This window comes from Parasteatoda tepidariorum, chromosome 4 (assembly GCF_043381705.1).
Source record: "Parasteatoda tepidariorum isolate YZ-2023 chromosome 4, CAS_Ptep_4.0, whole genome shotgun sequence".
Taxonomy (NCBI): Eukaryota; Metazoa; Arthropoda; class Arachnida; order Araneae; family Theridiidae; genus Parasteatoda; species Parasteatoda tepidariorum.
In genome coordinates this window covers 37,144,814-37,288,992 of record NC_092207.1, presented here as the reverse complement: position 1 = coordinate 37,288,992, position 144,179 = coordinate 37,144,814, and the positions used below count along the sequence as shown (strand labels likewise).

Genomic DNA, 144,179 nt, shown 5'->3' with positions numbered 1-144,179 from the left:
CATGTACTATAATATTTAATGCGGCTGTAAATGCTAGCAATTCTTCTTTTTGACTTAGCCTTTAGCTCAATATCGAACTTAAAACAGATACCTTTTAGCACTTCACCTGCTGGAATTCTATTTTGCAATAATGGGAAAAGTGTCTTTAACACATTGAATGCCACGTTAATTTTACATGGCTTGCCCGTATGGCCACACGGTAAATAACTACAAACTAAATTTGCAAATATTACACAGATTTTGCTAGTTCTTAAAAGGTTTAGCATGGCATATCTGAAAAAAGTGGTGAATTATATAAGCCTACGAATTGCTTTGAAATAATGGTGGATAAAAATCTATTAAATTGAATTTATTAAACCAAGAATCACAATTAATAAACTACCACTTGAAAATATTTATTCGCTGTCCGGAGCAAATTGGCATCTCTGTTTATATAAATAAAACAATTTTTGTGTGTTCTATATTCCATTAATTTCTTCAAATCATTTTATTAACGATAGTAATATAAAAAAAGTTAAAAATTTACTCGAATTATGTGTTTCTTATAATCTTGGCTTCACCGGTCACCGATGACCCCCGTAGCGCTACGAACAAACTCAGTGCCGGTCACCGGTGACCCCCATGGCCTTCAACGTGTAAATATTTTTCAGAAATTTAAAATTTTTTCTTACTATTACGAAGTTATTCATGCATATTTTTATATATTTCTTCCAACTTAGTCCAAATTGACGAAAAATTTGATCCTGTCTTGGCAGGCCATTGCTGTAACCAAACAATTCTGAAAGTTTGAGCCTATTTATTAAAAATTTTTACCATAAAGAATGAATCAATTTTTAAAAATTATGTATAAAAATCTAGATGCATGGAATCATTCAAATATTGTATAAATTTCTATAAGATAATACAGCTAATTTATTTCTTATTTCTAATTTATAAATATTTCTTTGTCCGTTTTAAGATTTCATATAGGGCATTATTATGAAAACAACAGGGTCTTTTATTATTCATATCAATATAAATAAATAAGCCAAACGATTTCTTTTCTCACGTATAGCCACAGTACATGATTTTTTGGCGGATATTGCCAATTTTAGTAGGAAGGAGGCACCAAAAGGGTCACGTGTCGTAACTTTTTCCGCCAATTTTCCCCAAACCTGGGGTGACATCATTATTCTTATTGTTTCAGTTCACGAGAAACGTTCACTTTTCTTAAATCGTTCATTTTTTTGTTCTATCTATTTTTGCAGCAGGAGTCAAACGATAAGGAACACTTTCACACAGGTAAAGAAAGGTAATTTTCAACAAAATACATAATAATAAAAAAAGAGCAGCGTCACCTATCTAGAGTTCAAGGTCTTTTCTTTCCCTTCCAGACATCCCGCGTGGAACAAAAGTAGAAAATTTATGTTCCAACTTTAAGTTTTAGAACAAAAAGAATCCTAATGCCCCACATGAAAAAACGAAAAAGAATGAAAAATTCCTTCTTTGTTTTTATGTCTTATTAGATTTATTATCGCTATAAGTAATTTTGATTGTAAAATATCAGATCTCATGAAGTTACTTATGTAGTGACGATTTCGATAAATTAAAAATGACGTTTGTTTTGTGTAGATGAGAAAATCGTGCGAAAAAACCCGTCCCTGTTGTCAACGCAAAGGTATTTATCACGGTATGCAATATATTACAGACGTATTGTAGATTTGAGTTAATCTCTGTAACTCCGTATCAGTTTTACGATGACGGTGATGTTAAAGAGATGATAGAAATGCTGTTCACATAATAGTTTTATTCGTAGCGTGGGAAAAGAGAATTCTTTAGTGCGAGTTTGGATAGAGAATTCAATCTCTATCATTCTCATGACAAAATTTACGTCTGTCGCTTAAAGCTGAACCCTTTGAACTCTAAAAAATCCAAACTATGATATTGTTTTGAAAATCTAATCATAAATCTTCACTTGATATTAAACAGCACTTTAAATTCTGTTTCAAATCCAGTATATTAAGGATTTTTTTTCCCGGAACGATTTCTTTCTTTTTTTTTTAAAAAAAGTTCTTGGCGAATTCTCTATTTTTTTAAAAAAGAGATTCTGATCGAAAATATTGGTGTCGAAGCTGTAATGATAAATCAGGAAATTTCTTTTTTTGAAAAATTTTTTTTGTTCAAAAGTTCCCGGCGAATTCATTCTGTAACTATCTTAAGAAATTCCGATGAGAAATATTAGTGTTTGAAGCTGTACCGATAAATCAGGATATTTCTTTTCGTTTTTATTTATTTATTTTTCTTTTTTGAAGAATTTTTTTTATTCAAAAGTTCCTGGCGAATTCATTCTGTAACTATCTTAAGTAATTCCGATGAGAAATATTAGTGTTTGAAGCTGTACCGATAAATCAGGGTACTTCTTTTCGTTTTTATTTATTTATTTTTCTTTTTTTGAACAATTTTTTTCATTCAAAAGTTCCTGGCGAATTCATTCTGCAACTATCTTAAGAAATTCCGATTGAACATATTTTTTTGAAAATTCTTCGTGAATTCTGTAACCTTCTTAAGCGATTCTAATCAAAATTACTGGTGTTTAAGCTGTAATGATAAATCAGGGCATTTTTTTTCCGTAAACTTTTTTTAAGTGTTTGGCGAACTCTGCAACTTTCTTAAGAAATTCTGATAAAAAATACTGACGTCGAAACTGTAATGAGAAATCCGGAAAATTCTTTTATGAACAATTTTTTATAAATTATTTCTTATAAAAAAAGTAGTTTACGAATTCTGATCAAAATTATTGGTGAAGAAACTGAACCGAAAAATTTATTCCGTAATATAGTAGTACACACTTTTTTTTTTTTTTGAAATAAGAAAGAAAGAGGACAAACTTGTTTTAGGATTTATCTGCCTTTATCGGTGATCAAAGGATTGGTTTCTCTGTGATTGCCACACCTAAGTTAAAATTAAACACTTATATAAGAAGAATTTATCACATTAAAAAAAAATAGTAACTAATATGTGAAAAGTAAAACAAACCTCTATAAATATATTATTTAAACATTTTCATTTTAAACGCGGCTAAGGCTTAATTTTTTGATCACAAGTACCAATCTTCAAAATATCACTGCCTGATTAGTTACCAAACGAAGCCTTTTATTTTTAAAACAAATATAAATGCAAATAACGTTTAAAAAAAACTGAAAAGCCGAAATAGAGCTTGAGTGGAAGGGGGAAAAATGTAAGTCACTTTCTTAAAAATAAAAGAAGTGATCGAATTACTATGATTATTTATCAATTTATTGCAATATTAAATTATTGCAATATTATTACTCAATCAGCAATTTTTTTATAAATATTTTTTTTAAATAATCGGCTTTGAACAGGTGACCCAAATCCGAGTTATTACTATCAATGTTCAACTCCATAGCTTTGCAATTTTATTCAAAAAAAATATCGCGTTTATTTAATTTCAAAAACATAATATTTCATATTACTCGGTTTCTCATTCGATATACTTCTTATTATTCATCATTGATTCCACATCAATTATGACGTCAGAAAAACAAAACATTGTGAAAAACAAGCGTAAAATACTTATTGAATCAGCTATATGTTTTTACACCTTTTGAAAATTGCTAAAAAACAAAAGAATTAAAATTCCCATTTTTTTACAAAGATTGTCCAAAACTTGATCTTAATTCTATTAGTCAGTACAGAACCCGTTATCCGGAAATCAGAAAACCGGAAAACCAAAAAACCGGAACGAAATTCGATAAATTTTCCCACGATTTTTTAAAAAGAATGTTTTTTTCCTCATAAGATTTTAGGATTTTTCTTTCTTTTTTGAAAGATGTTTACCTTACCATCATTTTGGAAATAATCATTAGTGTATTACTTCATCGTTTTTTCTTCTTTTTAAGATTATTTCCAAATATATATATATATATATTTTAGTTGGGTTTAACAATAAAAAAAATGGCTTTTTGTAGCGAGTCAGAAAACCGGAAAAATCAGTTATCGGAATAGCGATGGTCCCGATCATTCCGGATAATCGGTTCCCTACGTACTCAAAATTGGCTTAGTAAACATACTATTAGAACTTACACCGAGAGACCACGATTTGAACGCCTCCTATAGCTGAAAGCCTCTTCACAGTTTCTTATAGGTAGTCCGATCTGACCACTATGAAGTCAAACCGGTTTACGAAAGAGCAATTTAATACAACATCTAGCAAAAATAAGAAAGTGGTAGCAAATATATGTCTAAAATGTTTTTACACTTATGAATATGATTGGTTTGTCTTTTTTACTTGTCAACCACCACAGATTCAATTGTCAAATAATGATAAATTTCTCTCAAAAGATATGGGTTCGTGCGCGCAACTGGTTCACTTTTCGAATAGTCTGCGCAGATTTCTTATAAAAAACCGGGTGGAGGATTTCTGATGTAGGAAGGGATAGATGTCTAAAGCAGAGGTTCCCATTTTTTTTTCAGGTTTAGAACCCTAAATGATCGAGCTTCTTTTCTCGAAACCCAGATTTTAACAAAAACGTTCATGAGCAGGTGTAAATAGGGCAAAACATTACAAATTAATTCAGAAACATTTAATGTGTTAATGTGAATGAAATTTTTCATTGTTTCACCAAAAAGTCTTTAAAATAAGGTTTTATGAAAGACAGTTGATTTCGCAAGTCTACAGCCGCTACGTTTTTGCTGTGTAAGTTAACTCTAGTAGTTTTTGCCGTATAAGTTGAAATTGAATTTAAATAGGCAGAATTATGATTTTTGAAAAGAAAAAAAAAACTGCTATTAACTGTAAGAATGGTTATCAGAGAAATATTTTTCTTAATTTTGAGTTTGTTTATTTCAATTTGAATTTTAAAGTTAGATGAGAAATTCTGAGGCAATCATTTGTAAATACATATCGTTTTAGTAATTTATTCAATATATTGTCATTGGAAAAAAAATATATATTTTAAAATTTGCTATTTCTTTTTTCATTGCAATTTTACAGAAATAATGTTATAAAAATAGCCTTAATATTAAATAAATACTGGAATATTGGTTAGTTACCCGTTTCAAAAAATCATTGTTGGTTAAAAAAGAAAGTCTTAACTCACGGGACCCAAATTACCTTTCCACGAAACACTTGGAGTTTCTAGAACATTTGTTTGAGAACCGCTGGTCTAGAGTTAGTGAAGATTTTGTCTAAATGGGATGTTTACATTTTACCATTATAGGTCCTATCTAGCTTAAATTGAATAAATTTTTTTAGCTTCAATATGGGTTTAGAAATAGCTAAAAAAATATCGTAGATCTTCCAAATTCATTGTGGAATTATAACGCATAAACAGCTACAGGTGGCTGCTACGATTAATTTTTTTGTTTCGAAATGTTTATTCGGGTTCGTAACTTTCTCATGGTATTGAAATATAAAAGGGAGAAGCAGGGCATAAAAGCCTATTACATAAAAATATAATTTATGATATGATAATGCTTCGTTATATCCACCCAATAATAAAAGTAACCTTTCTGTGTGGCCTACCTTTCCTGGCAATTTTTTTTGCACCAAAGAAGCTACCATAAGCCAATAAAAGAAAAAAAAATCAACGTAATCTTTAAACCCACCGCCCTTTTCAACGTTTAAGCATGCTTTTATTTTATATTGAAAGAGTTTCTATTCACACTTAAAAAAAATAAATAAATAATGGTCGGGGGAGGGGAAGAGGGGGTTTGAAGTAAGCAAAAAAGACGCGCTACCTAAACTTTCCTCTTATTAATGTCTTCTGACCAAGTATTCAAAGAAAAGCGAAAGTAAGTCACGCAGACCAAATTCAAATCCTCCCTCACCTGAAGATAGAATTTTTTTTTCACTATATCATTTGGGTCATTTGGAGATTTTTAAAAAGTGGGCACACCCGATTAGGGTGTTGGACGCTTTGGAACCACGCTTTTCTGCAGATGACACGATTCGTTGTATGGGCGTTTGTTCTGTTTTGTTGATGGTGCATCAGTGTCGTAGTTCCTTTCACGAAGAGTAGACCACTGGGACGTGGTCCGATTTGTAGATATTTAAATTCATTCAGAATGGCGTTGTTTTCGAATCTTTAAGTAGGTTTGTTTTGAGATTATAAGAATTTACTATACGAGAAATTGTTGTAAACTGACATTACACTTCTAAATTTTGACAACAATATGATTGTTTTTTATTATAAATCACTTTAAATTGTGAAAATTTAGACATAAAGAATTAAAATAGTAATCCATAAGGATAAGGCCATTTTCTGCTCAATATTGTTACCTATCTATCTATATCTAGAATACAAAATATTTAATTTTCATTTTTCCTCCAATTTACATTCCAATCACTAATAAGTATCCCCATATTACCGATATTTCCAAAATGAATGGGAAAAGGCACCTAGCTAAATGTTAAAGAATGCCCAAAGGGGTTCCAAGAGCGCAATTAAAAGATCAGGGTTCGCAGATATGTCCACCTGCTTGCTTTAGAGGCCAATTATTTTTAGTGCTTGAACAGCTTAGGTTGGATTTAATTTGATTTAAAGCTATTTTATTTCTATGTTTAACTCAAAAGCTCATATAAAACACCTCTCAGTTATCTCGCAGTTAGTTTCTTAACTGGCAACGGGGCATTAAGTTTTTTCACATATTTTGGACCTTAGTAAAAATCTCCAAAATATAAATAGTTTTTATCTCTTAAATAGCAAGATTTTTTATCAACCACATTAAACTATGGAAAATAGGAAGATAAAAGTTTTATCGCTAAGATTTTGAGGCACAATTGCCTTTTTTGGAATTTCTAGCAAATTTTACGAATCGAATAGGCTCTCATTTGCAGTTTTCATAACAAAGCATTTGATGCCACAACAAGAGTAAAAAATGTAAACCTAACATAAAATATAAGATTTTATTTGATACCAGAACTAAACACTTCCTTTCCACAAAATATATGTCCGGCAAATCTGTATTTTATAAGGCTACTGGCTACTACACTTTTTGCAAAAAATCTTCTAGAATTTGTGCTAATTTTGTCGTTAACATTTTAAAAGGCTCACCACAAGAGAGCTGCAGTTGAGTTGAGGATGATGAAGAGGATCTGTGCTATTTGCTTTTATCCTCTGTGATTTGAGAGAGAAGTAGAGATGAGTCGAATTCAGGGATTGGTTGAGTTGATGATATAAAAGAGGTGAAGTTATAAGAAATGTCAAAGTTTTAATGAAAATTTTTTTCATAATTTAAAAAAGAAATATTTCTATACTTTTCAATTGGGAAATATGTTCGGATAGTCACCATTAGCTCTTCGGTAGGGTTCAATTCCCTCAACCACTTTGGTACTTTTGTGAGGGACGAACTTCATGCTTGCGTTAGCGAGCCTTTCGTTTTCCCGCTTGTGTATAGCGCTTAAGGTATTCCCTTCTAAGCTCTTGGGCTTTTTCAGCCTCGGTAAGTTTAGGCCTTGGCATCTTTTTTTTCTTGCTTTAACTCTAACTTTTGGGACAGTGTCTATCAGTTTGGACCCTTTTTATTTGTGATATTCACCTGAATTAGTTTTGCAAACGATTCAATTTGAACTGTATACGTTAGAATTTCTGACTTTTAATTAAAACAATAAAAACAAAAATATCGTTCAAATGATGAAATTTTTTTTAAATTCACAGCTCAAGAATTATTTGTGGGATCCCTCTGGTCCCACATCTCAAAACTAATCTCACCAACTTAATGCATAACAAAATTAATAGTGAAAAAAAAGAATTCTAAAAAGATTATCAAACAGCAGCTGTCACCATAACAACGCATGTGCTCTGTTTACCATTACTCTTGATTATTGTAGTTGAAAAGTGAGGACGCCATGAAATCCAAATCTAGACCCATTTTGCCAATGGGTAATAATCATGAAAAAGGAGCATGGAACTCCTCCAATGCTTAGTTCGCAGTTATCAAAGAATACGATATCAGAATTTGGTGCTTCCAACACTTTTGGAGAGACACACATCCCGCGTGTCTCTCCAAAACACACCACTACACTGACGTGTAGTGGATAGTAACTTCCACACCACAGTTTAATAACTTCTGTTTATATATACAATATTTAAAGCACAAAGTAAGAAGTCCTTAATGGCTGTATAATTCAAACTTTAAATGAAATTGTTCAAAATACATTTTTTAAAATTTCAAGAGCACTAAAAACTCTCACTGTGTAATGATCAGATCTCTTATATAAAAATGTAGTGGTAATAAATAGTTAACCAAATTATGCTACCACTGAAGCAAAGTAATTAGTAAAAGCTGGCAGCTACGATTCCATACTAAACTAATTCCTATTTTAAAATTTAAGAAAAATTCCTTTTTTATTATTGGTTTGTTGGAATACTTTGCATAATTTGCGGGAAGTAAAGACGGAAAATGACATTCAATTTCTTATTTAGGATTTATAATGATAAAAGCTTTAACGAAGCAACTATATAAATATTTTTAAGAATATCAAAAATATTATTACTATAACATCCCTGAAATGTTAGAATAACAATAATCAGGGACTTCTTTAAAGTTTTCCCAAAATATTTCATACTCAATCAACATCAAACTTTTATAATTGGGGATCGCGTATCATTTTCAACGTATCAACAAGAGATCACTTATCACTTTCCCTGTGACATACCGGACATCAGTTTTTCTTAAAAACCAGCTTAAACAGTGATTTAGAGGAAAAATGAAATTAAGTTGCTAATAATTGAAAGGGAATATTGACTTACTGTAATATCAGAAATGAGTGAAACACGACTTGCGATAATCAGGGTTGGTGACGACTTGTGACGACAATGTTTTTTCAAGACTTAGGTTAAAACTGTTTCTTTTTTTCAAACATATCTTTTCTTAAGAAACAGGCTTTTTTTAAAGAGAGAACCCCAATGCAGCAGTTATTTTAATATACTCGATATTCAAATTACTATTTAAATATATATGCAATTTTTACTGCAGATATGCATGTATGTTTAAATTTTTTTTTTATGAAACTGGTGGTTTTTTTCCACAAACATATTATTATTCAAAATTAAAAATTTAGTTCCTTACAAATAAAAATTAAAATGGAAATTTTATTACACAACGTAAGTTAATACAAACAGCAATATTAAATGCAATTTACATCCAATCAAATTTAAAAACAGATTTAGATTATAAACAAAACTATCAACTAATACTGTTTTCATTGCGAATCTGCCGAAGTTATTAAAAGGAAGTTAGGTAATATGAATGACAACAATGCAAGCACGCTTCCTGTAGACATATTTAAAAATTCCAACAATTCATAAAAACAAAATAAGTTTTCAAAATCACGTCAATAGCAAGAAGAAAAAATAACGATTCCTTTGACAAAATATATTTTAATTTAAAACTGGATTTAAAACAACCTTTTTCAATAGCACGGAAGCAATCTTAATAAAACTGTATTAAGAAAAATATTTGGAGTTCTTAAAACTAAATAAATTAATAAAATAACTCATAAAGGACGATGTTTTTGATGTTCTTAAAAATGTTTTGTTTAAGTAAATCTAATGTTATTTTCTAAAATAAATTAGATTCATCTTTAATATAATACTTAATTGCTTTTGCGTCTGACATCATCTTTTCAATTCTTTTGCCTTCTAGGAATTGAAATATAATTAAAGAAAGCAAACCAACTGGATAAGGAAACGCATACAATAGCTATGTAATAGCAGATAATAGAGCAATCAGAATCTTAAAAGTAATAACATCAAAGAAAATATTTATTGTTTATTAAAAAGGATGTTCGAATCATAGCTGGAGAGATAAAGCAAGAAAGCTATTATTTGAAATATCAATTACATGCAAATTTTTATACAACAATCTAATTAACAAAGCATCATAATAGAGTATACTCTTACATATTACGCAGTTTTGTTTATAAGCCATAGTAAATATGTTTATTAAATGTAATTGATTATTATTTTTTAAAGTAAAATAATTACGGTTTAAAAGTATTTTAGTTTTATTTCAATTTTTAGTGCTGCGGAGGAACTCTAAGAGCAGAAGGTGGGACAAAGACGCTTCATTGCCGCGAAGAAAGTGTTAATTAGATGTTTAATTAACTCAATAATGATTACATGAGCAGCGATGGCTCAGGGGATAGAGCGTTCGCCTCCCAATGCGGTGAACCGGGTTCGAATCCCAGTCGATGCGAATTCCGCATCCGGCTTGCACCGACCACAGTGCTGACGTGAAATATCCTCAGTGGTAGACGGATCATGGGTTAGAGTCCCCTTGCGTTCAGGCTAACCGTGGGAAGGTTCTTGTGGTCTTCCTGCCCGTAATGCGGGTTAGCTCCAAGTCCTCCCCGAAAGCAAATTTCTCTCAATACTCGATCCAGGAGTTCCCTTGTCTTCTGGCCTGGGTTTAAAATTAGAAGACTACGGAGTTGAACATTAGTAGTCGTAAACCCATAAAATTGGGCCGGCTGCTCAATGACGGTTATAAACGAAATAATAATAATGATTACATACTACTTTTAATTTGTAACGAAAACTAAGGAAATTGCTGCGAAATAATAAAAAAAGTTTTATTATCAATAGAAAAATCTTTCACCAAAAGATCAAAAATTGGTGAGCATTTATTTTAAAACGATATCAAAATCTGTGTGAATCCTATGTAACACACTCTTCTAGTTCAATGGTGATAGAATCTTTATAAAGAAGCAGAGATATAGGTATGTGATGCGTTTCTGACTTGTTTTGTTAATACCATTTCAACCTTTCGTTCCACAACAATGCTAAACTAGCTTGAAGAGGTCATCATCCGAGAGATTTTCATTTGTTTTGCTTACATTATTTTTATTTTCAGTTTACCTGCAGCAAATAGAAAATTGAAATTCTCAAATCGTATACTTCATCATGATCATAAAATAACTATTTATATTCTGGAGACGCAATACCATAATCTAAACCGCATTCGATTTAAAATTCCGATTTCAAACCACATTTTAGAAACATACTATCTTATAAACAATGCCGGGATGAATTGCAGATTTCTTGTAGACTCTTTATTTATTTATTTACTTGTAAAGCTTAGTTATGATTCCTTACATTTATACCATATTTTGCTTATTTGTTGCTCAATATCTGTACATTACGCAAAAAAAGTTGTATATTTAAAATTAAATTTTTTCCGGAGCTATTTGGCCGATTTTTCTCAAATTTTGCATTTCGTCATATGAAATTACGTTGTTTAAAATGGTGTAAAAATTGCATGTCTTACAATTTTAAGATATTTTCAAATATTATTAAATAAAATGAAAAAAAAAGAATTAAAAAAAATTATTAAATTTATATTTTGCATGAAATTATTTTATCTTGGGAAAAATATAATTGTGTGCAGAAGAATTTTATAATTGTGTGCAGAAATTTTTCAATTCACTTAAAAATTTCTCTAGATATGGCGAAATACGCAAAAAGTAAAATTAACATTAAGTGGTCTAAATTCTGGATCGCTCTCCTGACCAAATTATGAGGACCATATTTCCTAGATTGCGACTATCCCCTATATTTTGGGGTTCAGAAATCTGAATCCGTCGAAAAAACGGTATGTTTGGTCACTGAAAGTATGTATTTGTGCCTGATTCGCAACTAAAAATATCGTCTGCATTAATTAATTAGCATATTTGATGTCACTTCCTCGAACCATTGAGTCCTAGAACGTGAGGATTTGATCAAAAATTAATATGGGAACAATTTAATTAATTGTTTTTGATCTTAGATAGAGTTTTTAGGTTGTTTTTAATGCAGATATTTGTTTAGATTAAAAAAAAGTTTTAATGTTGTTCAAATGTTCTAATATGGAGATTTTGCCCGTAGTTAACTCATTTAGCAATTAGCCAATTTTTGTAAATTTTGGGTTTGGGTGTGCCTTGTCTTAAAAAGCTTTCAAAGTCTCATTGTGACTTAGTTGTCAACTTATATGCTTCATCTAGAATATTGTTTCCAAAAATAACAAATTTTATGTTGTTAAGTATAAGTATTTATGTAAGATTTTATATGAAATAACAATGTGATGATCTCTTTCAGTGATAACTAAATTTTAAAAAAAATCATTTGCTTTGTTTTATTTGATGACCAATTTATTATTATTTGAAAATTGGGAATATTTTACTGTTTTTTTTTATTGATATCCCAAACTCAGATAAATTAGTTCCTGGAAGAGATGAAAAATTAGTAGTAAAGGCATTTAATTTCGCCATTTTTTCAAGGGAAATTAATTGATCACAAACACCTATTAACATTTTTTAAACTAAAAATTATTTAAAAAAAGTTGGCAAAACACGAAGTAGCAGTTTTTTCTTATGGAAAATTCCTCTAAAAAAATCTTACGGTTTACAGTGTTTTTTTTTTTTTTTTTTTCCTCTCAAAAACATTGGCGACACCCTAGTCATTAAAAACATTAAAATACTGATAATACAGTTTTTCGAAAATTAGAAATACTTTTCACTTTTCCAATTAAAAAAAACAAAAACATTTATGTTAGAATCTCTGTAATTTTTGTTCTGAGAATTTTAAGTCAAAACGACAAAGGTCGAGTTTTCGAATATTCTCTTAAAACCTTTACAAGCATTTTGTTTAGTTTTCTCAGAATTTTGGTTAGCTAGTTAATGGTCAATATTTAACCATAAATAGAAGATTTGTTTTATGATTTTTCTTTTAGCAAAGTACTTGTTCATAGGTTAAGATGAAAGCAATTATTCAAATCGGTTTTAAATTAGTGGGGCATATTGAAGATACCTTAAGAAACTTTAATTGATGACGCATACAGTTTACATACTTTATTTGACTCATTAATGAGTAATTTAAATAACGCAAGGAATAATTTAATGAAAAATTCTTAAGGGCTAACAAACAAAATAGAAATTTTAGGACCATTTTTCAGACTAATATAATAAAATGTCTGTACGATTATATTCCTAATTTACTAAACTTTTAAAAAAAGCATATTTATTTATTTATAAATATTTCACACGGAAACGAACATTTAGAGATATACCACCTGTTGCATCCGTTTCCGTTTTTCATTCCCTTTCTGCCTATGAAGCCCTTTTGTTACTGTTTTTCTCTTTGCAAAGTTGGCAATGAAACAAAACAATGGAAATCGTCGTCTGCCTTTTTAACATTCATGTTCCAATGTGGCGGGTGCCTGCTTTTATTTGTTTATTTCTGTTTTACTACAGTTGGTTTATGAGGTTGTTGGTGTTCCAGGGGCCAGCGCCCTCTCTGTTTTTTTTTGTTTTGTTTTTTTTTCATTTTTGTTTGAGTGACGATTCTTCGAAGTAAATAAATACAGAAAGAGTTACTGTAGCAGAACTATTTTGGAATAACAGAGCAGTGCGCCATTTCGCTTCCTTGAAAAAAAAAATGTCCACTTCTTGTGTGACATGTGATCATGTTTGAATGCGGAACAAAAGAATGCTTTGAGAGTGGGTGGAGGAGAAACGGGTGTTTCTTCCATTTTTATGTCTTGAATTGACTACATTTCCCACACCTGTTATGCGTTATATATTTTTTTTTCCTGGATATTTTTCTTTTTTAACATTTGATGAACTAAAAAGAAGTAAACCGTAAAGATAGCGCATTAATGCATATTTTTTATAATGCAAATTTTTAAAATATTCTAAATTTTTTGCGTTACATTATGATTTTTTATAAATTTCGTGCAAGCCATTTCTAATTTTAATCAACTTCCAATCGTGTTTTATGTCCCAAAGGATATTATTCATATTACCAAAGATCACCATCATTACTAAAAGTCCAGTCGAGTTTTATATTCCGGACGAATTATTCATATCACCGAAAGTCTCCTAATATTACTAAACTTTCTATCACGTTTCATATTGCGAACGAATTATGTATATTACCGAAAGTCTCCTAATATTACAAAACTTTCGATCGTGTTTTGAATTCTGAACGAATTATTTATATCATCGAAGATCTCCGAATATTACTAAACTTTCTATCTCGTTTTTTGTTATGAACGAATCATTCATATCTCCAAAGATCTAATTTTAATCAACTTTTCCAGCTCCATAATCGTTACAACAAAACGATGATTTTTCATAAGGTTCCGTCCACATGTGATGTTACAATTTTTCCATATTTATGCCTTTAATATGAGTAAAATCAGGCCAGGCGGCAATCCAGCAACTTTGTTTTTTAATACACACAGTGAAATACTTTTCAAAATCAAATCAGTTGGGTGAGTGTCCCGGCACGAAACTTTAGGAACACGCCTCGAACAATGCCGTTCGAAAACAAACTGAAAAGTTTAATCGGTTTTCATCTTAAAAGAGGAGTGGAGATGTTCTCTCCTTCTCCTTTTTTTGTGTAGAATTAAAATAATTTGAAAGCAAACATTTAATTTTAATGCAAGTTTTTTTCCAACCCTGTACCGACAATATTTTCTGTCACTTTATCATCAAGTTCATATAAAATTTACATTTAGAAATTGAAAATTTGATTGGTGCATTTAAAGTAGGACGATCATATCACATTCAGTAGGAATGTTCCTTAAGTTTGTAAAAATCGTGAATTGTATTTTATTATTCTTTAAGATCTTAATTCTTTTATGGTATTTTAATTTACTGAAAGATGTATTTAAAATGCTGATAAAAAATTATTATTAAGTAAAGAACAATGAAGTCATGTGAAAATAGTGAATTGAATCAATCAAAAATCAACAGTCAAACAATTAACAACCGTTCACCGTAAACAATAAACTTCTCAAAAGTTGAAGAAATTTGGAGTGGACTCCAAAATCTCCATGTAGTTGAACCATTTTATAAGTTAACGAATAAAGATATCCGAAGTTAATTATTTAAATTTTTACATAAAGAAGAAAACACATAAATTAACTTTAAAATATATTTAAAACTACTTTATAAAATTAATTAAAAAGGTGAGAAAATTAAATTGAAAAAAATTTCAATAATTTAATTTTTTTAATGAAAAAAATTCAAATTCATTTTCAAATTCAAGCGACGATCGTGACGAAGTTCAAAGTTAAAATCATAAAGTGGGTATTATTGTATTTTATTATCACCATTAAAAAACGTTTTTATAAAGACAAATAATTTAAATAATATAATTTTTTTAATGGCAAATATATGATGAGTTTAGGAAATCAAATCGAAATATCGTTGAACTTTAATTTGCACTAATTATTAATTTCATCGATATTTTATTAACAAATCTCTCGAAATATTTATAATTTTCTTAGAGCCCTCTAAAAGTTTTCTCCGCTTGCAGGGGGAAGGGGGTGATAGTTGGAAATCTAGGCTCTAGATCAGGAGTTTCCAACTTACATGAGGCCGGGGGTCACAGTTAAAAACACCAGTCAAATGGCGGGTCGCAACTTTACCAAAATTTATATAGGATTCTTTTGTGTTTGAAGGAACATTAAATATATTACTGTCAGATTTTTATCAAGTTGTTCGAAGCAAAAGTATTGAATTACAAATAATAATAAATATTTCCTTGAATAAAAACTTTCTTGGATGCAAAACTTGAGAAATAATTTTTTTTTTTGCACGGTTGGTATGTTAAATTTCACAGAAACGAAGAAATTAGTTTTTTCTTCTTTTTTTTTAACGAAAGAAAAGTATTTTAAACCCATGGAGATTTTTTAAGAAAATTGTCCACAAAAAATGACAACTAATTTATTTTAATTCGCGGGCCACAAAAAATGGCTTCGCGGGCCGCCAGTTGATATCCACTGCTCTAGATCAAAATGCGACGTATCGTTTTTTAATTTTTCGCATTGTACAAGTTTAATAGAGATTTTTTTTAATATTCAATATTTAAAACATTTCCGACGTAACGTGTCTTTACCTAAAGCTTAATATTGATTGAAATTAAGCTACAATTGTAAACAATATTATATGAAATTGAAACATACTGCTTGTTTCAAATGGCAATGTCATGAGATTTTTATTTTCTATTATTTAGAATAACAGAATATTTAATGAATTCTGACAAGAGGAAGTGTTTTTACGGTCGAGCACGCCACGTAAATATAACAATCGGAATTTTACGGTTAAAAAAAGAGAAGAAAATTCGGAATTCCCAAAACCAGGAAGAGTTTTCCATAGTGTGTGAAGGTAAACGACCATAGTTAAATATGTTTTGCATTCGGATTCTTTTTTATGTTTGACTTTTATTCAATAAATGGTTTTGAAAAACTGAATTCAAGGGAGAAGCTTAAAATAACAAAACAAAGTTATCCATTTTCGTTGGGCACGAAACTAAATAAAATATTTTGGAATTGTTATTTTCATTCGATTTTTGAATTACTTTGCTTATAGGTAATGAAAAATCATTTATTGTAAACTAAGAGAAGAGTGAATAATTACCTAAGAACATTTCACTGTGACGTCACTTTTGTTTCGTTTTGATTTAATTTTGTTATATGGAACATTCTACTATAAATAGAGAAAAAAATAACACAGGAGATAATTTTTTTTGTTTTGTTTTCTTTTGTATAAGAGTTTTGAATTGATCTTAGATATTGTCGCGGCTTCACAAATCTGAGGCTGGCTTCTCATTACGAGCTACAGTTCTCATAAAATTTAATAATATTCTCCTAAACAGGATTTTTTTAAAATTCCGCCGAGGGAAAAGTTCTCACTTCTCTGCTACGTAGGGAGTGGTGGGAAGAAGACGATAATACATTTCAGTTTATGAAGCGATATTCTAAGGCAGTGTTTCCCAAAGTGTGGTACGCGTACCCCCAGGCTTACGGGAACAGTTTAGCGGGGGTACGCGTACTTATGTGAAATACATTGCAACAAACGAAAATTTCGCAAAATTTTATTTAAAAATAAAACTAGCCATGAAAATTTACGATTACATATTTTTCTATTGGCTATTTTTTGCAGCAGCCAGTTGTGATTTATAACTTTTGTGCAATTTTTTTATAGTAAAAAATAAATTTGTTTTTTTGTTAGTGGTACACAGCGTTATGAAAAATTTAGAAAGGGTACACAAAAGTCATAAGTTTGTGAAACACTGCTCTAAGGTCACAGATTTTTTTTTTTTTGGCTCAAGTGTTATTTCCGACGAAGCAGACAAATGTATATGTATATAAAACTATACGTTTTTAATAAACTTATGTATAGTGCGCAGAAAAATAAACAGACCACCCTGAATAACTTTTGATCTAATGATCAGATCTTCAAATTCTAGGACTCAATCTTGATGGTTCGAGAGAGTGACCTCCAATTAATTAGAGCTGATGTAATTAGCAAGTTACGAAATCAGACACAAAAACGTACTTTAACTGAATAAACACATTTATTTTTTGACGGATTCGAATTTATGACACCCAAAATATAGGAGATAGCCACAATCTGGGAAATCTAGTTCCAGTTATTTGGTCAGAAGAGCAGTCCAAAGTCAGGACAGCTTAGTGTTAATTTTGCGTATCGCGAAATACGCAAAAAATGTTACTTTTTGCATATTTCGTGAAATCTCGAGAATTTTTTAGGCAAATACAATTTTTTACATACAATAAAATTCGATAATATAAAATTCATTTATCTTAAGATCGTATTTTTTATTATTTTATTTAATATTAATCGAAAAAATTTTGAATTGCAAGGTATACAATTTTTTTACATTATTTTAAAGAATGTAATTTTATATGCAAAAATACAAAATTTGAGTAAAATCGGTCAAATTGAATTTTTCGATTTCGTTTCCACCACCATAATTTCGAGTCATTTTCACTACCACAATTTTAAAAAAGTTCATAATCATTTTAGCATGTTGTAAATCTTGGCGAGTTTTTATAAATACTGTGTTACTCAATTAGTATTTCATTACCGTTTGAAATATAGATCGAAGACAGAACTTCCGGGTTGGCAAATATGTATTTTGAAACTGTAAAAAAATAATGTCTGAAGAATAATTATAGCTATTTTTTACGGTAAACTTGATTGCTTAGATTTTCTTTTAACCTAAGAAACAGCAGCTTTAAACATTTATTCATACTTCGATTTTTAACATTTTTCTTCCTCTTTTTTTTCTTTAAGAAGTAAATAATATTTCATTAGACTTTATTATACTCATTTATATCACTGATAGATATCTCCTTATTCAATTAACCAACAAAAGCAGACGATTATCTAATTATTTCTTTTTTCTCAACACAACATACATTTAGTTCTTTTTTTTTTGCTGCAGAGAAGGAGGATAAAATTATAATATGAATCAAATAAGTATGGCTAGAATCATGAAAACTAAACAGAAAAAAAAACTTTTCGGTGAATTAAAGGATTTGTTTCGGACATAAAGCAATACTTCCTTGTTCTAAAAGGTAAGGTTAGCATTTTACGATTGCAAAGGAAAAAAAATGGAGACTAAAAAAATGCTTCAAATGTATCCAAAAAAGGTCTTAGAGCATGTCGTATAATTCGCATTGATACCTCTATTTTGCGCTTAAACGCTAGCTTTAAAATTTTTACAACCCACCAGAGTTTATCTTTCCCGTTTTTCAGTATTTCGCTATTATGGAATAATGACTTGATTTGACTTCAGGCTTAGACAAAAAACGAAATTTTAGACGACCTCCAAATTCTTTATCCACGATCTATTAACATTTGAAGCAATATATAATTATTTTTAAATCTTTTTGTAGCGTATTTTGCAAATTATATCTGGAGTTTGCAATGAAAGGCTTTTTTTTATATTTTTCATTGTAGAATCGATCGAATTTAATGATCACGCTATAAGGAAGTCTTTTAAACGCGTCTAAAAGCAAGAAGAAAAAATCATATCACAATATTATTTGCTTAAAATGGAATATATGGTGGAAGACGTGTAAACATTTTTTCGAATTTTATTTTTAAATCTGATATTGTTATTAATAGTTTTGTTATGATTATTATTTTTTTCTTTAACCTTTTCCAAAGCATTATTACATAAATGTTCGAAAGATTTTCCTATGGCAATTTCCTGGTGAAAAAAATATGGAAAAAAGTTTTTAATATTTTGAAATTTTTTCTTATAGGACTGAGGCGTGGAATGGCTGACAAAATCGTAACTATGTTATCTTTGAGCAATATTTAATTGGGGACTTAAGGGTCAAAGTCATGACCCCAGAGATTATTGAACTATTTACCAAATACTAGTGTTTAGCATATAGGCTGCAGATTTAGCCCATAGGATTTTGTCTTTGTTCCCATTGTGCTTCTATTTATTTTTTTCATAAATTTGAGTTAGATATACTCTTCTTATGTAATAGCATAGATAAAGAATATAATAAAAAATTATAATACTTGATAAATTTGGGATTTCTTAGTTTTACATGCTTTTTTCAATTTTGTGTGCTTACTCAACTTAATTTACTTACTCAGTTTCAAGCTCATATGCAATTTAATAGTCTTACTTAGTTTGATAAGCTTTTATTGAGTTCAGTGTGCTTATATTTCTGAGGCAACTTTTTTTTATAACCAATTATAAGTGTAGGTGGCCGCCAAATGGCGGGTGAAATCGCAAAAGAATTCTCACCAGCAATTAAAACGGATTAATCGTTACAAAAATATATTACTATCAAATAGCGCAGCGTTACATGAGATTTTTTTAACGGATCTTAGATATTTTAGTGTTGTTGCTTACTCTCCACAAATTCAGTTTTTAGTCAATTTAATAATACATTCCTAATCAGGATTTTCAGAAATTTCCCCAAGCTAATTATAAGTTTCCCCACTTCCATGCTACGTAAGAAGTGGTGGGAAGAAGGCGATAATAGATTTCAGTAATACAGTAAATGTGCTTTTTTGTGTCTTAAGTGTAATTTTCAAAGGAACAGACAAGTGCATGTGTATGTATATAAACCTATACATTCTTTATAATCTTTGTACATTCAGACAAAAAATGAACTGACAATATCATTTACTATATTTACTTTTGAAATTCCCATACACGATTTAGGTAAGATCAAGTACTGGTATAAATGCAACAAAAAATTTGTATGCAATTTGTATTTGTATAAAAATACCCCGTTTAATTTTTGTATTAACTGTATTTTTGTATTAACTCTGTGTTTTCCATATTTATTCTCATTAAGACAAAAACATGTTAAAAATCATGTACGATTGATTACTTACTCAGGCTGAGTGATTTCTTGCTCAGACTCAATAATTTCTTACCCCGAATCAATGATTTCTTACTCAGACTCAATGATTACACTAGGGAACACTTTTGTTTTGTTTTATTTAAATAAGTACTTGATGTTACCTAATTTGGGTGTGGAGTTTTAAAATCTGAAATTAGTATTTTTTCGGAAAGGCAGAGATTTTTTTAAAATGATATTTTTAGTTCAGTTTATTTTTTGCCTGAATGTTCAAATTTAAAAAATAATAATTTATAGGTATAAACATACAATAACATTTGTCTGTTTTTTTTTCGGAAATAATACTCAAGGCAAAAAAAATATGACCTTAATGAATTGCATTATAACAAGAAATATATTACTTCCATCTTTCTACCACTCCCTACGTAACAGAGAAGGGAGGAAAATTAGCTTTCATTCAAAGGATATTTAAAAAGAATTCTGGTTAGGAATATATTATTAAACTTCATAAACACTGAAGCTTGCTCCGATTTCAGCTTTGAATCTGCTACGCAAAAGATCTACAGGTCCATAGACCATAGAAAGATCCATAGATCTATAGGTTCATAGAAAGATCTATAGGTCTAAGATCTATAGGTAAGGTTCATGCAAAAATCTCATGTAATAGAAATCAGAAACAAAAATATTTGTTGGCCAGTGTTATTTTCGAATAGGTCTTAAGGACTTGCTGCGCCAAATTAAAATCTTTAACCCAATATCCCATTATAAGTACCTTAGCAACAATTTTACCTTGGTCCCAGTTAGGCAGAAAATTGGCTCAATATAGGTCTTATACGAACAAGCACAGAGGGGCCACTATTGGAATGTCTAGATATTTCAATATTGGTACTATATAGGGCCAATATCAGCCTACATACGGTCAATATAGGATCTATATTGGCTAAATAATGAATGTAAAAAATATTGCGTGAATCTGACAACTCTACATAAGGCCGATATTGAGCAGTGATGGCTCAAGGGATAGAGCTTTCACCTTCCAATCCGGGTTCGAATCCCAATCGATACGAACTCCGCATCCGGCTTGCACCGACCACAGTGCTGACGTGAAATATCCTCAGTAGTAGGCGGATCATGGGTCAGAGTCCCCTTACCGTCAGGCTAACCGTGGAAGGATCTTGTGATCCTCCTCTCCATATAAGCCTCCATATAAGATTAGCTCCATAAAAAAGTCCTCCACGAAGGCAAACTTCTCCCAATACTCGATCCAGGAGCTCCCTTGCTTTCTGGATTGGGTTCAAAATTACAAGGCTGCGGAGTTGAACATTAGTCGTAAACTCGGGTCGGCTGTTTAACGACGGTTATAAAATAAAATAAGGCCGATATAGGTTGTAAAGTGGCTCTAAAATATCGGGAATATAGTCCCAATGAGGACCCAAGTTATTTTCCTGCCTGGTAGCTGAATTCGATTGAACGGATTTATTTAATATCGAGAATTACTGAAGAAGCAAAACTTTTAGATAGTGTGCAAATAAACCAAAGTTTTCAAGCAAAATATAAAAACGATTTAATGTATTAAAAACAAAATAATACTGCAGGGAAGAAATTTTTTATATGTTTTCTACCATACAGAGGTTAAAACAAAATGTTAACGAATTAACTGCTAATAAAATTTTTATACAAATTACATTTGTTTTAAGAACTTTCATTATTGTTCACTATTATTTGAAAAGATTTTTCGCATGAAACGCGGTATGTATCAATGAGTTTTATAATTAAAGAAAACTGAAGAATAACCATACTGGAAAAGATGCATTACCATATCGACATGTGCTGTCATTGAAAAAAATTGTTTTAGATGTAGCAACTTTTTTGCTAGAATAAGGAGATTTAACTTGCTGCTATTTGTGAGCAATTTTTTTTCTAGCGATAGCCAAGTTAATGCTCTGATATATGGTTTCTGTTTTGGTAAATTTGATTTAAAATTATTTTTGCAACTATTACTTAAGAGTTATACAAAAGTTTATGCAAAACGTCACTATGTTTAAGTTATCGTGGTAAGCGTTTTTAATAAAATTAAAAAAACAACTGAAATTTCGCAAATTTTAATTTTTAATACTCTACAACTTTAATTAATATTTTATAGAATACGAAGCAAATGACATTTTTGCATTGTGCATAAAGTTTGATTTTCAGAATTTTTCTATTTTAAAATAAAAATAGAGACAAAATTTTAGAGTCATGAAAATATTCTAGCAGCGAAAAATATTATCGAATGCACTTTATCAACTTCTTGTTACCACTTCCAGAGGCGTACGAGGCGTGCACACCTTTTTTACAGAGGCGTACGAGCCCGGGATGTTCCGGGGTTAGATCGATTTTGTGTACTTATTCGAAATCGGTCTTAAACTCGTTGCAATCCCAATATTTTAAAATCCTGTTTGAACTAATGTAAGCACTAGATGATTTAAAATAAATAATACAGTATTTTTACATAATTTGTGAAATTCTTAAAATAATGTGGTTGTTAATTATTAAGGTACAAAAATTTTTTAATTTTTGAGTGTTGACTGCTGACGTCATTTCAGAGGTGACATCGGAGAGGAAAAAGTTAAAGTGTAATGAGCAAGGCTTAAAGTTCATATATAGTAAGATAGAAAAGAACCCATTAGGAAATAATTTGATTATATTAAATAAATAATTCCAAGAAACTGAAACGGTAAGGTATCACTTGATTTAAAAACATTTCATTGGCTTAAAAAACATGTAGATGGAAATAAAAGTCGACATGCTTCAAGCACTTAAAAATATGACCTTAATTACATCGGACAAACCAGAAACGCTTTGAGATTTAAACTCAAGAAACACGATTGATATGTTCGTTAGCAATAATATGATAAATCATCAATTGCTGCACATTATTGAAATCTTGGGAAAAAATTCAATTTCAACAGTGTTAAAATGTTTCCCACGTCAGACGTATTAGCTCATCTTGATGTCCTGGAATCTTGTTTTATTCATATGAATGTTTATTCCCTTGTTAACGACATTAGTTCCTCACCACCCCTCCATAGCGATTGGAATTCCATTTTACCTTGATTCGCCCCTATCAGCCATAGTAGTTTTTATCATCTATATTTTTGTTTCACTCTCAGCTACCACGTTCTTTTGATTTTTGTTTCTCACCTTTATTTTCCATTTCTTGTTGGGTCAACTTTACGTCTTATATTTCAAATCACTTTTGTTTATTCTCATTCACGTCTGGCAAACCTTGAGAATGGGCGCCTATTTATTTTCAAACTCTTGAAACTTGGCAACTTTGATTTCATTCTGCATATTATTGAAGACAATGAAGATTTTTTAATCAAATAATAATTTCATAATTGTTTGTTTATGGGAAGAGTAAATTATCCATGATTACTAAGATTTTTTACCAATTGCAACATATATATTGGTCTTTTTTTTTACTCGGAAAAAGTAAATAGTGATAAATTGTTTATGATTAAGAATAATAAGAGTTTATTTTATTTCTTCTGGAAATCGGCTATAAATAAAATAGTTCTACTTCCAGTTGCTTTTCAAACTGTTCCGTCACATTATCAAGCCTGGTTAAGAGTGGGCCACCATTCCAATAGTTGATTTGACATATATGTTCATTTTCTATACTCTGTGATGAAACTTTGTTGGAAAGAAAGCAAAATAAACTAAGCAAACTTATATCCATAATCTAGCATGACTATCCAGTTAATCTTAGACTCATCTTCCTTCTGAAAACAAAAACGAAAAAAAGCACATCTTGAGAATGCTTAAATAGGGATGAGAGCATCTAAATACTTCTTATCTGTATACAGATAGCGATCGTTTTATTTCACGCAACGATCAGGGTTGATCGACCATGCCGAGGATTTGCGGGAAGGATTTTGGCAGATTCCAAAGGGCTTAATTGAAATTTACCTTCCTCTTTGTTTCTAAAACCATCGATCAACGATTTTTACATAACATTTTCTTAACCAGCATCGTTGATATTAACTAATGCAAGTTAAATGGATTTGCTCCAGTGATATAGTGATGTATTGCATCAATAATGTTGATTATATATATTTAAGAGGATTTTCATCGTAAGAGACCAACAAATATGGATGAAAAAAATGGCAGTAATTTATTTTTAAATTCATAGCATAAATTAATTGAAGCATGGATATATTTGGAATGTGACTTTGAAAAGCTGAGACATGTTGGGGGAGAGGGAGGTAGTGTACCATGGAGCAGAAGTAGACAAATGAAATGCTTTCGTTAATTATCAACTTATTTGCAAGAACTTTCGATAATTCCTGAAAATTCAATTCCTCAGGAACTATTAGACCGATTTTGCTCAAATTTTGTATTTTGCCATGTAAAATTACATTCTTCAAAATGATGTAAAAATTATAAACCTTACAATTAAAATATTTTTCGACTATTATTAAATAAAATAATACAAAATAATAAGTATGTACTAAAATTTATTATTTTTTTTTACATAGAAATATCTTTGGACAAACGAATTTTATATTTGTGTATAAAATCTTTTTAATTTTCTTAAAAAGTGCTCGAGATATGGTGAAATAAGCTATAAGTTAAACTAACATTAAGGGGTCCAAATTTCGGATCACTCTCTTGATCACACCATGAGGATCGTATTTCCCAAATTGTAGCTACCCCCTATATCTTCTGGGTCAGAAATACGAATCCATTGAAAAAAGGTATGTTTATCCAGAGAAAATAAATTTTTGTGTCCGATACCATAACTTAAAATATCGTCTGCACAAATTAATTAGCAGCACACCCCCTCGAACTATTAAGATTGAGTCCTAGAACGTAAAGATCCGATCATTAGATCAAGAGTTATTCAGGGAAGTTAGTTATTTATTTTTTGGCGCACTGTTTATAGATGATATTAGTTATTCGTATCTCCCAAAATTTTTGTACCTTAAATAATAATAATATTGGAAATATGTATTGGTATTAAAATCCTTCAGTATAAATATGTAACTTTTAAATGCAAATTAAAACTTTCTTCAATAGTGTTGGAAGTCGTAGGTACCAGTTCTAGATTTTTTCCCAAAACGTTTTAGTGAAAATTCGTTTTGTTTCAATTTTACCACTTTTAAATTTCATAAATAATTAAAATTAAATAATTAAAATGAGAAGTTGTAATATGATATCATATTGTTAAACAAATCAAGTCAACTACTGATCAATTTTATTTCTTTATTTTATAAAGGAATATTATCCTCATTTCCACCAGTGTTTTGAGCAATGAGTGTTTTTCAAACTCATATTTGAAGTTTTGAACTGATGATTGGTTTTTTGTAAGACACAATGTCAACTTTACTGATTTCTTCGGAGGCTTTCTTTTTGTAAAGTGGTGGCAAAATTTAAGGTTTGAAATTCAACTTTTGTTTATTAAGAAGTGGGTTTAAAATCATTTTGACTATCATAATTTATAAATAATTTCAACACTTATAGTTGGTTCTGTAATAGTGTAAACTCTTTTTATACTTCTGTATAAATGAAATCACTTCTGCTTACTGTTACACAATATAATTGTTATTTCCCTACCACTACAAAAATATTTTTATAAAAAAAGTAAATTCGTTATACTCGTTTTATACTCGTTAATACTCGTTTTTCAAGCGAGGCATTTTGAACGTAAATTTTTTATCACCACTCCAAATTTGAAAGAACCATGAGAAGTCTGCTTACAAAAGCCGATTAATACTTCTCACGGAGTTTACTTTCCTGTAATTTCCTCGTATACTTCTCCAATTATACCCTCACGGAGCATACTCTTTCAATTAAAACCATCAAGAAGTATACTTTACTGATTAATAACCTCTCGGAGTATATTTTCACATTAATCATCTCTTGGAATATGCTTTCCGATTAATACCCTCAAGGATTGTCCCTTTCCGATTAATACTTTACAGGAGAATACTTTTCCTAATAATACTCCCAGGGCTATACTTTTCTGCACGGAGTATACTTTTCCGGTTTATACCCTCACAGAGTATACTTTTCCGCATGGGGCATACTTATCCGATTAATACTCCCACGAAGCATAATTTTATAATTAATAATCTCAGGGGATATACTGCACACGAAGTATCCTTTTCTCCGATTAATACCCTCACAGAGCATACTTTTCCGAATTAATACTCTCACAGAGTATAGGTGCGTGTCGGGTGCTGGTGTTCATTCTCTTTAGACCTAACATAGTTTGGCTATGTGTGGCCTGGAAATTGTTTTATATCTGGTATCTAAACTCTGAAAAATATGCATATTTAGAAGTATTCATACCTGCTAAAAATGTTTTCATTTCATTTGTCGTACTGTGATAACTTCACAACTGATTTTATAAAACTGAACGGGAAGTTGACGTTATGGAATTTAAAATAGTCTTGAGAAAAGTTGTGGGTAGTGGGTACCCTGTGTTTGGTGAGGTAACCTTGGGTCTAAAGAGTTTATAAGAGCATTCTTATTTTTACAGCACTATAAAATGTTGCCGTTAATTAGTTAATAATTATGAATTATATATCTTACTGAACCATATATCTTTAGATATTGAATTCTATCGAAGTAATAATTACAGAGATTTTACGATAAGGATTTTTTTAGAGTGGTAGAAAAATTGAGAAAAATATAAAAATATATATGTTTTAAGTTATTAGTATCGAGAAAAATGCGTTAAATTTAAATGGAACATATATAGCATACCTGCTACCCTAAACTCATTCCGATGCTGATTTTTACAAGCAATAGTGAAGTGATTACCGAATAGAATTATAAGAAAACATAATTTTATATATCATCATAATTTAAAAGCGGCATTTTGTAACAATGGAGCATTTATAAATATGTTTTATATATTTTTGTGTAGGGGTGATCAAAATTCTTTTAAATTAAGTTTTTAAATTCAAGGAAAAGAAATAAGAAAAATTATCTTTGACTTTTTAAGATAGAATAAGTCCATATGAAGCTAGAGTGACGTTTATTAGTTTTTTTTTACGATTTTGCCAATCATTGTTGCATTTTGAAGTTTCATTACGTTATAGTGTTAAAAACACCACCCAAAATTGATTGACATTTGTAAATATTTTAAAAAATTTTCAATTGAACATCAAACCTTAAAAGCCTTGAAATTGAAAAAAAAAAAAATAAAGAGACTAACTCTACTTTCAAAAATAATGATTTAAATATCAATTTCATTACCGCTTGAAATAAGACATATTTTACAATCAATCCATACAATCCAACTTGATACATACAATCCAATTTGAATTAATAAAGTAATGTTTCGATGTGTTTATTTTCCTCTTAGTTATCATTATAGACCTAGTAAATTGTATTGATTTCGTGATTGGATTTCATTGCCGCTTTTAATATAGAATTAAAATCTTCCGAAAAATTGGCAAATATGATAACGGTAAGACTACACAGAATATTTTTCTAATGCAAAGTGGAAGCTAAATTTAAACAGTTTATAGTATCCTTGAAAATATTTAACAATAGCACTGTTCGACTTTTTCCAGGTCGAAACTCTAGTTTAATAAAACATTTTCCAACGGAAATGATCTAAATACCATATATCCAAACTGTTAAAAACAAACCCATCCAACAATTCTACCGTTCCGCTATAACTAGATAAAATGTTTCATAAGAAATATTTTGTAAAAATGTTTATATTATTTGCAAATCCACAACACGTACGCAAAGCAGAGTTGACATAAGTCCATTCACTCTCATTTTGAAGCCTATCAGTGAATAATTATTCGCTTTCATTACTGCTAGAGGAGGAGGGAAAAAAATAAACAAAGACCCATTCACCTCATGTCGATTGTTTGAACTTTTAATCGTCATCGTTTCTAAGAAAAGTGGCGCCCACCTGACTCTTATCAAGTGATGCGTTCAGTGGCGTTTTATTGTGGTGGGTGAGTGCGAACAACAACAGAAAAAACGATGCATTTTGGGCCTTGTTTGGTCACTTGGATTCCGTATAATGAATACATTTCAAAATTATCTTTTTTTTTCGACTCGATTATAATATATCAACATTATCTTATAGGATGATAGATATGAATGCAGTTTATTATTTAGGAGTTGTGATAGATATTTTGATTATGAATATATTTCAAAATGACCTTTTTTTTAAAACTTGATGTAATATAGACTCATTATGTTGTATGATGATAGAGATGCAAGCAGATTATTATTTAGGATTTGTGGTGGAAGTTCTTCAAAAATATTTTTATCATAAATATATTTCAAAGCGACCTTTTTTACAACTCGATATAATATACCACTATTATACTATAGGATGACGTAGCTGAAAGCAGCTTATTATCTAGGAGTTTTGATAAGACATTTTTTACGAGATGGACATATTTTGGAGATATTTTTATTATAAATTTATTTCAAAACGACGTTTTTTTCGACTCAATTTGTATACCACTATTGCATAATAGAATTTTTAATAGATGAGCAAAGAGGGGTTACATTTTATAAAAACTTTTTATTTTCATTTTTATTTGTGTTAATGCTGTGAGTTTGCAACTGTTGCTCGTGACTGTTAGTTCAGGTTTTGCCTATCTAAAGCCAGCTTTGTCTACTCTTATTTTTGAAATGGCGCAAAACGTCAATATGAAGGAAAACCACAGTTTTATGAAAATGAAAAGCATTTATGGTCCTAATTTTTCAATATTTAAATACTTACTTCTATGCTGCATTACCTGGGCTCATAAAAAATTTGCGAAAACTGAGAATAAGGCAGTGATTTTGATAATTTTCATCTAGGTGGGAAAATGTCGCCAAATTGGCGATTTTTAAAAAGTTTAACAATTTTTAAATATTAAAGTTATTTGTTTGTTCTAAAGCCCAGATAATTCTTCACGGCAAGATTTTATGTATATAGTTTAAAACCATCACTTTGCTTCAAGTATTAACTATGGCTTAAACTATGGCTTTTTTACTTTTCTTGGAGACAGAGATTCAAAAAAACAGCGTTAAGCATAGTATATAGAGCGATATTTAATGTTCCGGCATGTTAGAATTGTTGAAACTAATAATTTTTATCACCTTGTTTAAATAAGAGGTAACAAATACTTGAAAATATTGTAGTAATTATGAAGGATTTAATCAGAAAGAACAAGAAAATCCTTAAAATTTTATTACGAAAATACTTTTAAGAAATGCTAACGAAAGTTAAAAGAAAAACCAGCCTGTCTCATTTATTAGCATATGCTAGTTCCTATCCTGTTTGTTGCTATTCTTCTTCATATTTCTGCTTCTTTTTTCAGGCTAGTTCATTTCTTTTCCATTGAGAACACAATAAAAATATCTTTATATTTGAAAAATACGGAAAATATTCCATCACAGTTTGATATCTCATTTCGATAATTATTTTTACGAATTTAAATATTTAACCTTTTTTTCTTCTGCGAATGTCTGGTGATATTGTAGAGCAGACGATAAATGAATAATGATTTTTATTTTTATTGTTTTATGCATATTCTATGTTGGCATGATATTTGAGAAACTGAATGGTTTTTGTTTCTCTAAATGAATGAAAATTTTATTTCACTTTATTTATCTAAAACTTTATCACAGGCAATGTTTTGCCCATTTCAGTTTCAATACTTTTCAGAACTAAGAACTACTGAATCATATAACTACATTTTTATTATTTTGATAATGGATGGTTATTATGCGGATATTAATTGTAGTTTAGGATTTGTAGTTACTTAAATATTCCTCATTTATCTGGGAAAAAAGTTATAAAAATGCAGATTCCTGCGATTTGGAATAAATGAAAAATAGAGAATTCCGATTATTATATGAGATATTATTAAAGTAGACAGGAATGTATTAGGCAATATTACAATAGATATGTTTATATTAAACATTATTATATTAGACATGATTATATTAGACATTATTATACTAGCCATGATTATATTAGACATTATTATATTAATCATGATTATATTAGACATTATAATAGACATTATTATAGTAGACATTATTATCTTAGACATTATTTGGTAAAAGTGTTGTATTCTAAATATTTATATTAAATATGAAATACTACTAATTTTTAAAGTGGCATTTTTTAAAAAATAAAAAAGTTTTATGCATCAAAACCATTAGAAAATGATGTTAATAGGCTGTCATAAACTCAATAATGCTTAAAAGTTTGTTTTCTCATATGTCAACAAAGAAAGAAGCTTTGACCACGAATTTTTTCTTGTATCAGACACTACTTAAATCTTAATCTCAGAACACTAATGAAATATAAAAATCTTAAGCAAGAAGCATAATATGTAAAAGACACACATAAATCTAGGTTTTAAAAATATTAAAATGATATATATGAATAAAAATTATGATAATAGATTATGAATCTAGGATCGGTAAATTTTGAGACTTTGAGTTAGTTCAGATAACTTGCAAAGCTGTCAATCCATTAGTTCAAAACTTTAAGGCTTTGATATTCATTATCAAATCTACTGAGATAATTCAAAAGTTTAACTAAAAGCTTTTAAAGTTTTAATTAAAAAAATGGGTTTTGAAAAAACGCTAATATTAATAAATTTTTAAAAAAAACGTCTATAAGTTAGGTAAATGTATGTTTATGTATGATGTATTACTTGGCTTATTTAAATTATATTCATAAGAAACGAAAACTATAATTTCGTGATGATATCGCTAAAATATTCTTTCTCTAAATGTATTCTAACACATCGTAGTAAAAATCGCCTGCGGCAAAAATTTCAATAATTGTACTTCAACCTGAAGATTAAAACTAATGAACTTTTGACGAAAAAAGAAGATTAATAAATATTTCTCCTTCTTCAACAGAATAAAAAAAAAGAAAGAAAATTCTGGTCTGTCTGATACCGTCCTATCTCTGATCAGTCACCCTTTGGTTTTTATCTTCTTTTGAATGCGTCAGCTTTTAGTAGAAGAAAATCAACTTCGTTTTCTCCAGTCTGGCGATGAATAAGAAGAAAAGTAGCAAAGAAAAGGCGCCAAACCAGTTCTCCGGCAAAACAACTGCCACAACTGGCCATTCTTTTCTCGATGCCGGTTGGTGCTCTTGGACCACTCTGGTGAAAGTTTTCATAAAATAAAAACTAAAGTTGCTAAGAACAAGAGGGTAGCGACCTGGAAATGCTTCTTTTCTACTTTCATATAGTCTTTGACGCCACGTGACGTCATCTTGCTGAGTGAAAGTTCCATATAACGTGTCTCTCTCGGCAGACCTCCTCAGTCTCAGTAGACATTTCAAATTCGCAGATGGATAATAAATAAATGCATATCATCAAACAAATATCCGGGTCTGGAGACATAAAATTCTTTTTATTGATAATATAACTATTAAATTTCCTTTTGGAAATTTCTTCTGTAGGAATAAATCTGTGGGTTAATGATTTGAGATGTTTTCTTTTAATCTTATATCAGAAAGATAAAATAATACCATTTTAAAGTCATCCATTTATTCATTCTTTAAACCAGCAGTTCCCAATTTTTTTCAGCTACGGAACCCTAAACGATCAAATTTATTTTGGCCGATCCCTGACTTTTAAAACGACATTCATTAGCAGGTGCAAATAAGCTTTCCCCCCCTTCTTTTCTTTAAATTTAGAACCATTTAATGTAAACGAATTTTTTTTTATTGCTTCATCAACGAGTCTTTAAAATTGTGTTTCATATTAGGAAGTTGAATTTGCAAGTCTGCAGTGAATACGTTTTTGCTGCATAAGTTAAGGCTAGTAGTAAGGCTAAGTTTTCGCCGCCTAAGTTGAAATTGAATAAAATGAGCTGAATTATTGTTTTTAAAAGCAACTGCAATAAATTACGGGAACAGTTATCAGAAAAAAATAATTCTTCCTTCTTGCATTTGTTTAATTTATTTCGAATTTCAAAATTCGATTAGATATGCAATGCTGACACAATCATTTGTAAATGCATATCCTTAATTCTAAAATTTGATGCAGCTCAAAAATGTGCTTTTTTTAAAAAAAAAGAAAAGAATGAAATGGGAGTTAGAAAAACTAGGCATACTCTGTAAAGAAATGCAGATCAAATTACGGTATAAAGTAAACTTCGGGTGCATCATCCATAAAATCCATTTTATCCTAAAATCCATCTTTACTGCAAAATATTATACCTTATTCTTACAGTAATATATATATTTTATTAGACTGATTCTGTGATTTTACTACAATTAATACTGTTAAAAACGGTGCATCAGATTTTTTGATCCGCAACATTTCGAAATTTGTTACCGAGGAAAAGTGCCCCCTGAGTGTCGGACTTTTCAGCGTAATTTGATCCGAAACTTTTTAAAATATAGCAAAAAATGTGTGTTTAAGAAACAAGGAAGTAGCACTTGTTTCTTTTTTAATGTGCTTCTAAAATAATTTTATATAAAAAATTAACTGATAAAATGTGATTGTTTCCAGTGCGTAAGAGAACAAACAAAAACTTCCTTACATAAAGTAAAAAGAATCATGAAATATTCTTATACAATTAAGTGGAAAATAATAATATTTCATACAAATAACAAAATTAAAACAAAAATGCCATGAAAAATTTAAAATTAATGATAAAAAATAATGCAATTTAAAATTTGGGAAGAATATCCCTTAAATTTGTCACATAACGTTTTGAAATTTGAATAGGTGTTTTTCATTTTTCAAACAAATATAGTTTAACCGAAAAATAATAGACACCGTTAATGTACTTAAATAAATCTACTATAGTTAAATCATGAATGTAGGTTTTCAATCATATGGTGAAAAAGAACAAAATTCAGTCTTAAATTTCAATAATTTATTTTTATGTAGTAAAAATTTTTTAACTTTTTTATTGTAGCTAAAATAAAATAAGCTGTTAATCTTTCATTTTCCTCAAAAATTTTAACAAATCATATAATTTATGAACATATCTACAACAAAAATAAAATAACTTTACAAAATACACAAGTCGCAGAACAGTTTCTCCGCCCAAAAACCAGTACAAAGGAAAAGTACTTTCGGCAAGATAATTCCTAAAAATATTCCTGTTAAAAACATATGCGGATATTACAGGTCAAAAAGATTTTTACAAGATCAAATAGGTTATTGATTTATTATATTTCTTAAAATTATATACATAAAAAGTAAGGAATATCAAATGTAGAAACATACTTTTTATCAGGAATAAAACACTTGATTAAAATTTTTTTCTCGGATTCATTTCAGACATCAGTTTTTCAATCGGGAAAATAATATAAACAAAAGGTACTTGCTGCAGGATGTATCCTCAAAAGTATTCTACCAAAAATAAATAAGGAAGTAAAAATATCTTAAGCTATCTTAAAATCTAATTTCTTTGCAAAACATCGACTTTGCAATGTATCATATTAATTAGAAAATTTCCCAGTATTTTTTTAGTTATCCTAATAGTTTTTAAGCTTAATACAATGAACTCACTTACTTTGGGCTTAATACAAAATATATTATCGATTGCTTAATTGGTCAAAGTTATTTCAGAAAACCTAAAATGCACATTGCAATAAGATCACGTTTTCAAGTAATCCTTAAGGGCATGTGAGTAGATTATAATGAACCTAAAAGTAAAAAAAACCAACAATAGAAACATAACTGCAGCAAGGCTAAACCACTTAACGGAAATTTACTACTACTACGCAAATTGCACGATGCAAAAAAAAAAAAAAAAAAAAAAAAAAATCCGGTAATGTTACCGTACTGTGAGATATTCTGATTAATAAAACCAAAATAGAAGGTTTTTAAACAATTCATTTGGTGATTTTTCTGTTCACATGGTAACAGTTCACTGGAAATTCTTATTTTCAAAACTCTAGTTCTTATGACCACGCATTTAGTAAAAAAAATAAAATAATAAAATAAAAAAAAAAACTCAAAACTGAAAAATAATTTTAATCGAATAAATGGTTTTTATGCCATGCTTTAAGCTATCATGAAAAATTACCAAATTTTACCACGTTTACCATAATTTATGTATATATTATCACACATATTACATATTTTATTGTTAATTTTTCCAAAATCTCTGCGAAACATTTCGGTAAAAGTTTGGTAAAATTACTCGTCAAACAGGTCTTTACAAGGTCAAATAACTATCGGGGTTTATCAATAATTTTTTTTTATAATCTAGAATGATTTGTGCTAAGTAAGAAAAAAGTATCGCCAATCGAAACATTTTTGCAACAAGGAAAATCAGAAATTTCCTTGTGCTACCCATAACGAAAATTTCTCCGCCGAGTAACTAATGCAAAGGAAAAGCAATTTCTACAGGGTGCAAAAAAAAATGTGCCACGTAAGCGGTCTAACAGGTTTTACAAGTTAAGAAATCGTTTTTTTTCAATCTCCTAAATATAAAAAAAATTTGAGAACTAAATGAAAGAATAATTTATGTAAGCGCTGATACATAAACAATTTTTTCCAACTATTTTAAGCCATTAAACATGATAATGAGGAAAAAAAATCTAAATAATCTTTATCTGAGTTAACGTAAGAAATATCATGCGAATAAATTATGTCTAAAATATAAAATGAGTAAAAACTATGAACAACGTAAAAATTGTGTATAAATTTGAGTGAATCTTATTTAAAACTACTCACCTCCCTAAAAATTAAGAAAATTATTTTTAAAATTGTTTGTCATAAATTCATATATAAGTGTTTTATATTTTAAATTTTATAAAGTAAAAATATTTTAATTCCCTGTTTTCGAGTATTAAGAACGAATTTAGTTGAAATCCGCTAGAAACCAATATCCGCGTTAATTAATACAGTGAAACCTCTCATGAGCGAACATGCTCTGTTCCACAGTTAAATGGTTGTTAAAGGAGGTTGTTTGGTCTTAGCGGTTCGTTCTCCCTTGATTTCAAAATGTTATCGAAAATACATGATTTTTCGTAAACGATTTTAATTTTAATCAGTGTCGTTTCCTTTCGTGCGGAAATGCCACTTGTGGTGGTATCATGAAAATATTGATGAAAAAAATTTAGCGTCAATAAAAAGGATCCCTACTGATATCCTTATGAGCAAAAACAAATTTACCAATTATGAACTATTTTAAATAAATAAACAACTATGCTTTTTGCTTAATTTTATATCATAAAAATTAGTTAGCTTTAAAAAATGAGAAGAGGTTTGTTCCAGATGCTTAATTTTTTCTAAAATAACTTTTCTTTCTAAATTAACTTTCAATTCTAGAAATAAATCAATGATTTCATTGTCTTTAGTGCACTCTGAGGTCTGCAACATGAGATCATTCAGAAATCGCCAAAAAAAGTTCTCTAAATAAGAACCTCACACAAATATTTTGAATGAATTTAATCCAATTATTTGTTTTGTTAATATTTTTGTTTTGATATTTTTTTTTGCGTTTCCTTATTTGACCTTTTCCGGATTAGGTGCAGAGAGAGGTTTTCCCGGTCGCTTAAAGGGGTTTCGGTGGTCTCTCTTAAAGGATTTTTCAACACGAAGTCTATGGAAAAAATTCTGTGCTACCCAAAAGTGGTTGTGAATAGATGTGGTCTTTCCTGTAGGTTTCATTTTTTATTTTTCAAACATGTCACAAATTTGAAAACTGAAAGAACTAAGATGAGAAGAAAAAAAAATTTGTGTGTTAAAAATAATTCAAACAATCTTATACTAATAAAATGAAGAGTTTGCCTGTGTGTATCATTTTCATCATTTTACAACTGCACTTGTATCATTTTCATAACTGCGAAACCATTTATGCAAACATCCTGAAATTTGGACAGTGGATGAAAGGGGATATTTTAGCCTCCGATTATTTAAGAATCGTTAGAGAATATCATTTAGATCGTTCGGCAGAGATACTTAAAAATAGAATTTTTCTCATAGGTTTAGAAATCACCATTGATAAAAATTACACTGCAAACAAATTTTTTTTAAATATAACAATGGTGGTGTTTGACAACTTATAGCTTTCAGAAGAGTTTGTAATATTAATTGAAAAATGGTATTAATTCGTTTTGGAGAAAAAAAAATCTCCATTTTACTTTTGATGCCAATGCTGCTTAATTAATTTTATTAATTGCTACTAAATGAAACAAAACTATTGTACTAAAAGCAAATTTCATACAGAAATAGTACGAATTCATCTGAGAGAAGCATAAAAAATTGCCAAACTATTATAAATGCCAATGATCCTTAATTAATTATGGTATTAGATACCAATGGAAACAAAAAATAAGTTACGTATGAAAAAACAAAAGATATAGAAAAATTGTGCTAATTCGTTTATTAAAAGAATAAGAAATAGCCATAGCATTTCTGACACCAATAATGTTTGATTAAATTTGTTAATAGGAACTAAATGAAATTAAAAAGTAATAAGCGCAAGATTTGTACTGTAAAGCGAAATTAATGAAGCAATAGTATTAGTTCATTAAGAGATGTAAACATTTTTAAAGCCAATGATGCTTAGTTAATTTTCGTAAAAGCACTAATTGAAATTTTAAAAAAAAACTCTGTTGTACTAAAAATCACATTTAAAGAGAAATGGTACTCATTTGTTTCGATGAAATATAAGAATTCGTCATACTTTTTTTGTCCTAATGATACTAAAATATAAAATTAAGCAATGAAATAAATTGCGATTATTAGAAAAAACGTCAGAGGGTGAAAAAAATATTGTAAATTTTATAAAGTTAATACTAATTATCTCTAAATTTTACCAAGTATCAAAGTTTTACAAAGTATTTGTTTATTAATCAGACAGTTTTTTCAAAGAAATGTAAACTTTCAATATAATGTAAATTTACGAATATTTTCACTTCCTGCCTCCGAGTATGATCTCCGAGTTTGAAACAGCGAGTTGAGTTGTTCAGTCACAATATCCTCCAGAAACTACATTGGAATTTTTTTTTTCAGTTTCGGACATTAATCTAGACATTTATTTCACCTCCAGTGGTGCAAGGGACATTGATTAAAATTATGTTCACCGAAGCGTCACTAATTCTTCTTATTTATTTTTCACATAACTCATTTTTATCTGTCTTGTTTTATCGCAAGAAAAAATTATTCGTCTTATAAAAGACCCTAAAGCATAAATTGCAATGAATCTCATCTGAATTCAGGAACTGTCAAGGTGCTATACATGATCTTTTTGAAACTTTACAGAGTTGTTTCTGGGTGGCAAAATGTTTACCAACTCGTGAATAAACTTTACCGAAGGGTTACTCGATGTGGCGAACACATGTATTATCAACATATATTATCAGCATTGTGTCTGATGTTGCCACTTCGAATTTCAAAGATCAGTTTGAGATTTTAGGCCGGTATTACCCTTCAGATTTCAGCTGGTGCGAGAACATATTAGTTCATTTTCTAATCCTTTTCAAGGGCTTACATAATTAGTTTATAAAGTTAATTCTTAAATTTAATTTTTATCTTATTAAATTAAATCGTAATTTGCTTTTTATGTCCCAATTTCAAGCACTATCAACATTTTTTATATAATTTCATTTAAATTCTCAATAATTTAAACATATGTAACACATTTCACTATGTAGATTCTTGATTAATATATTTTCTAATATTTCTAAATCTAATAATGCAAACTCAAAATAGATATCATACATAGATCAAATATTTATATACATATTGGTTTAAGTAGCGAGATATAATAAATATATGATCTATATTTATATATCATACGTAATAATGTAATAGATATCATACACTTTAGATGCATGAGGTTTGCAGAATACTCTGTACGTTTTTGATATGTTTGACCAATTTTGATTATTATATTTTATCATATTTTTATTCTTAACCGAAAAGAAATAAAAACCGATATCATGCATAGATCATATATATTCGGCATATAACATATATTATGCATATATCAAGCATTTAGATGTATATTTAATACTGCGGTATTGTAGAATCAAGTTTATACTCTATTTTGCTCGGATTTAGGGATTTTTAGGGTTAAATCTTTACTATATGATTTGCTATAACGAATAATATAATTTGATAGTAGTAAATAAGTTGAAAACTAATTAATGAGCACTTTTGTTGTTAAACTTTAAACTTAAAATTTTTGACCAAATTCAGATACAATTCTTGCACTTAAATCAAGGGGGTATGCAGGAATTGGGCTGATGCGACTGTAGATTTTCAATCACTAAAAAATGGCTATTAAAAACAATTGCAAAGAAATTGTTTATTTATTCATGTTTCTTACAAAAGTTGAGTCATCTCTTTTAGAAAAACTGAACCAACTCTATAAAAAGAGTTGAATTACTGTGAATAAACATCTAAAATGCATGAGTTGAATCAATGAAAAATAAATCTTATAAGATACTAATTGAACTAAAGGTGAAAAACCTTTAAATTCTAGGAACAAAGTAAACATGTAATTCTTTTGAAATATAAAATCAGAAACAATGTAAATATTTTTTATTTTAAAACAATTGGACCGATGTAAAAGAAAACCTTCATTATAGGAGAACACTAAACCTTTGTAAAAACATTGATTGATTTAAGACTTCTAAAAAATAGAGAAAAAAAACTTGATAATCTGAAACCGTTTAAGAAACAAAATCCTAGCAGAAGAACTGAAAAAATGTTTAAAAACAAGCTTTATATATAACATAAATACTGAATCGAAGTTCAAAAACTTTCAGAACGTAAGAACGGAATAGAACAAAGTTTGTTTTTAAAGTTTGAAAACTGGAAAGTTTAGAGGCTAAAATTGGAAAGTATCTTTTTTATCCTTGGCTTCTGTGATACTGCTTACAGTGTTAAACTGGAAGGGCCGGAAAAATGAAAAATCCCGCTCGGTGGCGCTTCGGTACCTTTGCTTTCACTTCAGTTCACTACACTTGACTCTGCAAGCAGACGATGAAACTTTTCTTCCACTTTGACAGAATAGAAATGGACTTCAATGCGAGTGGTTGTAACTCTGCAATTGAGCGGAGTTGAGAAGTCAGTGTCCCGCCGCTAACGAACTTCCGTTCCCTGCACGCGGCGGACTTTAATTAATGAACTTTTTTCTCTTACTTCTTCACATATTACTCAATTAATTTATCCATAGAACTTCACTGTAACCTTGTGGAACATTATAAGAAAGTTTCATAACTGCAGACGATTTTTCTTTATTTGTTTACAGTGTGAAAACAGATAATGTGGGTGTTAGTCTGACCTGGATTTTCCAATTTTTTGTTCTAAAAGGATAAAACATACTTCCAGCTTTTATCGCCTTTCAAGACGCAAGTAGTGCGGGACCAAGCGTTTGTCTAAATGACAGAAACGGCGGGATAACAATCTATTTCATCAAGAGTTTTTTAATTGTTTTGTGAATCCTAGAGATGAGGTTGCAATCATTTTGATATGATTAATTTTGTGAAAGTGGAACAAGTTATGCACCGTGAATATCTCTTACATCTTATGAAAATGGAATTTTTTGGTAAGTTAAAGCTTTTAATATTTGTTATCTTTTTAAACTAATTTTTTAACAGGAATAAAAAAGGTTTATATTTACATAAACAGTGATAACATTTGTTTTACATTATATTTAAACTTAATATTACATCTTTTATATTATAAGACCATCCTTTTTGAACGATGATTAATATTTAGAAAATTAATGTCTTCAAAATCTAAACAGATGCTTATAAATATTATTAACATCTGTTATTACCAATAATTTTTACTTATTAATTTATAGAAAAGCACGTTAGTTTTAGGAAAGCAAATCACGTTTTAAAACTACTACTTCAATTTATTTAAATTTACTTTTTCGAATACAAATTCGTTTAATAATTTCTTCCGAATGCAAAATTTTTTCAACTTTTTCTTAATACAAATCTTAGAAAGATGTAGTTTCATGTGGTATCACGTTTGTTAACGCGTTTATCATGTAGTTATTTCAAGTAGAATTCTGCTATGTTTATGTTTACTGTCACCTAAGTATTTTGAATGCAAAATAGTCTGTTTTCTTAGTTATTTTGACAATTAGAATCATTTTATGTTGTTATTTAATCTGTTTTTGACTCTTATTGCTTACTGTACTGTTTCAAAAAGTGCTTCGACTTTGTCATTTTATTTTTATCGCAAATTTTAACTCCTATAAACCTTATAATTTGAACGGATTTTAAATGATTTTTTTATTTAAAAGAGAACGTATCAGAATAAAATGACAGTTTTTTACGATAATAATTCTTAAAAATGTTAATTTAAAATCGCATTTTTCTAAATCATAGATAATAGTATTGCAATGAAATAATATACTAATAATTTCCCGAAGCAAAATTAAGCGAAAGTAATGGTTAATAAATTGTGTATCCTCCAAATTCCGATTACACATTTGTACAATTTAGCTTGTAACCATATATTTTAATTTATTAAACTAAATGGCAATAGTTTGTCAAATAAAATGGTCCTCAGATAGAGGAAAATAGTAAATTTAATAAATTTTAATCTGCAACCGCATCTTTTAGTTAACTAAAAAAGGACGAAACCGCATTAAAATTAAATAAAAGTTTGCTTTAAATAATTATTGAATCACGACAAACATTTATTTTCTGCGAAACTTTTAATTTATAAATGCAGTAAAACCAACCTAGCTAATCCATACTAATTGCGACTGTTGCCTATTCGAACAACGGAAAATTAGGATTATCCGAAATTTCGATTTAAATTGATGTTTCATATAAATGAATACGTATCCGACGTTATATTGTTTAAAGATGGAAACAAGTCCTGTTATTAGCTGATCATTTATCAAAGCTGTATCGCCAGTCTTATTCACGTGATGAACAAACTGCAAACAAACATGTGAGTCAGATTTTATGATGTTTTATCTCGATTCATATTCACGTGGATTATGAACCTCACACATTAGTCAGAACATTTTTGCAACACAATTATGTTTTATTTCCTCAGGTTAAAATACAAAGGTTTTTATTTGTAAATTTTGAGGAGTGATATCAGTTTGAATTATCCAGAATTTAGGAATACCGGAGTTCGGATTTGTAAAGTTCTACTATAATTCCATTTTAAACTGAACGTAAGTATGTGGAATTACACTGGAGCGCTAATTTCGCTCCAAATTATGCTACCTGTACCAAAATGACTGTCAGCAAATTAATTCATTCAAATGAAACAACAAAGTAATTTACTTTTAAGTTTCAACATAATAATCATGGTATGTGGGAATAAATGCTTTTTAAATGTTAATTGGTGTCCCCTTTCATTTTCCCACTTTCAAGTATTAACCTTTCTTTAAAACGCTTTAGCGATTTTTTGTTTTAGCTTAAGCTAGTCACGCTCCAGAAAATTACGTGAACAATTACGAAAGGAAAACAATCACACCCCTATGTCAATCATTAAACTTAATGTTTAAAATATAAATAGATCAAAAATAAGTACTTGTTACGAGATTTATTCTTCTATTTTTTTTTCTGTTAACGAAAATAAAAGGAAAAATAAACATAAGAAGTTTTTATGTTTGTTTATGTATACAGTTGTTTATTGTATTATTCATCGAAGAATAATGATATGATCTAAACGGAGAAAAAAATTCGTATAAAATTATCGTATTACATAGCAAGTATATCGTGTTATATATTGTATTATATTTCGTGAAAAAAACCTTAATTCCGGTTCTCAAAACTAAAATAAATGATATTTAAACCATTTATTTGGCGCATAATGCATAACGTGTATGGAAATATAGTAAAAAAATGACATACACGGAGGAAAAAAAAACAGGTTAAAGTACCGCACTGTATGGTAAAGAAATTTTTTGGTAACAAAAACACAATTTCGGTTAATAAAACCAAAATATATGGTATTTAAATCATTCATTTGGCAATTTTTCGTTCATATAGTAATTGCTTACTGAAAATTCTGGTTTTCAAAATTACAGCTCTTATTACCACATTTGTAGAAAAGAATACAAGACCGAAAAATGAATTTAACCGAATAAACGGCTTTTATACCGAGTTGTAATGTAACATATCATGATAAAATTACCAAATTTTACCACTTTTATGAAATTTTATCACATATTATAAAACTATATTTTATTATTAAATTTATCAAAACCATTACTAAGGCGCTTTGGCAAAAATCATTGATATTTATAGTCTTCCCATAGACCCTGAATCACGGTAAATTTACCATATTCTGGTAGTTTTGATAAATTTTATTACTGTGTGTTATTTCTAGGTATAATAGTTATACTTTCGGAAAAATCGGTTCAAAATTTATTTTTGATATCAGTACCCTCCACCATAAAATAGTGTAAACTTGCTGCATCCCTTATAACATGTTAAATTAAACCTTGTTTGCAAAAATAATAGGAAATTAACCTTTAGAATAATTCATGTTTGTTGACATGTGCAAAAGTTTAATATATTATTTACGGAAAATTTTTTTTATAAGCATTTGCATTACTTCTGGGAAAATGAGAAAGTATATATCAATTCTCAGTAAAATAGCTCAATATTGAATCATGACATCAGGACCTTATAACCATAAAATTTGGAAAATTTTCTGCAGTTAAATTAAACTGTGTTAAATTAAACTCTGGTAACCATACTAACGAAAATGAAGGTGAAAATAACCTTGAGAATTTTTTATATTTGTTGATGTTTACAACTGTTTATTATATTATTCATAGAAAAATAATAACATAAACATATGAGATATTTCTCCGATTTATTTGGAACAATGTCTAAACTTTCAAAAAAATTACTTTAATCTAACTACTTACACCACTGAAGATATTTTTCGTTAACGCTGTGGTCGGTGAAAGCCAGGAGCAAAATTCGTATCGACCAGTCATTGCTGGGATTCGAACCCGGGTCATCTCATTGGGAGGTGAGCGCTCTATTCCCCGAGCCACCAGGGCTCAAAAAAATTATTTGTCTGAATACACATCAAAGGACATTATCTTAAAAGTTTCATTTAAATTAAACAGATAGAGATTTTTGAATTGACATGCGAGTTAAGGTTAACCTATAAAAAACTTTAAATAGGGATTTTTTTAGGGAAACAAATATTATTCATACATTGCTAAAGATTTTAAAGCCCATCGAAGCACAATATCGTTTAAATTTGCTTCAATATATTTCAAGTAAGATACCTCCTCCAATTTTCATTACATTCAATTAAAAAATTTGTATGTAAATAAAAAAAAGTATAGTTGTTACTCGGAGAAGGGTTATTATTTCATAATTTTTGATAAATTAAATGTTTAATGCAAACTTTTGTAAAATATGCCAGTTTAATATTAACGCAAATAAAACTTGAAACATAACAAATAAATAACTGTAAATAGCATTACAATCAAAAACATTAACTTCTTTTAAAAAAAACTTCGTAATTGTTAGGATTTATAAAACACGAAGAAAAAACCCCAATGTGCCCCTGTTAAAATTTTATCAAATTAGCCTAATTTTATCAAATTAGATGAAAACTAAAAAATGCTGCACTGTTTTTATTTTAATTAAAAAAAGACGAGAAATAGTCTTTTCTCTTTTATATCATCCATAAACCCGTTGTTGCAAACTTTCATCTTTGATATTTAACTTTAATCTTTTTTTACATAATATGCTTTGACTTTCAAGACATTTAAATATATTTATAAGAGATTTAGCAATAAATTTAAAAATCATTCCAACGACTCTGAGAAAAAAAACCTAGCGCAAAGAACATTAAAGTTGGTAGCTATGAATATGCGCTGTATTTTCTCTATTTTTTCACACACTTTCAGTGAAGTGTAGGAAAAATATGTATACTGTCACGTTAGAAAAAATAAATTATTAAATATTTATAATTCAATTATTGCAATATTGAATTCGTATAAAACCTCTATTTGAAAGAAAATAGAACCTACAATATATTGGTGGTATTTGTTTAAGTTCCAAATTCAATGTTCCGTAAAAAATTGCTCAATAGAGGAAACGATTTATGACAATATGCATCACATGGTGGACATCATCATATGAGATTATGTAAATAAAGTGATAAGTTCACGTTTACAAAGAGTAATATAAGAAAAACGTAACTCGGAAGGGGGAAAAAACTGTCTTTTTGAGTCGTCGCTTTTTTTTAAATTTCAGTTCGTAATTCTTTGTTTCCGCGAGCTAAGTTGTTAAACTTTTTTAAAAAAAAATGCAACGTAAGGTGATATTTCATTTCTAATGCTCAGTGAACCGAATGAAAAGACGATAACGTAGATGTCGTAATATTGGGTCGAGGAACGATGTTTCAAAAACACTCATCATTGAATAAATTATAACATTATTATGAATACATTGTTGCGTTGCATATCTTTGCAGGAAAAACTGTACTAATTGAAAGGAAAACATTATAAAAAATGTTTTTGCAGGAAAAACTGTACTAATTGAAAAGAAAACATTATAAAAAATGTTTTCTCAGGAAAAACTGTACTAATTGGAAAGAAAACATTATAGAAAATGTTTTTATCGGTAATTTGTTATATTCTAAGTCATGACAGTGTTACATTAACATTTAATAAATATGCTCTAACTAACTCATAAATTAAAGAAAAGTAATTATGTAAGATTAATTGTCAGAAATGTCCCTTTTCTAAATATTTTATCTTAATACGGGATCTTTACAAAATAGTTTATTTTATAAATGAACCCATCACAGTTTTTTTAGATTATTATTATTTAGAAATGAGAATGCTTCAAACATAAAACAGAAAAAAAGGAAATAAAGTCGCTTAGAAAAAAAAGCTTGTTATATTAGATATCTTACATTATGAAGCTATCTTATATTTTTTATCATTTGCCTTTTTCTTTAAAATGTAATAGTTACTTCGTACTGTTTTATGTACTTTTTTGGTAAAATTAGTCATTATTTTCATATACACTTAGGTTAAAATAAGCTTATACGTAAGTTAAAATTTTCACGAGAAACGAAAAAAATAGGAAATGTTAGGTTATGTGAATTAACACACATAAATTGTTTTTTCATGTAGATAAATTATGGTTGTTTTCAGAACTTTTCGTAATTTTTTTTTACTATAATATCCTCATTTGAAATTTAAATTGTATCTCATTGTCTGTGAAACATTTGTATTTCTATTTCATCTCATTTTGTTCTCCAATAGAATAATTTTTCAGCATACTTCTGTATTTTTCATACAATTCATTTCAAAATTCATTTTTCTGAATTTTTCAAATTTGTTTTCAGTTTTATTATTTAATTCAAAATCTTTTGTTAGTGCATTTGACTTTTGTTTTAGTTAAGCAATTACTTTTTTTCCTGAATAAAATGCTAATGATCTACTAATACCTTTTTTCTGACTAAATAAATTGTTCGAATTTATTTTTAAATAAAAAAATTAGCATAATAACGTGACAATAATTAATCTGCTTTAGTCTTAACTTAAAATTCACTTTCATAATTTTTTGCATGATCCTCTTTATACTTCTTAATGCAGTCATTAATTTTTTTTTATTATCTGGCTATTATTTCCAATTGCTACATTCTCTGATTTTAACTCTCCTAATATTTCAACTAAAAAAAAGTTTTTTTAAAAAAATTATTCTTCAATAGAAAAACAATATAATAACTTAACGCTTATCAATTTTCTTTCATCCTAACTTAAAAATACACTTTCATAATTCTTCGCTTGACCCTATCAGTAATTCTCAATGCAGTCATCGCTTATTTTTAATCAGACGATTATTTCAAACTGTTACATTCTCTGATTTTTATCAGCTATCGTCTGCCATAAAAAAAAGTTAGCTACCTTGAAAATCCACCTTTTTTTTATTTTATGAAAACCTTCGATAATATAAGCAGAGAATAAAAAGAAAAAAGAACTTCACATCCACATCTGGTCATCTTGTGGAAGCATTTAACATCATCACCCCTTCTATTTTATTCCATTATTCTTTTCTTCCTTATTATTCCACACAACGAACTAGCCTTTTTATGCCAGAGGGTATGGTTTACCTTCCACGCAAGTAAGACTGACTTTTTCTATCGTCTGTGTGGGTTTCCACGGACTGCTTCAATTTTACGGTGCACAGAATGCATTTATTATGCATATCTTTTCCCTTGAGATACCGTCTGATGATGATCATGCATTCCACCACGCACTTAATTCAAAGAGCAATCATACAACATTTCTAGAATCAAGATTTTAAGAGTTTAATAACTTAAGAGGAATTTTGACCTCATGCTGTTTAATAAAAACAAGACCTGTGTTGTATTTATTTTTATGTTTCAAGTTTCATTTTATAGATCACTATAGTCATATGTTAGTGTTTAAAAATCTTACACTTTTTAATTATTTTATTTAGTATATAATAAATTTTCATGCAATTAATTACATGTATCGCATCTATTACAAAAATTGTAGTAAAGGTATTACGTGTTTATTTTATAGATCAGTGGTCATGTTTTAGCATTTGATAATCTTAACTTTTTTAATTATGTCAATTAGGATATAGTAATGTTTCATAAAATTAATTGTATTTAATACTTTTATTACACCTAGCTTAAAATCGATTTTAACTATCTAATCTTGGTAGTAATGGCGGCCTGTGCGCAATACTGACTATTTTGCCACTATCATGGCGTTGGTCATAATAGTGGAGTTTTAATATCCTTAGGTTTGTCATAATTAGTGGAGTATTAATTGGCTCACAACAGACTATTGTGAGAATTATTTTTACAATTAATTACATGCATTACATTTATTACAAAAAGTATAGCAAGGGTATTACTAGTTTTATTACATGTTTTACATGCTACTAGCACATGATCAGTAGTCATGGCTAGTAATAATTACATTAAATGTATTAATCATTTTAACTAGGATGTAACTAAATTTTGCACTTTTAATTACTCGCCTATAATTATTTTAGTTCCAAAAATCGCAATGAATGTATTACAAGCTTAGTTTCGACGTAAGGTTATGTGTTAATATTTAATAACGTTAATTTTGAATAAATTCAATTAAAGTAAAATAAAATTTATACACTTAATTACAAGTAATGTATTTATTACAAAAATTGTAATTAATGCTATTTATAATATCATGTTCTCGTCATAAAATGGCGATATGGAACTGAACTCCGTGCCGAGTTCGTACACTAAAAAATTCCGGATATCGTAATTTTTAGAGCAATAATTACGGTAAAGTCACTGAATCACTCTAATTAAATATATATTTTTGTAAAAATTATGGTACAATATTTTACGGTAATAATGGTTTTTGCAGTAAAATGGATTTTACGGATGATACAGCCTAAATGCTGCTACTTTATACCGTAATTTGGTCCAGAAGTTCATGGAATCATTTGTTAAATAGCTTGTAAAACAGTTTGTAAGAGCACTTTTGCAAGCCAGTATCCCCAGAAATATTTCCGAATTCTTTAACATCTTGAATATAAACTTCTCTTCCGTCAATTCCTATTATTTTGTTCCATCCGTTAGATGGTTAAATGGTTGATTTTAGTCCTCTCCTGTAGGATTAGTTATCAACACTATTACTGTTAGACTCTTAGAAAAAATCCGTTCGACATCAAACCAGAATATCGATACCTTAGTAGACCTTTCTAACAAAAGAATTTGCCATAATTCGCAAATAGAACTCGGCTTCGTATTGAGATTACAGCAAACTAGAAAGATATAATGGTTCAGAATGCTCTAATGCAGTTAGTTCTTAGACCTCCTCGTTAGTTGATAATATTCGTTGATTATTTTTAATTTAATTTAAGAAATCAGACATTTTAATGAAAGTTAAATAAAAATCAATTAATTAATATCATATTATCCTAATTAAATGACGATATCGAACGGAACGTCGTGTCGAGTTCACGGAATCATTTGTTAAATGGCGGATGTGTGGAAAGAGTTCTTTTGTAAGCCAATATCTCCGGAAATATATATTTCCCGACTCTTCAATAGGTTGAATGTAAACTTCTTCTCGGTCATCGAAGTTCCAACTGTTTTGTTTTGTTCCTTCTGCATGCTTCTCTGCTCCCAAAAAGATCTCTTATCGGCAGCACGTACGATTCTGAGTTATAAAATAATAATGGGAACTGAGCTATTGATTCGAGGTTTCGGATTCAGTAGGAAAACTTTATATTATTTCACTTCCGTGGGTTATTGAGTTTCTTCTGTGAGAATGCTAAAAAAAAAGAAGTTTCCTTTTGACGATGCATATGCTTGCTTGTTTTTAATTTGTGAATATCTTTGAATTAATGCTACTGTAACGTTGAAAAAAATTGTGTTTGTAAGGGCTTTTGTATGAATCAATCGTACGCTACCTCTTCTTTTTCTTCCCTGGGTTATATTCATGTTTAAAAATAATTAGTTTATGGAATCGATTTCCGTTTCTAGATGGAGTTATTCCGTATTATTTTAAATAGATTATCAGGTCAATTAAAGAAACAAATAGTTCACGGATGGATTCTGTAATGAAATGATAGTTAGAGCGATTAAATAGTAATAACTTTAAGTAGTAATAACTTTAATAAAAAAAATCGCATTGATAGTAATTCTAATAAAGCATGAGTTTAACTAAATATCTTCTTAAATTTCGTACATAGTTTCATGAAATTAGTTTCATGAAATTATGTGTATCTATTTTTTTTTTTAGTTTGAAAATCATTTGGGCATAATGCTTCGTCATTAACTGCGTTGTCAATATGTAAAATGAAAATTATCTGTAATTAATGTAATCTATCCGTTATTAATAAAATTATAATATTACAGAAAACATCCATTAGTCACAGAGACTAATTACCTTGGATTTTGAGAAAGATTAGGATTTTTACCTTGATATATTTTAACAGACTGCTCTCAGTTTAGCATTTACTTTAATTGCTTCTGCAATTAATTGTAGCGAATAAATAAATACCTAGTTTCTTTAACGACATGTTTTTTTCTTACCTAGAAACCAATAGGTGGCGTATTTCTAGTTATTGCAATACTTAAATTGCATTGCTCGTCGATGTGACGCATAATTACAGTTTAAAATTTTGATTGAGGGGAAAGGCACCGTAATATTGCAGGCTAAAATATTAATGATAATTAAAACATCATTTTTTTTGCAACGACATAATGCTTAATTTTTCCAAATGATAATTTTTTTTTGATTTTTTTAAAACCAGTCCTGATTTTATGAAATTGTTAAAATTTAAAACATAATTTTATGGATTTGAGAAAATAAGGTTCTGTTTTTTTTGTGAGTTTGTGAAAATGAAGTTCTGTTTTTATGATGTGGAAAATCACGAAACTGATAATCTATTTAGACATTTCCTTTTGCTTTCCTGTTTTTGTAAAATCTACTCATAATTTTCTGAATCTAAAATTAATAGAATCAGATGCATTCAACTAGAGTCCCTTTTTCGTAGGGAAGAAAACAAGTTTTTTAATGAGCTGTAGTTTTAAAATATTGAAATAAAGACATTATACATTCCGTTTTCCAAAATATAAATTATGTAAAGAGATCGCTTTTTGAAATGATAAAATATTATGACGAGTTCGTTGTAACTATAAAAATAATTTGTAAAGGGTCCCTTTTTCCTGTAATAAAAAATCGTGATTTGTCTGTTAACGGACGGGAATTTTTCCGCAATAGGCCTGTTAGAGATATGGAACTGCTACTAACTACTAAACAAGTCTGTTTACGAGGTTTTCATTTTTGAATATTTATTTACAGAAATGGAAAAAAAAATTCACATAGGAAAAAATCTTATAGATAAAAACAAGGTATCATAATTATAATAAAATATTTCAAAATTATTTTCATGTTTTAGAAAATAACAGTGTTCCGGTTCTGAATCGTTAGATTCTTTAACTAAGTCGTAAAAGAAGGAAGAAAAAATCCTTTCCTGTTTAATCTCGAGGATTTGATAGGAAACTCACGATAAAATCGTTCTGTTTTTCCTCATCGTACTTTCTTTTTTGATCTCTGTCACATGTCGCTTCTTAATAATTTATTCAATTCAAATGAAGTGATTATTTGTTTTGAAATTATTTTGTTATTCCAAAGACATTGAAATGTCTTACGTTTCCATCAAAATGATTTAATAACCATGCTTCGCCTGTAAATCTATTTTGGATTTTATAGGTGTGGTAATCGAATATGTCTTTCTCACTTGTTAAAAATGGAATTATTAACAACAGGAAATGAACAATAACACAATAGCAGTCATTTTTAATAAATTTATCGTCAGAATTAAGAATAAATACGCATACCTCGTTCAAACTAATTATAAATTTCGGAATCGTTTTCAATTTCAAAATTATTTCGCATTTTGATTAAAATACCCACATATCATATTTTATGTGTTTACACCCAAGATTTATCTGGTTTTAACAAAATAATTTTTTTTAAATACCATTTTATAGTTAACACAAAGAAATAGTAAAATGGAACAGGAAATGTCGGCGCAGATTCTATTCATTAATAATGTTATCGTTTTCACTTTAAGTTGTTTTAATTGGGTGCTTGCAACTCAAGGAGAAGTGAAGTGATTATACCTAACAATATGATTTAAGTCAGATTTAATTGGATTCCTGTAAGCCCTATATATAGCGCCTCAATGGCTGCTGAATCGACAAATGCCACGATTTACCTACAATGACGTCACTGACAGGTATCCAATGGGATCCTTGCAAATGACGTAGTGTGGGTATCGCCATCCTTATTGGTTGTTGAAACGTGGCATTTATTTACGTTAGCAACTGTTCTTTCAATTCTATTTCGAGTAAGCCAAACTCGCCAAGCATCAATTCTCTTAAATGACTCATTATAACTTCTTCCACAAAGATTTCAATTCTTTCACTATATATTTCTTGCTTAACACAAAGACAGGCACGGAACCATGTAGAACATAAACGAATTATGAATCAAAGTTGCCATGTACACAAAACAAAAAAAATATCCTACAATAAAATACATAAACAAATAATAGAAATCTAAGTAAAAGAAGTTGCTGAAAAAGAATTATATTTCAACTAACAGTAATTTTTTACAGTGTAGTTTACATGACGCTAAAGTTATAAAGATGTTAATTCTACGGCTGTTCGAAATTCCTTTTTCAAAACATTTATATGTTACGTCAATAATTATCAGCTTATTTAAATTTAGATTCTGTTTTTTCTCTTCTGACTATCAGCATCTAATTCATAAAGGGAATACTTATTGCATAACTTTTACCAGAAAAAAAAAACTCAAAATTCACGAAATTACCTTCTTAGTCGAAACCGTTTCTCTAGAAATGCTCCTAACTAATATTCCTTTGTTTGAGGACAGGAATTTTACCAAAAGCGTTATAATTAATGCTGCTTATTAATTAACACAATTAATTACGAAATAGAACATTAAACGGAAAGGAATATGCACGAATGGGTTCTTAGTCTTCACTAGGGAACTGCGTAACAAGCAAGCTCTCTAAATCTAGTACCAACAGTCCTACAGTGTAAACGATTTTAAATAGCAAAAATGAAGAACTTGCAGAATGCACTGAGTTGATATACTTGGTGAGGAATAAGTTAAGTCAAATATTTGAAAGCTCTCGTTTCGTCAAAATCAAGTGATTTTGTGACGAGATAATTGTCAAAGGTAATGGAGTAACAGCTCAAGGATTGCTGAATCGTCAAAAAATAAGTTCATTTCTGGGCGTGTAATTCATAAAGTTTAGTAACACAAACTTGTAATTTTGAAACCAATTTCTGGGCGTGTAAATTTAAAATTTAGTAGCACAAGCTTTCAATTCTGAATCCAATATTGAAAAAGAGAGCTTAAACTCGCATCGATTACAGAATTTGTTGGTAAAGCTCTTTTTTTATTTAAGTCACATGGAAGTAAAATCACGAATAGCGTGGCTTCAACGATTGACAATTTGTTTACTTTTGAGTAGGTTATTTTCGTTTTATTTAAAGTTAAAGTTCTGTGTTTAAGAAAGCACAACGTTTTCGCTTATTGCATAATTTTTTTTTTAAATTTTAATTTGGTAAAAGAAAACAATGCGTAATGATATTCCTAACAAAAGCATATCAGTTCTATTCTATTTAAACCATTACGTTTTTATTATTGCCTATTACATGCTTGATATTGCATCATTTCTCGTAAAGCGGGAATGAAACGAAATCTTTTTCCTGTCCGTCACAGGATAAGGGAACAGCAAAGACCCGTTGACCCGGAATGCAATTGGGTTGGTCAATTAGATTACGTGTGTTTTGTCAGAGACCATGCCCTTTCGGATGATCTCGTTAACATTTCCTATTTAACAGAGAGTTAAAGTGAAGTTTAGGTTAAAGCGGAAATATTATACTGTATTAAAATTCCGTTACCTGCGGAAAAGCGACATTATGATTCCGAATCCCAAATTCACCGCTGTTGTTCCTTCTAGAATTAAATTTCAATCAATATTTGCTCATTTTAGACAATTACATAATTTATTGTTTTAAACTATAATCATTGTTTTCATTGTTCTTTTACTGAGTTCATTGGTAATTTTAAACAAGACTATGATATCACTCTTTAACATTGTAGCCATTGGAAATTTCGTTCCTTTTACTTAGTTCATTGATCATAATAAACAATTATATCACTAGCTATTTTAAAATAGAACCATTGCTGTTGTTTTCATGTTTAGTTTATTGGTAAACAGTTATAGAAAATCGTTGCTTAAAAATACAACCATTGGTATTATTGTTCTTTCAATTAGTTCGTTGGTAATTATAAACTATAATATCATGTCACTATTTAAAATTACCACCATTACTGTTATTGTCTTTTTATTATTTCAGTTCACCAAAACAAAAAAAAAAGCTTAACTTTTTTGGATATTTCATTTAATGTTAGTTTAATGTCTTTGTTTATTAACTGTATTGACTCAAAAAAAAATATATATACGTAAACTTTCATTTTTATATGCGACTTTGTATTGAACACTGTATTGTTGTTTCACGCAGATGTGTACGTTCTATTGTACTTGAAGGTTATTTTAGATCTCTGTTATTGTTTTTAACGACATTTTAGTCGTTTTTCATTTTCATTTTTCCATAAAACATTTTTTTTCCTAAATAGTTTTGATAATATTTCGGTAATCAGATGCCGTTGTTTAAACTGTTATCCAGGGTGTTAACTTTTTATTTTGTGCATTATACGCACAATTTAGATGTTTCAATTAAGGTACATAATTTTTTAATTAAAATAGATCAAATATTCCTTTAAAAACATATTTTATAAAAGAAATTTTTAGTCAAACATTTGAAACTTTGTCTCTCTTTGTACCTACTAAATGTAAACTAATTTTGTTTTAAAAAATTCATGATACTTAAAAAAAATCTTAATTTAAAAAAATTGAAACAATATTATTTAAATGTAGTACAATAACAATAAAACTAAAAGATATAATGTAGTTTTAAATTAAGATAATAGCAAAAATGTACTGAATAAATAAGTTATGTTTTGCTCCCATGTCTTAAATTCATACAACATTTTTCAATAGAAAGTTATGTTTTTATATTGTCTGCAAAAATTTACAATAAAACTATGAAACTTTTTTTCTCAAATAATAAAATTACTTTGTAAAAGATAGTTTTTTTTACTTCGTTTTATATTAACTTTCTTTTTCGTGTCATCGATGAAAGACTCAAACCTCTAAAAATAATAATGCATAAAATTTTAAAAAAAATTAAAAATGTTATATTGTTTCGAGAAAAATTAAATCAATGTAAAACTACAATATATTTACAATTCAGACACTTTCTTAAATTTTATTTTTTCATTCCTACCTCTAAATAAATATGAATTGCTATTACTTTATTAAATATTACTACTCTTATATAAATGAAACACATTTCGAATATTCTTTTTCTTTCATTTTTGTTTCAAACTAGCTTAAGATAGATTTAATTAACGCTTCTTTAAATGTAAAGCAGTATATTTTTTAATCATAAAAACTCAAACCATTAAAGAAAGGAAGAAAGATCTCCAAACAGAAATATCATTTAGACAGAAAATTAACGTAAAACTGATTTTAGAAATCAAACACTTAAACTAAGATTTATGTTAGTTTTATTGAATATTACTTATTTTAGAAACAATTAAATAACTTTTAATTCAAAATGGAGCAGTATATTATTATTTTACTACTCTTTGTTTGGATCGAGGCAATAATTACTAATTGTGGAAATGATATTTTTTTTAAGAAAAGTAACGAACGAAAAAGTAAATTTAATTTTGAAGCAAACACAACCACTTAAAACTATTTTTCCAATTCAAACGATTTTACTAAGTTTTACTTCTTTCATAATACTAGTATTCCTAAATAAGCAAAATATGTTCTAACAAGATATTTTTTGACACTTGTTTTGAACTAATTTTAGCTATATAATAAATTAACTTTTCATTCTAATGAAAAACTCACAACCCTAAAAAATTATAAATTTAAAAAAAAACGTTAAAATGTAATATAATTTATAATGGAACTCTTTCACGTAAATCTACTTTTATAATTCAAACGATTTTTTTAAATTTAATTGTTTGAAGTAAAAGTACGCTGTCAACGACAAGATATTTTCAAACGATAGGTTCCCACAAGAAAAAAAATTTGAAGTGAATCGCAATCTTTTTCATTTCCCCCTTTCAGTCAGTGGCAATAAACTTTTGAACACGAAATGAAGCAGGGAGACGAAAGTAAAAATGCAAGAGCGGAAGTGGTTGAAACAATTGGGAGAAATGAGAGAGAAAGAGAAAATGGTTGATTGTTTTGTTAGCGAACTGGTTTCTTAAATGTATATCTCCCCATCCACCGCCTACCTTTTACCACCCTAGACAGGATCATACGATCGGAAAAAAATAAATAATTACAGCTACAGGTTTCTTTATTTATTGTATCTAAATTCAGAAATGGATTTAGGTTTTTAATGGAAGAGGTTAAGATGCTTGGTTTTAATATTTATTTCGAATACTTCTTAGTTTTTTAATTTGTATATTGTAATGAAACTAACTTTCAAATCTGTTTAACTAAACGAACTGGTGAAATTAAATTACAAATAAATACTATTGTTATATAATGTGGTATACAATGATGTATGAATATTACTGATACAAACGAAATTAATTATTACTAAGATTATTACTGATTACCAACGAAATTAATGCAATCCATTTAAAATAAATGCATGTTTCTTATAATTAGTGTTTTATATACAATGAGAGAAAAATATGATCAAAACTACCGGAATATGGTAAAATTTACCGTGTTTCTGGCTCTATGGTAACATTAACCAGGTCGGTAACTTTTACTGATGCGCTTTTGTAAAGATTTTGGTAAAATTAACTAGGAAATATAATGTTATAATATGTGATAAAATTTGATGTCAGAATTGAAGACCATTCCAAACGAGGACTTCTGAAGTGGTTTCTGAAACTTTTACACTCAAGTACAGAAATTCATTGCTTGAAGTCAAAGTTATTTTAAAGCATATTAAATGGGCATTATTGTATTTTCAATAGTCTGGTTCTAGAAATTAATATCCACTATTATTTTTTAGTATTATTTTTAATGCATTTGGGATCGAGCACACCGGTAAAAAACGATAAAAAACTACCGGCACCGAGGGTGCTGGCCTTTTTTACCGTAAAATGAATTTTTACCAGAACATATTACGGAAAGAAAATCTAACCGTAATTTTTGTAGTAATAAGTACCATAAAATCACGAAATCACTCCAATTAAATAAATATAATGGTAAAATATTTTACTGAAAAAGGATTTTACGGATGATGCACCCAAATTGCTGGTACTTCATACCGTAATTTGATACGGAATTTCTTACAGTGTGGTCTAAGATGTATTACTGATCCCTGTAATTTGAAGTAGCAACGTCAGACACAATACTGAAAATACATGTGCCAGTCACATCAGGTAACCTGGCAAAAAAAGCTAATTCACGATTTGGGTAAACATTTTCCACACCCGGAGCAACTATGTAAAGTTTCATGAAGATTAATGTATAGCACCTTGACAATTTCCTGAATTCTGATGAAATTCCTTAAAATACATGCTTTAGGGTCTTTTATGCTGAATCGTTTGTTCTTACAGATAAAATTATAGAAATGTAAATAAAATAAATAAGAAGAATGATGCTTTGGTAAATATAAAAATCCTAATTAATCACTGTCCTTTGAGCTACTGGAAATTAAATATATGTCTAGATTAAAATTCGAAAACGAAAAAAAAAAAAATCTTTTAGTTTCTTGAGGATTGTGTCTGAACTCACTGCTTCATACTCGAAGCCAGGAAACGAACATATTTGTAAAATTTACTTCACTTACTGTAATTTGGTCCGGAATTTTGAACAATGCACGAATTTTTGCAAGCATCTCGCCTAATATATAAGAAACTATATTTAAAAACGCATGTATACACCAATGGTATAAATTAGCTAATCATTCCTATTTGTATAATACATTAATTCTGTAGCTATAAGTCAGATAAATATTTGTAGTGGAGGAATCGTTTTGAAAATGAAGATTATAGATTTCCCTTTCGAATGATTTATCGCCAAATTCCAACTTGATGCTTTTTCATCTAACCTAATCTATTTTTTTTCTGTAATGATATCATTTATCTTCCATTATACAAGGGGATTGTTACACATAAATTTTTTTCTAGCAAAAATCATTAACTCATACATTGGACACCAAAATATCCAAAGAACTAAAAAAAAAACATTATTTCTACTTACTACCATTTGTCACGAAATTCATTCTATCTTTTTACATAAAATAATAATCCGACTTCTATCAATTAAAACAGGATTAGAATCCAAAACGAAATATTTGCATCCAGAATTGACGATTGTTCAACCGTAAAACCCGCATCTTCCTTGTAAAAAAAATATTTATTTTTTCTCCTAAATTAAAATAAATATTCAATTTTGTTTTCGGACGAGCCATTTCCTAGACCTCGTTATGTTTTTTTAAAGATAGAAGATAAATAGAAATGTAAATAAATAATAACTTCCTCATATTTTCTGTATTCTCCGTGTTAGATAACAACATTGATGTCTTTTTTCGATGGATAGGAGTTTGATGCGGACAGTCAGGATCCAGGTCAAGGCCTGGACAAGACTGGTCCTTTCTTTGAAGTTTGTGGGCGAGCGAAGATACTTTGCAATAAATAAAATCAAATTTTCCTCGCTAGGAAATTTGTTTAAAATTGAAATTTTTCGTTTTTATTTCCTTGTTCAAAACAGCATATTCCGCCTGCTGTCTATTATCTTTTCTATCAAGGCCGAAGTACTTTAATTGGAAAGTTTCAATTCACACCTGTTTTTGTTGTTCAAGTTGTGTTTTTTATTTAAATGTTATCTTTAGGAACATTGAAATACAAACATTAATTATAATTGTTATTAAATAAGCTATTGACCAACGTATAGATAATAAACATTGTAAAAGTTGTCGTTACTGCATTTCTTGTCATTAAAATTCAAATAAGAATATAAATGAGATAATAATTCATAATGTGGTATTAAATAACGCATTTTAAACTAATTCGTGTTGTAAAATATCCGTATTTATTAAAAACGCGGATGTATTTTTGATTCTCAAAATGTGGACAAAAGCTGGAAAATGTGTCCAAATTATTTAGTCAAAAAAGTGATTTTTGTTTGAAATTATGCTGTCCACTTTATTTTAAGCGCGCATGCTCTGGTTCGCCTATCGGTGCATTGTTAATTAACATATGTAATCCTATGATTTCTTGTTGGTACAATGCATGTTCGTTAACTGTTCTGTATAACAAACCCCTCCTGTGCTGTCCCCTGGTTCAACTATGTATGTTACTTACTTTGTATCAAATAAACATGTTTTAGTCTCAACCTTTCCTCATTCAATCTTACCACTAAATTAATTGAATTTTAAACATCTAGATAAGTTAGTGTTCCGCCTATGATTTTTGTAGCTTTCTGTAGATAACTTTAGAAAATGGGGAAAAAAATACCAATGAAGAAAGCTTTTTTTTTCCATAAATGTGGCCTACAATAAAAGTTTGCGTTGAGACAATTTGATAAGTTGTACTGGGTAAGTTGACACGGGGAAGATAAATTGATAAAGATAAGTTGACACTGGGAAGCTATTTTCTTTCGTGTGTTATGCTTTCGTTAATTACATCATTCCTCGTCGTGCTTATTTGTTGCTATATTCACAAAATGTAGGTATTTGGTTATTTAAAAGCACAGAGGTTTAAGTTTATGGCCTATTTATTACAGTAGGTAAAACTTTGAAAAATCTCCGCCCACCTTTCCTCAAAAAATTTTAAAAAAATAAAAAAACGCCCTTAAGAATTGAGTTAATTATAGGATTAGCTAAATGGATTTTTTTTTTCTAAATCAGTTTCAATTCCAGAATAATTTTTACCGTAACTTTATACCATAATACGAAATCTGAAATTTCAACGGATTAATCTAATAAACTTTCGTAGTGGAATTTTTAAAAGTTCATTTCTCCAAAATTATTAGATCGAAGTACAAAGATCGAAATAAATCCGATTTGAGACTAATATTCAGCATTTGATTTTTACTAGTAATTATTAAATGCATTGATAAAATTAATTATATTCCAATTTTATCCTGATCCTTTTATGTCTAAATCTTTCCATTAATTTTTCACTTATACTGATATCTGTTATAATGTCAATAATATTAATTATATTGTTAAAATTCTTTCGCAATAGTGAATAGATTTTTACCCTTAAATCCTTTATTAATTAATCTTTTATTTTAAATTAGAAAACTTTATTAACGGTTTATTAACTTAATACATTCGAATATAATCACCCCAATTTTTTTTCACACAGATTGTATGTAAATAATACTGATTTATACTGCTAGAATTCCTTTCGAATAGTTAATCATAGAATAAAATTTTACAAGGTTTCTTCAAATCTTTATTGATGATTTACAGAACTAATCCAATTAAATATATTAACCAATCCAATTATATTAAACCAATTTTAAAGCTTCATCCAATGTACTCTAATCTAATCGAATTGTCGGAATTTTTTTTTAAACACAAGAACATCTGTTATCACCTGGTGGCATCAGCAATCTCGTCAGGATAAATGTCATAAAACAATAATGGTATGTTGATGGAAATGAAATTTTGTTCCAGCGAAGGTCGACAGTCGTCCATTAATAATGTGTGCCCTTTACGGCCGAGACGCACCCTGTACAAGTCGAGAGATAGAGCCGGGAATTTTCAATTATGGGGCCCGTTTTGGCTGTGCACCCTTTCATAGGGCCCCTTTTATGGGTCTTTGACCGGATTAAGAGCTGACGATTTTAATCGCATGAAAGTACTTCCGATTCCAATTGAGTTGCGAGGGAGTCTATGCAAGTTGTAAGCTACTCTTGATAACTGAGAACAGAAGCTGTATTGAGATATTTTTCGTGTTTCATGATAATAGGTATGACTGTAATTCTCTTTTCTTTTCTTTCTTTTAAGGCTACAGTGGACGTTCAAAAAAATTTTTTTTAGTTTTTATGCTACACTAAAACTTTTTTTATAACTTATGTATTCTATCAAGATATGCCCTTGCAAAAATTTTTGTAAAAAATATTTGGACCATTTTCGAGAAATTTAAAATTTTTTAAAAAAAATTTCCTCAATTTTAAAATGCTCCCAGCGGCTTAAATTAAAATTTTTATTTATTTTTTTTTAATATTCTTTTTTTAGAGATAAATGTTAAAAGCTTTATGCATTATATAGGAATTTTCCTAAATTTATTTTAAATTTATGACCAAAAAACAAATTTTATGTAGATTTTTGTTTCAAAATAAAGGTCGTTAGGTACATGAAACCCGATAACTCTTTTATTACTTGTTATAAAACAGAAACAAATGCATAAANAATACTTAAGACGGAAAAACATAAATTTCAATTACGATTAAAATGAAGAACATATAATCTTCAATCGAATATTTTCAAATTTTGTAATTCGTGAATGTAATTTCGTAAGACAATTTTTAAAAAAAAGTTATTAGCCATTTCTATATCATTTCAAGTTGCTTATGTTATCAACTTGTTTTTAGAACTTTACTAGATTTAAATGTGCTCTTCTATTTTCTAGAAAAATCTTGGAATGCTTATTTATTTTTGAACTTACCTTTTTCCTGTTTTGTTCAATGAAGTTCGGTAAAAAAATATTTTAATAATAAACATTTCAATTGTAATTTTGCAACTGAGTATATTTAAAAGGTTTTGGTGATTACGCTAGAAATTGTCTTTGTAAATTACACATTTTTCTGAAAACTCACTGTTTTATTTGAAATTTTCGGGTGTTAATTACAAAAAATAAAATAAAAAACGTGTGTGTTGGCTTATTTTTTTAAAATTGTATTTTTTTTTTTGGTCAATTCTAGACGTATTTTTAAATCTATACGCATTTTTAAGGGCTTCTCATTTTAAGTTGATGGTTTCAATATTTTTGTTGATAGATCAATTCTGGACGTATTTTAAAATCTATATAATGCGTTTTTAAGGGCTTCTCATTTTAAGTTGATGGCTTCAATATTTTATTCAATATTAAAGGAATAAATACGTTGAAAGAGTGTATGACTCATATTTAAGCATAGTTGAAATCCATTATCTTTAATATTCTGTACATAAGAATGAAAGACATTTTTACCCGCGTTATTACTAACTCGGTATTTAGATGTGTCATCTCTTAAATTATGTTTCCCGTAATAAAAAAAGACGAAATATGTTAACATTCAGCCTATTTTTTAAACCCATAAAATAAAGAGAAAAGGATTGAAATGACAAAAAAAGAGAGTTTTAAATCATATTTTTTCTCTCTCATAACTACGAGTTTGGATTCTTAGAATCTCGTCGTATCATTATAATGATGTGCTTCTATGATTCACTTTTGTGGTTACGGTTAAAGTTAGGAAATATGTGACAAGCAAGGTCTTTGACACGGTTCGTAAAAGGTTTCGAGATTCTGACAGAAGTAAACGGTAGTGTTCATGTTTCCGAATCGTCTGTGATACATGATACAAAATAATGCAGAATTAGATTCCTGTAACATGATGCAAGAATCGAAAGATTTTGTACTCACTGTGGCATAAAAACTTAGATGATTCCCTTAGGTGTTTCGATTGTGTTAAAATATTATGTAAATAAAACAATATGTTAAATATTAATTCATTTATATAATCCTTTTATACCATTTTAATTTAAAAAAAAATATGACACATAATGTAAACTATCTGATTTATAGTGCAAAATATTGAAATAGAAGTTTACTTTGCATTAAATCTAAAATACCAAAATTACAGCACGATGTATTTGAATAAATGTTTTTTTGCATTAAATGTAAAGAACAAAAGCTATAGTTCAAAGTATTAAAATCAATGCTTACATTGCATTAGTAGTAAACTAACAATTTTTAAGTGCAAAATATTGAAAATAAAGTTTACTTTGCCTTAAATCTAAACTGCCGAAAATACAGTGCAAAATATTTAAACAAATGTTTTCTTACATCCAGTGTAAAGTGCAAAAGTTATAGTTCAGAGAATTAATAAGAGTGCTTACCTTGAATCAGACGTTTTACTAATTTTATTGTGCAAAATATTGAAATGAAAGTTATAACATTGCATTAAGTGTTAAGTACCAAAATTGTAGTATTAAATATTCAAATGAATATTTACATTGTACCAAATGTAAGATACCAGCATTAGAGTATTCAAATTAATGTTTACATGGCATCAAATGTAAACAATCTTTTTGTAGTAAGAAACATAAAAATTAAAGTTTACAACGTGAAGTATGAAATTAGTGCAAAATATTTAAGTCAACAGATCATAAGTAAAGTGTTTTATTTATAGTGCGAAGTATTGAAACTAATGTTAACATTGCATGAAGCGAAAACTATTAAGTTTATATTGCAAAGCAATGTAATCATTGTTCCATGTATTTATAATTAAATGTAATTATTTCTCAATTATAAATCAAGCAATTGAAACAGATTGTTTTTTAACTAAAGTACAATTCTTGCAATTCTCCGAAGTTTCTGATAATTATTTTATAATGGTAAAATATTTTACTTTATGGTTATTGCGATATTTTATTTATTTCATAGTCTGAGATGACTTTAATAATCTCAGACGTAATTTTTTGTATTTAAACTTCTCTCTTATTAAGAAAAAAAAAGGCTAGCTTTCGTCGCCGAAACATGTCTGTCTTTCATTTTTCAATTTCAATATCGAAGAAACACGTCTTAATGACTTTTCACTGTTGTTTTTTGAACTCACATCATATTGTTCTGGATCATTGTGCAAAGTCACGTGATGGAAAATGCTTTCACTCATTGGTCAACTCCTCTGAAGAACATAAAGAGTAAAATTGAGCTGGAAGTTAGGCTATAAAAGACGACTTTTTTTCTTCCAGTTTCATCGCAAGGTTAGAATATAACGATTATTAATCTTCTTCGCTCGATGTATTTGGTAATAAATGTACCATCGATAGTTCCACACAGTATCATTTATTGTTCTTTTCGAAAATATGTTTTTGCTAAAGGAATTTCTCATTACATTACGTTTATTTTCTTTCATTTTGTAATAGTTCTCTGAGAAGTTACCAGGATACGGTGAAATGTACCGTGTTTCTGGCTCTATGGGAACACCAAAAGCTTGATAATTTGTACTGAAGTCATTACTAAAATCATTACCCCTTTGGTAATGATTTTGATGATATTAACAAGAAAATATAGTGCAATAATTTGTGATAAAACTTGGTAAATATGGTTGAATTTGGTAATTTTATCATGACACCTTAGAGCATGGCATGAAAATTATTTATTCGGTTAAATTTACTTTTGAATTTTGTATTTTCCTGTAAATTAATAATAAGAAGAAATGTAATTTTAAAACCGAATTTCCGGTAAAATTTTATCAAATGAAAGAATTTATTTTCTTTCATAATTACAGTTGGAGGACTTAAATATGAATACTACACTGAGAAAAAAAGTATGGTCAATGCTACCAGAATATGGCAAATTTTACCATGTTTTTAGTAAAATTAACTATAAAATGTGGTTTTAATATGTAGCATAAAATTTAGTTGATGTGGTAAAATTTCATGATTTTCTCATGTTACCTTAAAAAATGGTAAAAGAAACATTTATTCGGTTGATTTTATTCATCAGTTTTGCTTTTTTTAACTAAATGTGTGGCAATAAGAATTGAACTGTAATTTTGAAAACCAAAATTTCCAGTAAACCGTTACCATATGAACGGAAAATTCGCCAAATTAATAGTTTAAATATCATATAATTTGTTTTTTTTTTATTGCCGTAGCGTCCCAACTATATAGTCATTTTACCCGAATTTTTTTCTTCTTGTAAGAAACCACTCAAACCACAATGATTTTTCTTAGTCTATAATGAAGATTATTATCTGCTTACAATGAAATTTACCGCTAAACTATTATGCACTTAAGGTTTTTTCTAAAACATTAATACCGTTTCATTAAGTTTTAATTGTTTGATTGAAATAGTTTTAAAAAATTTATCCGTATAATTACTGTAAATTTATCTCTGAAATTTTGAAAATGTATGAATAAGAAAGGAAGCGTTGGGACAATTTATTTATAAGTTTCATTTTATTTTGAATTATTTGATTATTTTTCGAATAAAGCTTAATAGAAGCGTAGCCTTTAAATTTTATAAATATGCAATTTGTTTTTTAAACAAAGTTTGCATGTTGATGAAAATAATACTGTGTACAGTTTTTTTAAAAAATTTTCAGATCAATTCAATGAATTGGATTTTTATTTTGATTTTTGAAAACTAAAATTTAATTTTCGAGAAAAGTTTAAAATGAAATATAATTTTTTTTTTCAATTTTGTTAGTTTTGCGTGTTAACGCTGCAAAAATCTATCTATCCTATTCCTTTGTTAAATCAAACACAATTATCTATCATCAACTCAATTTTTGAAAACTTTAGTTTAACCAATTTTAGACCGAAAGCAGAAATTTTATAAAATGAGGTATTATGGTATTATTTTCATTGAAATATGCTTGAATTAGATTCATCAAGATACATCAGTAGTTTCGTGTATGAAAACCTTGTCGAACAAAGAGCCAAGATGAAAACTAACATTTTATTTCAGAAAGAAAGGTGCGTCTATGCACCAATTGGTCAAATTAATGGACAAACCATTATTCAAAGACTAGAACACTTGTATGAAATTATTTTTATTTTATTTACAGAGCTTGCAACTTTAATCCACCGTAAAAACTTAGGATTAATCTCAAATGAAAAAATGATTCGTTTTTAAAAAGTCGAATGGGTTAATAACCATTTCAAGTTAAGAAACTAGAATAGTTTAAAAATTTCTCCACCGATTACTAATATTTTATAGATCTCTTAAGAATATTGACAATAGCAGAAAAATAACATTATACTCTGACTTATATTTTTCAATAAAAAAAATATAAGTTACAGTATTAGTAAAATATATTTATTGAAATGGTTCGTTTGGCCCAAAATGAGTTCATGACAAAATACATGTCAAAAAGTTAAAATTCGATTGGACTGATTAAAAAAAATTTTTTTTTAACTTGGTTTTCCTTAAAAAACTAAATAAACAAAGCAATTTCATACAACAATAAATTAACAAGCAAGCAAAATAGCATTTGTATGCAAGCATCAATATTTGATTTGCCAGAAATACAGGTTCATCTAAACGTATTCCATATTTGTAACAAATACAACTATTTCTCTATAAATAACATTATTTAAATCAACTTTCTGCAGCTAGCAACTGAGCGTGGGTTTTTAAACTTATTAAATGTGACCGACGTACGTGATTTTCACAAAAGAAGATATTACGTCTAATTACCTACATGTAACACAAATAGGACTAGTATGGGACAAACCCGTGTGTGTGAAAACGCCTAAACTAATTGTTTACGACATTATGAAGGTTAATGACATTGGACTGACCTTATGTGAATCAACTAGTCGACTCTGTGAGTAAACTCGTTCATCGACCGACATATTAATGTATCTTTTCGCAGCCGACCAGGCGACAGTGAAAAAAAAAAGAACAAATGTTTCTTTTTTCGCCCTTTTCATTTGTTTTATTATTCGAATTTCTATTTTTTTATTGTTTCATTTCTTATTTAATTGTTGAATATAATCAGTAAAATGTTGAAAAAAGAGCATACGGCTCATTTGATCTTTAAATATTATTTGAACTGTTCTGTTTATAAAAGTTATCTGCAATGCCAATCTATGTTATTTTTACTTAACGGATTAAATATAATTCCGCTTAGAATTTTTTTTTTATTATTACTGATAGCAAATAATATAAGCTATAAACCAGTTTATGAAGAAAAGAAACCTAAAATTGTCCGTTTAATTTTAGGGATAAAATTTTACAAGATCTAAGTGTCAGTTTTTTGCAAGAATTGCATGGTTAAAACAAAATCCAATTATTTTTTAGCTTTTATTGATTACAGATAATGATAACACAGTAATGATTTACTTATAAACGATGTTGTACGTAAATATAGTTCATGTTTGCTATTATAATCGCGATTATAAGAAATCCGGATCAACAATAATTAAAAAAAGCATGAAAAAATGATCAGTGTAAAAAAGTCACGAAATTTTCGTCGTTTTTGACAAACTCGTAACCTGGGAAATGCTTCAAGCAAACATTTTGTCAATCTGAAGAAATTATTATCTTGTTTGATATGAATTTCGTGAAATACATTAAGCATAATGACTATACATTAATCGATAATTGATAATGGATAAGGAGATGCAAAATTAAAGGATCTTCGATAAATGAGAAATCTGAAATCGAACTCAGAAATCCTACTTTTCGTCTGAGCGTGTTAAACCCCTGTAGCACCCCTTTACACAGCCTGTACAAATGGTTTTAAAAAATTGTGGAAAACTCGCAGATTTCATAGTAGTCAATCACTAAATAATATCTTAACTTCGTATGTTCTAATCTAATCTCCTCTAGAAAGTATTGTTATCATATCTCTACCTAATCTACGTCTAACCCTTATTTTTATTGATATAATTAAGAGAGTTTTAGAAAATAACTAAAACAATTTTTGAGGAAACTCTGTTCCGTTTAAATCTGGAAGGTTTTTAAAGGTAGTATTACAGGATTAATAAATTAGCTTATAGCTCGCATAGAGAGGAAAATAAGAAATTAATTTGGTGGTTCAATAACGAAATTGAAATTAAAACCATCGTAAAAATGTGAAAATAAATAGTGAATGTACTACAAGATTAATAAATTAGCTTATAGCTTGCATATAGAGACCAATAAGAAATTAATTTGGTGGTTCAATAACGAAATTGAAATGAAAACGATCGCAAAAATGTAAAAATAAATAGTGAATGTTCTACAGGATTAATAAATTAGCTTATAGCTTGCATATAGAGACAAATAAGAAATTAATTTGGTGGTTCAAAACGAAATTGAAATGAAAACGATGTAACGTAAAAGTGTAAAAATAAATAGTGAATAATAAAGCAGAGGGAGAAAATATGTGATGAACAATATTACACATGTTTAGCCGGATTGTGGCTGAGTGTATTGCCACTTAAACATACGACACATTTATAATTATTTACGTAAAGCAGCTACTGATTTTTACATGTTTGCTTAAATGTGACGTCATTGTTTGCCTTTTGATGATTATATGTCTTGATAATCCGTGTGTCTTCCGATGTCTACCCACGATCTTCGCAGTAGACAAAACTGGTTCAACTTTCAGAAATGTGCTGTATTCAAGGACTTCAATGAATGTAATAGGGTCAGAGATGTGATGTTTGAGATGTGGAAGTTACCATTTGCAAATGCCCACACTGTTTATTTAATTATTATATTTTGTGTTTTAGTTTATGCGAAGGTCTGATTTTATCTTCCGGAGTTTCATATTTCCTGATTGGTTAAGTTATTAAGGCCAGTCCAAATTAAGTGACACTTCGGTGAGCTGTAAATTTTGGGCATAACTCAATGTGCCTCACCATGCTTCAATGTTCTCAAGTTACACCGTTTAAAATACATTTTAATTTTATTTCATAATCGAGATGACCGACTTTTCATTTGTCGATGGCCCTTATTTTTAGTAATAGTTTTGAAATTTTAGCGTGCAAATCTTTATATTAGTATAATGCCGAACTTGTTTGATGATTATAAATCTTTCAGATTGGAAATCTTTCTTACACTTATATAATCACTCTAATTGTTAAACTTTAATTCAATCCGCTTTTATTGTTTTGAAAAGTGTAATGTGGAGAATATTACTTTAATTTTTCTTTTTTAATATTTTTGCGGAAAATTATATTCTTGAAAACAACGGGAGAATAGCTCCTCCTCATCAAAACAACATCATTTCAGCAAGTAGTCATCACGCGGAGAAAAAAAAATTACCTGGTATAAATACCATACTGTATGGTAATGACAATTCACATAACAAAAACATAATTGTGGTTTTTAAAAAAAAACAGAATTACATGGTACTTAAACCATTTATTTAGTAATTATTCCAATCTTATGGTAACGGTTTACTGGAAATTCTGGCATTCTAAATGATAGTTCTTATTACCACACCTTTCGTAAGAAATACAAAACTAAAAAGTAAATTTAACCAAATAGATGGGTTTTCGGACATATTGCATGGTATCAAGATAAAATTACCTAATTTAACCATATCTACCAAATTTTATCACAAATTATAAGATTTTATTGTTGATTTTACAAAAATCGATTACAAAGTAGTTTTTCCATATAGTATGGCATAGTTTCTTGTTAAATCATTTTCGAACTATTTTGTTTCGAAACTTGTTCATATTTTATATTTTTTTATTCATTTTCCTAAGCGTTGAAGCTGATTTTTTTATTACAATTAGTCTTTTTTTTTGATATTGAAATAATGTAAAACATTTAGTATGAAATGCATAAAACATTTAATATGAAATACATAAAACATTTAATATGGAATGCATGTAAAACATTTTGTCTCTTTTCCATTGTTTACATAGATATACATTTTTGAAAATTTAATTTAGGGCAAATTCCTTGTAAACAATCGTAGAAATTTCGCTTAACATGTGATACATAGCACAGCTGTGAAGGTCACCTTTAAGATAATGTAAAAAAAAATATCTCAAACAATTTCTCGTTAGAGTTTTAATGCCGTTAATAAACTGTTATTAAAATAAATAATTGTAAAATGCAGAATTAAGCTGGAATTCGTATTTAGTACTCAAAACTGTAGTATTTTTATTCTAATTTTATATTTCAATCTTTTAAATTTATCCTTTTAAAGTGCAAATATTAAATTTTCGGATAAAGAAGGAAAATCTTTAAGTTACTTTTTTAGACAACTGTGCTTTTCGTCTGAGCAATGAATCATCCCTTGTTAGATATTGACTATTTTACACGTATAAAAACTACTTATTTATCGTTAAAAACTTCAAAATTATTATTTAATTGTACTTATCGCTCCTAGAATCAAGTACCATTGTCTAGACAAGTGAGTTTTTGCGAATATTTCCATGCTCATTTCAACGCCCAAATGTATAATTGAACATTAATGTGAAAAGGAATTTTTCTTTTCAACTACATGTTTAGATTAAATGCGTTTAACTTTAAGTAGTACTTATAGATTGGACCACACCGACCTACATATTATAGAGGGATAGAACCATATTTGGATTCTATGAAACGTCAGGGTTGGCTGATTTTTTTTAGGTGTTCAAAACGTTGCTGCATTACGTTTAATAAGCAGTTTTGCGCTGATGGTAATGTAGAGGACAAGACAAAATTACGATTTGCAAGTTCTTAAAGTGGTACTTATCGTGGCGGTGGTCTGATATTTATTTTCAAAATTTGTATTTTTTTTATACTGAATTGTTGTTTATTTTCTTTATTTAAGAAAAACATATTTGAATACAATATTTTATTTCTCTGAATTGAATTTAATCCTTGTAATTTACGTTTCTATAAAAGCATTCTTCTAAAAAGTTTTCCTTTTTCTTGTTATTTTCAAGGAAATATTATTTGCACTTTTATCTAAACTTTTTAGACTTATTGAACTCTTTTTAAACTTTTCTCTGCATGCATTTTAATTTTCTCTTTTTCTTTACGAAGATACTATATAATTGATCTGTTTGAATTTCACCGTTGTAGTTTATACATTACCTAAAATCGCATTTAAACTATTTTATTGAGTAAAAATCGGCTTAAACTCAAATTATAATATTGGTATCTTAAACTGTAACTCGGTGAAAATTTGCTACAACTTGAATAAGGGGTTAAACTGAGCCATGTTTCTATCTACGTTGAACCATTTTATCGAATAAGTAAGTTTTATTAATACGATGATATGGTTTAAATATGGTTACTACAAGATATCTTGTAGTTTACTTATTTCAACTTTATCCTGGAAATTTACACACACTAAAGTGGTATTCACACTTCAAAATAATCAGTTCAAGGTCGAGCAACGGAAAAAATTTGCTGCAACTTTAATAAGGTTTATCTAGAACTATGTTTTCATTTAAGTTGGACCATTCTATCCTGTAAGTAAGTTTAATAATTACAATGATATGGTTCAATTTAGTACCGTATTGATTTTGCAGCAAGATATTACACAATTTATTCATCTGGATTTCATCCTTAAGTAGACTGAACACGAATCGATCAGCACTCTAACCCTAGAGCCGTCTCAGAGCTTATTCCTAGATCCCTAGCTGCAAAACAACTTGGGTCCTTTTTAAGACCAATATTCATGAATCTTGGCTCAATAAGGTTTCAAACGGCCGTCATTTTCCGATATTGGCCCATATAGAATTTTCCGATACACCCGATATTTCACAGCCACTTTACAACCTATATCGGTACTATATAGAATTATCTGATTTACCCGATATTTCATATCCATTATTTAGCCAATATAGGTTCTATATTGGCCAATGTAGGCCCTAAATAGGCCATTCTAGGACCAATATTAAAAAATCTGGACATCCCAATATTGGTCCCTATGGTATGTTGGTCCCATATTGTGTCAATTTTGAGCCCAACTAGCTAAATTCAAGGTAATATTGTTACATTTTAATAGCCTGAAAACCTGTAATAAGAACCAAAAATGGGATATTTTAAGAGACTGAAAACCTGTAATAAGAACCAAAAATGGGATATTTTAAGAGACTGAAAAGCTGCAATAATAAATTAAAACCGAAAGTGGTGCATTTAATACCTTTAAAATTTGGAATAAGAAATTTAGAAATAAAAATGGGACATTTTAAAGCCTGGAAACCTGTAATGAGAATTCAAAAACCAATTATGAGGCATTTTAAGAATTTAGAAATCTGTATTAAAAAATTAAACTGAAAGATGCGTTGATAAGCGTTACAGCATGCAATCACATTATTACTTTTTATCCCTATTTTACTCTTAACTTTTTAATTTATTTCAAGAATAGATAAGAGGACTGTTAATTTTTCATAATAAAACTGAACAGACATAGAAATTCAAAGGAAATGTTAAAAGAAAGAAGTTTCATAGGAAGGTATACTTATGTCACGAAATAGCCGAAGAAGCGACCTTCCGTTTCCGTCTTTATTTTTTTTTTTCTTTTAAGAATAAAGAAGATATTAATTCGGGATTTGTTTGTAGATGACATCATCACGCGATGGGCATTGTCTGAACACCACGGGTGGCGATATTTGTTATCCCTCTTTAAACAATTACCGCGACTTTTTGCTGACAATCACGACGTCGTTTATTTTGCTTTATAACACAGTGAGCCATGAACACGTCTTGCTTAGCACATGTTATATCACAATACTTTTCTGTTATAAATTCTGCATTTTTGAAATAAATAACTAATTTTGATTTTATCTTGGAAAAATTTCATATCTGCGAACATGAGTTATTCTTTTATTTTATATAAATTTAGCATAGGATGTTAAAGTTAGTACATATCCTTAAAATCATGAAAAAATAATTCTTAGTTCTAAAACTGTTTTTAAAGTCCTTCTAAAAAATGGTGCACTGCTATTTTCCCTTTTTGTTTCTTAATTTTTATTGTAATTTAGCGGGTTCGTAAAGTATCACGCTGTGATTCTTTCTTAGTTCTAAAACTGTTTTTAAAGTCCTTCTAAAAAATGGTGCACTGCTATTTTCCCTTTTTGTTTCTTAATTTTTATTGTAATTTAGCGGGCTCGTAAAGTATCACGCTATGATTCTTTATGTTCTTATTACAGATTTTCTGATTTTGAGAATAATCTATTTTCGGTCTTTAATTCTGATTATGAAAATATCCCACTTTTAAACCTTTATTTTTGCAACATATTTGCTGGTTCCGAAAATGTCCCACTTTCGGATCTTAATTTTTTACTGCTTCTGGTAAAGTTCTGAAAATGTCTCACTGCTCGATTATTAAATTTTATTACTAGTTTTCATGTTCTTAAAATGTTCTACCTACGTTTTCTTAGCTTTTATTACTGATTTTCAAATTCTTATAATCTCCCAAAATTGGCCCTTAATTTCTCATAATATGAATTACGTGCTTAAAAAATGGAAATAACTGAAAATGCGTAATAAAGGAAACGAACATAACTGAAATATGGGGTAATAAAACTGAATTTGCACAAAATACGTCATTTAATAATAAACAGTAAACCAAATTTTTTAACACCAACATTATCCTTGAAAAAGGTACAAATAACTAAATCAAAACTATACAGTTTAAAACAGTAGATTCTATATTTATTATTAATTTTTATAATTTCTATATTTATTATGAAATTATTTTGAAATACATACAGTTATAACAAAAATTAAAAAAAACGGAATAACGTGCGTTTTTTTTTAAATAGCTATTCTTCCTTATTCTACCCTTATTCTTCAACATATATTTTAAACTATATCCATTTGTAAATACCCATTTCAAGCTATGTCTATTTTTTTCCATACGAATTTCGTATTTAACTTAGTCCTCCCTCTCCCCTCATTTCTTTTTTAAACGCGCTTGCTTAACCAACGTTTTGAGTTTTTTCCTATTTTTCCATACAGGCATTTCATGTCATGTTCACTTTCCTTGAAGCACAATTTAAGCTATGTTCAAAATAAAAACTCAGAAATGATTCCTTTTTACTTTTCGCTGAACGGTTTGTTTTTATTTCGTTCTCGTCGCATATAGCAACAAATAATATCAGTAACAGTTTTTCCATTACTTCCTGGAACAATCAACCACATACAATCAATACTTTCCAAGAAGAAACTTGTTTTCCAAATTCCACCCAAAAAAAGAATCTTTATTACTTTGGATATCCCTCATCAATCTTAAACATAATTTCAATATGACAGCATCATGCAAATAATTATTGTATAAGTTTTTTCAAATTTATTATTATTTTTTTATTTTGTGTATTTATTGTGATTTGAGAATATTCTATTATTTCCGCACAAGTAGAAAAGTCTGTAGTTTTTTTTTAACATTAGCACAATGAGCAATTTAAAATAAAAATTCTCGGAAATTGTAAAAAATAAATATTTTTTAAATTAATTTTATCGTAATGTCTAATTAAAATGTTATTCACAAAAAAACATTTTAATTCATTTTTTTTCGTTATTTATTAATAAAAATAATTTTAAGCTCTAACTGCTTGAAGTATAATGTTTTTATCAAGATTAATTTAAAATATTTCTTTTTTTTTTCCCTATATAATTTGTATTTCTTTTTTTTATCTTTAAACTGATTCCCTATATTTTGATTTCCTAATTCTTATAAAAGTTCTGCTTATCAGAAAATTATATGTTCATTGTAATAAATCGCATTTAAACAGTTTTTATCTTTATCCCATGATTAAGAATATTTTTTTCCTTCTCTGCAAAGAATTTTATCTAAATCTGAAACTATGTTTCAGTTTTATCAGGAACTAGAAATAAATTTTAATCGGTTTTTTCAAAGAATGATTTCAACGGCTGGTAACCATCATTTGCTCATCATGAACTTTCGGGTATAATTTTTTAATCCTCTTCAATATCTATTTAATTACTTTTTATACTTCATAAATGCGTTCAGACATACAGTTTATTCATTTTAAGAAGATGCATCATTTTAAATTTCGTTGTTTGGAGTAAAGGTGCCGAGAAAGGCGTTTTAATTCCATGCAATTTATATGTTCTATTGTCTTTTTTAAATGCAATTTTAATCTGGAAATAATTGACGCAATTTTTAAGCATTTAAAAAAACGTTTTGCATAAATAATTATTACATTTGATCTACTTCTTTTTTATTTTAAATTTATAAGGCATAGTATATAAGTAAACATTGAACGCGAACATCTACATGGTCTCATGGCATGGTCTCAGAGTATTGCATCATCAATACAAAATTTTTGACAACCCACTCTCTGTACTTCCGTGGCATTTTTACTAACCGCGTAGTTTAAATTCTTCTTACTACATTCTAGTGAGATTTCTAGGTCTTGTAATGACCTTTCCTGCGGTTAACGAAAATAGTAAACTATTTTAACGTAACAATGTATTTCACGCATTCTTGTCATTTTAGAAACATTAAGAAAATTTTTGGGGCATGGTTTCACTTCTGTGGTTGAAAAGCTTTCAATTTTGTTGCATCAACACCAAAATTTACACTAGGCATGCAAAACATGTGGTTCGAAGTGCAAACTGAGAGCCTCAAATTTGCCAATTCAGGTCCAATGGAAATTTGTGATAACTTAAAGCAGTGGTTTCAAAAAAATGTTCCGTGCAAAGGATACTGGGGATCGGTGAGTTATGACTTTTTCTGCTTGTTTCAACCAGTAATGATTTCTGAAACTCCTAATAAGTTTGTATCCAACCAATAATCGGTTATTTATATAATATTGGAATATTTTATGAAATTAATTTGAAGTAAAATGTCAATAACAAAAAAGAAATAAGGCTAATTTTAAAAATGATATTTTTCCCATTAATTATCTACTGAATAAGTACCTAAAAAGATGCGCATTTACAAATGATTGCATCAGTATTTCTCATCAAATTTTAAAATTCATAATAAAACAACCGAATTCGAGATAAAAGAATTATTTTTGTCTGATAATTATTCTCACAATTTATAACAGTTCTTTTCTGAAAACCATGATTAAGTTTATTTTATTCAATTCGACTTGTCCATACGCCAAAAATTAATGGACTGAACACCGCTTTTTAAATTAGCTATTCAACTACCAAACATAAAAATTTAATTTTGAAACTGTTATTGATAGAACAATAAAAAAGAAGCTTCCAAATTAATTTGACGTTTATTTTTTGTTAGCACATATACATGTTGCATACGCCATGCAGCGCCACCTGTAAGTAAGCAGACTCCCTTACATTCTCTCACTGAACGGCTACGGGGAGCGAGCTCATTAAGATGTTCCAGCTCTAATTATTTTGTACTGCCACTTAAGTGTTTTTTGTCATAATAAAAGCTTTAAAATGCAACCCTAGACTGCTTTGAAGCTTCATCGACACTCCCCGTCCGTAACATACACCTGTTGATGAACTTCATGTAAAAGTAGGTCCAAAAGAAATTTGATTGTTTCGGATTCCGTAGCTGGAAAAAGCTGACTTAAAAAAATTATTTCTCATTTATTTGTTTATTTTTTATGTATTCCACAAAAAAAATTGTGAAATTTTGAATTAAATAAATTTCGAGCAGTTCATTTTGGAGAAATAAAAAATTATCAAATGAAAAATAAATCGAAATTTATTTGTCTCGTTTTTAAGTTGTTTTTTTTTTTGGTCATGAACATTGAAACATAATAATAATAAAAATCACATAAAATTTAAAATTTTCGGAAACATCTAAAAAATATATATAAAAACAAATTTACATTGCTTAAAATTTTTAACGTTAATTAAAATATCATTAAATAACAATAATGTTTGCATTCTGCAAACAATTTTGGTTATTAGTGACCACAATTTTTGGTTGTAGAGGTAAACTAAACTCATTTTTAAGTACAAAACTGTAGTTATCGTGAAAAAAAATTATATAAAATTGACAAAATAACAATTGTTTATATGAACTAGTGCGAATATATTACTAAAAATGTGCTTGTCTTATAATCTAAATGTTTTTGCCATGAAGCCATAAATTGATTTTAATGCGCAGGAAAATATGTGTTGTCAATAAACAAACAAACAAAAAATGAATAAATAAATAAATAAAACTATAACAATGAAAAAATAAATAAAAAAATGAGACAACATGCACTGTGAAAAATTTTAGTTTTTCTCAACACCAAAAATAGTGGCAACAATACACCAATTTTTTTTTAAACATTGCAATGGTGTAAACTAGAAGTATAGATTAAGAGTAATATAATTCAAAACAGCAACAATAATAATAAAAACACTTATTTATATAACACTTACTAACAAGTGACTTATTTATCTTATGATGAATTAATATAAATAAGCCAATTGACTTCAACTTGCTGCGAAGCATTTTAGATCCGTTACCGCTATTACAATTGCAAAGAAAAATTCTTTCCGTGTTTTAAAAAGGATGTCCTTCTATTGTTTTCAATTATAATTGTTTCTCAATTCATTGGTGTTTGTTTACTTTTCAAAGTCACAGTTCACTCTATCTAGAAAGAATACATTTTTTACTGTCTTTTCACTCATTTTCAAGGTATTTGATGAAGTGTTTATTATTACACTTTATAACTCAAAACTTTAAGAATAATGGTTTTGGCAACTCATTTTTGGGATCATTTAAGAGACCGTGAAGTTGATACCTCTAGATTGTTTTAAGTTGTTTAATATTGATAAAAAAAAGTTTGATTTATTTTCTTTATCTTATTGTTGTATCATTGATTGTTTCCTTTACTTCTCTTCCTTCACATTTTATGCTTTCTTTATTCAAATATTGTATATAATACAATGTAAATAAATATAGGTGCGACCTTGATATAGTTGCGTAACATGAGTTTTAGTGATTCTTAGCTATTGCATTTTCAAATTTCAGCTGCATTAACACGCTTAAATTTTTGAAAGAGAATACTTAACGAGTTACAATTACAAACGAAAAATATTACAAACTTACAAATGTGAAATATCGAAAAACATAATTATGTTCATTAGTAAATTTCAGGTAATTTTTACTCGGTACCTTTTCACGCCAACTACATTCGCCACGTGTCCAAACGGTATATGAACTCGCAATTTCTTTTTTTTAATGTCGTGTTTTGCCAGAGGGCATTGTCCAATTCAGAAACGTTATACGACCAACTCATTTGTTTAGCATTTTTTTAAAAATAAAACAAACTTGATTTCTTACATTGTCTTAGTTTAAGTAATACATTTTTGAAATGAAATAAAAGCTTGTGTTATAATTGGGACTAACTACGGCCCAAATTAAAATCTCCAAAAAAGGGAACGAGTCGTTAAAGGCTTACAAAAGTGTTCTTACAAACTGTTTTGCAAACTATTTAACAAATGATTCCGTGAACTACACTGTCAAAAATTCCGGATCAAATTACGTTATTATGTATCGGCACTTCGGGTGCATCCATTTTTCCTTAAAATCCATTTTTACCGTAATATGTTATATCGTAATTTTTACTGTAATATGTATTTAATTAGAGGGATTCAATTATTATACTTTTATTACCATAAAATTACGGTATATCAGAGTTTTAGCCTGTTACTGTAATTTGATTGGGAATTTCTTTACAGAATATGAGTTATACTCTTCGAGTTGCCCCCTTTTGTGGTGTTTATCTTGTTTCTCGCGTACCATCTGCCCAGTTTTCGTTAAAACTTGCAGCAGATACCTGAATCTTTCCATTAAAGCCCTGAGTTCCATCCAGTTCACCGCCTCTTAAGCACGGCCATCCCTTAATAAACTACTTTTTCCACTTGGCTTTTGTTAAGAATTTTTGCTTATAGTATTTTGCAAGGTAAGCACAAACACATATATGACCGGATTTTAAAAATTTATGTATTTAAAACTATTACACATATTTTAATAAATACTACTGTCTAGCAACCACGAGGTGAGTCTCTGGGATAACAGAACGGAGAGCTTATCCCGTAATTTCCATAGATTAATAAAAATTAAAGAGAAATGTTTAATGTTTCTTTTTTCCAGTTTCAAATGTTCGATTCTTCTTGTGTTTCTGACGTAACTTAATGACATTAAACTTCATGGTGTGAGGTCCGGGGATGTTAGTGACTACGTGCTTAAGTATAAATCACTTATCGCCCACACATCATGGACGTTCTTTGTGAAACACTGATGCCAAACACAAATATGTTATAACACACATTAGAAACCACTGTCTGTCATATTTTGCCATGGTACATTTTTGCAATATAAAATATGTATTAAATGGTATATTTTTCTACTTTTTCGGGTTTCAATTAATATAAAATATGCAATAATTACGAAAATGTAAATTTTTAAATTTTCTCGTAATCGTTTTTATAGAAAAATTTTATTTTTGAAAGAAACATCGAAATTTTTACTAAGCGTTTTTCTGAACTTTAATTTTTATACGTGTTTAATTTTTATATCATAATGAAATTAGTTTAATTTTCGAAAGTTTCTTAAATACTATACAAGATAATAGTATGACAAAAAAAAAGCGTTTTGCTAACCTAAGCTTTTTAAAGCCTTCTTATTATTATTAATCTGGTTGTTCAAATCTGATCTTCCAAAAAAAAAAAAATTGTTTTCTATATGTCTTAAAGAAATTGTGTATTTTTAAATCTTGATTACATATCACCCTCAGACAAACGTTTAAACTTAATGGACGCTAAAAATAAATGTATGCATATGGCAATCAAACATGATGCTTTCATCAAACGAAACTAATAGCTTCAAGCAGACAAATTTAGTCATCGATCCTTATTACAATTTGTCACCATCGTCTCCTGGACAAACCCCCCTTGGATAGGGAACACCTCAATCCCACGTGAGACTTCTTTCTTTTGTTTTAAAGTGAGCGTCCGCCCTACTGACCAAAATGTCACGACTCCACTGACCCTGACACACCACTGAATAAGCCAGGGGCGTGGTGATACACCACTTACTTTACATGAAACAGTTTAAGTTAACCTACTTCTTTTCGTAATTCATTTCCCTTGATGTGTTATTTGATCGAAAATTTGTTATGATGAACTTGTTTACGACATCTTTAAGCTTTGTCCACAACTCTCCCCATTCAGTGAATTGTGAAGCGATTAGGGACACATTTAAAAGTAATGACTACTCAGTTGATGTGAAGAAAAATGAAATTAAAAGGTGCTACGATGTTTCTTTGTTTCATTTTATGAATATTTACATAATGCAAAATGAATTAATTAACTTTCCGTTCAAGATATAGTTAATAAGATAAAGTGAAAATGTCATATAGCGGATAATCATTACATCTAAAGCGTTTTTATGTAAGCGGGATCTCAGGAATATATGGCTCGTATTGAAAAAATGGTAACTTTATTTTATAAATGCTTTAGCTGTCGTCGTAATTACATATATTTTGAAATAGATATCTTCTAAAAAAGATTTAAAATATAAACGGTGATTGTATTTTGGTCAGTTAACCCTCTGAACTTTAATCCCAACTTGTGACATTAAATAAAATATCGATGTATCGATACTACCTATCTGCTAGTGATATCAATATATCGATATATCTGCTAAGATGGAGTTGCGATTTAAATTATTTTTATATGCTCGAAATCTGGCGCAAACATAATAATAGGCTAAATCCCACTTTTAAAGAAGGCTTCCTATTTAAAATTCTTCATTTACTTTAACCGCAGGTATTTATATAATTTCCAAAACTGGAATATTGAGCTTATTAAGGCATAAAAATGTGGAAAATTATATATTAATGAATGTTAATTATCTAAAATCGAAATCTAAATTTAATATCGATACTCTTAAGAATCAAGTTGCATCGATTATTTGTTTTAATAGTATCGAATAATATCAATATGATGGTATCAGTGTTATCAATCTTTTTTCAAATTCTTCGAGGAGATATGTCCCTAGATCCTGGTGGTATTTTTCTCATTTTAAGCTGATGTTTTTCTTGAAATAGAAATCCGTATATCCTAAATGTTTCCTAGTATTATAATAATAAAATAGCACTGCACTTTACAACCCAAGCATTTAAAAGTATGAGCTGCTTGAAACCGTTCAACTATGGTTCATAGATACCCATTTTTTTACAGCCACTGAAATGCAGTTTTAAAAAAAAAATTTGTACTAAAATTTTTTGTAAAAAAACTAGAAACTAACTATAGGACTGCAGAAAAGTAATGGCAAAAAATTCCTGTTAATTAATCTTATACGAATTCAATTACTCGATTCTGTGATTTAACTTAAACAAGAACATGACTTAATTTAACACCTTCTTATAACAGTGGCAAATTTGTGCAGTATCCAATATACCGATATTATAATCCAAAGTTGAACCGATTTTGCAGAGAGTTCAACCAAGAAGTAATTAATTTATTTATTAATAAATGAAAAAAATGATGCGAAAGGCAATCACACATCTTGTCAAGATAGTAACTTTCTCTACTTCAAACTTACCTTTACTAGAATATAATCATAATCCAAACCATACTACGAGTCAAATTTGTTGCAATTTTAATAAAGGTGTTAAATTTACCATATTATCATGTAATCGAGTTACTGAGGGAAAATAATATTGTTAACCTTACTATATTAATAGTGGCATTAAATTAGAACAACATTAGTGCTTAACACCTTCCAAAATTTCTAGCAGGGTATCTGTGATGCTTTGCAAAACATTTTTCATCAGTGTAACTTATTTAATTGTCAAATAATGAAAAATAGGTTGAAATAATGACCATTGCAACACCACACCTCGTAGAACTAGAAGATCCAAAGTAACACTGTTTCCGTTTGACCAAATTATCATGCAATCAAGTTTTAGAAGAACCATAATACAGTTAATCATAGCACTACGTTAATGAGTAGATTAAAGTTGAACCATGTTAGAGTTTAGCACCTTCCAAAATTTCTAGTAGGATATTTGTGGTGCTTTACAAAAAGCTGTTTTTAGTAGCTTATTTAATTGCCAATCAATTTAAAATAAGTAATGAAAAATATGTTAAAATAACCACTATTACAACACCACACCTCGTAGAACTGGAAGATCCAAAGCAACAATGTTTCCGTTCGACCAAATTATAATGCAATCAAGTTTTAGAAGAACCATAATACAGTTAATCATAGCACTACATTAACGATGGCATTAAATTTGAACTATGTAAGTGTTTAACATGTTCCCAAATTTCAAACTGTTTTGCTGTGCCTTACAAAAAGCTTTTCACCGAGTAGTTCATTCAATTGTCAATCAATTCAAAAAAATGATAAAACAAAATCGATAAAATAACGACCATTACAACACCACACCTTGTAGAACTGGAAGATCCACGATTTCGTATTGCCAATTCTTGTATTTTTAAGTAACCCACGCTTTACAGCAGCAGTTAGGAAACTTCATTAGCGCCGTTCAACTTCAAGGTCTAGTATTTTCTCAAGAGTAACCGTTCGAATGTCACTGAGTTTTGTTTTTTTTCTTCTAAATTGAAGGTCTTCCCCTTCCTTTTCAGCCATTATTGTGTCTCTGTAACGAACCTTCATTAAGTTTTCTCATTCCGTTTTGTGGAATTAGTTCATCGAATGACCTTTCCGCTAGGTAATCTTTTACGCAAGTAATAGAATGCTAAAACCATGAAAAAACCGATTTGTGTCATTAAATGTAAACAAATAGTTTTTTTCGATTATCTGTTTTTTCTTTGAATCATATAATCATAATAACTCTAATTGTTATTGTTGAATTACAAAATAGAAGTTTAAAAAAAAATGAAATTAGAAAAGAAATCGTTGTATTTTTCTTTTAATTCATGGAAAATTAGTGCACACTTTACTAGATAAGATTTATTTAATACGATCTATTTTTCGTTTATGTTTGTCCATTATGAATCTTTTTTTTCTTTTTTTTTTCCTCAAAATTATTTCATCATAATAGCACAAATTGATGTTGGTAAAAAATTGAATGCAAAACCATGAAAAAACCATTTTCTATCATTAAATATTAAAGAATTTTTTTTCTTCCAATTAGTCGTCTTTTCTTTGAATTATATAATTATAGTATGACTAGTAGTTGTTAAAACACAAAACAATTAATTTTTTTTAAAATGAAATGAAATTTTTAAAAAAATTTCTAGTGTGTCTCTAAAAAAAAATTTTCCGCCGATTTTTGTCTATTACATATTTTTCTTTTTTTAAAATCATTTCCTCATAGTAAATTAAATTTGTTTTCGTTTTGAGTACAAAACAATAAAATTTTAATTGAAATGGCTTTTGAAAAAATATTTTTGTGCATTTATGGATGATTATTATGTTAATGGAATTTGCCAGTATTATTTTTTTTTATCTACTAATAGCTAGTTGTCTTTTTTCTCATCATAATAATACAAAACCTTTTCATTGATATGCAAGACAATTTTTAATGCAGTGAAATTCATAAGTACACTATTTTTACAGTAATATTTTTTAACGTTTATGGGAATTATGGCAGGTTTAGGAAATTAGTTATTATTATGTTTATTAACTTACTTAGAAATTCAGCGTTAGTTTTTATGAATTGATACTCTTCCGAAACTGAACATGCATCTTAAATCCAATTGAACATTTTTCATTTCAAAATGCCTTTATTTATATTATAGGAAATCTTTATAAAATATTAATAACCTTTAAAAAACTAATATGTATTATTAGAGATACTGTTTTATAATAACATTGTTGTAGAAACAAATGAACTTGTGTCAATATTTTTGTGACGATAACATATAGAAATTAAACAATTTTAATGATTAATTATAAACAGCGAAATAATGTAAAGGAAACAGGATTTATGCCACTTGCAACATGCTTTAGTTTTTAATGAGAATTAATGAACTATGTTTATTTCCCCAACCCAATTAAACACCTCTTTATTTTGTAACCTTTTTTTTCCTATGAGAAAACAAACAAATGATTGTACTTAATATTTGATTATTATATTTAATGCTTTTATTAACAATCGGTTTGTTGACACGGTGTTCATTTCAGCTTCGAGATTATAATCTAAAAGTTTTGGTCATTTGAAGCATTTTCGACACAACAATAAAAAGCTTGCTAATTTGCTGTCTTTCTACTTTGGAAATTAATCTCATATCAGTTGGGAAACTTGCAATTTTTGCTAATTAAAATACCCTGTATAATTTCTCTTCGGAAAAGGAAGGGTGCTGATTGGTTCGGAGATGAGGTAATCATCCAATCATTAGCGTAACGATCTTTTTTGAAAGAACCTTTAACCACACCCACTATTATCACGCGATGTTAAAAAATTAGTTGACGGCCTGCACCTGGAAAGTTCAATTTTCATTCTTATTTTTTTATTGTTAGATAATCTTGAGTTCTATAATATACGACGAAATAAATTATTACTCTTTTTTTTTATTGAAGCACTTCGGCAATATGAAAAGTCAAATTTTCAAATAGTTCAGAAAAGCATTTTTTAAATTGATTTTCAGTGAAAAAGAATATGATTTCAATGTAGGCAATGAAATGCTTCTGTGTATTGTGCTGTTATCTAGGATAATTTCTGAACACTAGATGAATTTTGTCCCCCATTGCATAAAATTTATACACGCATTTAAAAGATCAGATACTCAAATGGTATTGTTCATAATATTTTATGAAGGTTTCTTCTGCTTGCTTTAAAAGTTCATTTCAATGCTTTCTTCACTAAGACTTCTTCTGCCTCACTAGGTTAATTTCTTCAATTTTTTTCATGTATTAATTCTGTCCTGTACTTATCTGGAAACAATACTTAGGAACTGTTTAATGTAAAAATTTTATTCTCTACTCCCTAATTTCTGGTGGGATTTCGTTTAATTTTTGCCTTCGTTAACATAAAGTTTGCATGAGTGAAAGAAAAAGACGTATCAACAGAATTCTCGATTTCTAGTCACTAAAAATTTTCTAACAACTTTCTGATTTCAAACCTTCGTGTGTGCTTAGTTATAGTTTGGATTTATGAAATATAAATTGTTAAAAAGCAGAATCGACTTGTTTCAGAAAAAAATGAATCTAAGTCTTTTTTCTTCAATCAGGGACAATTGAGCTTATTGAATATGTTTACTGTTTTCTTTATAATTTTGATGAAATTCGGTATTACTTTCATTTTCGTAAACGCATTTTTTTAAATAAAGACATATCATGTCTTTCAGCAATTTTCGCAGGTGCGAGAAATCTCACCATATACAAATAATATTTAAACACTAATCACAATTTATGTCTCATTCAACAACATTAGATCATTTAATTTTCTTAATGACTTTGGCGCAGATCGGACACCGGTCACACCTTTATGTATATCTTTTCTGACGCTCTAATTGCTGTAAAAATATATTTTGGTAGTTTTTAACTGTAAAAACCAGTTTAATAGTTACTAAAGGAAATCTGTTAAATTATCAGAATTGTATTTATACTAAAATATGAAATCCAAAAAAAGTCATTTCATTCATGTTCAAAAATTTATCAATAATTTATTTCGAAATTTAAATTATGATTTACTGCTTCTCTTCAATCTAATCTAAATAATTGCAAACTAGAAAAATTATTGTTCGGAAGTGAGCCGTTTTTTTCTCCCCCCCCCTTCCAATGCCCGCCTGGGGAATGACTACGTCACACAGGCATCTGAAGGACATATTTGTTGGCCACTTTTCCAGGAGCACCATATTAGGTGGGCCAACGTTGCTCCCACAGTAAGGACAGATAGTGCAGAGAATGAAAGGACATCTATGCCCTGCCCGGGATTTGAACCCAGAACCTTTCTGTTGCAAAGCCAGTTTGCTGAGGAAGTGAGCCGTGTTTGAAAGATTTTGCCTTTAACATAGAAAAATGTTTCATGATGTATTTCATATCCATAAATTATTAAAATATACTATTTTTCACAGATTTAAATTAATACAAATAGTGAAAAAGTATGAAAAATATGTTTAATGAAAATTGGGCGTTAAATGGTTAAATAATTGAATTAAAAAAAAAAAAATTTCAGTTCATTCTGGGAGCTTCATTTTTTTTAAAAATTCTAAATTTTTTTCTATGTGAAAACGGGCTAGAAACGTATTTTCACAAGATATTTTATAAGTCGATAATTTATGTAGACAATATCAGGTAATTCTTTAATCCTACTGATGCAAAGCATAGCTACACTGAGAAAAACAGTATGGTTAAAACTACCAGAATGTATTAAAATTTACCATGTATCTATGAGAACACCTAAAAACTAGATAATTTTTATAGTATAGAGCTTTGGTAAAATTAACAATTAAACATAATTTTATAATGTGTGAAAAAAATTTGATAAATGTGGTGAAATATGGTAATTTTATAGTGATACCTTAGAGCGTAGCATGAAATTGTATTCGTTTAAATTTACTTTTGAGTTTTGTATTTTTTTACTAAATGTGTGGTAATAAGAATTATAATTTTGTAAACCAGAATTTCCGATAACCCGTTACCATATGAACGGAAAAATTACCTAATGAATGGTTTAAATATTGCATATTTTGGTTTTTAATATCAGAATAAATTGTCATTAAACTAAAATTGTCATTACCATACAATACAGAAATTTTACCAGAGTTTGTTTTCTCTGTGTATCTATTTGGGATATTCTACTCTTAGGTTCCAGCAGTGCATGTAAGGTTAGAGTCATTATCATATTTCCATCGAAGTGCAGACATTATTTCCAGGAACAGATTTGTTCGAAAACAACTCCACTCAGTAGGGCGCATATATTTCACCCTATATGATCTCAGGGTTATAAATCCCGGATACTCAGGAAATGAGCGTCATTTGAATGGGCAATTTTTCCGTCTCGCAATGGCAACATCCCCTGGAACACACACACCACCTGTCTCGCTGCACACCTTCTGCTTCAATGCGCATTCTCAAATGAACTTGACAAGGTCGTCCATGGTACTTAATTCGGAATCGTTCCTTGGAAAAACCGCACATCACCCATAGGGTGGATCTCCCTTATTAAGGCTGCTTCCATCCGCCCCTTTTCGCAAGAATTGGTGAGTTGAAGGTTCGAATAGAAATGTTCTAATTGACTTCGAAATGGCTTCTTTTTATTATCTCCATTCCGATTCATGGAAGTGTAATAGCTTTTTCTGTTGAAGTTGTGTAACAGTTTGCTGCAACTTTCTATTAAATTGCTATGATATATTGCCCTCATAATCACTGAAGATATTACGATGAAGTAGGGTTCATTACTATCTTTGTTGAAATTGGGAGAAAGGTTTGTCTAATATTTTCATGGAACCTGCTTGGAACTTAGTTAAAGAAATCGGATTCGGGCTGCACAGTCATTTCGATATTTTGGATATAAATAACGCCAAGTTTTTCTGAAAATCTAAATAAGGAAAATAAGTTTAATCAGTAAGGAAGCAAAAGCTTTGAGGAGAGAATTATCTAATTTAACACTTTACATGCAAATATATATATATGCATATATTTTCATTGAAGATAACGCAAATTTCTTCATTTGAAAATGGAAACATGATTCGTNTCCCGGATACTCAGGAAATGAGCGTCATTTGAATGGGCAATTTTTCCGTCTCGCAATGGCAACATCCCCTGGAACACACACACCACCTGTCTCGCTGCACACCTTCTGCTTCAATGCGCATTCTCAAATGAACTTGACAAGGTCGTCCATGGTACTTAATTCGGAATCGTTCCTTGGAAAAACCGCACATCACCCATAGGGTGGATCTCCCTTATTAAGGCTGCTTCCATCCGCCCCTTTTCGCAAGAATTGGTGAGTTGAAGGTTCGAATAGAAATGTTCTAATTGACTTCGAAATGGCTTCTTTTTATTATCTCCATTCCGATTCATGGAAGTGTAATAGCTTTTTCTGTTGAAGTTGTGTAACAGTTTGCTGCAACTTTCTAATAAATTGCTATGATATATTGCCCTCATAATCACTGAGATATTACGATGAAGTAGGGTTCGTTACTATCATTTGTTGAAATTGGGAGAAAGGTTTGTCAAATATTTTTATAGAACCTGCTTGGAACTTTGTTAAAGAAATCGGATTCGGGCTGTACATTTATTTCGATGTTTTGGATATAAATATAGTCACACTTTCTGAAACCTAAGTAAGGAAAATAAGTTTAATCAGTAAGGAAGCAAAAACTTTGAGGAGAGAATTATCTAATTTAACACTTTACATGCAAATATACATTTTTTTTTTCAAACTCAAATTTCTTCATTTGAAAATGGAAACATGATTCATCCACTGCTGACTTATTCAGAATTCTTCCAATGAAAATATAAACATGATTCTTGCATTACATATTTGAACAGGTAGCTTCCTTTGAAAATGTGCGCAGAGTTTTTTTTTCGTTGAATATTTTTACTTACTTATAATGTGAACCCAATTTCGAGTTTACGTTTACTAATGTCCAACTCCGTAGCTTAGTAATTTTGAACCAATCCAGAAGACAAGGAAACTCCTGAATCAGTATCCCCAGAGGTATGATTAGTTATGGGAACATATAGGACTTTGTGACTCGGCAGATTTAGCGTGCAACAGTCACCATTTACTATACGGGGAGACTTAAAAATGTGAACATTATTCACCCATTAAAATACAGAATGTGAATATGATTCTAATACATTTTTTCTTCAAGGTTCTTTAATTGAAAGCACACAAAAGCTTCTTCCATAGAGTATAGTTTACTTGCTCTTGCCATTAAAAATGGAAAAATGTTTCTTGCATCACATATTTGTATATTTCTTTGAAAATACCCACAGTATGCTTCCACAGCATATTTTTACTTGCTTCTTCCGTTTTAAATAGGAACACGATTCTTGTTTTCAATATTTGTACAGATTTTTAAAATTTTTTTAATTTATTATTATTTTTTTAATTTTAAACCTGGACACATATTCCTGAATTACTGTTTTGAACAGGTTTCTTTTCCCCTTGAAAATGTACACAGGAATATTACATAATTTTTTTTTTTTTTTTTTTTTNATTTTTTTTTTTTTTTTTTGCTTACTTCTTTAATTGAAAATGGGAACAGGATTCTTGAATTGCATATTAGTACAGGTTTCTTCCACTGAATATTTGTACAATATTCTAATTCAAAATATGAGCAGGATTCTTAAAATGAAAACATGCTGTGCATCTGAATAGCCAAAATAATATTAGTTAGAAAAAATATCAGATATACGTAACTTTTTCTATTGGATGAACCAATTTAAGAAAGTGGAACTATGGTTATTTGATATCATGATTGATAAAATTTTCATTCACAAATTGGAAATTTTTATAAGCTTGAGGGATCAGTCTTTTAACGGAATTTTTTGTAGAAAATTCGTAGAATTTCGTTAAAAAATTAACGAAATGTACTTGCAAAGTTTGATTTTATTCTTTCATAGAAATCTAAAGTATTTTGTTCTGCAATTCTGTTCCGCCTTTTATTATGTCAGCTAGACTAGTAAATGTTATTTATAAATTGGCAATTTAATCGTAAAAAAGCACAGCCATTTCCAAAAACCTTACAATGAAATGAATTTATGCACGAATAAATGCATATAAATCACTTTAATATTTTTATTATTATATCCTAATTTGGTTTAACTTTAGTTTTGTCGGGGGCAAGTTTCATGAATAAGCATCGTTATGCAATTATTCATAAGTAAATTCATTGTTGCTGTTGATTATATCTTATTCCCGATTACAAAAACTTCCGGCATAAAACGAACACGACTATCTCGTAGCTCTTTCACCCACTTTTGCTGTTTTGACGTGACATTGTTCTACCAAGCTGTTCCGAGAAAGAAGAAAAAAAAAGTTCCACTACCGCCTACCCTTTTCGGAAGCATGACCATTTTATTTTCGTTTGAATATTCTATTCCGCAGAAGACATCTTTATGAACTTTGTCGGTGTCATTTAAGGGAAATTGTGGAGATGGTATAATCATGTGGGACTCTCGATGCGTGAATACTCACTGCCTATACATTCAAACGATGCTGGTAAGTGATACGGAAAGAAAAATCACCCAAATAAGAAAGAAAATTGTTCGAAATGGGTTGAAGAATGGAATATATCTTATTGCCGCAGACGATCGTGGTTCTATTTCTCGGATTGAATTGTAGAAAAGTCGGCCAATTGACCTTTAAGTAGTGTGGTCTGTACCGTGATTGACCCTTTCTTTTTAAGAGTCGTGCCCTGGTCGACTTTGATTTCTTGAGTTTTCAATTTCCTAAGTTCATACGGAGCTAAAGTGGCTGGAATAATATACATTATCGAAAACTTTGTTTGACGGATAAAAACGGGTGTATAATAGAATTTTTTTTAAATATTTTATGAGGGTCGATCGAAAGGGATACTTATATGCATTTTCCTTTAAATTATTTTAGAAAGTTCTTAAAGCGAAACATTAAGCTTGACCAGAATTTATTTGTAAATAGTTTTATTTACATATTTTTACTTCACTTATGTATTAAAAACAGGTGTTTCCATGTATATTACCTTTGCACCACCAAAACATAAGATATTGATTCACCATACAACCATTATAAACTCATATTTGCTCTGTATGAAACTTCGGATCAAATTATGTCAAAAAGTACTGGTATCCGGAGAGCAGTATCTGTAAAATCCATTTTTACTCTAAAATTATAAACAGTAACTTTTACAGTAATACTTATGTAATTATAGTGAATTCGCAGTAAAGATAACTATAAAAGTTAATGTATCTAAGATTTTTTTGCTTCGTAAAGTTTTACGGTAAAAAGTACCGGCCCCCTGAGAGTCTGTGTGCGGTTTAGAGTAATATGATCCGGAATTTTTTATAGTGTGGCTGTTGCTTAAAACTTTTTAATCGAAAGCTTATTTTTAGAGAGATTATTATCTTTCTTTAATTATATACTAAAAACAGGTGTTCCTATTTGTAACCTGCGTTGAATAATATATATGACAAATTGTATTAAAGTTACATCAATCATATTTTAGTTAACTTTTCTACTATACTTAAAGTATTTCATATTTTTTAAAACAATGATATATGTTGTTACATATAGCTTTATTGGAAATATTAATCCATATACAGTGTTCAGCTTTAAGTGGACATAAACAAGAAGTAAAAAGGAACAAAATTAAACATTAACAAACAAAGGAAACACATGTCAAACGCATATTGACACAAAAAGAACACAAAGATAAAATTAAAGTAAAAAAATATATATAGTGAAAAATGAGGAGTAGTCGTTACAGAGTGTTCATGTGATCTCTGGCATCCCAGTAAAGTTTACAGAGATAACCCCCTCTTGAGATTGTTTGTCCAGTAAAGGGCAAAGAAGCAAGTGGTATGAGTTCATGGTTCCCGAATTGCAGATTTGGCTTTCACTAGATGGAAGGATACCTATTCTGTTGAGGTGCTGTGCCAAGCAGTCATGGCCTATTGAGAGTCTGAAGTTTGCTACAGCCTTTTTACGAGAACTGTGACAATGATATATTGTTTGTTGAAAAATATTTGAAAATATCGTAATTACTGAATAGATTATTAAAATTTAACTTACTTAAACTTCAATATATAGTTTGCCCATAACGAAAGAAATTTCCTCCTCTCTAAGCTGCTTGCTGCTAAAGTTGCCTGCTACAAAAATTAGGGGAGCATCTCCCTCCCCTGATTACCTTTTTCAAGCCTACGCGAATGCAAACCTATCTTCAATATTGACCTAACACCCCTACTTGAAATAGTTAAACTTCGTAACCATGGTCAACGCCACTATTCTAAAGGAATGGTGAGTATAGTGTTCTTTCCCTAGACCTATAGATTATTTTGGTATTTTTTGAGTTATATTAAATGCCTGGTGTAATTCTTTCAACATGTGTGGGGTATCCTTCATTGATCTTTATTTATTTTAACGATAGCCATTATTTAGTTCGTTTGTGAGGGCTTGGAATTTTGCAAAAATGTTACGAAAATGCACGGAAAATTAGCCAGTGGTAATCTAATGCTTCTGCGGGATACATTTGAAAGTGAGACCAGACCGATCTTCAAAAGTTACTGAAGGAATTAATTTTGCATAGGATAAAGCTCTATAGTTTATTTTGGATAAATTGTCTTGTATTTACGAAATTCAGTTTAGTAGTAAATAATTCCATCTTTCGTACAAAAAATCGTATCGTTTTATGAAGGTAAACTGAAATATTGTAATTAAAAACTTTACAGTGAAAACTACGGTTTAACATTTTACTGTAAAAATGGATTGTATAGTAAAATGAATTTTTCGGATGCACCATCCGTAACATGTAACATGCTCACTACTTTTTATCGTTCGCAATTTTATTCGGAATTTCTTACAGTAAAGAAGCAACAATTATTGAGAAGCAATCATCGGTGCTTGGGGAAAAGTAGCAAACAGGTTGCTTAGCTCCCTATAGTTTTCTTTAAAACTTTTTGAATGCAATAGTTTTTAACTAAAATCGTATTCTAATCAAATTTAGCTCGCAGCATGCATGGAATACAGGTCATGTTAGAACACGAATATTGACTCCTAAATTATAGAATTTCCAGTGCATTCTATTTAGCATTGTCTTCATTTCACTTCAATAGCCCGAAGGGAGCGGCCGAAATGTCTAAGTTAGAAGTGCGTTCCGTCATGTAAAACATGCAGGATTATCCTTTTTCATAACTTTCACGAGAAAAATGACGTTCTTAGAAAGAGGCCTCGTTTCAATCAGAGCGGAACAACGAGCAGAAATTCTGATCTACAAAATGGTTCAAACGATGGAAGACAATAAAGAACTTTTTCTCGTTTAGAAAAGTGCTTTCTCGTTTGTTAAAACTTTTCTGACGACGCGCTAGTTAGCAAAGAACAATTATGGGCCTCAACACGTGATATATTGTTTGGAAATGCATGAGATCACTTCTCGATCCAGAAAGAAATAACTTAAGCAATCTTGCTGTTAGATATTTGCAGTGGAATTCATAAATTTCAGAATTTATAAATGCGGAATTCATAAATTGTTAGAATTATTTCTCGTTTAGAAAAGTGTTTTCTCGTTTGTTTAAACTTTTTGACGACGTGGGGTGACCATTTTTGACAACAATTATGGGCCTTAACACGTGATATATTGTTTGGAAATGCTTGAGATCACTTCTCGATCCAGAAAGAAATAACTTAAGCAATCTTCCTGTTAGATATTTGCCGCGGAATTCATAAATTTTAGAATTTATAAATGCGGAATTCATAAATTGTTAGAATTATTTCTCGTTTAGAAAAGTGTTTTCTCGTTTGCTTAAACGTTTTGACGACGTGATGGACAATTTTTGACTTCAATTATGGGCTTGGATCAGTAGATACCTAATCTGCTCTACTGAGCAATCAATGTAATTGTTCTACAAATCTGCTCTGGTGAGCAGATTTGTTGGCCACTCTCTCAGGGGTACCATATTAGGTGGGACAACGTTGCTTCCATATTAAAGACAGACAGTACAGAGAATGAAAGAACATTCATTCCTTGTCCGGGATTCGAACCCAGAACCTTTCTGAAGTGAGGTCAGCTCCTTGACCACTACGTCAAGTATCAAATCAGTTTCCAAATATTTTCAACGGAATTTATATCGTTGAAGAGATTTTTTAAATTGAAAGTAAATATTGATTTGGAGTGAACTGTGGATTATGAAGCTTAAAATTGAAACTTATTTTATTGTTATTAATGCAGATAATTCCTTTCCAAACTTATTGATTTTTCAATGAACAAAATGAATTCTTTTTAACTTCTTTCTATATTGATAGATTTGAAACCTGATCCGCATTTCCTGAGCTTCAATAAAAACATAAATTTTTAAATAAGCTTTGAAGGTTTGCCATGCTACTGACAACAATTGCGGTTAGTTTACAGTATAGTTACTACTTTTTCTTATCATTGTGTGTTCTATTTCTACTTCATAGTTGTTCTACTTTATCCTTTAGTTTTCTAAGGCACAATTGTATCTCAGGTCCCATTACTATTATAGTTTATATTTTCTCCGTATAAAATTTTGAAGAACAGCGCTAAACATGCCTGTTTTACATTTTTTATAAAAATTGGAACTGAACTTTCATTGAAAACCACTGGTTCCTTGGCCCTCGTACATTCTTTCACACGTTCAAAAATTACGTAAGCATATTTAGTGATCTTGGATAACATTGTCAACAAAAATAATCAAATCGTAAGCATTCCCATCCCATGCTTACGAAACCATTTTTAAAAACTAAGTTTTCCTCAAATTTGTAATTTACAAGAAAATTTGATTTAGTTTTCCTTAAAATTTAATCAAATTTATAATTTACAGATAAGGGAATATATTGATCTTGAGCATTGCTCTAACACCTCCTTATTAGCAAAAATAAGCAAATCACCAAACCAGCATCTCTTTTTTAATGTCTACGAGGTGTTTAAAGGGGCCCCAGTTGAGAAATGATAAATCAATAACATCGACGGTTTTTATATAGTTATACAACTCAGGCTTCTTGTATGAGCATTAGACATCAAGAAAAGTAATATTCGAACTGATCAAAAAAGGGATCAAAGTATGGAAGTAAATTGCACATCCCCTACTACATACTTGTTCAATCAAAATTGCATATATAATCCTTACCACACTCATCTACTTTTCCAAATTTAATTCTTTTATTCTGTTGAGACTGAATATTAACCGAGAGTTGCTCTTTTTCTCTTTTCTTCTCCATCAGCCTTGCCATTGTCGACAAACCTGCTAGTTTACTTTCTCTCCAACAACTTCTGTAGATTCAGACAGCAGACGCCTACACAACTGCGCTTTTTATTATAAAATTCGTTGTCAAAATTCTCGTTTACGAGAAAGTCAATGTCTTCTTCTCTCTGGAGTTGGCATGAGTAGGCATGTATTCCGGTTCTTTTATAATAGAATTTTTTCTCTTTACATTTCATATCGATGTCGAGAAAGTTTTGCAAGACAAATAGATATATATTCTTTTCTTTTTTCCGTCTGATTTTTGTGGAGGAGTTCTTTCAAGGGAAATGAATATCTTTTAATCGTTCCATATAAAGGGTCATAATGGGAACTTTGTTTCAAATATTACGTTCTTAAGTAACAGTTACGTGCGAGTAACTGTTAAAAAAGTAACCGATATTACAATTTTTAGTTAAATCGGATATCCTGTACTTACTTTTTTGATATGAATCTCTTATTGCTTTCAGCTGAAAGATCGGATAGAAAGTAATCTCGATTTCAAATATTATGTTCATAACAGTTTTTTTTTGTAGGGGTGATGAATGCCTTTTAATTGTTCGATGAAAATATGGGTTAATTATAGCAGAAACTTCATTTCAAGTATTACAAACTTAAATAACATTTATTTGTAAGTAACCTTTCCAAAGTAACAAGTATTGAATTTTTAGTTGAAGCAGAATCTTAATTCCTAATAATACGTACAGTTATGGGTAAATAATTGTTCTATAATTACAAATACTGCAATTTTTTAATTTAAATTGTCTCTATTTTCTCAAATATTACTTTTTCAAATAATGGTTACATGCAAGTAACCGTTTCAAAATAACAAATACTGCAATTTTTAGATGAATTGGCAATCTTAAAATTTCATTTACTTTTGGTAATGAAATATGTATTGCTATAAGGTCATAGGTAGCAGTAATAACCGGTCATGGACAACACACTCTTTTCCAAATAGTTTAAAATATATAACCTTGGTGTTAAACAACGTTTATCTTGGAAAAAAGAATTTAAATCCCTAAAATATTTTTTTTCTTTCATTTTGGGGAGTCTCATTGTGGGATAGAAATTCGAATTTCCAGCTTTTCCGTAAACTGGAACCATGTTTTTTAACTGGAACCAAATTTTTGGAACTGTTTCTTAAACACCGTTTCCCTTTAAGGGAAACGGTGTTTAAGAAACAGTTCCAAAAATTTTACTTTAATGCTTTTTTTGTGGAAGCTTTCTTTAGATTGTTTTGAAGAAGCTTAATAGAAAATGTCATATTTCTATCAAGAAAACGAAATATTTATCCCGGTAGCTAGATTACAAAAAAAGGGAAGGAAAAAAAGCAGTGCTAGTTTTTTATTTCCAAGATTGAAAGTGGATTGTTGCCATTCTATTTTTGCATTTGGAAACGTATAAAGTGCATCGTAATCGACGTTTTTAAGATAAAGTAAGTAAGTACCATTGCCCGAGATTCACTTATCCTGTATTCCTTACACTTATGCTTTCTATAAGGCTTTGGGCCATTGCCTGGTATGCTTTTAACCGACATTCCCAACATTGATTTTTTTAAGGCAGAATGCCATTGCCGTTATACAATTGCCCAGTATTCTTTAAACTGGTATTTTAGGTGTAAGAACCATTGCCTGATATTTCCTACAACGGCTTTTTTTTTCTCTGTCAAATATAAATTGTGTATAATTTCTAGCAATTCCCGGGAGAAAAGAAATTATCGTAACTAGTAAAGAAAAATAAATGGCTATAAAGATATTGTATTATGGAATGGATTTAAAGATACTATATAAATGTATACTATATGAAAGTTATTATCAAATTTGGCTTTCTCGAAGTTTCAGAATGCATTTAAATGAATTTTGTTTTTAGAAGGGGAATATTTTATTTTCGATTTCTAAATTTTAATCGAAAAAGAAACCTGTCTGACCGACAGACATCCCCTACCTCTTTTCACCTACAAAAGATTTTGAACAGTTTACTCACGAAGGGAGGAATCCTGGAATTCTAGAACTTCAGCTGCATGCTTGTTGTTTTGTAACTTAGCATTCCGGTTTGTTTAAATTCATATGCATGGTTTATGAATTTATTAATGATGCCATTATTTCCAAAACCTTTCCAAATATATAATAGTTACGCTAATAAAGATTCATTTGTTTGAGGATAATATCGTTAACTTGGTTGATTTATAATATTGATTGGTTGATAATATGATAAATAGTTTGATTTATATTAGCTATAACAGCCGGAACTGTTAAAATTCTATACAATTAGGTTTGAAGAACAACCATTGCTAGGAGAAAGTTGTGCAAGTTAAACAGATATTCTTTTTTTCCTTCTAATTGTTGCGGAGGAGTGGATTCAAGGGAGATGACTATCGTTTAATTGTTCCATCGTTGTAATGAGGTTTCAACTTGCCCCAGTTGAAAGAGATCTTCATCATCTCTATGTGTGCATGAGTTTAAACCAAGACGGGGTTATCTCCATTTACGTACTTAATTCATTGCCTTCTACTGAAGCTAGCGCAGTTCCTGTTTTCATTTTCTCTTCGAAATCTCAGATGTGATTCAACCTTCTTCATTTTACTGTTGACAGAAATCATAATGCGTGACAACGTGTTGAATTAAAATACGTTTTTTTTATTTTCAAAACTTTTAACCTTTTGAACCGCAGATGTTTTCTTTTGAGAAATTAAGCATTGTTCGTATTCTGTTTTTATACCAATCATCAAAGAGCACTTTTATGAGTTCCTATTCTACTTTCGTTGCAATATTGGTTCAACAAAATTTTCGTTAAACAATCATTTTAGAATTTGGGACCCAGTAAAGTTAAATTGTGTACTACAACTAAATCTGTATTCGTTTAAGTTCAATGTTTTTGAATAGATTGAAATATACATAATTGATGCAAAAGTAATTTGCAACTTACTAAGTCGCAGTATTTTTTCATTTTACATGAGATGTCCGAGTCGCGTTAGGTCAGGAATTTTAAACTATATGTCTATTGAGGAATGACTTATAGTTTTCGGATAATGCGATCACACAGGCTTGTAAGGCTCAGTTACTTTATGCAATGTTTACTACAACACTCCCGCTGCAGAAAACGGAGATTATAAAGTAGTTATTAAGAGACCGTAGTCTTTCAAATAACTGCGTACACAGCAGTCGAATTCTGATTATAACTGGAATTTAGTAAAGACTTATTGCCAAAGAGTGAGTTAGGTGGAAGACAATAGAATCAATTAGCAAATGTATATTAAACATTCATATTATAATTTGTGAATATAAATATTAATAGTGATTTAGCTGTATTCCACAAAATAACACATATGAGTATTGTTTTAATCTGTCTTCATTAATATTTTTAACCTTATTATCGGTTCCGTCAAGTTCATGTCTTTTGTATGTTCACTTTCTACAGAGAAACAAGATTTCTACAAACCACAGGAGCAAATTTTTCCTTTTCTTCGTTTATTTGTTTTCCCCCCATATGTTTTTGTTACAAAACTGGATTATCACAACATTTGATTTTGCTTCTTTAGGAACACTTCCTTAGGATGTCCTGACGCAGTACAGCCGTTCCCTGCTTTTGTACTACTGAACCATAATTTCAACCAATTAACCGTCTAACGCTGAAAAGATTTAAAATTACTTGATAGTAAAGTTTCTAGAGAAAGACCAGAACCCTTTGTTTGCCTCTGAAATATGTGTTTCTTTGTAACTTCTTTAGAGTTTAAACAGAATAAAATGCTTCAATTAAAATAATCAAACTCATTGGCAGATTTCTTGCATAAAAATAATTCTTTAAGCTAAATTTCATTGTTTTAAGCGCAAGTAACTTTCAGAAATAGAGAAGTTAACTTATTTTCAGGGCATTACTAAACTTTTTTTCCAGCTAGATGTTTCGAGAAAAAACAGTAAAAATTATATTTTTATAAAAAATTGATTACACAAAATATCCCTTTAAACAGAAAGTAGAAAATCTAAGAATACTTATCAAGAGTTATAAGAAATCGATAGTAGTTCAGTTTTGAAAGAACGCAAGATGATGCTTTGAAGTTGATGCTGCTAGAACGTAATGTTTTAAAATATCGTATTATTAATTTTATTGTTTTTTACCAGCTTAACATCATTAGATTCTGTGATTACAGTTGCGAGCCAGTGACACGAAGTTTATTGCAAAGTGTTATAGGCCGCCTATAGATTGCAATTTTTTTTTACCGATTAGCTACTTCCTGCTAAACATTTACGTCTTGCAACACTTTTAAGTTGTTAAATATTATAAAACAGAACTCTTAATATTTTATTTTACCGCTGTTTTATTATTGAAGGTAGTAAAAAGTTTCACTTTAATTCTTAAAAATTCTGACAAATAAATTGATCTGTCACGTTTTTTGATCACGCGTAAGGATACTGGTCTATTCATCGAAAACGTCGATAAAATTCGAGGAGCAATTATAAACAGAATGCATCATTGTGTTCCGGTAATATAACTTAATAAACTGCGTTATCAAAACTTGATTCTTACACCGAATTAACTATAAAAACTACTTTGCTTTTTTTCCGTTCTTAATATCGGACCTGAAATTATGATTATATTTTACGAACCAAACTTTGCTTAACATTTTTAACTGTCTAATTAATTTACACCCAACGAGGAAAACTAGAAAGAAAATAGTGTTTAGTTCAGCTGTTCGGTAGCTTTTCTTTATGAGAAAAAAAGTAGGTTTATGATTTTTATGCAAATGATTCTCTGTTTCACTTTTTTTTACGCATTCATCGCCTTGACCGTACTCAAACAAATTACCGTGACATCATCACGCGTGTTAGACGGCTTTAATTCTCCAATTACAAGAAAGCTTTTGTGTTGGTGGAAAAAAAATATAAACAAATAAAATATTCAGACGAAATTGAATGCCAGTCATCTACATAAAGAAAGCTATTCTTCATTTTGCTTTCAATACGTTGTTAATTACATGTAAAATGGCGATGTGTGGCGAATACTTTTTGTGCTTCGCAATTTTTTTGAAATTTCTGGGCTGGAATTATTAATGATAGCATTTAATTAAGAAAAGAGTTTGAATGTTATGTTAATTTATGTTTTTTCCTGTCTGGTATGAATACGATTCCTTCGTTATAATACTTCTCTTTATGCACTATAAATAATCATAAATCATCGGATTACTTGGTTAGATGATTAAATCACGATTATTACACGGAATAATTTTTTATGGGATTAATATTCCTTGCGCAAAATCTTTTATTTAAATCGTCCACTTGTTGATCTCGTTAGTTACCATTCTGTTTTTTGCCTCAGCTTATCTAATAAAACTTGATATAAACTTATTATTGTCATATAAAAATTTTTTATATAAGATATTTAAAAATTTTCTTTATAGCGCTTGATGAGTTTTGAAGCTTTACGTCTCAAATATTGTATTCTTTTTGTCAGTGTAAAATTTGTGATAAACCATTTAAACATATTTACCTATTTGAGAATTTTGAAATCTTTCAGCTTCAATATTTACTACACTGGTATTCTGATAGGCGAATTAATAGCAATTGTTTTGTTTTATCTTACAAAAATTTTAAGAACAAATATGGAAATAATTAAAATGATTTTTTTTTCGTGACGCTATAATTATTTCATAAATATTGTTAGTTAAAAATGACATACTTAATTTCCTGAACATTTGTGTCCAGATTGTCACAGAGTATAGTTACAGGAGAATCGTGACCTTTGGTCACGAAATTGTGAGACCTTTACTTCCATGACCACTCTGGCTCTCAGCGAGCAGTTGCCGAAATGATTTTACTTTTGGTTTACTGGTCTACGAATAAATTTAGTGGACTCCAAGTTTTTTCCCCTATGTTTAATTACTAAGATAAGTTTTGGAAACCATAAAACAGAGTCTTGGAGTATCACACAGATCTATGAAACTCGTAGAACATACATTTCTTAATCTTTATACAAACCTATGGAAAACAGAGAACTCTTCAAATTTCTCAATCTTCACACAAGCCTATGGAACTTGTGCACTCTTCAAATGTCTCAATTATCACTTTAACCTATGGCACTCTTAAAGCACTCTTCAATTGTTTCAACTATCACATGGGGCTTGTAGATCACGCTTTAAGTGCCTCAATTATCACACGAACTATGAGATTAACAAACAAAACACTCATATAGTTTTGCGATTCTCGTACGAACTTACGCGACATGCTTCCGTAGAAGTTTCTAGATTTCATATTAAACGATTATTTTAGTGTTGAGTAGATCGTTCTTTTGTCTTTGATGATAAAGATAGTCATAAAATACTTTTATTTATTTAGTTTTACGAGCATTTTTTTTATGTATGTTTGAAAAATATATAAGCAACAAAACTATTTGTTTCGAATTGCATATTTACTTTAGTGAATGAAAAAGGCATAAAATTCTGATTCCCATTCTTAACCTCAATTTTAGTATTTACCCAAAACAAAAACTATTCATGAAAATGATTAATATATGACAAATATTTAGGTTTGAAAATTAATTTTATTTATGGATTATTTTACTTCAAAATATTTCTTCAAAGGAATTACCATCTGATATCAGCAACTAAAGGGAAAAAAATTAAAATCAAATTTAATGCATTGTAAAAGTTTTTCTTTTACCATTCCACGGAGGCCTGTAATCATCCTTCAAATTCTCAGAGCTTAATGTAAATGCACTTTCTTCTTTTTCATTACCCTCAGGCAGACGATAAAAAAAAGCAAAATTAGAAATAGTAAGATGGCAATAAATGTCATTCATGAACAATCAAAGTACCGAGGTAAGATAAAAAACAAAAAAGAATGAAGCCCATATGAAAGCTGATAACCGAGCCAAAGATCGCTATCGGAAAAAGCAATGGAATATTTTCAGAAAGTGCGTTTGGCGATAGATTCCAACAGATACATTCATAAGCGTTTATTAAGGAGGGTTTTCGTGATCTAAGTTGATCATGATGGGTTTGAAATTCTCTCCCCTACCCCTATTATCCGTCAATCCATTATCCGCATAATTCCCTGTTGTGAACTTTACTGATTTGCCCAATGACATGGAACTCCCTTAAATGTTCTTTTTTAATATCATTCCGGAATTCGATATAGAAAAGTTTTGTTTTTGACCCAACCCTGCTGTCTGAAAGGGTAATAAGGCGTCCTCAAAAGAACGTTTTGTGCATAAAAGCGTCCAAGTCGGGCACTGTTTCTCCAGGTAAATCGTCGGGTGTTGTTAATGATTGTAATCTAGTTGTTGGATGAAGAATAGGAATTCTCATCGTGCACTGGGTGTGAATGTATACTTGAATTATTGAGAGATATGCGGTCTGCACTTATATGGTTAAATTTTTAGCGATTCTTTTTTACGAAGTAGCTTTTATATATAATCGTAAACTCAGCATATCCGCATTCACACGATATTAAAACAATTAATTCGGAAGATATGAAGACTGAAATTTAATGTGTTTTCGAGGAATATATTAGAAGTTTGTTTTAAATAAATTTACCGTATATCTCAGTGTGTAAGTCGCCCCATTGTAATAATCGATCCCTTATTTTTGATTACGAGATAGTGAATTTTCAGTATATGGAGAGTGTAAGTCGGTTATTATTTCTATGGTATTTTCAATTTCTTTCAAATGATACCAGACGTGTGGCAAAACGCGGATTTAGGTGTAATTGTAAAATATTTGCAACACTACTATAGTTATTGAATTGGACTCAGATCATGTTCTGGAATCTTCATTTAAATTTTAAAAATTTTCACTGTCTTATACTTTTAAAATACCCTTGAATAAATGAACGGGAATTTGAATGAAGCAAAAGAGTCACGTGAATTGAATGAAACTAATAATACTCGAACTAAAAATCCACTTTCATCAGTGCTATATGTTAAGTGAATGCAAACCGGGATATAGATAGTGTCCTAGTCAGAGGATGAACTAAATCGGTCTTACACTATCATTCAGTCAATTTCTGTTTTCACTATTTCCATTGGACTGTTCGTATTCAAGTAACAACAAAAGCTTATTCCAATTGGTTGCATCTGTAAATGATTGATCATTAATGGATTTCCAGTGGACAAGTAAATGACGTCAGCTTAGACATCTCTATAACAACTTTGCATTTTTTATTCGTTAAATTTAGATGCATTATAACGTTTTTTTTTTTCTTCAATGCCCACCTGAGATAACATTCTCAATTCAGGCGTATTTGGCCAGATTTGTTGCCCCTTCTTTCAGCGGCACCATATTAGGTGGGCCAACGTTGCTCCCACAGTAAGGACCAATAGTATAGAGAATAAAAAAACATCCATGCCTTGTCCTGGATTCGAAACTAAAACGTCTCTGATGAAAGGCCATTTTCCTAACCCCTACACATTCTGATTGGCATGCATTATAATGTAACAAATGAAGAAATATCAAGCTAGCAGTATATTGCGGATAAAGTTACAGAGAAACTTTAGTTTTTAAATTTTTGTCTGTTTTTCAAAGTAATTTTTAGCTGTATATTTCATGTTACGGCGCAAAAAATCCTTAGGTGTATGAGCATTAACATTTAAATTTTTCTATCAATTTAAAATTTTAGCAATAAATTCGATAAATTGATTTGTTTTGTTAAATTTAGATGTAATATAAGGTAAAGGATAAAGAAGTATATAACTAGTATTAAAATCACCGGTAAAGACACTTAAAAGTGCTGATTTTTTAAACTTTTGTCTGTTTTTCCAGGCAAATTTCAGTAGTTTATTTTATGGTGCAAAAATTGCTTACGTATATGATCTAAAGCAGAAAGTGCCCAAAATTGAAACGCTATAGCAGAAAATTTATAATTCCCTGCAGCACAATTTATGTTAAAACAGAAATATTTATATAGACATCTCTGCAGAGTAATTTACATCCAGATCACGTTTACTTAATTAAGAATCTTTTATTTTGATAAATATTATTATAAAAAATAATAAGAATTTAAAAAATTAGGAGTTTTTTTTAAGATGTCCACAAACCGTTAGTAATTATATAAAGTCTTGTTGCAGAACATTGGTTATAATTCTGATCATATGCGCTAAATTTTTTTGCGAACTTAATATATGAATCTTATTCTGTGATGCGAAACCTTCTAATGATTGTGTGCCATAATCTATTACAAAAGTCATGCAATGGGTATACCAGGGGTAGTAATAAATAATTCAAAAGATGATTATCGCGACAGAGTGGGAATTGTGTCTTTTGTGACACCAAGGTTAACAGGGTGTCGATAAGCTATCTTCTGGGTGTTGTTAGCACGGAATATGCGCAAATAAAGCCTTATTTTGCAAACATCCGTAATTATAATTATTGTGATAAAAATTCCAGAACTACACGCACTACGTAACCTACTTGTCTATCTATACAAAGGACGAGTGAATGGAACCGTTGGATTTTTAAATGACAAAAAATCACATGTATTTTAAAGAAGCATGCAAGGTAGTTTAACGAAATATATAGCCTATCTTTAGTCTGGTTTAATTATATTGTCTGGTATTTTAATTAGCTGAAAGAGTTAACTTAGCTAGTTTGATTTATGAACTGTTCTTCGGTCAAAACATGAACAAATTATGCTATATATCACAGCTATAATATGCACCGTAATATGTCTCATAATCATATCTGTAATGATAATTAAAATCATCTGTAATTATAATTATTGTGATAAGAATTCCGATCTAAGAACTATACGCACCACGTAACCTACGTGTATATGTTCAAAAGCCGAGTGAATGGCGTCACTAAAATACACAATATTACAGGTTCAGTAATGTTCTTGTGTGCTGAAACTACCTAAAAGAAATATCTGAGCTAGTTTTATATGTTAACTGTTTTATGTAATAATAACAATTATAATGTATATTATAATATGTGTCTCATAATCATACCTGGTAAAGTAAAAAATTCGCCATCATGCCAGTAAGAAAGGAATTAATGATAAAAAAAGTATACAGCTTATGGTAAAAAATCTATAAATGGGTGAATCTAATTATGGATATTATTATTACCACATCATAATTGTAATTCCCATCAATTGTCATAATTATGCCTGTTAAGGTAAAAAATTCGTCATCATACCACTAAGGAAAGAATTTACGTTAAAAAATTGAATAGGTTATAGTAAAAAATTGGGTTTAGCAAAATTCATAACAACTCTAGTTCTAATGTGCCAAATTACTGGTTCAAACTGCCTAATCAATTATGTTAAATAACATATCATTAAAATAAGAACATGATGAGCTTGGGAAAATGAAATGTAGCTATAAGACATAATTTTGTTACAGATGGCCTTTTAGTACCGAACTGCTCCTTAGTGTTGTTCCGAAATAAGTACTTTAAAACATTCGAAATATTCACTTGAGCAGATACCAGAGATAAATAGTTTAAACGGAAATCACGGCCCTAAAAAAACGGTCCTAAATGAACTTTTGAACAAATTAGGAAAGAGGCTTATTATTATATTGTCCAGAATCCATCACTTGTACTATAGATTCGTTAGCAATGTATACCTTGAACTGATTTTTTTTTTGAAAGAGTAGCATGTAAATATTACTGGTGCATTTCATTTAATCGATTAACTGGAAATTTATGAATCGGCAAATGGAGGCATCCACCCTGGCGCATTGCAAGCGCTGTCTTGTAACAGCTCACTGGAACAGATGTGAAAGCACTGTCTACATACAAATAAACAGGATGTTGGGTGTCGGCGTAAATCTCGCTTGTAATCTTTAAATCAAAGTGACATATATGATTGTTCGAAGTTGATGAATTTATGTCCTATTGATTTTCTAACATAGTATATTTCCAAGAAATAGACTGAAGAGAACCAAGTTAGGGGAATTTATCATGTGGAACTAAATTCACTCTTACCCCACTATTAACGAGGCTGGTGCTTTCAACTTTTGAGTTCGGTTTCAGAATCTCTTTCATCGTATTCAGAAAGACCATTTAGCAAATGATTTTATTTTTCTAGCTGCTGTGAGTTCGTAACAGTTCTTATAAGTGTTTGGTTGAATTCTATACACCTCTAGTCAGCTAGCTACCTTATTCTTGATGATGAATCAATGCTGATTCAATTCTTTCATTAAGGTGGTATAAAGTTTATATTGGTTGAAGATTGATATAGAGTTAAATAATGCTCTTAAACAGTAGTTTTTTTTTATGTCTCTGGTAAAAAAAATTTGAAACCTAGCTTCTGCTATTTTTATATAGTTATTTTTTAAAATATAATATGTTAAGATGAACTTTCAAACGGTGTACTACTTAAAATTGAGTGTTCTCAAAATGATTTGTTGCATGAAAAAAGTTTTTATTTTTATTTTATTCAACAAAAAGAGAGAAAAATTGGAAATCAAAATTCCAAAAATGTACCTCTTGTTGAGTTATTTTCTATTTGCTATAAATTTTTTGTAAATACAAAATGTAAACTTTGTAACTCTACTGTAGAATATATCTTCTGCCGCATGACTTACCCGATAGCACTCTCTCTCTCTCTCTCTCTCTCTCTCTCTTTTACAATAATGTATCAACTAGCGCCCTCTATCATAAGAAAGAAAATAAATTTTCTACAATAGAGTTAAATACTATAGTACTGTTAATAACTCCTTTTTTTGTGTGTTTGTGATTTGGGTAAATTTTTAAACATTCAAATTCTTTACCCTAAACTCTTGTCGACCATTTAATTAGCCATTTGCTTTGGGACCAATTGCAGCAAACTTAATTTATAATTCAACTTCAAATAAAGTAAATTAATGCTTCAAGTAGGTAAAAAAAAAATGAAGAATTACTGCTCTTGTCTGTTTTAAAACTCGTAACAGCTATTCACACAATAATTACAATATTTTAGAAATAACGTGAAAATTATATATAAAATTTTAAAACATATGAATTGTTCAGAAATTTTTTTATATTAAAAATATTAGAGAAAATTTTAGATACTGGAAATGACGGATAAATGTTTCGAAATTAATAATAACATTTTAAATTCTATAAATATAAAACTAATAAATTTTAAAATTCGCCCAAACAATTTTATTAAAATTCCCTTTTTAAACGCTTTCCCCATATTTCCTAAATAATGATACAGCAAATTATAAAAATTTCTGATAGCTTGTTAAATGGTGAAGATTTTATATTGTAACTACATACAATAAATTTGTGTCATAATACATATATGAAAATAATAAAAGAAAATACAAAAACTGATCATGCCCTCTTTTTATAATGGACCACCCGGTAAGATTCACAAAACAATTCAATGAACTTTTAATGAAATCTTTTTTCCCCCGGTAATAACAGCTAAAGAGGCTTATGTGAGCTCAGTTGGTTTTAATTGAGTGCGAAAGTAATTTCGAATTTTCGCAGACCCCTATTGTGAATGTTACCGGTTCCCTAGTCGGTTTTGGCGGACTTTTCTTTCATATGTTCCGAACAAAATTAATTTTATTTTCTACTTAAATTAAAGCAGAACGGATTAGTTTTATTGTTAGAAGATGAAAATAAAATTTTAACTCACTGATTTGTTGAGATCACCGCTGCTACGTTCGTAATATCTAGTGTTGGTTCTGGAAAACGACCTCAAAATAATTATTTTTTAAGCGATAAAATCGTACCAAGTGTTGCCCAATATATTAGACGTTGGTTAAGTTAAAGGTTCCATGTCTTCCTCTGGAAATAATCTAGTCAATATTTTTTTAAAGCCTCATGTTTCCTTATAACGCAATCTATTTAATAATTTTCATTTTTTAAGATTTTGTGTCCTCTTCTGAAATAATATAGTCCATATTTCCTTGCTTCCTTATGAAACAATCAGTTTAACAATTCTTTTTAAGGTTTCAAGTCTCTTGTCTGAAGTCCATTGTGAAATAATCCATTTAATATTTTACATTTTTAATGCCTCGTGTCCGATTCTGAAATAATGTAGTTCATATTCTCTTGAACCCTTAAATGTTCCATTAAATGTGTTCCAAAAACGTAAAATAATGTGTCCAATTCTGAAATAATGTAGTCCATATACTCTTGAACCCTTAAGAAATGTTCCATTAAATAGTTTTCATTTTTAAAGCTCTGTGTCCTTTTCTAAACTAATATAGTCATTTTACATTTTAACATTACAATATTTTACATTTTTAATGTCGTGTCCGATTCTGTAATAATGTAGTCCATATACCCTTGAACCCTTATGAAATGTTCCATTTAATAGTTTTCATTTTTAAGGCTCTGTGTCCTTTTCTAAAATAATATAGTCATTATTCCTATAATTCTTTAGAAAGTAATCTTTCAAAAAATGCATTTTAAGGTCCCGTTTCCCCTTATTAAATAATCCATTTTTTAAGGGAAATAAAAGAAACTCGAAAGAAAAAAAAAGGTAAAACTTAAGAACAAAACTGTGCTGGTATTTTCCGTTTTCGATGGATGTTTATTTCATTATGCAATCAATAGATATAATCCTTGGATGTTTAATAACAATGCAATTCTACGGATAATATTAATATAATACCAGATTTATAAATATTTATATTTTAGTAAACAATTTCGGCATTAGAATATAATAATGGAGAAAATCTACCGATTTCTTTTCAATGGGAAATAGGCACTAATGAATTTTAGTCAGGTGTATTTCCTTTTCTGTCGATTTTGTCGTAAGTATTGGCTGACCATGCGGAACTAAACACCAGCTTAAGTTAGATTTTGGCACTGTCAACTCTCCTGATTTGAAGCTTACGCCTTTTCAAATACGGGATTAGGGTTTGGATTTGTCAGATAAAGTCTGGTTGAAGTGTCACTTAAATGTTTCTTAAGCTGCGATGAAAAAGTACACGATTTAAAATATACGTATTTTTAAGTTTCGATCAGCAAAAAAAAAGACAGTAATTGCATGTTTGAAAGCAAAAAGTAATTTGGCGATGAAACCTATATTCAGTAAAATATTAATTTAGGTTACATTGCTTAAAAGGCGTATATATTCTTAGGAAGTCACTTAGATATAGAAGCTTATTATTGAACTACATTTTTTTAAAGCAAATGCGAGAGATTTTGGAAAGTAGTAAACAAATTACGAATTTTGATTACTTTTTCATAAGTAAATAAATTACAAATTTAAATTAAATTTCTCTAAAGTAAACAAATTACAAATTTTGATTACATTTTTATAAGGAAGTAATGGACATTTTATGACAAACCAATTATTAAAATTAGTTTATGCAACACTCTATTTATAAATTTTAATAATATTTAAAAGTCAATATAAGCAAAGTTGAATGTAATTACATAGCTATTATAAATAAGATTTAAAAAAGGACTGTTTAAGAAAGTATGGGGATTTGTAGCGTAACTACCGCTGTAAATATTAAATACCAATTTACCAGTATATAAGACATGTTAACTTGATTCTACCTTGCGGTACCTTTTGATAGATGAAGGTTGACATAGTCGACAAATACATCCCCTCAATGGTGACCCGGACGCGATATGAACTCCGTAACATCGATGGATGGTTAGCATTAAACAGTTGATATGCTTAAAATATGGCGCTCAAAAAAATCCGGTGAAGTTAAAAAAAGTCTCCCGGTCAATGAACAAAAAAAATGAAGAAAAAATTTAATGAGCAAAATGAATAAATAAACTAAATTGATGAAGAAATTTAATGAGCGAAATGATGTAACTAAGCAAAAAAGGGAAGAAAAAATGTAATGAGCAAAATGATATTAAAAAAAATACATTTGAAAAAAAAAACAGCATTTATCAACTCAGATACATTAATCTATATATTTATTTCTTTTACGGGGAACCAAAAACGTGGACATTCCTTTATCCAAATTAACAACTTTATAACCATCCATTATAGTTCATTTTGATAGTTTGTCTTAAGTAATAATGTAAGTAGTGTAGTTGCATATATCTGTTGTTTAGCAACGCTAAATCAGTCTATGAAATCTGTTACTCTAAGTAAGTCTAGAATTGGGTTTGTGAAAAGATCTGAGTATTAAAAGTAGCATAACTTGAAAACTAAAAGTTGCTGCTAGTATAAAGAACAGCTTTCAGTATAAACAGTATTGTGTTGAAAGTTGCAATGGGATGCAGATTGAGTGCTAAAAGTTGCATTGTGGTATAAATTCATATTTCAAACTACATTGCAAGATTGTTTGAGTGCTACAAGTTGTATTGTGGTATAAATTAATGCTATAAGCTACATTGTAGCATACGGAGTTTTTCTAAAAAACAAAACGCAATACCAACGCCACCTAGCTTGTTCCTCCTGTACATCACTGGTACAAAAGTTACCACCTTGTGCATTAGGCTCCTTGTGTCTTACATGCAACAGATTAGGACAGATCATATTATCTGCGTCATTAGTGGTCATATAAGATCTATGTCTTATTGCGGAAGGACTAAGTGCTTCGAGACATGACGTAAATGATCTTTCACACAAGCGTCACCTGAACATATTCTTGACTATTTAGGTTTCTTTTTTTCGAGACCTTGTGAACCATCCTTTGTTGGTCCTAGACTTTCTTACGTTGAACTTTGTTATGCACTTGATTTAGCTTTGCTGATCGTTGGGCATAAGAAGGAAACAACATTGTAGCTTAGTTATAGTACTAACAATTTTTGTTCTTATCATAAGTTTTTACTTAAATGCTAAAAGTAGCACTGCGGTAAAAGTTATTGCTATAAATTGCAATTTAATGTAATTTAATAGCTGCCCTTTGCCAGGCCTGAACTGTTATAATTAACTTTAATAAATATAAAATTCTTTCATTTTAAATTTGCATAGTACTAGACATTTTATTTATTTTATTTAATTTATTTATTTGAAGATTATTATATTTTGGAGATTATTATATTTTTATTCCTTTGAATGTAATATGACCCTTTATTTCAAATTTAAGTCAAGCTATTTTTTCTTTTATATGATGGGTAACATTAAATTTAATAATGTTGTTGATACCTCTTATTTAGAAATTTTTTGCCGTAGGCAAAATTATAACCAGTTTAGTAGACGAAATAAAATTTTCAATTCCGTTACTACTTATTAGTTTATGGTAAATAAACAATGACAAATGATTTCAGTATTGTCTGAAAATTTTCTTTTTTCAAACTTGATTGAATTTCCTGTGTTGAGAAAGACTAATTGAATTTATCATTTTCTTTACTAACTATTATGAAAAATCAGTAATTTCAATCTTAAATTAAAGAAATGACTATAATTTTCATCAAATCTGGAAGGAAAAGCTGTAATAAAGCAAAACAATTTAGATCATGAAAATTTGAAATTTAATGAAAAGTCATTTGCGTTGATTTCATTAAATTACTGGTTACTTCTAAAATAAAGGAAAATGGTCGAGTTAAAAATATTTAATTATTGTTTTGTTTTGAAACCGTCATTTTCTCTGATGGATTATTTTTATTTCAATTACAAAAATGAAATAACTGTAATTTAAAGATAAAACCAAATTGTTTTGATTCTTTCAGCTGTGTTATCTTTTTAGAAAGTTTTTGATGATGTGTATGAAATAGAGTTTACGCGTGCCGGTCTTCTTTAATTTCAAAATTGAATTACAGAATAATTCTTTGATTATGCGTTATTGTGTTTTAAAATAGTGCCTGAACTAAATTGCTTTGATTAAATGAAAAGATATTTGCCTATTATTTTTTATTTTATTTATAAACATTCAAGTTTGCAAATTAATATACATTAGAAAAACCCTTAAAATGCGGAGAAAAAAAACTGTAAATGGTAGTAAGAAGAAATTTATACCAAAAATTTTTAAATTATTAATTATTTCTGTTTTATTACTGCTCTTAAATTTAGAAAAAGCAGGAAAGTTTAAAAATTAAGAAAAAAAAACACTTTTTTGATAATTTCATATTAGACTGTCACGAACGAAATTTGTAGAAAAAAAAAAGACAAACCGAACAATCTAATTTTTTAAAAAAGTATTCCTAATAAAAATCCCTGAACATGCACTTATCTTCTTTAAATACTCTTAAGTATTCATTATATACTTTTATGAAGATCTAAGTTTTGAACAGCGCAAACTCTTAGATACTTATTTCGTCATCAAAGATCAAAAAACTAAATACTTTGCAAAATTTCTTTTTAGAGTTACAGCTGAAAATGTTTTAAAAAGTAGTCGGAGTTAGGGTTAAGATGTGATTGAGTTCGTTATTATTACTGCTGATACAATTTGATAATAATGCATTGTATTTTCAGCCTAGATGCAAATTATGAAAGTTCTGCCTGCTTATATTACATCTTCAATTGAACTTTGATGAATGTTGATGTACGCATTTCAACCTCTAATTCTGAAATTCTTGCATCTAATTTTTAAAAAAAAGTACAAATTAAATATATATTTAAAAAAAATAGGAATTGAGTTCGTAAATGTTAAGAATGTTTTTACCGCTTTTAGAAACAAAATAATACAGTTTAACAATAAAGGAAACAGTACATTGTATTTACTGCTTAGATACAAAATAGGAAAGCTCTGTTTGCCTATATTCCGTTTTGAATCGAACCTTGATAAATTTTGAAGTACGCTTTTTAACCTCTAATTCCAAAACCCTACCATCTAATTTGAAAGAAGAGATATCCCTAATAAAAATCCCCACTCAAGGCCTTTATTATGTAGTACTTTCATGAAGATCAAAGTTGTGAACAAAGTAAATACAATCCATTTCATTGACCGTTCCATCTGTCCATCTACAACAATAATAAAGCCAGTTTTCGGCTTATAATCGTCTGCTTTTTTGATATACGAAAAAAGAACTTCCTGCTTATTTTGGCGCTGCTCTTACAGAAGAATTGTGGAATATGTTTGTGGCATCTTTTGTTGGTGATGATGGAAGTTGGTAGAGCGTGCGTGTGGGCATCAATTGCGGAGGAGGCGGAGAACTTGGACCAAGGTCACTAGCACGGACAGGTGACGCGTTGTTACAAGTTGAATTCCAAATCTGGTTACTGAATCTTGCTTACCTTTTAGTTCATTGTATATACATAAAAAAGCTCTTTTTTCATGTTTTGGTTGAGAACTTTGTTGTGACGCTTTTTGGGGGAGGCGAGGCAATGGGTCGTTTAGTCAGTTGTACGTATAGATTTAGTTTTTTCTTTCTTTTGAAACATTGGTGACTCAACTTGTGTAAGTGGCTTGTGTCAATTAAGAATAGGTGATGTATTAAGATTCAAGGCTGTGATGTCATGTGTTACTTTTCGAGTTTTACTTGTGTCTCGTCGTATTTTTGATTTAAAATGATGTTTTGTTTGGTTGCTAAGTGTTTAGGTGTAAACTATTTTTTCTCCTCGAGTTCATACTTTTTCTTTTTTAATATAACATTTATATAGAACATTTTTAGTCCATATAGGACAAGTAGAGCTTCTTAATGTTAGTTTTGTAGGAAACCATTAGAATACTTTGTTAAATTTGTTTTTACCAATCAAACATAGTCAATATGCGTTAAGCACACTATTTTTGAACTCTTCAACTTCGGAACGGCAGTAGATATGTCCTTTCAATACTGAAATAACATCGTTCATTGTGGTCTTCTGATAAAATCGGTATTCCTTTGTTCTTAAATTTGTCAATTAAATACTTAGACAGGAATAAATTTAACTGTAACAGTTGTGGTACATTATGGATTAATCCTTCAGAAATAATACATTTTAACTCTTGTTATATAAAAAACATTTAGGCCCAATTCTTTTACTGTTTAAATTGTTCTTTGTCTACGAAAACCAGAAACGACGTCATTTAAACTTACAGTTTTGCTAAACTGTTGAGATGTTCATGACATTACTAAATTCTGTTCGATTCATACAGAAATAACGTTTTCCAACGCTTCATTAAAACATCTACGTTTTTCAAACTTTCACCGAAACATCTACGCTTTTCAACGTTTCACTGCAAAGCAACTACGCTTTTTAACGTTTCTCTGAAACAGCTACGCTTTTACACATCTTACTGAAACAACTAGGCTTTCCAACGTTTTACTGAAACAACTCGCTTTTCATTGTTTTACTAAAACAGCTACGCTTTTTATCAGTCTTATTGTAGATGTTAGGTAGATGGACCAAGTCGTAAAAAACATTCTTTTCACTGAGTTTTTTTTTACAAGCTTTGAATTTCCTTTTTGTTTAATTTTTTTCCATAAGAAAACACTTTTAACTACTTAACGTATGTAGATGTTCAGGTATATTTTGTACTCTGTATGTTGGAGTAATACTTCTCAATTGCATCATTATATGAAATCAAATCGAGTTTCAAGTTTGCTCGTGTTTACATACTGAAACTTTAAGTTTTGGGTGATGTAATGTAAATTTAACTGCATTATATTGTCTGATAATGCCATATCACAGTAACACTTTTCACTGCGTGTTTTTTATAAAATCAATGTGAATTTTCATTTTCTTTACTCAGTTTTTACATACAGAACTAAGTTGTTTATGAAATCATCAATTCAACGCACAAATATGGTTTGAGTCAAGACGAGTGCATGATGCTTTTGAGAAACATTTTTCTGGAGCTGAAGAGCAATGAGATGCTATAATTAATATTATTATTTATGAGACTTACAGGTGTTTGATACCTAGTCCCGTTTCTTACATAAATATTACTTTTTTTCTGCTTTTTTTTAAAAAAAAAACTAACCTTACATTAAAAACATTTATAATATTACTGATAATAACAATAAATAAAATACTGAAATGAGTTCAGTTCTCAAAGCATTGATTATTAAAAAAACCTTGAAAATCTGGGTTGTTATTGCGTATAACGACAAAATCTTAAAAGAGAAAGGAAAGAGGATTTGGTGAGACTTTCCCTATTGTTTATCCTTGGTTTTTTGATGTATCAAGATTAATTCAACCAAACTGTCTCAATAGTTTCTTCTCTATTAACCCGCCCACTCATATGAAGAAAAAAAAATATTTGAGAAAAACATTGAAATATTATTGATTAAAATTGAGAACTAAATTTCATAAACTGGGTGTGGAAAATGGTATCAAGGTCGTTTCCCGAAGCGATTGTTTATCTTGAGGAGTAAAATCGCTGGCAAATATGTAAGAATCCAAAAGATACAAACTGTAGATTTATCATTCATTGTTTTAAAAGTAAATAAATAACATGTGTTTTCTTTATTTTGTAAACAATAGCAAACTTTGAGATCAGTTAGTATTAAGCTTCATTGTTACAATTTATTAAATGACAAATTATAATATTTAGCAATTATGCTTGCTTAATTTTCATGTTGCAAAGACAAAATGCGTCATAAAACATTTCTGTGATTTTCGAATGCTTCATTCGTTTTGTGATTTTCAAATTCGTTTTTATCTTCGTTTCTTTTGAAAAATTAATTCTTCACAAGAATATATTCAGTGTACTATATTTACTGCGCTATATTCACTGTACATATATACTGTATTGTGTATATGAAGTTTGTTACATGCTTGTTTTCTTGTTGTATGATCACTTATATGAAGATTTAAATTGCTGCCGTTTTCTCTAACAATTGTATAGAATAATCATTTTTTATTTTAAATATTACAGTTCACATAGTTCAGTTATAACTTTCATATCAATTATTCTTGAAATATTGTTTACGGGATTCGATCCTACATTAGACTCTTCTTTAAAAACGCAGCTAGAGGGTGCAGACAGCGTATTGGCGAATTAAACTTAACTGGACTATTCGGAGACTATTTGCAAGATGTAATGTAGGGGCATGTCATGCTACGCTGCGTATAAGCATGCCATGAGAAATTGTCAACTATGGAATGCTGTTTTTTTTAATTAAATTGTTAAGCTTAGATACGATTTGTTTTGTTTTTTCACCGGAATTCGCCCCACTAATTCCATAAATTCGGATGCTCGGTCGTGATCGTATAGTGATCAGTATTCCCGCTAGTCAGGCGAAAGGTCCCTGGTTGAAATCCTGGCAAGGCTCCCAAAATTATGAAGTTAGTGTGGAGAATTACAGCGAACGAATAAGAATAGTATCTAAACTTAGCAATTTAATAACAAAAAATAGCCTTCCATGGTTGACAATTTCTCAGGACATTCCTAAACGCCGTGGCCCTCACATTTCATCTACCACATAGCACATTTTCCATATTGTGAAATAACCACATCTTCCACATCTCACTAAAATTCAATTCGCCCACATTTTTCAGGAAAAGTCTAATTCGTAATCATTTATTTTTTTCTCACCCCGTACGAATATTAGCTATTCAGCTAGTTTACAAGAAACATTCCTTGATTTGTAAAATAACCATTAAGCAAAACTTATTTAAAAATTGTTCAACTGATATGAATTATTTTTAAGAAACTAAAAAATAATATTTTCTTTCTTCCACAGATATACAGCGAAGAAAATTCCAAAGCTATGCATCCATATGAGCTCCAACCGACGCTGTGGACTACCACCTCTTGAGAAAGTGCGTTCCATCCGAAGAGTCATCACGAGTCCGATATCTTTGTCCGAAACCATTTCGGGGGGACGAATGTCTTCCTCCGAGACGGGGACGTACCTGTCAGCAGTGAAGTGGGGAGACGAGGGGTACTACCTCAAGGAGTTCACGAACAAGTTCAAACTTCCACAGGTGGCCAAGATCATCAAAGGACAATACCAAAACTTGGGTGTCCCCAGTCTGCCATCTCCGAATCTCAACCAGATTGTATTTCTTGCCTCGGCAGGCATCAAGCTCAAAGTGATCGCTCAGTGCGTCAAGTTCAAAGATGCGGGCCGCAGGATGATCCCCGTGGGTGCCAAACTAGCTGTTCCAGAAAACTATGACGGCTGGTTCGAAATACTGTCAGAAGATGGTAGGGCCGTCAGATGCATTGAAAGCGTTGCAGAACTTGCAAGGAGGAATCCCAAATCCTGTCTCGTACGAGATAGCATCAAAGTCCACCTTCCAAGACCAGATGACGTGGACAGTGTGTGGGACAAAACTCGGACCATTTCTCCTGGAGAAGTGCTCACAGTGGGTGAGATCCTGAGTGGAGTTTCGCGCGGCAACCGCGCGAGCGGAAAATATTTGGGCTGCGTCACATCTTTTGGTGACACTGTATATCTTCCACTAGAGCTTCGAGGACGATTTAGTACCATAGCTGGAGAGGATAATATATCTGGAGTGCACACAGTCAAAACGCTCATGTCCAAAAGGTTTCCAATTATGGTTCGCTTGGTTCACGGTAAACCTCCAGTCGGTGTAAAAACTGGCTCACAGTTCGTAAATGAAATGAGATTGTATTCATTGATTGAAGAAGAATGTCTCGTTGCTATGCCATTGTCTAAAGATCTCGGAGTTGTGCCTATCCCGCCAAATGCTGCTCTAAAAGTTCTCGCACCAAAGAACTTTGAAGCGCTGACAAAAATGTCAGAACATGCGGCGCTTGCCAACAAGTGCCATAGTTTAATGGTGGAGGTGTCTGGTTGCATGCAGGTCTGTGATGTAGCATCTGTTCGTGAAATCAAAAATCTCCCACCTTCACCACAGTATGTTTATACACGCCGACAAGCACCGAATACTTATCGCACTGTTCCTCTTGTCAAACGTAGTGCTTCAGATCCACAAGGTACCAACATGTCTGGTAGAGCTCATTTGGAAAGAGGGATGTCAACCCCAAATGATTCATCCCTCCCAGTGAGTGATAATGTCGATGAATTTTCAGATTCAGATGATTTGCGGTATGACGAAATAGATCAAATATATGATTACGTAAGAGGATTTGCTCCACTTCCAGTTAACATAAAGAACGAATTCTCAGTAAACGAAGAACACAAGACGCAACTACTTCCGCAGATCGACGGAGTGAGCAGTAAATCTAACGAGCGCAAACCACCCGAGCCCCCACCCATCGAAACTATACCAGTTAGGAAATCCAATGGTGGCATGGTTAAGAATAGTCAAGCACCACATAAAATTACAGTTAGTATTGTGAACCGAACACCTTCCTTTAAGACCAAAGAAATATATATACCGCATCGAAGTCAAAAATCGAGAAAATGTGCCGAAGATCATATTTACGAAAAGATTGACAAGCGAAAAAATGGTTTGAAACTGGTCAAGGTATTCGAAACCCCCGGTCGTACTCCCTTGCGCTCAAACAGTGCAAGTAAAATAGTCCAAAATGGGTCTACAAATGCCAACTGCGATAATAACAATAATGATAGCAAAATTCCATACAAACGCCAGAGCCAATTCCAGCAGAACCAAGTTAATGGCAAATCACGGTTCTTAAAAAACAACAAAACGCATGCTCATAAGGATATATCTGGTATCAACCGGAATAATAAGTCCCAAAAGACATCGTGGATGAATAGCAGTGTAAAAACTATAGCCACATCTCCGTTGTTTCACATACGTTATAAATCTTTGACCGATTTGCTTATGGACACCAAGAAATCTAGTCCGGAGTCGAGCAACTCCTCTTCGGGAAAAAAGATGAACGGTTCCATTGGTTCAACTTCATCTTTGTCGTCTAAAGATGACATCGATGGCCCAGATGACCACTCTGACATTGTTGCCGACAATCAGAGAAATTCCAAAAACTGTAGACGACTTTCGAGGCCAAAGTCTTTGTCCAACCTTATCGGCGACGTCTCGCCAAAGAGAAGATTGGACAATCACAATTACTATAATCTCGTTCAAAACGATCTCATTAAACCGCCAGAACTGAACTGTCCGAAATTCTATTCAATGCCAGACTCTTCTAGGTACACTAAAAACCATTTCGGAAATTCACACCATTCGAAAAAACTGGGGACATTGTATTTATGAGACTAATATAGGTTATAATTGTTATTCTTTTCTTCTACTGCTTATGAACGTTTTAGTTCAAAAGCATGGACTGATTGTAAAAAGAAACAAAAAAAATTATCATTATTTAACGCTTCTCTTTTTTTGTAAACTATTGTTATTAGCCAAGTTCCATTTTTTTTTTCAACAAACAAAACAAGTGATGTTCTACTGGTGATAAACTGCTTCATTTTTTTTATATTTTCTTTTTCGTCTTTTGTTTGGACGAATAAATATCCTAATGTGCTAAGTTGTCATTTCTTTTTTTCATTTTAGCCATTTTTAGTTTTGTTTGTCAAAATGGCTATTGAGGGTGATTTTAAATGTAATGGGATGTTTGGAGTCAACGTTTATTAAACACTGTGATAATTTTTTCACACTCAATCAAATTTTGTTTTTTCCCACTAGAATAGTAATTATTTAGTTTATAATGAAGCATTGACTGCCCTAATTTTATAATAAAATGCATAATATATTTCTGAAAGTGTCTTTAATTATAGCCAAAGTTATGCTTTGTTACAATTTCAAGATGCATTTAAGCTTAGTTGATGCATTTAGACCTTTACAAATGCCGTACAAATAAATGTAAACAATGTAAATCAATATTACTTTAAAATCAATTTTTTGATTCGAATACTCATTTCCGAAAATGTAACAAATTAATTTGAACTATATAAATCAATAAACAAAAAAAAAGAAAGTTTAGGTAGAGAACAAAATAATTATCTTTTATTATTTAACAATTAATATCATAATTCCTCATAGATAAAAAATATAACATATGAGTGTGAACTATATAATCAATAAAATGACTATATAATCAATTTTATTTGAGTAAATAACTCAATTATTGTGCATTTTTCATTATTTCACAATTAATAGCGATATTCCCAATTTACAAGAAATATAAAAAATTAGTTTGAACAATGTAAATCAATTAACAGTAAAATCAGTGTCAATTACGTAGAAATTTTTATCAATTTTTATTATTTAACAGTTAATATCATGATTCTCCATGTACGAAAATGTAACAAATTAGTGTAAACAATTTAAACTAATTAACAATGTAGTGAGTGTAATTTAACTATAGAACTTAATGATTACACTGGGGGATAAATCTTTGTTGCATTCATACAAATGCTTGATCATGCCTAATTGGGGGAGGGGGGTGGATTTCAAGTTTAAAATACGTTTTGCTCCAAAAGTTACAGATTTCTTTTTAAAATGAAATTTTTTAGTCTATTTTTTGTAGAAATGTACAAAATTCTAAAACATTATGTGTAACAGGGGGTGGCGTAAATGTTGCGACAAACTTATATAGGACTTAGGGCGCATCATCAGGATTAAAATTGAGTTATAACCCATGCCCAGAAAAATCATCGTAAGCGACTATTACGATCTGTTCAGAAGCACACAAAGAAACAGTTCATATTAGGGAAGCGCTTCTAGCTACGTAAAACGATATTTCCGGAAATGGGTTCCTGTGCAATTTTAATCCTGATTATGTGTCCTAAATCCTAGAAGTTGGTCGCAACATTTATATGATCCTCTTTTATATATAACGTTTTTAAACTTGTGCATTTCGACTAAAAGTAGACTAAAAATATATCTAGCTAAAGCTAAAAAACTATGGCTTGGATAGAGAAACCAATTGCAGATTTTAAAGCAGTGAAACGAAAGTATCTGAGATCTGTTACAAAAATTGCATGCAACAGAAAACAAAAAAAATAAAAAATGTTTTTCAGTGTTACCTATCATGATGATATGATACGTTATTACACCGATACAAAAAAGTGACAAAATATTCTGAACAATACATATCAATTAACAATATAGGCTGATTATTTGTGTTTATTTTTAACAATTTCCTGATTCCCTATTTACAGAAATATGACTAATAAGTGTAAACAATATCGATCAATTAATATATAGTTGGAAAGCATTATAATAACCCATTTTTGCTACTTTACAATCGATTTAATGATTTCCCATTTACAGAAATATAACTAATAAGTCTGAAAAATATTTATCAATTAACAATAATATTAAGGTAGAGAACTTAATCCACTTTTACAAACTTAAAAAGGAAATAGGGTGGATCCTAGAATAGCCCACCCCGTGTCGATTTTTTAAAATCTCGTCAAGCAAGTTTTTGAAATCTCGCCAAACTAGGTCTCCGGAAGATATTTGGGCGAGATTATTTTGAACGTCCAATCACACCACCGAAATTCTTAAACCTGATTGGTTATTTGATATGTATACCTACGCGAAAATTGGATTTCGTTAGAAAAGATGTAAAAGGGTTTATTTTTTCGCCATTTCTGCTTCTGATCTGCGGTTGGAATCATCGTTATTATTTCATTTTTCAACCGTTATTTCATTTATTACCGTTATTATTTCATTTTTACTTTTTTTTTTGTGCAGTACTGATTGAAAATGGAGAGTGAAAGCAACGTTGATTCCAGTAATAATAGCCAACTTAGCGAGATTTCAAAATGTCGCCAAGAGATGGGCTATTCCAGGATTTTTCAAGAAAATGAATTTTAACAACATAAATCACGACTATGCGTGGAACTGTATTGAGTTAAAATTACTTTCGTGATTTCTCTATCACAGAACTGTCTCAAGCAAATTTTTATACTATATATAAAGACTGTGATTTAAAAATTTAAATCATCTGAGACCTGTTAATTTTTAAAATTATCCTTTTACAAATGCGAAACGTCAGAGTTTTACAGTATAAGTTGAAACTGTTGTTATTAAATAACAAAATCGATTTAGCTTTAAATAATTCCAAGACTATTTTTCCTACGAAAATATCACAAATAGGTTTCAGAAAATTAATAAAGACAATGACTTGAATTTTTCATATATATTTAAGCTTTATTATTGCTTTTAGGAAGTAGTGCACAGATATCGGTATGATTCAGAAGTTATACTGTAAAAAATTCAGAATAAAATTCCGTTATAAAATAACGGCATTTTAGGTGCATCTTCCGTAAAATCCATTTTTACCGTAATTTTTACAGTAATATTTATTTAATTAGAGAAAATCAGTAATTTTAACGTAATGATTTCTGTGAAAATTACGTAATATAATATTTTTTTGTTCCGTAATATGTTCCGTTAAAAATTGATTTTAATTTTCTTCAAGAAATTTTTACAGTATATAAGGGATTTATTTAGTAAGTTTGAAATATAATGTTTGATTATACCTATTTTCTAGTCCAAAATACCTATTTCCAGAAAGGAAGTATTTCATTTCTATATGTTTATTACGCTAAACTGGATAAAATCAAAAAAAGTCGATATAACTAATAGTTCAAAAGTTTTTATGCATAAAATGTACAGTACAGTTTTGCACTTATACGTGCACTTCTGGCATTGCAATGTAAACAAGCAATATATTGTAATCTATATTTTTTACGCTGAATCGAATAAAATCAAAACCAAGTTGATTGAACAAATTCCTTTGTTCGAAGAGTTTCAACTATTAGAAGCATAATTTTTCACTTATACTTTCTTCCGCATCAAATTCTTCGACTATATTAGTTCTGTTATCTTACTTTTTATTGAAATTAGCATTAAAAAAACTATATAACAGTGCCACTCTAAGCAAGATAGCGATGTTGAACTCATAGATAGGTATAAGTACAAAATTTGTTCCTTTATACCTCTTATGACTTCTAAACTATTAGTTTCATCGGATAGGTTTTGGTCACATTTAATTTAGCTTAAAAATTAAAATAGGACTGTTCGTAAATAACAGTTCGCTTGCTATCACACTGTGTCAAACGTGTAAATACGTATAAGAACAAAGTTGCCTAAAGCTTTTATAATTTTTTGAACTATTCGTCCTCTAGACTTTATTTTGGTTTCATTTTAGTTAGCGTAAAAAATGCATAAGAAATGATACTTCACTTATTTAGATAAGGATTTGAGATGCGTAAAAAAGTTTAGTTAAAAATTTTGCTTTTTTTCATGCTTTATACTTATTGAATCCCATAAAATATACTTTGAATTACTTTGTATAGTGATTTAATTTTGATACCATTCGATTCAGGAAATAATAAGCTGCATAGTAAAACAAAATACATAGGAAACAATACCCCACTTGTCTAGACAGTAAAGTTAAAGTTTCTTTCCCTTTTTCTCTTCTCTTCTACTCAGTAAATTCAAGATGGCTGCTCACTTCCAGGAAGGAGGCAAACTTCATGTATCAATATTCCATAGTGGGTCCAAACCACAACTTTTAAGAGTATTCTCACAGTTTGACTAATTATTTTGGTTTTGTTCGAAAATTGTGTTCTCTCCCTTCTTCCATGCAGTTTAATATCTAAAAAAAAAGAGAAAATTTACTTATGATGAAATAAGAACCAGAACCCATGAAGCTTCATTTATAAACCCAGCAGTTTCTTTTTTCATGTGTTGTTTCATTAATTTCAAATAAAATTAATAAAACAACCCACGAAATTAGATATTTTACTTATGCTGAATAAGAACTAACAGCAACTCATACAGTTTTATATATAAGCCAAGTTTTTTCCCTCCTGTTCTTTCATTGTTGAGTGTATCTGGAAATCATTTCATTCATTTGCTTATTTTATGCTATGATTAATGGTTTTAATTTTTTACGTTTTTCACCCGTTGGTTGCTTGCTTACAAGATAAAATTAAAACTCCAAATATTGCTAAGAATAGTGCAGAGAGTAAATAAATAAAGCAATAATAATCTGAATAGCTTTTCATTAAGCATGAGATTTTTATGAGCAAATAAAAATACGATTATAGTGATTCAAAGAACTCATTTTGAATATGTTAGTTAATAATTTTTTTTTATAGAAATACAAAATTAGACACAGAAAGCGTACTTTCTTGGAATTAACGTACCTTTTTTTCCGACAGTTTGAAAAAAAATGGCTTTAATAGTTCAGTTTTTAAAACAATTAAATTCCCTCTATACTGCTATTTTAAGCAATTGGTTGAATAATTCCGGAGAAATAAAAAAATTGAAATGGAACTATTTTTGATTTATGTTGAGCTACTCAATCGGTTGCATCCGAATTTCATATTTTGCAATTACCTGCCATAATTTAAGAAGATATAAAACTTTAAAAATAATGCAATTTTAATTTTTTTTCGTCATTATCTAGTTACATTATCTACAAACAATTGACTTTTCTCAAATAGACTTTCGGAATATTATTTTCCTAATTGCAGATAACCCACGATTCGAATGTCAAAAACCCAAATCAGTCGTAAAAATATCCTGTATGTTCAGATAAATTGCGTTTTATGTTTTATTTTTCATCTTTATACTAAATAACAAACAAATTTAACGTATATTTTCTTATCTACTTGCTGACTCTCCTTCAACATTTTCTTTCATTAATTTCTTTCCTACATTTTTGTGAAAACACCGATCACTCAATAAAAAATCACTTTGGGTGATTCCCTCTTTAAGGCAGACTGTACAACCGACATAACTAGTACATAACAGTGCCAAAAAGATCATTTAGTTCCCATTTGTCCTATATTTAGACATAATTAATTTCCTGATATTTTTTTCTTTTACGAAAACTACAGGAATAAATTTTAGCAGTTTAATAAATATTGTTGTTTAATGAATTTATTTGAGACACATTGAAGTTCTAATGTACCTTATTTACTTCACAATAAAAAAAAATTAAACAATTGTTAAAAAGTCATAATATTTCTCTTCAGACAGTGACCAGGCCAAATATAAAGAAATATTAAAGTAAGATATCATTTTAAATCTCATCCAAACATTTTATACATTTTCTAATAAAATTACAAAAATTATTACAAGTATATAAATAGATAAGTATATAAATAGAATGCATAAATAGAATGTATAAATAGATATATTACAAAAACTACTAGTTAGCATACAATCAAACTCTAAGTTGGAATTCAAAGCAAAATGTATGGTTTCCATACATTCTGGTTGTTTATTTTAAGAATAGTGAAAATATTGTATAAAAGAAATCATGTACAGAGTATAGGGAGAATTTTTTTGACGAGATTTGGGAGTAAGAAAGGAACAACCTGAGAAACATTTCATAAAAATTGTATTTAGTTTTAATTTCTTCCTTATCACATTTTAAGCAAAAAAAAAAAAAAAACACTAGCAAAACTCTGTATTTGCACAATTACTTTAAAGCAGAAACAGGGCTGTTACTTTCAAAAGAGATACTTGATACTTTACATGAGATACAATGCTGTTACTTTCAAACTATATTGCGTGCATATTATAAAATATTCGGGATCAAATTTCGGTATTAAGTATCGGCACTTTGGGTACATCATCAGTAAAATCCATTTCTACCGTAAAATATTATTCCGTAATTTTTACAGTAATACTTTTTTCACTTAGAGTGATTCAGTGAGTACTAATATTACTGTAACAGTAATTATTACTCTAAAAATAACAGTACATCAGACTCTGTATTCCGTAACATGTTCCGGCAAAAAGTACTGCCACCATGAATACCGGTACTTCTTACCGTAATTTGATCTGAAATTTTTTACAGTGTAGAACAGACGAGCGTGAGATGATGACGAACGTTATTCAAGAGAATAAACATTCTCATGTACGTATGTTTTGCACAGTCCATTTGCTACAGAACTTACTCAGAGCAAACGCACGTTAACGTAAGGATCATAAGTGAAAGTGCTAAATATTTCTAAGTTCGAAACTATGTATAAATAAATCAAAACGTGACAGAAAGAACAAATAATAAAGAAAAAAACTTAGAACACAAACAGACACATTATAGTTTCGGCTCCGTTTTAAAGAACTTTCCTAGATTTTGAAGAAGGGTGAAAGAGGGAAACACTAAGCAGAAGAATATTACAAATAATTCAATTTCTGGGATTTATTTCACACTTTAAAAAGTTCTAATAATTTATTAACGACATTTCCAGCATCCCACACTTTTTTAACGCCTAAAAATATATTTTCATTTAATTTCAACATCTTGAAACATATGGATCTCTAACCCTAGATCTGCCACATCTCCTTCTTTTTGTATAATTATGGAGCTTGTTCCTTTTTGGTCAACCCTCTTTTTTCCGTTAATCTATTTCTGATTTTCTCCGACATCTTTGTATTTTCCTCTTTCATTTGTATTCTAACACAGAGGAAGGCTCTTCTTTATGGAACCGAAATTATAGTATGTCTGTTTATATGGAATTATTTACTTTTTTTTTCTCATTGGTAAAATTTATTTAAATCTCTTTATTCTGTCTAAAGTTGTTATTAGATTAATAACTCTAAACTCATATTTCACGAGCGGAAGGCTCAAAGGAAGGGCAGAAACAAAACAAAAAAATAAAATAAAAAACAATAATACAGAAAAATTTGTGAACTCAGAAGTCGCACTATACAGACAAGGGATATATTCAGTTAATTGAGCTGGAAAAAAAATAACATCTCCTTATATTTTTGAGCCTTTAAATTTTTTGAAAGAGTCATTGCTTAAAATTGTGTCACACATTTTGGAAAAAATTGGCTGACTAAATCTTTTGTTTTAATAAACATAAACTTGAATTTGAAGCATACAAGGAACACTTTAGTTACTCAGATATCTGATGACAACATTTTGAGCAAGCATCATTTTATAAAATTCAATTAATTACGAAATTCATTTTTCTAAAGACTATATGCCAAAAATTTTTAATAATTATTTGAAATTTTTAATTTAATAATTATTTGAATCTGTAAGGTATACAGATTTTTGCATCATTTTAAAGCATGTAATTTTATATGGCAAAATAAAAAATTTGAACAAAATCAATCGAATAGTTCCTGAGAAATCAAATTTTAAAGAAGTAAAAAATTCTTTTGTCAAAAACTTCGATTTCTCAGGAACTATTAAACCGATTTCGTTCATATTTCATATTTTACCTAATAAAATAACATTCTTTAGGTGATGCTGGAAGCGTAAGGTGTAGCCAAGGAGAAATATTTAAAGATTATCCACTCTAATGCTAGAGATTATTAAAAAAAACGACATGTCTTAGCAAATGTTAACAGTAATTTTATGTTCACAGTTAGTAATGTTATGGTAAATATTAACAGTTGACCAAAAAGGTTTTAGCGTCGAGCTACGGAAAAAAGTTTAAGTACGAGCTGTATTGATGTGCTTATCGTTTACTTTAACTATTTGTAATAAATGAAGCTTTTTTTTTATAATCGTTCGGTTATTTAGTTTGTTTCCGTTTATTTTTTAAGAATGCCGTGTATTAATGAAAACAATTGTACATTTAGTGTAGCAAGTTACCATTTATTTTAAACATTTTAATTTCTCCCCATTTTATTTGTCCTTAAATTTATTCCAATTTGGAATAAAATACATATTTATATGGATGACATGCACCATTAATCCCTTTAAACTAAAGAATAAATTCCGAAAAACGTTAATGTCTTAATTGCCGAATTTTTTTTTTCTTTTCTCCACATATAACAGAATATTTTATTTGACAGAACGGATAAAAAAATAGAAGTAAATAGAAAAAGGACAGAAACTTGCATGAAATCAAACTAAAATCCAAGAATAAAAAAATTGGAATTGTTTTAAAAAAATTATATTTCTACCTAAATGCTTAACATGAAAAAATTTCAAAGTACCAACATAAATTCCGCAATATCTTTATTCAATAATTTTTATTGAAATGAACCAAAAAAAAACACAATTTTAAAACTATGCACACACAATTACACAAAGAGAACTATTTCAGGTCGTTTATGCTATATATATATATATAATTAGCGTTTGTATTTGTGTACAGAAGTAAACATAAATATGACAGAGACACTCTTAAACTGCAGAGAACATTATATACTGTAAAATGTCAACTATTCGAAGCTACAATATCAACTAAAGGTTTCTTTATAGTGTTGCTAGAGGGCGCAGGGTTGAGGCAGACGAAATTAGCTCTGCATGCGTAGCCAAACAAAAGAGAAGATTTTTGCGTCATGGAACAAAATGATTCTAAAAATTTAATGCAAAGAATTATCGTAAGCTGCAATATAATTAAAAAACAAATAGTTCTCGGTTGTAACAGGAAAATTCGGAAAATATGAGCCTTAAATAGGTATTTAGGTGTTTAGTCATTGCCATATATAGAAATAACATTTTTTCCGATAAAACTTATTTCGATTTAATAAATAGAACGTTTTTGTACGTATATATGAAAAAAGTATATATATTGAATTATAAGTAGTAAATCATAAAGTTTATTTACATTTTTCTCTATTCCATACTTGGTTTTTGAGAGAAAGGTGGCGTTTTATATTCCTGGAGTTGGAGAGTTAGCAATTAACTTATTCGTTTATCATAAAACCCCCCTTTTTCCTTTAAATGATTCTTTTTCCTGGCGTTGGTATGGTAACTGATTTTAAAAGTGTGCGATGTCAAATGAAATACAATAACTAAAAATTGGGTTTTTATAAAAATTATTTCATTCTATGACAAAACCCATAAAACCCTCTTAAAAGCACATATTTTTTATTAGATAATATTAACATTCAAATTATAACTTCAAATTTCATAAACTTTTTTCGAAAAGTAGACAAAAACCCTTTTAATAAATTTCAGCTGATTTTCCTAAAATCGTACTCCCATATAATTTTTTGTGGAATACTTTTATTCGGTTGCTTCGATTCGTCTATAAAGTATACTTAGATTTCTCCGAAATGTAAAGAACAATAACATAAACAAATTTCATCAAATTCTACTGGTATCAAACTTCTATAGGGTTTGTGCAAGATTCTAATATTCAGCCTTTTCAACTCGTATACCTATAACAATTAGTTTTCGATCTAAAAGTTAGGAAGAATAACACAAACAAATTTCAGCAAATTCTAATAAAACCTTATTCCCATAATATTCCCTTTATCCAGTTCCTTTATTTCGCATATTAAATATGGTTTGATTTCGCTCGAAAAGTAAAAAAGAACATTATAACATTATAAGAACAAAATGTCAGCAAATTCTACTGGTATCGAACTCTTACAGGATTTGTGCGAGATTCCTTGATTCGACTTCTTCGAATGGTATATCAAATATGGTTAGATTTCGCTGGAAAAGTAAGGAAGAACATTAACAAATTTCAGAAAATTCCACTCGTATCGAACTCTTATAGAATTTGTGCGAGATTCCTTGATTCGACTTCTTCGAATGGTATATCAAATATTTTTAGATTTCGCTGGAAAAGTAAGGAAGAACATTAACAAATTTTAGAAAATTCCACTGATATCGAACTTTTATAGAATTTGTGCGAGATTCCTTTATTCGACTTCTTCGAATGGCACTCGTATATCAATTTCAGTTAGATTTCGCTGGAAATGTAATCAACAACTGACAAATTCTACTAGATACCAATTCCTTTGTATTCCTTTGTATTCCTTACGTATGATCGTTTTAATTATCAAACTCGTATATTTAGTACAATTATTTTTTTCCCCCTGAAAGATAGGCGAGAATATTTTTTTCAAATTTCAGTGATTTTCTTAAAAAACAAGTATTTGTGTAGAATGTTTATAATTAGACTTTTTGAAATCGGGTCTTTTTTACGTTTAGATATCAGCTCAAATATAAGAAAAACCACGTAAACAACTTTCAATAAATTCTACGTGTACCAAACTCCCATAGTATTTGTGTGGGATCTTTTTATTTTACATCTAGTTCTCGTAAACAATCTCAATGACGCAGATGAGTTTTAATAGAGTTATTTCATTATTACAACATCCATTTTAACAACTTTTGGCTTTTATATCCCCCATCCTCGCGATTAAAATTACTTGACATTTAAATAAATTATTTTTTTACGCGAGTAACGTTTTGCAACAAACACCTACTACAAAAATGTAAAAATAACGTTATACAATTACATTTCGTACAGGAAATAAATTTTATATCTCCAATGATTTAAGTCTCAAGGGTCAAACATCATTCCAAAGTAAATGAAAATGGAATCACAGTTACAGTTATCTGGCTTAGTTAGTAAGCAATCCTCCTCTTGTGCAAATATATTATATCTCATACCATTTTTACGATCCGAATGCTCCAAATAGACTTTTGAGGAAAGGTTAAACGCATAACAAAGGAAACTTTCACCAAAAAGGTTGGGTAAAAGAGCGACTCCCCGTCGATGACTCAGGATGGGTTGTTCGAAAAATTACTATACCTCCTAATAAGGCCAAGGGTGGACCAAGAAATGCTCGCTAAAATTACGTTTTCAAAGTAAGAATTTACCGAAAACTGTCATTGAATTGTGGGTGAAAGAATTTTTTTTAAACTGGTGTTTTCCTTCAACATTTGAGGGCGGGTCTTGACCCGGTGCTGTTCGTCAACTTTCAACTTAAATATGTCCCACTGTGTATAAAACATCCTCAAACGTTCTATTTCTTTTCTAGAAAAGCATAGAATATCTGAAAGAAAGGGATGTATGAATAATACATGACGTTTGGAAATCGAAAACGAATGCAATTTTTTGTATTAAAGAAGTGCCTTTAGGTAACGAGGCATGAATTAGACAGGGTTTTTATGACAAGCGTTTCCTAAGGACTGTCTTTTCTTTTTTCCAAAATATGGGACATGTCAGTTTTTTGCACTTTTATGTGCTGTGATGCCTTTTGTCTACGACCCTTTCGGTGAATAGGGTAACTAATGGGGTGTTTAGGTATTTCGTAATAAAAATTTGAATTTATATTAAAAAAATTACAATGATAAATGTTAAAATATAACTCACGCCATAAGCATTTCCTGTTTATGCTTCTGTCACTTTGATTTGAACAAACGAAAAAAAATATTACTTTATTAAAATTCCATTTTAGAACATCTAAAGATTGGTTAAAATCTTTTGATAAAAAGGAATACTTTTTCATTACATTTTAATAAAAAGGAATACTTTTCAAAAAACCTAGAGGCCTTAATATTCACAGTACATTAACCTTTTTTAATAATAATATCCTTATCGTCAACAAAGCCACATATCTTGGTTTTACTATCAATAAAGATTTAAGCTGGAATGACCATGTCGCTAAAATCATTGCTAAAGCCACTGGGATTTACAATGAATTAAAATGCTTACTGGATCCCTTTTTAAAAGTGTCTCTTAAAAGCAAACTCTGAAATCTCTGATAAGCTACTGGGACTTACAATAAATTAAATTGTGCTTATCGGATCCCTCTTTAAAAATATCTCTTAAAAACAAAGTATAAAATCATTGCTAAAGCCTCTGGGACTCACAATAAATTAAAATGCTCCCTGGATTCCTTTTTAAAAATGTCTCTTAAAAGCAAACTCTAAAATCTTTGCTAAAGCCACTGGGACTTACAATAAATCAAAATGTGCTTACCGGATCCCTCTTTAAAAATATCTCTTAAAAACAAAATATAAAATCATTGCTAAAGCCTCTGGGACTTACAATAAATTAAATTGTGCTTACCGGATCCCTCTTTAAAATTGTCTCTTAAAAGCAAAGTATAAAATCATTGCTAAAGCCTCTGTGACTTACAATAAATTAAAATGCTTACTGGATTCCTTTTTAAAAATGTCTCTTAAAAGCAAACTCTAAAATTTTTGCTAAAGCCACTGGGACTTACAATAAATCAAAATGTGCTTACCGGATCCTTTTTTAAAAATATCTCTTAAAAACAAAGTATAAAATCATTGCTAAAGCCTCTGGGACTTACAATAAATAAAATGTGCTTACCGGATCCCTCTTTAAAAATATCTCTTAAAAACAAAGGCTAAAATCATTGGTAAAGCCTCTGGGACTTACAATAAATTAAAATGCTTACTGGATCCCTTTTTAAAAATGTCTCTTAAAAACGAACGTTACATTCACATAACTTACATACGAGCAATAATTACATTTGGTTCGCACAATAATCACGCCTGGTTTAACATAAATAATTCACAACTTAATAAACTCAACGCAATCCAAAATAAAATGCTTAGAAAAATGAGTGGACTACCATATTAAATAAGAAACAAAGGCATACACACTGATTTTAAATTAAAAACTTTAATTGAAATACTTATGACCTTAAATACTCATTTTTATAAAATAAAATAAAAAACAACTCTCAAATATACTACTGTTAATTATAACAAAATCTTTGATGCTGAAATGCTTAAAGAAGATTAAAAAAGTAGACCTCTAGCTTACTTTTTCATAAGGGATGTAATTCTCTCAAATAAATTTTAAAATATATTTTACTCTAATTGATAGATTTTTCAAAAAAGCCTTTCCCAGGGCCAAATAACTTCACTATTTTATCACCACTTATCAATGGCGCTGTGACCGATTTTAATTTATAATTTAATAAGTGCTGCAGTCGTGCTTATTGTCACAGCGGTCTACTTTAATCATCACACCCAAATAATTACTTTTGTTCCGACCCTAATATTCATGTCAACTCTAATCAACGATAACAGATGGAGCCTGTACTAGTATAAAACCATTTTGCTTAATTTCCTGCTTTACCATTCTCAAAAAATTTCATAAAAGACAAGGAGTCTGCTGGTGTTCTTGAGGCCGTCTAACTGGTGCTACAATAATCATTTATTTCCTTGCATCTGCTTTTCGTTTTTGTAAGCTAATTTTTTTCTCTAAATTTCTTCATCTAATTCGTGACTAAAACTACTACAAGACTAAGTGTCACATGATGAAGAGGTAAAAGGCCATCACGGGGGCTAAAGGCCTCAAACAACCAAATGACTATACTTTTTCATTCTATCATAACATTTGCGTTCCCGGAAAACGTAGAAACGAAAAGTGGTGGCAAAATTTTCTCATCTTAATCGTTGTGTAATGAGTTTTTGGAAAAGTAAAAATATAACATATTTATAATGAAATACAACTGAGATCTGATATGTTTAATTGAAGTGATAATTAAAAAGAGAAATTTTCCATCATCTTAAATAGCAAAGTCCCTATCATTTTTTACTTTTTTTCTTAATGGGTCATGTTTGTCTTACTATGTTGGCCACAAACGAAAAAAATTTAAAAAGTGGCCGAATCAATTCAAAGAAACAAATTGGTTTTACTAATTGCTATCGACAAGGTAGTATAGTAATAGTTTTGGTAATTATAGAAACTATACTTAGCTGTTAAAACTGTCCAACTTAAAACCTAACTTTAGTGAAACTAAAACCTTCAAAATTCGTACCTATTATTGTCATCCTGCATACAAGTAGGGTTTTTTATTACTGCAAACATGGTTGTCAATTTTAAAGATTTCGTATAAAGATTTTTTCTGTTGGTGGCAGCAACATTTATGTTTTAATGTATAAATCATAGGTTTCAAAAATTGAAAATAAACTATTTTCGCCATCACAAGGAAACAATAATTCAAAAATATGTATATAAGGTTTATTAATCAGGCTTATGGTTTGGAGATACAGATTAATTTTTAAAAACTTTTCCTACTTTGGTTATCATTGCCTATACCACTTTGTAAATATTTTTTTGTATGACCGTAAAAGTTGGCAGCTATGCAATACAAATAGAAATTACAAGTACAAATACAGTTACCATTTAACACGTATGCATCGGGGTCCGTTTTTAAGAGAAATAAACATTTACTCTAACTTTCTCTTATCGTTGTGAGATCGTGTAATCTTTTAGAACTATTTTACTTTCAATTTGTCTTATGAACAAGTAACTTCATTTTTATTACCCCGAATGTAAATTAAACAGAAGATATGTAATCCAGGATAGCCTGGTTGGCAGGGCACTGGATTCACGTCCATGAGAACGAGAGTTCGAATCCAGTCGGATGAATACTCCCCGTGTGGTAAATGATGATTGGCGCACGTTAGATCTGTTGGGTCACAAAATCCTCCAACTTCCTATAACAAATTAAACTTCTGGGGGTACTGAATTGGAGACTGGTCGTTCTCTGGTTCAGGTCAAAATTACCATCTGTGGATTAATGAATGGATGTATGAATGGGCCCGCGCCCTATGAACGGGTGTGACGTATGGTAGCGGTTGAAGTCGAATTCTTAGTCGTAAATGGCGCCACTGAAAAACGAGAACAATCGCATCCCTTTGCCTAAATGGACAACAACAGATGATATGTACATTTATATTGAGAAAAAATCAAAGTTGCCAAGTTTGCGCTAACTTTGATAAAGTTCTGCCTCCAATTTTTTCAAATTTTAACAAAGCAGCTTAGTGTTTTTTAGAATATTAGTGCAAACATTTTCCCCATGTTATGTGTTAAGATTAACTCTTACAAACATAAATTAATCCTATATATACTTACTATGCTTATTGCGATAATTTTTGTCCTAATTTTTACCTCTTTATGAACGTACTATTTTTGTTTTCTCTAATATTAGCATTTTGACGGGAAACTTCTAGTAATATTAATAACACTGATGAACAAATATTTTGTCGTATTTGTAAAAGTAACTAGTTCATCATAAGTAATTCGGGGGATATAAGGACCTCAAATCTGAAATTAGTTTTGTTCTGAAAGCAGCAGATTTTTTTTTTCAAATTGAAAATTTTAGTTTATTTTTTATTTGAAAGTAACAATTTACGAAGAACCTACAGGTTTATATGCATACATATATCATACCTACCATCTCATAACCAAGTAGTTATAAAATTAAAACCGAATTACAGTCATATGCAGTAATATATATTTTTTAGTTCGTAGGAGCTTAAAAGTCCGATCGTATTCGTTCGTTGTAGTGAAACTGGGCGTTTGAGGCCTTAAGTCCGATCGTATGATTATCATTCAAGTATATATATGTTTAATTTTCTTATACGCAGTGGTGGCATTTTAAATTAAAATTCAAAAAATAAATAGAAAGCATAAATGTTACTACCACTTTAAGTATAAAATTAAAATTTTACTCAAAATGCGTAAGAGTTGGCAACTATGATACACACTTGTTTTCTCCATTGAAAACAAAACTTGAGATAAAAAATATATGATATAGATGTATCGAATCATAAACTTCCTACAACCTCCTACGTAGCAGAAAAGTGGCAACACTTCGAATTCACTCGATGAATTTTCAAAAAATCCTGGTTAAGAATATATTACTAAATTACTTAAAAATCGTAACTGGAAGAGAGAAATCGATAGCAAAGTTCAAATCAATGACACGAAATCATGCAACAGAAAGAAAGAAATTTTTTTTCTTTAGCATAATCATTCGTATCTTTCATTATAGCAGATTTTTCGAAATATGCCATATTCTTTACATCTTTCATTATACTTATAAGCTGCATCAGTATTTTTTTGAATAAAAATGATATTTTAAGATAACTTCCTTCCTTTATTTAAAAAACAAACTGGGCACCTGGGTCGCGCAGCGGCCCTTATCCCATACATCATGAAAATATATACAATTTAGTTACAGACATTTTGTGTTCAGCAACATTGTGGTAGCTAATACAAGAGGTCCAGTTCTTTGCTTGATAAATTAAAAATTTTACAGTTTTAGAGAAGTACAAACAATTTGAATTTAGTCAGTATATATGAACATGATTCGAGAAATATACATTAAATGTCGTAGATATATAAATAGTAAAATTGATATTTGAGCATTGAATAAAATTGAACATGTTGATAAATAAATGTAAACATAAATCTTACTATATAAACATGAATTGAAATTTTAAGATAACTCTAGATAAGTACATTGGTATTACTTGTCCGGGAAGGAGAAATAACTGGTAGTTTTGCATTTCATTTTTGAAAATAAAACTAGCTTTTTTGAACAAAATATAAGAACTTCGAAAAAAAATTTTTTTTGTTTGAAAAACTATGTGGCAATTAATATTGGTTAAGAAGTAAAGCATAAACATCTACTGCATCTCTATTTTATCTCTTATAAGCAGATGCAGGTGACAAAAAGTTTGCTTCTTTGAAAGAAAACAAAAAGAAAAATTTTCTTACTACCGGTTTCGTAATTTTTCCGGATAAGTAGTAGGCCTGGAAGTAGCAGTTTTCCAACAAAAAGTTTATTTACATAACACAATCACAATATCACGAAATCTGTAACTGTGTTCTTTTTATTACAAAAATAATAGTTTCATTCTTGCAATCATCAACAAAAATATTCGAAACGTAATTCAAAAAGAATTGTGAATCGAAAAAAAAACATATAAATTAATATAACAACACGAAATTCGAATTTTTACATTATGCGAGTTATAAAAATGTGTATCATATTTTTCAAAGGTATTATTATAAATCCGTAAATTGCAGCTATTAATGATTTGGAAGATATCTAATATATTTGTTTCATCTTTAAAAGATATTAGATTCTGAATGTTTAGGATACAAAGATGGTACGTGAATAATCAAAACAAAACACCAATAATAAGGAGGAATAATGCTAAACATCAACAGGAAGTATTTTTTCTTTTTAATGGAATGAAGTAATTCAAAATAGAAAATTTTTCTGTAAATGTTATAAGTTTCTTTATTTCGATTTCAGAACAGATTTTCTCGGTAATCTAAAAGATTGGGATCGAAGAATACCTTGATCGAATCCAAATATTATAAAATTCACGATTCATGTATAATTGGAGAAAAAAAATTGCAAGGCGTAATTATGTTAAATTGATATGAAATACCTCTTGATTAGATGTATTTTTCTTGAGGTCAGCAGAAACAAGCACCCGGAAACGTTTCAGAGAAATGCAATCAACGTTAGCAGTCCTCACAGAATATATAGCCAAATTTCAGGAAAATTTAAGAACTTGTAGAGAAGGGTCAAGGAAGCAAAATGCAGTAGCTAAAAACAATCGACCCAACTTATTAGGGGATCGGAAAGTAATGTCCTTTCGGCTCATTAAATATTCATTAGTCTTGAAAATCACTTCATTTTTTACGATTCATTTTTGATCCAGCATTGAAAGATTGTTGCTATCGAGGGTGAATACATTATTGATTAAAAATAAAATCTTGATAACAAATATCAAATGCACCGAAACGACATTACTTTCCAGGTCCCCCTAATATTTTGGTTCTTAAATTGGAGCTTTTATCCTCTGTGTTGTAAGAGACAGTTCGGTTGAGGGTGATGACTTGAGTTGAGCATGATGGTGATGTAAAGGTGATCAAGTGTGATCACGGTAAAGAAACTTTAAACTAATTCGATGCAAAAATTTCAGTTTTCCGAAAAATTATAGTAAGCTCCAATACTCTTTTGTAGAGGTTGAGTTCATGATAATGAAGAAATGAAGCTACAAAATGATTGTGAAGAAGAGGTTTTTATACTAATTAGATGCAAAGTTTTTAGTTTTCTGAGAATTCAAAATCAGAAACTCGGTGGTTCGAACACTTTTGGAGAGACGCACATCCGTTTGAGGAAAACTCTTAACGGAAAAACTCTTCTCCCCCAGGCAATCAGGGCTATCCCTAATGAAATTAAAAATTTGTTGTATTTACGAACATGTGAGATTTGTAGATTGGGAATTAGAATCAGCTATGGTAGCTCAGGGGATATAGAGCGTTTGCCTTCCAATGAGGTGATCCGGGTTCGAATCCGGGTTTCAATGGTTGATTCTAATTCCTCACCGGGCTCGCACCGGCCACAGTGCTGACAAAAAATATCCTTAGTGGTAGACGGACATGGGTTCGAGTCCCCTTGTCGTTAGGCTAACCGTGGGATGTCTTCATGGATTTCCTCTCCATGCAACACAAATGCAGATTAGTTCCATCAACAAGTCCTCCACGAAGGTAAAGTTCTCCTAATACTTGATCCAGGAGTTCCCTTGCTTTCTAGATTGGGTTGAAAATTACAAGGCTACGGAGTTGAGCATTAGTAGTCGTAAACCCAAAATTGGGTCGGTTGCTCAACGACGGTTATAGTTAAACCCAAAAAGAACACGAATTTTTTTAAAAGATTTTCGTGTTGGTTATAGCTGAGTAGAGGGTGAGAGGAAAGTGGGATCACACCGATTGAGGAGCGCAGTGCTTGTCGATGGAGATCGAATTTTTTGAATTCACTCAAAGAGGAGGTGGTTTGCAGATTCTGAGGACTGGCAATGATCACACAAAGAGGAGTCCATGAGTCCGATCTTGTTCCAAATTGCATTTAATTGAATTGTGTTACTTCGGAGATGCGAGATTAAAATATGGTATTTTCAGTTCGGGAGTTGATTGAGAGGAATTTTATTAACTGGGTGACAAAAGGGAAAGCGTTTATGATATTTCGAGTTGATCCAGAGGTTATTGAGTTCGCGGTTTGACTCTAAACGTGATGAAGATCACAAGTCGGGAGAGATAAAAGGAACGACTCGAGGTGCAGTGGTGGCCAGTCTAGCCAGTCTATCCATGGTTTTGTTGGGGCATGCCAAAGTGTGCTGGTTTCTAGGAGATCGTTAAAGATTTCTCGGTGGCGCTTTCTGAAACAATCTTTTTTTGTAAGAGGAGGATGCTATGAGGGCATTTATGGGTAGCCGGGATGAGGGCAGTGATTGCGTATTTACTGTTCGGTAATGACCAAATGAGCAAATGACCAAATGAGTTCCTAAAATTGACATGAAATCAAAGCGATTGAAATTTACGATAAGCTCTTGAAAATATGGTCCCCTTTTTTAAAATTTTACTTGACAGAAGACGCCTGGAAAAGAATTTCACTCTATTATTAGAGCATGTAAAAGGGTGACATTTTTTTATTATCTAAGCCTAGTAAAATGGCAACATTTTCTGAACAAATGTCTTCAAAGCCCAGCTGCAGAAATAAGCCTACTTACTGGACGAAGTGGTTATCATTGTATTTCATTTATTTTTTTTTAAATTTTAAATTGATACAATGAAGGACTTTAATAAATCACGTTATTTTTGTAATGTGAGTATTATTTTTTTATATTTCTCAAAGCTTGGTAATTCGACAAAAAAAAGTTTCTTACATTGCATGCTACCGTTTTAAACAGACAAGAGCCTGTTTTCAAACGGTGGCACACATGGATGCCTGTTTCTTTCACTTCTGCTTACTCCTCTTTTCTACGATTAACTAAATTGATAACGTTTTTCTTCCATCAATTGATTATTCATTTTGTTTTAATTCTAATGCTTGATTTTTGTTCCTCGCTAAATGATGTCGAGTTTAAATGAAAAATAAGTATGAACATTTTTTTATTAGTGCCCCAGATATTGGCTTGGGATCTGATTTTCTCTCGTATGTTCTGCCTAGTTCTTCTAATATCCCTTACATTTGTCCTTTCCCTGATATACTTAGTCCTCCATTTTTCCTTCTGTCATCAAGAGCCCCAGGAGAGTAAACAATTTCTCGCTTGACATTCTTAATCCTTGGCATGTACAGCATCAATATTGATTGTTTTTTCCTCCATTGTAGTGAGGTGTGTTCTTTGCAGCATTATTTCATTTTTTGTTTTAACAGATCAAGAAATTTTAAAGATTATTGTGACATAGTTAGTTTGAGTTTTTGAGTGTCTTATTTTCTAATGTGCTATATTTCAGCTCAGTAAAACAAAATTTCTCTGATTATTTTTGAGTATATATTTAATTTTTAAACTGTTTTTAAAAACTTGCTGACTTCCAGAATTTTTCAAAGCTTCTAAAGAATGTTCTTGGTCGCACAGTTTTGTAAAATTACTTTGGCATATCCTACCAATATTCAACAAAATATTTTAATAATTTCAAGTGCGAAAGCATAAATGCAAAATCTCAAATTCTTTGAAATTAATTTGAAAAATTATAGGATTAACTTTGCCGCCTGTTTAAGAAATAGAAACCATTTTTAATTTTTTTAAGTACCGTGCCTATCCTTTTGTTTGTTGTAACTTTATACATTATTTCGTAATGCAATGTGACGTCTTTAATCACTCCATGCGGTTTACAGTTTCAAGTAAAACAGCGTACACAATATCCTTACAATTATATTAAATTTCATACATTAAATACTCTTTACTTTACCTGATAATTATTAGAATACTCGTTCCTGTCTTTAAATATTGTGAAACCTAAAACTTTAATTCAACGAAATAAAGATTGTAATTGCTACTGTGTGTAAGAAAAGACAATGATATATATTTTACCTTTCGTTATCGCGCATAAAAAATGAACATACAATCAAAAAAACTATCATGGTGAAATTAAAGAACAGAAGAACATAAAAAAAGGTAAATAAAGCTTTTTAAAACAGCCTTACAATTCTTCGAACTTCATATCTACTTCTCCCTTTAGGGTATTTAATAGAATAGATGGATGGGAAATAAAAACTTGCTGATAGAAACGATTTAGGATTTGAAGTGAAGTGATTGATGGCGTTTCATTGTGCAAAAAAGTTGATCAAGGAAGACAGAAGATTATGAGTTGAGTTGTTTTTTTTTCTTCGCCCAGGGTGAGTGTTGAATAGAAGAATATTAATAACATTCATGCACCTTAAAAGTTTTATTTCATAATAATACATCATTTGTTACGGTTTTTTTTTAAATGGGTGTAGGAAATAGTTGCATGGGGTTGGGTGACCCTGGAGAGCAGAGTCATTAAAATTCCATTTGGGTGAAATAGAAGCTATTGACCGTCCATAAACAAAGTATTTCACTACCACTTTTTAGCCAGAAGGTATACTGCGATTGCGATCAATGAATGGATTCAGTTATGGTCATTTCCGAAAACTAATTATAGTATTAATTTTTCGAGGTTTAAATTCTCACACTACTAAGAAAGGTGGACCGTTAAGAATATTCAGAATGATTTATAATCTGGACTATAACTTTGATCATGACATAATTTAATCACGACTTCTGCTTTTATTTTTCTTGGGGAAGATTTTTCTCAAAGATAAAGAGAAAAATCATCCTATTCTATATTCTTTACGTGTCCCTGACAGTTATAAGAATTAAGCAAATTTTCTGCGAAATAATAATTATTTTATTTTAAAAAATTTAATTATTTTTGCAGCAATACTTTCCCCCGGTAATAACTTAAATTTGACATCATCATAAAAAAAGCACTGAATATGACATATTCTATCCTAATCAGTTACTTCTGAAGTGATTAACGATATTCTTCAGATGGCTCTGAGAATCATAAGAAGTTAGCACATTTTCTGGTATTTCACATTTAAGTAATTTTTCTTCCAAAAAAATGCAATTATTTATATTAACTACTAAATATAACTTATTGGGCAACTTTAATTCATTTAGTAATCAGTTAAATTTGGCATCCTCATAAAAAAGCACCAACAAAGCATTGTATGCTAAAAAAGTATTTCCGAACTGTCTTAATATTCTTAATATGCCTTAGTCAGACGTAAGAAGCTGACGAAATTTCTTCAAGAGAAATTTTCTTTTCTTTTAATAAATATAATTATTGGCGCAACAATACTTTTCCGTAGTAATCAGTTAAACTTAACAAAAAATACACCAAATATGATACATTACATGCCAAAAAGTTGCTTCTATAATGACTGAAGATATTCTTCAGATGGCTCTGAGAGTCATAAAAAGTTAGCACATTTTCAGGTATTTCAGATTTAATTTAAATATTTATGCAAAAACCATTCAATATATTTATTTTAAATATAAAATATAATTGTTTGAGCAACTTTACTTTTCTCTAGCAATCATAAATTTTTTTTCATCGTAGAGAAGTACCAAATGTGATATATTGCATGAAAACGTTACTTATAAAATATAAAATATAATTATTTGTGCAACTTTACTTTTCACCAGTAATCAGTTAACTTTTTACGTCCTAGAAAAGCATTAATATGTTGTATGCAAAAAGTTACTCATGAAATATCTTAATATTCTTAAAATACCTTAGACTAGCGGTTGAAGATTTCTTTACGGTTGTGTAACACTGAATGATCAACATTCTTTCGACGATACCCCTACTATATATTTAAAATATATAAAGACAATTGTGAGCGTATTAGGCAACAAACGATTGCTTTATTTTGAAAATATTTAATAAGAAGAATGGCATTTTTACATTGCTTAATTTTAAAATAGATTTTATAGACTGTAGTTAAATTTACAGTCCTAGAACTTAAATCTAGTCTGGTTGTTGATCTAGAATTTGCTTTTGCATAAACATAAGCTGAAAATGAATTAAATAAGCTGGATCATGGTTTTTGTGGAAATGAAAACTAAAATGAACTTCTATAAATACATTTAAAATGGCTATAGAGAAACATTTTTAATTTGATCTAGTTATTTTAATTTGGTTTCAAAAGCGTGATGGTAAGTACTATTGTAATATTTTATAAATGAATGTCCTTGTAGTTTAATCAATACATTGTTATTTGAAAAATTATGTAGAATTCCCTCCAAGAAATAATCTATTTCTTTTTCAATATCATAAAGGCAACCAAAATATTAAGTGAGTAATGGATTATCTATTGGCTCTAAATATAACTACAATTTTAAAAAAATGTTTAAAAAGAAGTTTTGATTCTCAGAACCCGTTTAACACGTTGAATGCTACTCTAATTTTGCATGACTTGCTCGTCTGGCCAAACGGTAGTAACTGCAAACTAAACTTGCAAATATTAGACAGATTGTTCGAGATTTTTTAAAAGGTTTAGCATGACATATCTGAAATAAGTGGTAAATTATATAAGCCTACGAATTGTTTAGAAATAGTGGTGGATAAAAATCTACTAAATTGAATTTATTAAACCAAGAATCACAATTAATAAACTACCACTTGAAAATATTTATTCGCTGCCCGGAGCAAGTTGGCATCTCTGTGTATATAAATAAAACTATTTTTGTGCGGTCTATATTGTATTAATTTCTTCAAACCATTTTAGTAACGATAATAATATAAAAATATTAAAAATTTACGCAAATTATGTGTTTCTATTAATCTTGGCTTCGCCGGTCACCGGTGATCCCCGTGACGCTACGAACAAACTCAGTACCGGTCACCGGTGACCCCCATGGCATTCAACGTGTTAACTCTTCCACGGAACCCTAGAGCTCCGCGGAGCACCATTTGGGAACCGCTGCCTCAGACACTCAAAAGAAACTGACGCATTTTCTGCAAGAGCTTATTTCTTTTATTTTAAGAAAATTAATTATTTGTGCAACAATATTCCTCGCCAGTAATCTGTTAAACTTGACATTCTCAATGCAAAAAAACACCAAATATGATACATTGTAACTTCTGAGGTGACTGATGATAGTGGCCCAGACAGTCATATATGAAGTTGGCGCATTTTCTTATAGTCTGAGGGCGGACTTGTCACGAAAAGAGTAGAAGTGAACAAGATTTCAAATATGGCCTTTGGCTTTCTCTTCTCGTTCTTTTGTCATCTAAGAGAAAACAGAGAGGGAAATGAAGCGTTAAAAAAGAAACACTGTAAAGCTTTCATTATTATTATTTTTCTTCTTTTCTTTCTTTTCTGTTGCACGTTTTCCAATTTAGGAAGCGGAACAACATTAGTGAAAACCCACCTTTAAATGACACCGAAGACGTTTCAAATTTCCAAACCAATTTATAGTTTCTGAATACTTAATTCAATAGATTTCCTAAACATGGCATGTGTTGGGTTTAGTTGTTGTACCACATTTTGACTTTAGGAGAAGTTTTGGATTGATTACACTGGGGTAAAATTTTTCTGTAGCATGAGAGTTTTCAACGGATCTTAGAGATTTTCACTTCAAAAATTGCATTTGGTTTGTCTAAATATGTAAGTTTTAAAAATTTCGGATAGATTACACTGATAATTTTTTTTCTCCGTAGCATGAGAGTTTTCAACGGATCTTAGAGATTTTCACTTCAAAATCTGATTTTGGTTTGCCTAAATAGGGTAAACCAACCAGTGAAGGAACATTTCATATATAATGATTAAAAATAAGAATTTGAAAGTTTTTCTTTAGATTGATTGGTAACAATAGCTTACTGCCAAACAATAGGAAGTCATCTAGCAATGTTTTGGATTACCTGGTCAAATAGACTTCTCCGGAAAAATATTTGAATTTGTTATTATCTCTGCAACACCTTGTTTCTTTTATCTGTTTGAAGTGGAATTAATCGCATGTAATAGTTTTATTTTTCTCACTGTGAAAAAGAGAATTCAAAATATAGTTATTGAAGTTACATTTTATTTTCTTTAGGCATCATATCGTAATAAAGTACTGAGATAAGTGGGTGTTTATTCACTGGATCACCAAAGGATGAAAACCCAGTGAAGGAACAAGTGTTCATTTACTGGGTTTGTTTTCTAAGTTAATGAAAATAAAAGATAAACTTTAATTTTCTTGTACCTTTAGTGATGTTCCGCATCAAAAGTATGTTAAAAATACGAAAAACAACTTCTAACCAGTGAGGGAACAGGCATGTTCCTTTACTGGGCATAGATTTCCCAGTGAATGAACAGTATGTGTTAATATGTTGACACTTTAATTTTCAATTCATGATTACAAAAAAAAGTTAACATTTTCCAAGTATTTATATGTTATAATTTCAAGAATAGGCTTGTTTTTAAATATTTGTATGGCTTATAAATTCATAAAGAGCATTAAAAAATAACCAAAATTAAGTGTTCCTTTACTGGGTGTTCATTCACTGGTAAGAGCTGTTCCTTCACTTGGTCTTCTTACTACTTGTTATTTGAACCTCCAAAACTTTAAAACAATATTATGTAAGTTCTCTACATTTTTTTACATAATTTGCAATTAGTAACAAATATGTTGACACTGTCATTTAACTAAAATTACGAATTTTGAAATTAATATGATTTTTGAAAAGGCAAGCGAAGCTTGAGTGTTCATTCACTGGTTAGTTTATCCTATATAAGTTTTAAAAATTTTGGATAGATTACACTGGGAAGTTTTTCTCCTGTAGCATGAGAGTTTTCAACGGATCTTAGAGATTTTCACTTCAAAATCTGCATTTGGTTTGTCTAAATATATAAATTTTAAAATTTTTTGGATAGATTTCACTGGGAATTTTTTCTTCTTCTGTAGCATGAGAGTTTTCTACGGATCTTAGAGATTTTCACTTCAAAATCTGAATTTGGTTAAAAGAGTAAGATATAAGTTTTAAAATATAAGTCGTTTTATTCTGACTTACAAGCCGAAGTATATAAGTCGAAATATAAAAATTTTAAGAATTTTATCTGAAGCATGAGAATTTTCAACGGATCTTACAGATTTTCACTTCGCTAATTTAAAATCTGCATTCGGTTTCCTTCTCCAAGTTGAAAATATTTTTGAAATGACATTTTCAAACTATTTTTTGTCAAAATATATAAGTTTTTAAAACATTATGTATAACAAGGATGACTTTTTATGCAATTTTAATCCTTATAATATGTCCTAACTTCCCTAGAAGTTTGTTGCAACCTTAACACAATTCCTTGTCTGAAACTTCTATATTTCGATAAAAAATAGAATAAAAATGCCATTTTAAAAGTATTTCTGTCTTTAAAAGCAAAACTAATTTGAGATTTTAAATCCCCTCACCCAAATCAGGCAGGATGAAGCATTTGAAAAAAAAAATTTAACAATTTTTTTCCCTATTGTTTACCAAATTCTATCTTAATAGTAAAAATTCATAGTTACGAGGACTGCTAATTTTTGAAAAGATAAAATATCAGCCGTAATAAATATTTATTTTAGCTTTTAATACTTTAATACTTTTAATACTTTAAATTTCTCGAATATTAACAGCTCTGATGCTTCAGCTGATCAGCTTCTCTGTTAAGATTCTAAAATATCGAAGTCATGCTGTGAACTGATCGTAAAGACACGATTTCCAGTCGAAGACCTAAGTCAAGCATCACTGGCTGCGGTCAATAAGCTGGTGGGTGATCGCTTTGATCAGCCTGCGTAGGGACTGAGGGTGCACGGTATCGGTTCTCGTTAAACTGCTCTACCGCAAAGTGCTCGACTTCGCTTTCAGATCGGGCAACCAAGGCAGGGGAGCCATCCCCTCTGCAGAGGATCAAAATTGCGATGGCATGTCGTTAGATCACCCTCATGAATATATCCCAGACCATAACTAATAGCCCATTTTGTAGCTCTAGAGTACCAATCTATCTAAAATGTTGAAAACTCACTGCTTTACTTTTCCAATTTAATATTCTGAGAATAAGAATCTTTTGCCGTGATTGATTGGCTATACTAAATCTATGTAAACATTCTCACTTTCAGCAACAAATGTTTTGCGAAACATTACAAGACAAATCTGAAGGTACATTTTGAAAGATCGTGCTTTAAG

The 144,179-nt window shown here is 29.7% G+C and overlaps 1 protein-coding gene across 3 annotated transcripts; it reads left to right on the top strand.

Annotated features, from left to right (window-relative positions):
* The first annotated feature begins 39,029 nt into the window (after positions 1-39,029).
* On the top strand, positions 39,030-117,217 carry LOC107456593 (uncharacterized). Of its 3 annotated transcripts, none has more exons than XM_016074499.3 (2): positions 39,030-39,639; positions 114,522-117,217. In XM_016074499.3, the coding sequence occupies exon 2, from the start codon at positions 114,559-114,561 to the stop codon at positions 116,947-116,949; it is 2,391 nt and encodes a 796-aa protein (XP_015929985.1). In that variant the 5' UTR covers positions 39,030-39,639; positions 114,522-114,558; the 3' UTR covers positions 116,950-117,217. The 3 variants fall into 3 exon arrangements, with proteins under 3 accessions (XP_015929985.1, XP_071035777.1, XP_015929984.1); XM_071179676.1 differs by lacking the exon at positions 39,030-39,639 and adding an exon at positions 41,081-41,241; XM_016074498.3 differs by lacking the exon at positions 39,030-39,639 and adding an exon at positions 73,921-74,033.
* The last annotated feature ends 26,962 nt before the right edge of the window (positions 117,218-144,179 follow it).

Coding starts and splice junctions, on each gene's coding strand:
- LOC107456593 (XM_016074498.3), top strand. CDS start 74,005: ATGTTCCGTGCAAAGGATACTGGGGATCG. Junction 74,034..114,521: donor GCAAAGGATACTGGGGATCG/GTGAGTTATGAC, acceptor TTTCTTCCACAG/ATATACAGCGAAGAAAATTC.